This window comes from Punica granatum, chromosome 1, assembly GCF_007655135.1.
Source record: "Punica granatum isolate Tunisia-2019 chromosome 1, ASM765513v2, whole genome shotgun sequence".
Lineage (NCBI taxonomy): Eukaryota > Viridiplantae > Streptophyta > Magnoliopsida > Myrtales > Lythraceae > Punica > Punica granatum.
Genome location: NC_045127.1, coordinates 12,760,562 through 12,902,416, shown reverse-complemented (window position 1 = coordinate 12,902,416; position 141,855 = coordinate 12,760,562). Strand labels below are relative to the sequence as shown.

General features: G+C 39.7%; 7 protein-coding genes, 3 long non-coding RNA genes and 1 pseudogene across 19 annotated transcripts; 3 read left to right on the top strand and 8 right to left on the bottom strand.

Moving 5' to 3' along the window:
* Positions 1 to 2,427: 2,427 nt before the first annotated feature.
* On the bottom strand, positions 2,428 to 4,378 carry LOC116194630 (annotated as a pseudogene).
* Positions 4,379 to 17,008: 12,630 nt separating this feature from the next.
* Positions 17,009 to 18,984, bottom strand: LOC116192122 (MATH domain and coiled-coil domain-containing protein At3g58250-like). The gene is made up of 6 exons (XM_031520570.1): positions 18,919 to 18,984; positions 18,344 to 18,473; positions 18,056 to 18,225; positions 17,671 to 17,962; positions 17,413 to 17,579; positions 17,009 to 17,300 (listed from the first exon to the last, which is right to left on the bottom strand). Exons 1-6 carry the CDS (start codon positions 18,950 to 18,952, stop codon positions 17,149 to 17,151), a joined length of 945 nt encoding a protein of 314 aa, XP_031376430.1. The 5' UTR covers positions 18,953 to 18,984; the 3' UTR covers positions 17,009 to 17,148.
* A 5,623-nt stretch (positions 18,985 to 24,607) lies between these two features.
* Positions 24,608 to 26,642, bottom strand: LOC116192103. Its single transcript, XM_031520543.1, has 6 exons — positions 26,553 to 26,642; positions 25,978 to 26,107; positions 25,722 to 25,891; positions 25,340 to 25,631; positions 25,080 to 25,246; positions 24,608 to 24,966 (listed from the first exon to the last, which is right to left on the bottom strand). The coding sequence occupies exons 1-6, from the start codon at positions 26,584 to 26,586 to the stop codon at positions 24,815 to 24,817; spliced, it is 945 nt and encodes a 314-aa protein (XP_031376403.1). The 5' UTR covers positions 26,587 to 26,642; the 3' UTR covers positions 24,608 to 24,814.
* A 27,583-nt stretch (positions 26,643 to 54,225) lies between these two features.
* Positions 54,226 to 55,929, top strand: LOC116203452 (basic salivary proline-rich protein 2-like). The gene is made up of 3 exons (XM_031535187.1): positions 54,226 to 54,490; positions 54,939 to 55,169; positions 55,274 to 55,929. The coding sequence occupies exons 1-3, from the start codon at positions 54,226 to 54,228 to the stop codon at positions 55,927 to 55,929; spliced, it is 1,152 nt and encodes a 383-aa protein (XP_031391047.1).
* A 6,380-nt stretch (positions 55,930 to 62,309) lies between these two features.
* LOC116198673 (protein GFS12) lies at positions 62,310 to 116,990 on the bottom strand. Of its 4 annotated transcripts, none has more exons than XM_031528907.1 (16): positions 116,594 to 116,990; positions 116,428 to 116,510; positions 113,606 to 115,729; positions 113,090 to 113,417; positions 112,790 to 113,005; positions 112,624 to 112,696; positions 112,332 to 112,537; positions 112,181 to 112,243; positions 111,355 to 111,566; positions 111,152 to 111,263; positions 110,556 to 111,074; positions 109,812 to 110,122; positions 109,202 to 109,445; positions 109,014 to 109,087; positions 108,358 to 108,493; positions 62,310 to 62,590 (listed from the first exon to the last, which is right to left on the bottom strand). In XM_031528907.1, the coding sequence occupies exons 1-16, from the start codon at positions 116,717 to 116,719 to the stop codon at positions 62,453 to 62,455; spliced, it is 4,965 nt and encodes a 1,654-aa protein (XP_031384767.1). In that variant the 5' UTR covers positions 116,720 to 116,990; the 3' UTR covers positions 62,310 to 62,452. The 4 variants fall into 4 exon arrangements, 3 of the variants coding, with proteins under 3 accessions (XP_031384767.1, XP_031384748.1, XP_031384757.1); XM_031528888.1 differs by lacking the exon at positions 62,310 to 62,590 and adding an exon at positions 107,546 to 107,881; XM_031528897.1 differs by lacking the exon at positions 62,310 to 62,590 and adding an exon at positions 107,546 to 107,866.
* On the bottom strand, positions 103,665 to 106,195 carry LOC116198693. 3 transcript variants are annotated; one of them, XR_004155367.1, is made up of 3 exons: positions 105,807 to 106,195; positions 105,651 to 105,715; positions 103,665 to 105,451 (listed from the first exon to the last, which is right to left on the bottom strand). It is a non-coding gene; the product is annotated as an uncharacterized LOC116198693 (long non-coding RNA). The 3 variants fall into 3 exon arrangements; XR_004155366.1 differs by having other exon boundaries at positions 103,665 to 104,799; positions 105,235 to 105,451; positions 105,651 to 106,177; XR_004155364.1 differs by having other exon boundaries at positions 105,651 to 106,195.
* Positions 116,918 to 117,403, top strand: LOC116198706. The gene is made up of 2 exons (XR_004155370.1): positions 116,918 to 117,018; positions 117,154 to 117,403. It is a non-coding gene; the product is annotated as an uncharacterized LOC116198706 (long non-coding RNA).
* A 2,988-nt stretch (positions 117,404 to 120,391) lies between these two features.
* Positions 120,392 to 124,343, bottom strand: LOC116192667 (ATP-citrate synthase alpha chain protein 2). Its single transcript, XM_031521276.1, has 12 exons — positions 124,052 to 124,343; positions 123,179 to 123,355; positions 122,940 to 123,101; positions 122,763 to 122,843; positions 122,397 to 122,448; positions 122,097 to 122,211; positions 121,922 to 122,003; positions 121,696 to 121,791; positions 121,423 to 121,524; positions 121,206 to 121,322; positions 121,000 to 121,116; positions 120,392 to 120,675 (listed from the first exon to the last, which is right to left on the bottom strand). The coding sequence occupies exons 1-12, from the start codon at positions 124,148 to 124,150 to the stop codon at positions 120,607 to 120,609; spliced, it is 1,269 nt and encodes a 422-aa protein (XP_031377136.1). The 5' UTR covers positions 124,151 to 124,343; the 3' UTR covers positions 120,392 to 120,606.
* A 4,088-nt stretch (positions 124,344 to 128,431) lies between these two features.
* LOC116192499 lies at positions 128,432 to 131,800 on the top strand. Of its 2 annotated transcripts, none has more exons than XR_004154098.1 (8): positions 128,432 to 128,760; positions 128,965 to 129,245; positions 129,515 to 129,584; positions 129,722 to 129,777; positions 129,919 to 129,994; positions 130,258 to 130,294; positions 130,551 to 130,915; positions 131,295 to 131,800. XR_004154098.1 is itself a non-coding variant. In XM_031521055.1 (8 exons), the coding sequence occupies exons 2-7, from the start codon at positions 128,971 to 128,973 to the stop codon at positions 130,903 to 130,905; spliced, it is 861 nt and encodes a 286-aa protein (XP_031376915.1). In that variant the 5' UTR covers positions 128,433 to 128,760; positions 128,965 to 128,970; the 3' UTR covers positions 130,906 to 130,915; positions 131,295 to 131,800. The 2 variants fall into 2 exon arrangements, 1 of the variants encoding a protein (XP_031376915.1); XM_031521055.1 differs by having other exon boundaries at positions 128,433 to 128,760; positions 130,559 to 130,915.
* A 902-nt stretch (positions 131,801 to 132,702) lies between these two features.
* On the bottom strand, positions 132,703 to 135,517 carry LOC116192772. 3 transcript variants are annotated; one of them, XR_004154144.1, is made up of 4 exons: positions 135,098 to 135,515; positions 134,753 to 134,999; positions 133,512 to 133,626; positions 132,798 to 133,346 (listed from the first exon to the last, which is right to left on the bottom strand). It is a non-coding gene; the product is annotated as an uncharacterized LOC116192772 (long non-coding RNA). The 3 variants fall into 3 exon arrangements; XR_004154143.1 differs by having other exon boundaries at positions 132,703 to 133,399; positions 134,753 to 135,517; XR_004154142.1 differs by having other exon boundaries at positions 132,703 to 133,346; positions 134,753 to 135,517.
* A 3,572-nt stretch (positions 135,518 to 139,089) lies between these two features.
* LOC116195478 lies at positions 139,090 to 140,525 on the bottom strand. 2 transcript variants are annotated; one of them, XM_031524709.1, is made up of 3 exons: positions 140,023 to 140,525; positions 139,392 to 139,768; positions 139,090 to 139,236 (listed from the first exon to the last, which is right to left on the bottom strand). In XM_031524709.1, exons 1-3 carry the CDS (start codon positions 140,424 to 140,426, stop codon positions 139,133 to 139,135), a joined length of 885 nt encoding a protein of 294 aa, XP_031380569.1. In that variant the 5' UTR covers positions 140,427 to 140,525; the 3' UTR covers positions 139,090 to 139,132. The 2 variants fall into 2 exon arrangements, with proteins under 2 accessions (XP_031380569.1, XP_031380577.1); XM_031524717.1 differs by having other exon boundaries at positions 139,090 to 139,230.
* Between the last annotated feature and the right edge of the window lie 1,330 nt (positions 140,526 to 141,855).

The following is a 141,855-nucleotide window of genomic DNA, read 5'->3' as shown; positions in this document are numbered from 1 at the left end:
GCTTTCATCTTTAGTCCGGAACCAAAATATTACATGTTTGATATCCAGTGTAACTACCTATGCTCTTTTATTAGCTATTATTTAGATTTTTATTTTATTGTACTAGACCAACGGACTGCCATTGTTATTGAAAATATAACAAATCTCGATTTTTTAGGCTCATTTATTTATCTAAGAAATACTAATATTATATAACGTCTTCATACTGCTTTATTGATCCCCCACTCGGAAAATTATCGTTGGTTCTACCTGCATATATCATGTGCGCAATCTTCTCTTTCTCTCTTTTAAGCTTAGTATCCGAAAGTCCAATTGAGATACGACTAATGCAGTCGAGTTGGGTTTGATTTAATTTATTGTCTTGTTAGCGTGATTCCCAACAATGTATGTATATTTTGGAAAACTTACAGATTTAATTGTAGATTCAGTTGGGACCCGGTTTGGAAAACCAAACTTAGCTAAGATTATTATTCGCTCGTCTGCGCGCCCAAAAGAAGAACTCCAAAAGCCATAATCAAATCAAACCAAACTGTTCAGAACTATTCCGTAGATATTTAGGTATGTCTCGATTGATTTTATTTTTAGGTGGAAAAGGCCATTTTGCCGTCTTGGTTCCATAGATGTTGGCTGGACCGTATCAAACTGTGCCATCGCTATGATCTTTTTGGAGCTCTTTTAACAACTCTACCTATAAATCTCGATATTATTACTTTTGTCATGGCACGAGAATAATATATATTGTTTTTATGAGTATGCCTTTATACGTACATTTGCTCGGTCCAAATACATAGCAGACATTAGAGAAAATTGGTTAATGGCACACATGCTCCACTTTGGGGTAGATCCAGAAACAGCTTTGCAATGAGTAACATTTAAATTGATTTAGACGAAATCGGAGTGATACCAGTACAGAGCATTCATTTTCAATATTAGGATTTCAGCACGGACGTTAGTTAATGAATGGCCTTTCAAAATTTTACGATATCTGAAAAGAACATTTGTGGTTCTTTATAAATTGTTCATGAAAAGAATTGCTCTTATTTGTAGTTTCACCTGGTAAATGTTCATTATTACAATATCTGTACCCGAATTGAATCGGGATGCTTTGCTGGTGAAACGGTGTTTCCGTTAGAGGGCGATCTAGCTTCCCCTGCGGGGCAGGCAATACTTGGTTGACGGTGCATCTTCACTGGGTTGATCCAATTGAAATGGTGCATTATCTTCAAAGGAGAGGTAGGAGGCGCAGTCCGATAAATTGAATGTGAAACCTTCATACCTGACACAGGAGGCCGTGTTTTTGGGTAGTTACGAGAGATATTGGTCTCACATTCAACTTATCGAATCATGTTTCTCCCTACTTGATTAATTAGAACATCGAGAAGAGCTTGATCGATGCCTTTTCGGTCCAATCGTTAACTATCAATGGAACTCCATATTGTGGGTAACACATCCAGACGGCTCGAAAATACTCATGAAAATTGAAGCAAAGCTTGAACGAAGACGAGTTCAAGGCTATCTGTGAAATTTTGAAATGAATATAATCGTCTAATTTAAAATATTAACCTTTCAGATTAGACGGATGTGGCCACCTCAAAATCTCACATGGTATCATAGTTAATCGTGCGCGGATATTTTCCGAGTTTCGTTTTGTTTGTGACGAGAACCATCAAACTTTAGTTTATAGAATTACAAAAGTTAATCGTTTGCAGACATTTTCCGAGTTTCCTTTTGTCTGTGACGAGTTGAATGGATTAAGCTAATTATGTATGTGATGCAGCGTACAAGCGAGTAACCGTCACAGACCCGTTGATTCGCGCACGAATATCGGAACTACGACCTTCTATACCTGTTGATTCTACGAATACCAGAAAATATGCATCAAACTCGAATCGATCCGAGATTGGACAAAGCACGAAAGCTCTGAATTTTATTGATAATCAAAAGACGACTCTCTACTCCCCTTAGCCCTAGGGCTTACATAGTTTAAATAGAGAAAACGAGAATATATCGAAAGAAATAAAAATATTTTTAAAGATAAACTATTTCCTAAAAATATTCTTAAAGATAAACTATTTTCTAAAAATATTCTTAAAGATAAATTATTTCCTAAAATAGAAAAATAAATGCCTAAATAACATAAAAATGCCCGTTTGAGGCCCTAAACGACCGAATTCGGCCAAAATCTCGTCTTTTCTCAGCCTAAGGCTGTGAGTTTTGCTCTGGAGGCCGTTTTCTTCGAGATAGGGTCGTCAAAACCTATTTTTCTCTAAGTACCGACTTGCCAGGTCGTCTGCCGCATCAGTATGAGTCATTGAAGGACGTACCATGACGGGTATATCTCTACATGGATTATTAATGAGTAACGCAATCCGTCTATTAACTGAAACCTCTCTGAAAGTACGTAACAAATATTCGGCGGAACTTATCTTTCGTAATCTTTTATCTATTTTCAAGGTGGATTCACATTAATTTACATGTGGTATATGAAATCAGAATTCACGAACTATTACGAGAACATTGCAATTATGCTGGCTGTCGTGAACTCGATTGAATCAGGTAAAATGATTTACCATCCCCAGAACAGGAACCTCTGCTTCCACCAAGCAGGAGTCCTTGACTAACCCGTGGCGCTTGAAACTCCAGAGTGACACGAATCTTGCCCATCCCGTTTCCCGACTGGAGGCACTGAACCAGTAATTAGCTGGAAGAAGCAGAAAAAAATAGGAAATTAAGAAGACAGAAATGTTCCAGCAGACCCGTATCAAGAACTCGAATTTTTCTGCAGATATCAGTAGATTCAGGGACACTTGATTACCTTTACTAATGAAATCACTTCCCCCCCGCTTGATTAAGGATTCGTAAGGAGAACTCCGCAAATACTTTTGTACCTGGAGGGAGGGACACGGTCTCGGCTAAGTCCAAATAAAGAGAAATGTAGCTACGAAGCCCGCTGCCATTTCCATTGGGAAAGAACCTTATGTTCCTGAGATATGAAGAACATTGAATTGTTTTAGTTTGAGGTTGCCCTTGACAAAAGAAACTCCCAAAACTGTAAGAAAGAAGTTTGGAATGATACCATTTGTAGTTTCCAGCTGGGAATATACTCGAGTCGTAATATTCTTTGTCCAAATTCGAGAAGTTGTCGATCTTCCATCGATGCTTGTTACTGAGTGCGTCCTTTATCATCACTAAACTCTCTCCTTTTCCCGTGCTCCTTTCCTTGGAAACGAATACTTCTGCTCCCAGAACGCAAGTATCATCCACAAGATACCCGTTTAGGGAGTCGGTGAATGTCTTCAGAGGGATGAGCTGATCGAATCCGCTTTCCAGCTTCATACGGTGAAACCGTCTGTCCTTTCCCATTGCATCTGGTAGTCAATTAGCCGATATGGAACAACCAATCACAAAACAATGAATAAAGGGGGGAAAGAAAAACTGTCCATCTCAAGACGAGTTTGTGCCTTGAACTATGAGGTAATTGTCTTTGTTCTGATCGAGCAAGAATAATCGAATGACAGCATAGACCTCCCAACTGGAAGGGAGCGAACTTGTTTCAGCCATAGACAGGTAGACCGATTGGTCTTGTTTCCATTTGGATGCAGTATCAATTTCCTTTGGGGGGGAGGAAAAAGTTAATACAACACAACTTTAGGAGATTGAAAGTAATCCGACAATTTGTACGGCTGATGTGGAAATACCCCTTGTATCCTCCTGCGTGGAAGATGCCTGATTCGTACTTGTCAACGCCGTTCTTTGTTAGCAGTGAAAATGACTGTATTTTGACAAGGTAGTGGGCCGGTGGTGCATTTGATATGAGCCTTTCGGTTCCTGCAAATGATGGACATATTAACAACGCTGTTAATTTGTTTACCCTAAGACTTTGACGGTTGCCTGGATGAAAAGGGGAAATTCCATAATCGGACTACTAATGATAACGGATTCCTATGGTATCCTTGCAGCACTGACGGCGTTAATTGGTTATGGTTATTGAAGCAATACGTTCGAACACAACCAAGTATTTATAAAAATCATCATATGGACCAGAACTATCAATCCCTCCTCTCATGCAGGTGGTGGCTTCTCTCACCTTGGTGGTGACCACAGCGAATGATTCGTGCTGGATTTACCGTTTATGGGGAGAGGAGGGATCATAATCCCAGCCAGCTTGAAATTTTCCCGTGATGGTCGTGAAGCTCGTGATTTTTAAATGCTTTGACTGCTCCACTAACTCAGAAGAGGAGGAAAAGATACCTTCTTGTTCATCGAATGCCTGAAGGGTTGCCATTGCCGGAAGATCAGATACAAGTTATGGATTTTGTGAGGACCCATGGATTGTTTCTATTTATAAGGAGAAAATAAGCCAAAAAACCAACTCCTAAGTAATCCCCATGTTGAGTGTCTTCACCCAATATGTTATGCTTTGCTTAAGAGAGCTTCCCTTCTCACAAGAATAGCCTCCATAGTCTGTCTTCTAATATCCCGGCCCCAAGGCATAAGTATGAAAACCGTACCAGACGTCAAACCATAAAAGCATGGGCTATTGAGTCAATTTGGTTCCTTCAGACTGGTTAAGATGTGGCCTTCCTGAGCTCTTTCCACACGTGCTGGACTCTTGACCATCTCCCTGCCTGAGATGACGATACATTGGACAACTGGATAGCCGGCTACTGTATCGTGCTATTGACAATCACTCAATGTTCCCGACCTTGGTGATAGTGGGTGGGTCACAATGTCGTCGCTCGGAGTATTGGGGCAGCTATGAACCGCCCGTTGACTCGTGTCATTCAAGTCTCGATGATCTTTTCATGGTCTCCGATTTATTGGTAATTTATAAATTTATTACCATCATTAACATAATTCATTTATAAATTTTAAAGTAAACATATGCATGACTTCTCTGTCATTTTCTTCGATGATTACGATGGACAAATTTCATCGACCACCTAAAAATAATTAAAAGAAAAAGGAAATTTATATAGGATGTTGTATGCATGAGCTTATTTGGGGAAAACTAGAGACGATGAATTTTAACTGCGGAGATAAATATATATGTTTACGTTTTGTATACAGAAATGAATTGAGATGGATATTTCAAATTTTCACCTCGTAAGTATTATTTGATTGCACTCGTAAAAATTGCACTGCTCATTCCATTGTGATGATCATTTCTCTTCAATTTAATAAATTGAACACTTCCTGATTAGAAAAGTTAAGTCATATCATCAAATAAATTTTAACAACAAAATAAAATAGATTTATTTTTACATTATTATGTTAAATATGTGTGTAATGTTTTAATAATATCCGTCATGTTTTCTGTATCAAACAGCCAAAATATCGATAATTTTTCTCCGAGTACCGTCCCACTTCATCTAATTAAACTTGTCCCGTTCTATTCCATTCCACCTACCAAACATGGCCATGTGTGTATATATTTGAGTGTGTCTTAAATTGAGACCTATAAATTCGAAGACCCCGACGAACAATGATGGGTTCGACTGGAGAAGAAGGAAGATATCTTGGATTGAGGCCGTGGCTAGCCCTCCAATTGTGGCGATCGCTGAAAATGTCATATTTAACCGAGAATTGTTTAATTATCCGGTATGAGATTTTCTATAATTGAAATAATGGATATATATTCTTTCTGTAACTGAAAAGTGCGAGTGCGAGAGAGTTTACATGTGAGGAATGGGGTTTCTTTTGTACTCAACCACAAAATCAGGCTGAGCCTAACTAATTTTATCCGTGGACGTACGTATGGCACATGGCTGTTCCAAAGCACGTACATCAGTGATGGAGCCAAACTATGCTTAATGGGGATCGCGCCCCATGAAATTTGGAAAATTTATTAATTAATAGGTGCATAAAAAGTTGAAGTTAAACATTTTCTCCAATACATGGATATAAAACATACACATGCCTCCCTAAAACTTCTATTGCTGGATTTTGCCCCGTCGATTTTCTCACCAGTCCAAAAAGAGTTTATAAATGCGTCTACTCAATTATATTCAATTAAGAAGGAAAGAATTTGTGATTTCATTTTGAGTCTGGAATCAAAATATTACAGGTCTGATACTTAGTGGAACTATTCGTACCTCTTTATTAGCTTTGATTTTAATTTTATTATACTAGATTCTCGGACTTCCATTGTTATTGAAAATACAACAAATCTTGATTTTTTTCGTCTCATTTATTTATTTGAGAAATACTAATGTTATATAACATTTTCATCCCTCACCCAAAAAATTATTGTTGGTTCTACCTGTGTATATCACGTGCGCAATCTTCTCTTTCTCTCTTTTCTGGGGTGAAGCTTGGTATTCAAAGCCCAATTGGGCCGTGACTAATGCAGTCGAGCCGGGTTTGATTTGATTTGTTGTCTTGTTAGTGTGATTCGCAACAACGTATGTATATTTCGGAAAACTTGCAGATTCAGTTGGGACCCGGCTTGGAAAACCAAATTTAGTCAAGATTATTATTCGCCCGTCTGCGCGCCCAAAAGAAAAACTCCAAAAGCTATAATCAAATCAAACCGAACTGTTAAGAACTATATAGATATTTAGGCATGTCTTGATTGAATTTATTTTTAGGTGGAAAAAGTCATTTTGCTGTCTTGGTTTCCATAGATACGCGAGACCCGGTATATTTTTTCAAACACGCATACATACACATATACTTACATATGCTCATATATACATATATTATATAAAATGCACTTTTTTGTTGCTGAAATTAAAAAGAAAGAAAGAAAGAAATGGTGGCATAGGCTCCACGTGACCCCCAAAATTCTTCCCCTGAGCAATCCTTTCCACTGTCATCTCATTCATTTCATTTATCTCTTTCTTTTTCTTCTTTGTTCGTTCTGGCTGGGGAAAGACAAATGGGAGGGAGCGAGAGAGAGAGTATTATGGAAAGATTTTCTTATTTATGTACATATCCATGTATACCATATTTGGGATAGCCTATTTTAGTCATAGATTTTATTTTCCTCTTCTTGATCAGGACTGAGTTGTATACATACCGATGGATTGAATAAAAAACGTAAGCTTTTCAGCCCAATCACTTTTCTTTACATGGTATCAGAGCATCGATCGTGAGGGCAATAGTCAGGCTTCAATTTGCCGGCCAGTTTTTAGGTCAAGCTTCTATTCTGCCAGTGTAGAGCTGAGCGTCATCAGTCGGTTGTTAATTTCTTGAGTTATCGAAATGTCGAAAGGCACATAAAGCAGTAATCTTACAGCAAGCATACCTCCAGTGTATCTCCTCTCTTCCTCCGATGGACCCGGAACTCAGTTAATTTCCTGCAAACTCAATGGCAGGAATTACAATATGTGGTCACAGGCAATGCAAACTGCACTCCAAGCTAAGAATAAGCTTGGATTTATCGAAGGGAAAGTAAGGCAGCCGGTAGAGGGAGAACCTCACCATGAACAATGGGTAACGTGTAATTCAATGCTTGTTTCTTGGATTTTTAATCATTTGGATGAAGAATTGCAGAGCTCTGTAGTTGGGGCAAATAATGCCAAGGTACTCTGAGACGATCTCAAGGAGCGTTTCTCGCAAGGAAATGAAACAAGAATCCATCAACTCAAAACCGAAATATGCTTCCTCAGACAAGAGAAGAAATCGGTTTCTGAGTATTACTCGAAATTGAAGTCTCCGTGGGACGAATTGAAATTGTATCTCAACTTACCAGCATGCAATTGTGATGTTGGAGCTCAGTTTGCTTCCTACAAGGAGAAGGAGAGGGTTCACAAGTTTCTCATCGGGCTTAATCCCGATTTCTCTACAATTCGGTCCCAAATTCTGAGTACGGACCCTCTCCCGAATGTCAATTGGGCTTACTCCATGGCCGCACACGATGAAACACAACGACTGATCACTCAAAGCAGGGACTCCAGCTCAGAAGCGTTGGGTTTCGCGGCCAAAATCGCGAATGAATTTGGGGGCACAAACCCTAATTTCGTCGGCTCCAACAAAAGCGAAGCCTCAGGGAAGGCCCTTCTGTGATTTTTGTGGAAGAAATGGGCATCACCGAGCCACCTGCTACCAGCTTAACGGATATCTGCACTCCAATCAATCGAATCAACGGAGTTCGAAAGGAATTTCGTCGGGCCAATCTCGATACGGAGGAAAAACTGGAGTTTCTTCGTCCTCTGTTCCTGCGCAAAAAGGAAATGCAGGTTTCGGTTTCGGATCCTCCAATTCGGGGAAATCTGGTAAATTTCACATGGGCGGGCCATCTCAGGCGCGTCTGGCTCAAGTGTCTCGTGGGCAGTGGCGGCCCAATCAAGCAGCCCAACATTCCATTTCATCCAGTTCAGCAGGCCATCTGGCGGCCCAGGCCCAGGCCCATTGCGATCAGTTTGCAGACCTCAACAGATTAGCCCATCTCTCCGAGGCTCAATTATAGCAACTCGTGTCGATGGTCTCACGGGATGATGGTGAGGTTAATCGACTAAGTGGTGAGAATTTTGTGTCAGTTACTTCAAAAATTGATTGGATCATTGATTCGAGAGCTTCACGACATATGACTAGCAGTTTTGATAATCATTTTGATATTACTCCCATTCATGATGGTCCAATTATTCATGTTCTGAATGGTACAACGAAAGTCACTTATATTGGAAAAGTCTCATTTGGAGCTAATATGGTCCTTCATAATGTTCTCTACGTGCCGAATTTTAATTGCAATTTATTGTTTGTGGCTCAATTATTTCGAGAACTTAATTGTAGTGTACACTACATCTCTAGACTATGCTTGATTCAGGACCGCACCTTGGGGAGTACAATTGGAGTGGGTGAACTTCACAGAGGGGTTTGGCTTCTACGACAAGTGTCTCCATTATTTCAGAGAGCACGGGCAATGAAAGCAGATATTGAAGACATTTGGCACAAATAGTTGGGACATCCGTCTTATCAGGTTCAGTTTGAGAACAATTATATTTTTATGCATCGTTCAGATAATAATAAACCTTGTGACGTATGTTTTCGAGCAAAACAGACACGCTCTAGTTTTCAAATAAGCTTAAATAAAGTTTCCTTTCCATTCCAATTGGTACATTGTGATATATGGGGACCTTATAAGGTTTCTTCCATCGCTGGTGCTCGTTATTTCTTGTCAATTGTGGATGATTTTAGCCGCGGTGTGTGGGTTTACCTTCTACGGGATAAGTCAGAGGCACAGGGTTTCTTGATCAGTTTCTACAAGTTGGTTAAGAATCAATTTGACCGAACGGTGAAAACGGTGCGAAGTGACAATGGATCGGAATTCATGAGTTGAGTCGTTCAGGATTATTTTTCCGACAATGGGATAATCCATCAAACTTCATGCATAGACACGCCTCAACAAAACGGGCGAGTGGAACACAAGCACCGTCACATTCTTAATGTAGCTCGTGCTTTAATGTTTCAAGCCTCTCTTCCAATTGATTTCTGGGGGGAGTGTATTTCTGCTGGAGCACATCTCATTAATCTCACACCTTCGAGCGTCTTATCAGGCAAGACACCATTTGAGCTACTTTTTCATAAGAAACCGGATTATCAGCATATCCGTATTTTTGGTTGTCTTTGCTATGCACATTATAGCCCTCGTTTAAAGGATAAATTTGGACCACGTTCAAGAAAGTGCGTTTTTATTGGATATCCGTTTGGGAAGAAAGGTTGGCGCGTTTATGACTTGGAGAATTGTGAAGTTTTTATTTCTCGGGATGTGCGCTTCTATGAGACTAAATTTCCGTTCAATGAAGATAAACCCACGGACTCGATTAATACCGGTCTTCGTTTCTTGGATACTTCAAGCCCAACAACTCAGGGGGAGTAATTCGGCCCATACGGCTCGAATCCGGCCCAAACCATGGCTTCCAGTCTAGCTGAGCTTAGTCCCGTCGCAACTGGGCTCCGTCCGACCCAATTGCCTTCAGCTGAGCCCAGTCAGCCTTGTTGATCCGCTCTGCCCGATTCCTTTGTTGCTCCGTCTGACCCGGCATCACCTGGGCTTGTTCCGGCCCAGTCTGCTTCTTCTTCTGCTGAGCCTGTTCCTCTTCCTTCTTCCAATCTGGCTGATTTTCTACTCAACCCGACAACTGCTACTGCACCGAATAATTCTTCTGAGCTACCAGCGGAAAACATCGCCCGTTCTAAGGCTCCACGGAATATTCGTACACCGAGATGGGCCAATGATTTTGTCTCTCACATTGCTCGTTGTTTTGACTCTCCCCCCCACTCAATCACCCACTCCATCGCACTCTTCAGGTACGTCTCATTCTCTTGAACACTATCTTACTTATTCGGATATCGATGCGACACAATTGTCGTTTCTTGCCGCCATTGATTCCGACATTGAGCCAAGGAATTACTCCGAAGCTGCTAAAGATCCACGATGGCGTCTTGCTATGGCGGAAGAAATTCGTGCTCTTGAGGATAACGGTACTTGGGCTGTACAATCACTTCCACTTGGGAAGAAACACATTGGATGTAAATGGGTTTCCAAAATTAAAAGATGGGTGGATGGTACTGTAGAGCGTTATAAAGCTCGACTCGTGGTGAAAGGATTCACCCACATTGAAGGGGTTGATTTTCATGAGACTTTTGCTCCGGTAGCCAAACTAGTCACGATACGCTGTTTATTGACCGTTGCTGTTGCTAAGGGATGGGAAATGCATCAACTTGATGTCAACAATGCTTTTCTCCACGGGGACTTGGATGAAGAAGTTTACATGTCCCTTTATCCGGGTTTTCGTTCGGGAACTGCTGGTCAAGTTTGCCGGTTGCGGAAATCTTTATATGGCCTTCGCCAAGCCTCTTGCAATTGGTAGTCTAAATTTGTCACAACTCTCATCCACTACGGTTTTCGGCAGTCAGAGGCAGACCACTCTTTATTCACCCTCTCTCAAGGAGGTGTATTTCTTGTTGTTCTCGTATATGTGGATGATATGATTCTCGTGACTAATGACCCTCTCTCATGTGCTCAATTTAAGGATTATCTTCATCAATGCTTTCGTATTAAGGATCTTGGCCAATTATCATACTATCTTGGGATAGAGATTATTCGAAGCGATTCTGGCCTTTTTCTCAATCAACGGAAGTATACTCTGGATATTCTTACTGAAGCTGGTATGCTGGGTTCTCGGCCAACTTACTTTCCTATGGAACAACAACATCGGTTATCTCAAGACAGTGGCGATCCCATTCCCGATCCGGGGCTGTATCGTTGTCTTATCGGTCGTCTACTATATCTCACAATCACCAGGCCTAAACTCGCTTATTCTGTTCACATTTTATCACAATTCCTACAGGATCCTCGTCGAGACCACTGGGACGCTTCCATATGAGTACTCCGCTATCTCAAGCAATCTCCACGACAAGGGATATTTCTTCGACCGACCTCTCTGTCCTTGACGGCTTATCGCAATGCAGATTAGGCTAGTTGCCCTATGACTAGGCGGTCCTTAATCGGATATTTCATCACTTTAGGCGGCAGTCCCATCTCTTGGAAGACTAAGAAGCAAACGACGGTCTCCAAATCCTCAGCTGAAGCCGAATACCGAGACATGGCGGCAATTGTCAGTGAACTTTTATGGCTCCGTTCCCTCCTAAGATCTCTTGGTGTTTCTCATGCCAGTCCCATGCGCTTGTTCTACGATAATCAAGCGGCCCTCCACATTGCCTCCAATCCAGTTTTCCATGAGCACACCAAACACATTGAAATAGATTGCCATTTCATCAAGCAACATCTACGCTCTGGAGTTGTCGAAACATCCCATGTGTCCACGCGTTTTCAATTGGCCGACATATTTACTAAGGCACTTGGGCATGATCAATTCCATTTTCTCCTCAGCCAGTTGGGAAATCGGAATCCTCATTCTCCAACTTGAGGGGGAGTATTATGGAAAGATTTTCTTATTTATGTACATATCCATGTATACCATACATAGGATAGCCTATTTTAGTCATAGATTTTATTTTCCCCTTATTGATTAGGACTGAGTTGTATACATATCGATGGATTGAATAAAAAACGTAAGTTTTTCAGCCCAATCACTTTTCTTTACAGGGAGAGAGAGAGAGAGAGAGAGAGAGAGAGAGAGAGAGAGAGAGAGAGCTGGTGGATTGCCATCGGGAGAGGAGTTGCTATGGAACGAGGAAGATAGGTAGCAGAAATGAGGAAGATGGGCAGCAAGAAGAAGGCAGATAAGTGTGTGTGTGGGGTTGGAAGCAGGAAGAAGTTCCATGAGAAGGGTTCTTAAACCCAATTAGATTATGGGTATACTGAGGTACGTAGCTAATTTTGCTTCTATGTTGTTTTCTGGATTGTGTTTTTCTTGTAGGTAATAGTAAAAGATGGTAGAATTATAAAATTGGAGCGGAAAAAAGATGCGAAAATATAGAGTAAACAAAATAGTAAATAATGTAGTGTTGATTTGATAGTGTAGGAAACTTTGATTGAATTTATCTAAAATGTTGTAGAGATTGGTCCGCTGTGGGATATATGGCTGTTAGAGCCTTACGAAGGTATCTGATAATGACAAGTGTCCTGTGATCGTTTTGCTTGCTAAATTAAGTGAGATTAGTGATAAAGTAAGGAAACAAAACATCAGCTAATTGTGTAAGTTAGAGACATTACAAGGGTAAGTTATGGTGATTTGTGTGTGAATAAAATACTGGATGGGGCTGATGGGAAGTATAGACAGGATAGAGGTGAACTTGATTATAGAAGTATTTTGAAGTGGAAGAGAGATCAGCTAGCACCAAAAAATATAGTGGTTATATTGTCTAGTTATAATATATGATCCGTTCTTATTGAGGCCAAAGGGGACTATTCTTGTAATTTAATTCTAGAGAGAAATAGTTAATCAGTAAATGGGTGTACTGAATAGTTTGATAATGTAATGTATCATGTATGTATAATTTGGTTCTTATTATGCTTATATTTGACTAGGGACCGAGGAGACTGAATCCCCGCATTCGAAAGGCTAGATTCGATGGATTGTATCTTGGGAGTTCAATGAGTACCTCATTCCATCGTAAAATGATATATATATATATATATATGTTATATGAATACAAAATTATAAGGAGTAGACATTATGTACATTTGCTCGGTCCAAATACATAGCAGACATTAGAGAAAATTGGCTAATGGCACACATGCTCCACTTTGGAGTAGATCTAGAAACAGCTTTGGTATGAGTAACAACTTCGCTATGAGTAAAAATTTAAATTGATTTAGACGAAATCGGAGCGGTACCGGTACAGAGCATTCATCTCCAATATTAGGATCTCAGCACGGACGTTAGTTAATGAATGGCCTTTCAAAATTTTACAATATCTGAAAAGTACATTTGTGGTTCTTTATAAATTGTTCATGATAAGAATTGCTCTTGTTTGTAGTTTCACCTAGTAAATGTTCATTATTACAATATCTATACGAAAATTGAATCAGGATGTTTTGCTAGTGAAACGGTGTTTCGGTTAGAGGGCCATCCGAGGAAGATCTAGCTTCTCCTGTGGGACAGGCGATACTCAGTTGACGGTGCATCTTCACTGGGTTGATCCAATTGAAATGGTGCATTATCTTCAAAGCAGAGGTAGGAGGAGATTTCCGATAAATTGAATGTGAGACCATCAGGTATGACACAGGAGGCAGTGTTTTTGGGCAGTTACGAGAGATATTGGTCTCACGTTCAACTTATAGAATCATGTTTCTCCCTACTTGATTACTAAGAACATCGAGAAGAGCCTGATCGAGGCCTTTTTGGTCCAATGGCCAACTACCAATGGAACTCCATACTCTAGGTAACACATCTAGTCGGCTCGAAAATCCTCATGAAAATTGAAGCAAAGCTTGACCAAAGACAAGTTCAAGGCTATTTGTGAAGGTGAAGGCTATTTGTGAAATTTTGAGGTGAACATAATCGTCTAATTTAAAATATTAACCTTTTAGATTAGACTGCTATGGCCACCTCAAAATCTCACATGGTATCATAGCATAGATTTGATACATCGTGCTCATGCGTTTGCCCGGATCTATTATAATATATAAAGTTGGCAGGTGCTTATAAGAAATAGTTATTTGAAAACTCCGAGCTTGTGATAAACTGCCTTTTGATTTGTTTGAAAAATTATATTTCTATTTGGGAGATTCATGTATACGTCCTTTCGATTGTCCAGTCCATATAATTCTTAAACCAAGACTCGTGCATTTGCCCATATACATGCATATCACATCAGATCATTTTCTTAATTAATTCTTACCGCTGCAACTTTCTAGAGTGCATGCATGTAGTATTTATGTATTTATGTATGTGTGCATATGATCCACAATCTTTGCTTCAGGAAGGGAATTAGGGCTCTCATGGAGATGTAAGTCAAGATATTCAAATGAAAAAGAGATGACCATTGATAGCATAATTGGGATAAATTTGGAGGGCAAATCATCATAAGAAGATCATGCAATTGTGGCAACAAATCCAGAAGAGGGGAAGAATAACTTAAATTAAATCACAATAAGAATTCCCTTGAACACTATGTTTATACATTAAATTATCTCAGGAAGCTTCATCTATATATAATTAATAATTAAAAGATATATATAAATTACATATTATTTTTTGTTTTTCTTTTTAAATGGGAATGATGATTTAGGTTTCATCAGAAACTCATATGGTTGATTATTTTTTCGCATGCTATGAGAATTTAATATCATTAATGAAATCGTGATCATTTTTAATTAGGGAAAAAGTACAAAAACCCTTCTTGTGGTTTGGAGTCGAGACAAAATGCCCCATATTCTTTTATTTGGGACAATTAGTCCCCCTATGATGTACTCCGTTAGACATAGCGGGTTACAACGTTAACTTTTTTTCATTTTCAGTCCTCAATCTTAACATTTTAATCATTTAGGTTCTAAATCTTTTTCTTTTATCATTCATATCCTCAACTTTCAATTTTGTTTCATTTTAGTCCTATAAAGAAAATCGAAAATGGCGAAGGGGTCGGGGCCGCTAATTGGAGAACCCGACCCCTCCATGAGGTCGCCGGCAACCTCAATGGAAGGGTTGAGGTCGCCGAGTGGCGGTCCCAACCCCAAATCGACCAGGGACTCCGAGTATCGGCGACCTCTGTGAATGGGTTGGGGTCACCGATTGGCGGCTCCGACCTCGAATCAACCGGGGACTCCGAGCCGGAGGTCCCCGGTCGTTTGGGTTTGGGGCCGCCAATCGGCGACCCCAACCCCTCCACCGAGGTCGCTGGTGTCCTCCGTGGGTATCGACTACCTCGGTGGAGGGGTCGGGGTCGCGAATTGGCTGCCCCAACCCCGAATCTACCGGGGACCTCCGACTCGAAGTGCTTGGTCGATTCGTGATTGGGGCCACCAATTGGCGATCCCGACCCCTCCACTGAGGTTGTTGGCGTCCTCCGTGGGTACCGACGACCTCGGCGGAGGGGTCGGGGTTGCCGATTGGCGACCCCAACCCCTCCGTCCTTTCAATTTTCTTTATAGGACTAAAATGAAATAAAATTGAAAGTTGAGGATAAGAATAATAAAAGAAAAAGATTTAGAACCAAAATGATTAAAATGTTAAAGATTGAGAACTGAAAAAGAAAAAAATTAACGCCATAACTCCCTATATCTAATGGAGCACGCCACAGGGGGGTTAACTGTCCCAAACGACAGAACATTGTGCAATTTATCCCGACCCCAAACCATAAGGATGGTTTTTGTATTTTTCCCTTTTAATTATCATATGGAAAAAGCAATTTTCATAATTTGTGAATAAATATTAAATTTTTCGTAGGAATAAAAAAATTATTATTTCATATATACGAATGTTCAAAAAAAATTTGAGAAATACTTTTTAATTTCTTATATCATATAAATAATTTTAAAAAAAAATTTAGCCCTCGCAGGCATGGGGTTGCACCTAGTTTAATTAATTCCACGCGAATGAGCCTTCTAAACTAATTCAACCCACGCATATGGGGGAGTATGGAGTATTAAATACATAATCCACACCGTATTCAACGATTGAATCTTTTAAAATAGGCGGTTGTGGTATCTGAAACCCTTACACTATCATACAAGTCTTTCAAGACCACAAGAAAATGTCTTGCGCTTTGAGTTCTAATATAAATGCTCTGAGTCCTCTTTGAGTTTATATTTTGAGATTACTCATATTATTTAACTTCCCATTTCGATCTATTTTTAAGAAAAAACTAATTATTTCAACATGGTTTTATCCTCAAGTAATATAATATAGTTCACACATTTAATATTTAATGTTATGAGATATTGAGAAATATTAGTGAAATTATGTTAAAATAGAAATGAGAAGATTTCAAAGCTAACATAATTTACGCTAATATTAAGTTTTATACAATTAGAATATTATATTATTATCTGTGAAATTATCCCTAGTAACGCGGGGCTTCTTTTTCAAGTTGAATAATATCATCAAATCAAACTTCTCAAGCATGCCACCAGAAACGATTTGCTAGATATATGGAGGTTCATACACTTAAAATCTCCTATGGGTTTATCGCAGTCCCTCCAGTATACCATTCTAGATCATCTTGGTTCCTTGATCCCGGCATGTCTGTTGGACAGTTCATGCACATCCTAACTAGTACCCTACTAGGCTTCGATATTAATTTCATTTGTCATCCTAGAAGCTCTCCTTGTACTCGCGAAGAACATATTACCTCAAACAGTTAAAAGCTTCAAATTAGCTTGCATATTTACAAAAGTTAATCGTGTGCGGATATTTTTTGAGTTTCCTTTTGTCTGTGACGAGAACCATCAAATTTTAGTTTACAGATTTACAAAAGTTAATTGTTTGTAGATATTTTCCGAGTTTCCTTTTGCCTGTGACGAGTTGAATGGACTAAGCTAATTATGATGAGTCACTGAAGGACGTACCATTATGGGTATATCACTACATGGATTATTAATTAGTAACGCAATCTGTCCGTTAACTGGATCCTCTCTGAAAATACGTAACAAATATTCGGCGGAACTTATCTTGCTTAATCTTTTCTCTAATTTCAAGGTGGATTCACATTAATTTACATGTGGTATATGAAATCAGAATTCACGAACTATTACGAGAACATGCAGTTATGCTGGCTGTCGTGAACTCGATGGAATCAGGTAAAAGGATCGACAACCCCCAGAACAGAAACCTCTGCTTCCACCCAGCAGGAGTCCTTGACTAATGGCCCGAGTTGCTTGAAACTCGAGAGTAACATGAATCTCGCCCATCCCGTTTCCCGACTCGAGGCACTGAACCAGTGATTAGCTGGAAGAAGGCGAAAAAATAGGAAATTAAGAAGATATAATGTGCCAGCGGACCCGAATCAAGAACTCTAAATTTTCTGCTGATATCAGGAGATTCAGGGACGCTTGATTACCTTTACCAATGTAATTCCTTCCCTGCACCTGATCAAGGATTCGTAAGGAGAGCCCCGCAAATACTTTTGTACCCGGAGGGAGGGACTCAGTCTCGGCTAAGTCCAAATAAAGAGAAATGTAGCTACCAAGCCCGCTGCCTTTTCCATTGGGAAAGAACCTTATTTTCCTGAGATATGAAGAACATTATTGTTTTAGTTCGAGGTTGCCCTTGACAAAAGAAACTCCCAAAACTGTAAGAAGGAAGTTTGGAATGACACCATTTGTAGTTTCCAGCTAGGAATATACTCGAGTCGTAATATTCTTTGTCCAATTTCGAGAAGTTGTCGATCTTCCAGTAATGGTTGTTACTGAGTGCGTCCTTTATCATCACTAAACTCTCTCCTTTTCCTGTGCTCCTTTCCTTGGAAACGAATACTTCTGCTCCCAGAACGCAAGTATCATCCACAAGATACCCGTTTCGGGAGTCGGCGAATGTCTTCAGAGGGATGAGCTGATTGAATCCGCTTTCCAGCTTCATCCAGTGAAACCGTCTGTGCTTTCCCATTGCATCTGGTAGTCAATTAGGCGATATAGAGCAACCAATCAGAAAACAATGAATAAAGGGGGGAAAGCAAAACTGTCCATCTCAAGACGAGTTTGTACCTTGAACTATGAAGTAATTGTCTTTGTTCTGATCGAGCAAGAATAATCGAATGACAGCATAGACCTCCCAACTGGAAGGGAGCGAACTTGTTTCAGCCAAAGACAGGTGGACCGAAACATGGTCTTTGACATTCATGGTCTTGTTTCCATTTGGATGCAGTATCAATTTCCTGAGGAGGGGGGGGGGGGGGGGGGGGGGGGGGGGGGGGGGGGGGGGGGGGGGGGGACAACACACACTTTAGGAGATTGAAAGTAATCCGATTATTTGTATAGCCGATGTGGAAATACCACTTGTATCCTCCTGCGTGGAAGATGCCTGATTCGTACTTGTCAACGCCATTCTTTGCTAGCAGTGAAAATGACTGTATCTTGAAAAGGTAGTGGGCCGGTGGTGCATCTGATATGAGCCTTTCGGTTTCTGCAAATGATGGACATGTTAACAACGCGGTTTCAAGTATAACTGACACAGTTCTCTTTGTTCACCCTAAGACTTTGACGGTTGCCTGGATGAAAAGGGGAAATTCCGTAATCGGACTACTAATGATAACGGATTCCTATGGTATCCTTGCAGCACTGACAGTGTTAATTGGTTATGGTTATTGAAGCAATACGGTCGAACACAACCAAGCATTCATAAAAATCATCATATGGACCAGAACTATCAATCCCTCCTCTCATGCAGGTGGTGACTTCTCTCACCTCGGTGGTGACCACAGTGAATGATTCGTGCTGGATTTACAGTTTATGTGGAGATGAGGGATCATAATCCCAGCCAGCTTGAAATTTTTCCGTGACGGTCGTGAAACTCGTGATTTTTAAATGCTTTGACTGCTCTACTAACTCAGAAGAGGAGGAAAAGATACCTTCTTGTACATCGAATGCCTGAAGGGTTGCCATTGCCGGAAGATCAGATACAAGTTATGGATATTGTGAGGACCCATGGATTGTTTCTATTTATAAGGAGAAAATAAGCCAAAAAACCAACTCCTAAGCAATCCCCGTGTTGAGTGTCTTCACCCAATATGTTATGCTTTGCTTAAGAATAGCCTCCATAGTCTGTCTTCTAATACTCCGGCCCCAAGGCAAAAGTATCAAAACCGTACCAGACGTCAAACCATAAAAGCATGGGCTCTTGACTTGAGTCAATTTGGTTCCTTCAGACTGGTTCCTGTATAGAAATTGTTCGACGATGTGGCCTTCCCTGAGCTCTTTCCACACGTGCTGGATTCTTGACCATCAGTGACGGAGCCAAACTATGCTTAATGGGGATCGCGCCCCATGAAATTTGGAAAATTTATTAATTATAGGTGCATAAAAAGTTGAAGTTAAACGGTTTGTCCAATAAATGGATAGAAAACATACACATGCCTCCCTAAAACTTCTATTGCTTGATTTTGCCCCGTCGATTTTCTCACCAGTCCAAAAAGAGTTTATGGCCATGTTTGGTTTGTGAGTATAATTTTAAAATCACAATTCTAACTTAACTTTACCCACTACAAAACAAAATAACTCATACAAAATCAAAGAGTAGACCCTATTTATACCACTTTTTTCCACAACAAAACAACATAACTCATACAAAGTCAAAGGGTGGGTCTCATTTATACCACTCTTTTTCAAAATCACAATCTGATTTTGAAGGAAAGAATTTGTGCTTTCATCTTTAGTTCGGAACCAAAATATTACGGTGGTGTTTGGTTTCATAGTAGGATTTTAGAATTGTGATTTTGATTTTGATTTTGAGTGGTATAAATGGGGCCCACTCTTTGACTTTGTAAGAGTTATGTTGTTTTGTTGTGGGAAAAAGTAATATAAATGGGACCACCTCTTTGACTTTGTATGAGTTATTTTGTTTTGTAGTGGGTAGAATTAAGTTAGAATTGTGATTCTAAAATACAACTCTGAAACCAAACAGAACATGTTTGATATCTAGTGGAACTACCTATACTCCTTTATTAGCTATTATTAAGATTTTTATTTTATTGTACTAGACTCACGGACTGCCATTGTTATTGAAAATATAACAAATCTCGATTTTTTAGGCTCATTTATTTATCTAAGAAATACTAATATTATATAACGTCTTCATACTGCTTTATTGATCCCCCACCCGGAAAATTATCGTTGGTTCTACCTGCATATATCATGTGCACAATCTTCTATTTCTCTCTTTTAAGCCTGGTATCCGAAAGCTCAATTGAGATACGACTAATGCAGTCGAGCTGGATTTGATTTAATTTATTGTCTTGTTAGCGTGATTCGCAACAATGTATGTATATTTTGGAAAACTTACAAATTTAATTGTAGATTCAGTTGGGACCCGGTTTGGATAACCAAACTTAGCTAAGATTATTAATCGCACGTCTGCGCGCCCAAAAGAAGAACTCCAAAAGCTATAATCAAATCGAACCAAACTGTTCAGAACTATTCCTTAGATATTTAGGTATGACTCGATTGATTTTATTTTTAGGTGGAAAAAGCCATTTTGCCGTCTTGGTTCCATAGATATTGGCCTGACCGTATCAAACTGTGCCATCGCTATGATCTTTTTGGAGCTCTTTTAACAACTCTACCTATAAATCTAGATATTATTACTTTTGTCATGGCACGAGAATAATATATATTGTTTTTATGAGTATGCCTTTATACGTACATTTGCACGGTCCAAATACATAGCAGACATTAGAGAAAATTGGTTAATGGCACACATGCTCCACTTTGGGGTAGATCTAGAAACAGCTTTGCAATGAGTAACATTTAAATTGATTTAGACGAAATCGGAGCGGTACAGAGCATTCATCTTCAATATTAGGATTTCAGCACGGACGTTAGTTAATGAATGACCTTTCAAAATTTTACAATATCTGAAAAGTACATTTGTGGTTCTTTATAAATTGTTCATGATAAGAATTGCTCTTATTTGTAGTTTCACCAAGTAAATGTTCATTATTACAATATCTGTACCCGAATTGAATCAGGATGCTTTGTTGGTGAAACGGTGTTTCGGTTAGAGGGCCATCCAAGGAAGATCTAGCTTCTCCTGCGGGGCAGGCAATACTCGGTTGACGGTGCATCTTCACTGGGTTGATCCAATTGAAAAGGTGCATTATCTTCAAAGCAGAGGTAGGAGGCGCAGTCCGATAAATTGAATGTGAGACCTTCATACCTGACACAGGAGGCCGTGTTTTTGGGTAGTTACGAGAGATATTGGTCTCACATTCAACTTATCGAATCACGTTTCTCCCTACTTGATTAATTAGAACATCAGGAAGAGCTTGATCGATGCCTTTTCGGTCCAATCGTTAACTATTATCGAAACTCCATATTGTGGGTAAGACATCCAGGCGGCTCGAAAATACTCATGAAAATTGAAGCAGAGCTTGAACAAAGACGAGTTCAAGGCTATCTGTGAAATTTTGAGGTGAAGGCTATTTGTGAAATTTTAAGGTGAACATAATCGTCTAATTTAAAACATTAAACTTTAAGATTAGACGACTGTGGCAACCTCAAAATCTCACATGGTATCATAGCGTAGATTCGATACATCGTGCTCATGCGTTTGCCCCCCATCTATTATAATATATAAAGCTGGCAAGTGTTTATAAGAAATAGTTATTTCAAAACTCCCCGCTTGTGGTAAATTGCCCTTTGAATTGTTCAAAAAATTAAATTTCTATTTGGGTGTTTCATGTAAACGTCCTTTCGGTTTTCCAGTCCGTATAATTCTTAAACCAAGATTCGTGCATTTGCCCATATATTTGCATATCTCATCGTATCATTTTCTTAATTAATTCTTACTGCTACAACTTTGTAGCGTGCATGCATGTAGTACGTATGTATATATGTCTGTGTGCATATGATCCACAATCTTTGCTTCAGAAAGAGAATTAAGGCTCCCATGGAGATGTAAGTCAAGATATTAAAATTAAAAAGAGATGACCAGTGATAGCATAATTGGGATAAATTTGGAGGGCAAATCATCATAAGACGATCACGCAATTAGGGCAACAAATCCAGAAGAGGGGAAGAATAACTTAAATTAAATCACAATAAGAATTCCCTTGAACACTATGTTTATATATTAAATTATCTTGGGATGTTTCATCTATATATAGTTAATAATTAAAAGAAACATCTAAAATACGTATTAAATTTTGTTTTTTTTAAATGGGAATGATGACTTGTGCTTCATCAAAACCTCATATCGTTGATTGTTTATTCGCATGCCATGAGAATTTAATATCATTAATGAATTTGTGATCATTATTAATTATCATATGGAGAAAGCAAACTTCATAATTTGTGAATAAAAATTAAATTTTTCTTAAAAGATAAAAAATTATTATTTTATATGTACAAATGTACAAAATAATTTTTAAAAGTTTTTAAATAATATAAATTATTTGTTAAAAATTTTTTTAACCTCCGCAAGGCACGGGGATGCACCTAGTTTCATTAATTCCACGTGAATGAACCTTCTAAACTAATTCAGCCCACGCATAAGGGGGAGTATGGAGTAATAAATACATAATCCGCACCTTATTCAATGATTTAAACTTTTAAATTAGGCGGTTGTGGTATCTGAAAACCTTACACTATCAGCCAAGTCTTTCAAGACCACAAGACCATCTCTAGTGCTTGCGTGCTGTTCATTCTCGATGAGGTGAGGAGGAGGTCGAAAAGACTCTACATAATATTTTGTTCAATAGATTATCATTTTTATCCAAGCACAAAGGGTTCTAATATAAATGCTCTGAGTCCTCTTTGAGTTTGTATTTTGAGATTACTCATATTATTTAACTTCCCATTTCAATCTATTTTTAAGGAAAAACTAATTATTTCATGAGGTTGCTGGCATCCTCCGTGGGTACTGGCTACCTCGGTGGAGGGGTCGGGGTCGTGAATTGGCTGCCCTAACCCTGAATCGATCGAGGATCTCCGACTTGAAGTCCCCGGTCGATTCGGGGTTGGGGTTGTCAATCGGCGACCCCGACCCTGACCCCTCCATCGAGGTTGTTAGCGTCCTCCGTGGGTACCGGCAACCTCGGCGGAGGGGTCATGGTTGCCGATTGGCGGCCCCAACCCCTCTGCTCTTTCGATTTTCTTTATAGGACTAAAATGAAATAAAATTGAAAGTTGAGGATAAGAATAATAAAAGAAAAAGATTTAGAACCAAAATGATTAAACTGCTAAAGATTGAGGACTGAAAATGGAAAAAAAAATTAACGCCATAACTCCCTATGTCTAACGAAGCACACCATAGGAGGGCTAATTGTCCCAAACGAAAATACGTGGTGTAATTTATCCCGACCCCAAACCATAAGGGTGGTTTTTGTACTTTTCCCTTTTAATTATCTTATGGAGAAAGCAAACTTCATAATTTGTGAATAAATATTAAATTTTTTTTAAGAATAAAAAAATTATTATTTCATATATACAAATGTTCAAAAAAATTTTGAGAAATACTTTTTAATTTTTTTATATCATATAAATTGTATTTTTTAAAAAAAATTTAACCATCGCCGGGCATGGGGCTGCACCTAGTTTAATTAATTCCACGCGAATGAGCCTTCTAAACTAATTAAACCCATGCATAAGGGGGAGTATGGAGTACTAAATACATAATCCACACTGTACTCAACGATTGAATCTTTTAAAATAGGCGGTTGTGGTATTTGAAAACCTTACACTATCATACAAGTCTCTCAAGACCACGAGAAAATGTCTAGCGCTTTGAGTTCTAATATAAATGCTCTGAGTCCTCTTTGAGTTTATATTTTGAGACTACTCATATTATTTAACTTCCCATTTCGATCTATTTTTAAGGAAAAACTAATTATTTCAACATGGTTTTATCCTCAAGTAATATAATATATAGTTCACACATTTAATATTTAATGTTATGAGATATTGAGAAATATTAGTGAAATTATGTTAAAGTAGAAATGAGAAGATTTAAAAAGCTAACATAATTTGTGCTAATATTAAGTTTTATACAATTAGAATATTATATTATTATCCGTGAAATTATCCCCAATAACGCGCGGGGCTTCTTTTTCAAGTTGAATAATATCATCAAATCAAACTTCTCAAGCATGCTACCAGAAACTAGATTTGCTAGATATATGGAGGTTCATATACATAAAATCTCCTATGGGTTTATAGCAGTCCTCCAGTATACCATTCTAGATAATCTCGGTTCCTTGATCCCGCATGTCTGTTGGACAGTTCATGCACATCCTAACTAGTACCCTACTAGGCTTCGATATTTATTTCATTTGTCATCCTAGAAGCTCTCCTTGCACTCGCGAAGAACACATTACCTCAAACAGTTAAAAGCTTCAAATTAGCTTGCAGATTTACAAGAGTTAATCGTACATGGATATTTTCCGAGTTTCCTTTTGTCTGTGACGAGAACCATCAAACTTTAGTTTACAAATTTACAAAAATCAATCGTTCGTGGATATTTTCCGAGTTTCCTTTTGTCTGTGACGAGTAGAATGGATTAAGCTAATTATGTATGAGTCACTGAAGGACGTACCATGACGGGTATATCACTACATGGATTATTAATTAGTAACGCAATCTGTCCATTAACTGGAACCTCTGTGAAAGTACCTAACAAATATTCAGCGGAACTTATCTTGCTTAATCTTTTCTCTACTTTCAAGGCGGATTCACATTAATTTACATGAAATCAGAATTCACGAACTATCACTAGAACATGCAATTATGCTGGCTGTCTTGAACTCGATGGAATCAGGTAAAAGGATTTACAACCCCCAGAACAGAAACATCAGCAGTCACCCAGCAGAAGTCCTTGACTAACGGGCCGAGGAGCTTGAAACTCGTGAGTGAGATGAATTTCGCCCATCCCCTTTCCCAACTCGAGGCACTGAACCAGTGATTAGCTGGAAGAAGGCGAAAAAATATGAAATTAAGAAGATAGAAATGTGCCAGGGGACCCAAATCAAGAACTTGAATTTTTCTGCAGATATCAGTAGATTCAGGGATACTTGATTACCTTTAACAGTGTAATGCCTTCCCTTCACTTGATTAAGGATTCGTAAGGAGAACTCTGCAAATACTTTTGTACCTGGAGGGAGGGACTCCGTCTCCGCTAAGGCCAAATAAAGAGAAATATGGCTACCTAGCCCGCTGCCTATTCCATTGGGAAAGAACCTTATGTTCCTGAGATATGAAGAACATTGAATTGTTTTAGTTTGAGGTTGCCCTTGACAAAAGAAACTCCCAAAACTGCAAGAAAGAAGTTTGGAATGATACCATTTGTAGTTTCCAACTAGGAATATACTTGAGTCGTAAAATTCTCTGTCCAAATTCGAGAAATTGTCGATCTTCCAGGTATAATTGTTCCTGAGTGTGTCCTTTATCATCACTAAACTCTCTCCTTTTCCTGTGCTCCTTTCCTTGGGGATGAATACTTCTGCACCCAGAACGCAAGTATCATCCACAAGATACCCGTTTCGGGAGTCAGTGAATGTCTTCAGAGGGATGAGCCGATCGAATCCGCTTTCTAGCTTCTTCCAGTGAAACTGTCTGTGCTTTCCCATTGCATCTGGTAGTCAATTAGCCGATGTGGAGCAACCAATCAGAAAACAATGAATAAAGGGGGGAAAAAATTGTCCATCTCAACACGAGTTTGTACCTTGAACTACGAAGTAATTGTCTTCGTTCTGATCCAGCAAGAATAATCGAATGACAGCATAGACCTCCCAATTGGAAGGGAGCGAACTTGTTTCAGCCATAGACAGGTAGCCCGAAACATGGTCTTTGACATTCTTGGTCTTGTTTCCATTTGGATGCAGTATCAATTTCCTGGGGGGGGGGGGGGGAAGTTAATACAACACAACTTTAGGATATTGAAAGTAATCCGATTATTTGTGTAGCCGATGTGGAAATACCATTTGTATCCTTCTGCGTGGAATATGCCTGATTCGTACTTGTAAATGCGGTTCTTTGTTAGCAATGAAAAGGACTGTATCTTGACAATGTAGTGGGCCGGTGGTGCATCTGATATGAGCCTTTCGGTTTCTGCAAATGTTGGACATGTTAACAAGGCATTTTCAAGCATAACTGAAACAGTTATCTCCGTTCTCCCTATGACTTTGATGGTTGCCTGGATGAAAAGGGGAAATTCCGTAATCGGACTACTAATGATAACAGATTCCTATGGTATCCTTGCAGCACTGACAGTGTCAATTGGTTATGGTTATTGAAGCTATACAGTCGAACACAACCAAGTACTCATAAAAATGATCATATGGATCAGAACTATCAATCCCTCCTCTCATGCAGGTGGTGACTTCTCTCACGTTGGTGGTGACCACAGTGAATGATTCGTGCTGGATTTACCGCTTATGTAGAGAGGAGGAATCGTAATCCCAGCCGGCTTGAATTTTTGCCATGATGGTCGTGAAACTCGTGATTTTTAAATGCTTTGACTGCTCTACTAACTCAAAAAAGGAGGAAAAGATACCTTCTTGTACATCGAATGCCTGAGAGGTTGCCATTGCTGGAAGATCAAATACAAGTTATGGATATTGTGAGGACCCATGGATTGTTTCTATTTATATGGAGAAAATAAGCCAAAAACCCAATTTCTAAGCAAATGCCATGATGAGTGTCTTCACCCAATATATCATGCTTTGCTTAAGAGAGCTTCTCTCCTCTCAAGAATAGCTTCCATAGTCGGTCTTCTAATATCCCGGCCCCAAGGCATAAGTATCAAAACCGTACCGGACGCCAAACCATAAAAGCATGGGCTCTTTTGTCAATTTGGTTCCTTCAGACTGGATTATGATGAGAACTGTCCGATCTCCGGTGATCTGGATTAAAAAACTATCTCTAGTAGAACGCTAAAGCATTCCTCTGCATGGTTTAAAGAGAACACTGATAAAGATTGTGAAGTTAATGTTAATGCAGGGCCAGAGGACAGGGTTTCTGCTCGGGGGCCCACACCAAGTGACCGTAGCATCGATTGAACATATTATTATCGGCATCATCAGTACCCGATTGGCTAGCCACTGCCAATCATCGTAACCGAAGCGGAATAAATGATAAATTAAAATTTCATTCATTCATGCATGTAAGATCGACATCTGAAATCCAATTCCCAATACGTGGTATTACTTTGCAACCATTAAACAATGCTAACTTGATAATGTTGCTAGAGTTTATCGATAGTTTCGCAAAATTCCGTAAATCACAAAGTAATCGCCTACTCAAATTATCGCTTGAGCTGCCAAATTGTTCGGTCTCTAACTCGTCCGCACAAACGAGTATTCACCAAGGGGTTGCTCCTTCTTGACTCGAATTATTCTCCACAGTCGCCCACACGATCGAACTATACTCTCGAACAAAGGTGGAACGGGTGATGAATTTCACGTGCAACAGGCAGTCAAGGAAAAATAATTTCTCTGAACGGCCATGAGCAAGACATGGCACGGGCTGCTTTTTTTTTTTTTTTTTAATTCAACCATATGCCTCTCCGCTGTCTTTTACTTTTGGACGTGAATCTCATTCATAGAATCGGCCATGAACCATATATACATACATACATACATACATATGTGTATATATATATATATATTTTAAATACATATATTACATATATATACCGATAGCAACATATAACGTTGTATAGCTTTGGGGATTGTGGTGCAAGCGTGGCCCTTCTTTACCGCTCTCACAAATACTTTTTATCAATTATTTTAGTAATTTATTTTTATTTTATATTTTAGACAATTGTTAATTAACAAAAATGTTAAAGAAAAGGAAAATTTTCACTTGTAAGAAAAGAAATAAGAAAGAAAACTTTTGTCTCATTTGCCACTCTCACGTGTTCTTTTTTATTATTTTAACAATTCATCTTTCTTTTTAAAAATATTTGGCCTATGTTTAATTGAATAATAATTAATGTCTCAGTAAAAATGTATTGGGATATTTAAATATTCTGAAAATTTTTGTAACTTCCAAGTTGATATCAAATATACTTAGAAAAATGAAAAACCTCATTATTAATATAACATTAATAATTTAATTTTTCGTCAAATTATTGGCATATCTATCTCTTCATAAGGGGAAATTACAAAAATGGTAAAAAATCTTTTATAGATGTAACACTTAAATACAATAAAAAATTGTAATAATCAAATTTAGAACGTTTTATTTTCTAACAATATGGAACATATTGTCAATTTTAGGTTGATAGCGTTAATTTTTTGCTCACGTGATTGGTGACATGTCATGTTTTGAGGAGGTGCCATCTGCGTGGCAGTTTTTAAATAAAAAATGAAATCAATGTAATAGAATAAAAAATGGGGAAATTTAAAAATAGATATTGAAAGTTACAATTATACAAACAAAAAATAAAAATACAAAAAAATTATTGAAAAGATTCAAATAAAAAAGAGAATAAAAAATAAAAATTAAAGAGAGAGAGAGGATTAGAGCAAAGGTGATCTGCATCGCCGCCAATCGAGATCGTCGGCGAGATCTGAGCCCTTCGGCTACTTCAAATGGGGAGTGGTGGTTCACAGGGATGATCCCACCTTCTTCTCCAAGAGATCTCAGTTGAGATCTCCTGACAGATAAATTTATTATATTTAACCAGTAAGAAAATGTTGACTTGTCTTTCTAATTTTAATGCTTCAAGTGAATTTTTTTATTACATGAGATTCAACAAAAAAAGTCTATCAAAATGAATATCTTACAATATTTTACTTTAACTTCAAAATGAACATAACATCTATCTATATATATACTTTAACTTTATTTATAAAGTTGTATCTCCATAATAAATAGGGATAAAAAGATAATTTTACATTTAATATAGGGTCATAAAGGTAAATATTTAAATAAACAATTGTAAAAGTATATACAATTAGGATTAAATTAGTAAAGGCATATAAATCATTGAATACTTAATAATTTTATTATATAATCACATTCTTGATTTTAAAAAATGTAATCTCAAAATTTATTAACAATTCATATAATACTTTTCAACATAATATACATATATATATATATGAAAGCAAAATACGAGATTTGCCCGATCAAATGGCCTCAGAACGCTGTGTTCTAAATGGAATTCTCTTCTCTTTTTTTTTTTTAGTTTTAAAATTTTTAACAATCTTTGATTGTAAAATTAGCGACAAAATTTTCTGATATAATATTCCATTTAAAAAACAGAAAATATCATAAAATCTTTTGGATACTATGGTGATTTCCAATTGAAAAAATATAAATTTTCTAAATGGTCTTTCTTCATTTTAATTTTTTTTAGATTTTAGTGGAATTATTTTTATAAATTTTTTTAAAAGATATCTCCTCATAAAATTTGATTTCTTGATTTCTTTTATTTTTATAATTTATATATTATTTAATAATATTTAAATTTTAATATAAAAGTTAATATTTCATCCTAGATAGGCATAGAACCCTCCGTTTCTGAATGAAACTTTCTCTGCTTTTGAGTTTTTTAAAATTTTAAAATATACTTAATTGTAAAATTATCAACAAAATCTTTTCGAAGAGCCGGGTCCCACGGGGACATGCGAGTCAAACAAGCCCGATAGAACTGATAGGGCATCCTTGAAATTGTTTTAATGTCCACCTGAGAGATTTGTTTTGGCCGAGAGCCCGTTTGGAAATGTAGTAAGTAAAAATAATGAGAGAGTTTAGAATGATGTGCGCGTGTTGCCCCGGTGGCTATTTGGTGGCAACAGCAGTGGGCGGGTTGGGCCCATTCTTGATTGGACGTGCGACCCAATTAGTGATTCCTGTAGCGAGTGGGCTGGGACATGCGATGTTCGTTGGAGCTGTCGCTTGTGATCTTTCGTGGAGGGAGTGTCGGTCTTCATTGTTTGGAGTCTAAGGAAGTAGTAGAGAAGTGTTTTCTGTCTCGATTGTGGTCGTTTGGGATTCAGGTTGCCTTCTTGTCGGTTATTTCCTGCAATGGAAAAGGGGAACGATGAGGGAACAAACTATGTTCGCAATTTTTACGCAAAGGCGTAGGGGATCGAACTAGCCTGGTAGGCATCGTGCGAGCGTGCTGGGGGTGTGTGCATGGGTAAGGTGGAGGCATGCTCGCACGACGCGGAATGATGCACTCGGTTGTGCCGATGGATGTGCTCCGTTGCGCGAAGAGACGTGTGCGCCATCGCGCGATGACGCTTGGTTGCGTGGGGTTAGTGAGAAGCTAGCTTTGCCCATGAAGGTGGATCAGTCATCGGGTCACGGCTTGCCTTGTCGTGGAGGGATGGTGAAGGTCACGGTTGGTTTACCGGCGAAGGTGATCGATCCTGTTGTTAGGGAGGTCGACTATGGTGGCTGTGCCTGAAGTGGGGGATGTCCTGGAAGGTGTGCCGGTCTTGGTTTGCGGAGACTCGGTGGGATTCTCGTGTGTGGACGGACTTTGTCGAGGCGCGAACAAGAGGTCGAGCAAGGCGTCTCTTACCAAGACGAAAGGAAGACTGACTTAGGGCTCGTCCATATGAATGACACCCTAATTTTGTAATACAGATGATGCATGTGTGCAAAGAAAGTAAATGCCCACGGCTTAGTACAATTACAAGGTACATTACTCTTGAAATAGAAAAACTCAATTGGCACTCAGGCCGACGCGATGGACTGTTTGTTGGAGCCGAGTTGGAAGCTTGCATGGAAGCTTAGCACAATGCATGGTTTGGTGTTATAGGGACCATGCTACGCAAGGATGGGAGTTCCCGACTCAAGGGTGTTAATTCCTTGAAACCGAGCAGGAATCTTTTCAAGGCCTAAGCGGCAGTCGAACTGCGTGCCGTACCCCTACTTCGAACCCCTATCTAACCTATGCTCCTATTACCGGTCGTGGGACGCGACCCATAGGTACCTAGAAGCTAGTATGATATGCAATGCGTGTGCGGGAAATAAAAGTGCGTAAAGTAGATAAGCGGAAAATTGCGGAAAGCGGTAAATAAACAAGCAAACAAAGCAAGCGAGAACGAGCCCAAACTCTCTAAGTGTCCCAAGTGGAGTCGCAAAGCTGTGCGCACCCGAATTTCGTCTTGTCGAGGCACGCATGCGCGCGCCTATGCAACGCGGCTTGGGAGTGTCCACCTTCCCGGGGACGCGCGACGGACCCACGTGAGAAGGAGTTGCCACTTGCCATTTTACGACCCGAAGGTCGAGGGCCGGCAAGTTACCCGGGTCTAGGCATGCAGGGTACACCTAATTGCTAAGGCATATGGTCTGCGAAACCCGAGATTCCGAATTCGGGGGTTCTGTTACATGCGAGCCTATATCTCGCATGCCTTATTGGTACTCTAACTTGTCTAGGCTTGCCATTTTAATTTAATTACTGCTTAATTAAGTTTCGCTCATCTTACGCGTTTTGACACCGTAAATTCGAAAAAACACTCCGACCGTCTACTCTCCGACCGGGATTCTTACATGAATAAATGTACAATGTAAACCCTTACTTTGTTCTCTCAAATAAATAAAATACAAATTACAACAATTAAATCCCGGTCGGTTCGCGTTCGGTTATTATTCCACTCGTGGCTCACCGTGTGGTTTGAGTAACCGAAATCGAAATTAAAGCAACGCGGGCTCAGAGAGCTGGGGGTCGGGTCCACCGAACCAACGGATTGCGAAAGAATCATGTGACTCTCTTGATAGCCGTAGGATCGGTCGAGCACCCGGGTCATGTCCGGTCGCGACTTATTTACTCGATCCGAATCGTCTTCCACATAGACACTACTAGGAGCGAAGCAGTAAGTCGAAACAGGACCGATTCCGCACTCGAGTTGCGCGCGCTAGGTGTGTGGGGGCGTTGGACCCCGTAATTGGCAAAAGAGGGTGTTGGACCCTGTGTATAACGTATCCTAAGGATCCGGGCTCGACTTGCAATAAATAAACATGAAACAGAGAGTTGTGTCTTTTAATGTCGTATTTACGTGATTAGCCGATTCGTGCGGAATTTCGATCGAAAGCGTATCTAATTATTCACATGTGCATATGAACAAGCAAAATCAGTCACGGCGGAATTTAATTTTGTCAATTTTAAGTTCGAATAATTAATTAAACCAATTTTGATGTGTTTAATCAATTTATCTCCCTTAAAGCCGAGTGAACATGAGATTGGTTCGTGTGTACTCGTTCTCGCTTCAAACAACCGGTTTTAATGTCGAGTAATTAAAATATTCCAATTCGTGCTTTTGTTGGTTTAATTAAAACAACAATTATTTTATTTTTTGTCATTCTTTTCTTTATTTTCAATCTTTTTTTTACGAATTTTTCTAACACAACAATTACAAATTATCATCGCAATTATCGAATTTATTCACTAATTGAGTTCCTATGCATGCCATTAGGTCGGAATAATATACCTAGTCCCGGTTCAAATCGGAAATATGGCGGTCGGACCGGCAGGAGGCGGTCTGTACAGTTCAGACCGGCTGGAAGGGTACTGGACCGGTAGGCTGGGCCAAGCGCTAGCGAATTGGGCCAGGCGCGGGTGAACTGGGCCGCGAAGGGAGTTGGGCCGCGGAGGGGCAGCGGTTGAGCCGAAGCAGCGGGCAAGCTGGGCCTCGGAGGGAGTTGGGCCGTGCGTGCAGACGGATCGGGTCTAATTCCAGGCTGGGCGGAATGGGTCGAGCAAACTGGGTCGGATCACCTCAGCTGGATTGGACCGGATCGAACGGGCTGGGCCGACTCAACTGGGTTGGATCTGCACAAACAAAGAGATGGGCCGAGCCCGTGAGGAAGAGAACGCCGGAGAAGATGACGATGGGCAGAGAGGAGGTTTCCAGCAAACGCGGGTGGCGATTTCCACCCTTGGGCACCGCTGCCTCCCGCGCCGTCGTCGCGGCGAGCACCTCCAGGGTTACGCCGTGCTCGGGGGAGCGTCACGAGGTTCGGGTCGGTTGGGGATTGAGGAGATTTTCGGGATTCGACGAGGTTTTTTTGAATTTTCCGGGGAGTGTCGCGAGTCTGTTTCCGGGAGGAATTTCGGAAAGAGCCGAGAAATCCCGAGGGTTTTCGGGGGTTCGAGAGTCGAGGGTCCGGGGAGAGCGAGAGAGAGTGAGATCGGGACCGTGAAGGAGTAGATAACGACCAAGAGAGCGTGCCGAGGAAGCGAGCGGTGGTGTGTCGGGCGAGCGTGTCAGCGGTGGCAGGCGGTCGAGTTGGGTGGGCAACCGCGGCGTGTCGGAGGTGGCAGAGGGACGTCAGTGAAAGAAGATGAGAAGAAGAGGGGGGAGAAGAGGAGAGAAGGAAAGAGCGGCGGGGGTGGAAAGGAAGAGGAAGAAAAGAAGAGGGGGCGAAGTGGAAAGAAATAAAGAGCAGGGGCGAAAATGAAAGGGTCAGAAAGTTTTGACCTGCGTCAGAATTTCTGACGCGATTTGACCGGTCAGACGCAATATGACCGATCTGATGCGATGTGACCGCTCTGACGCGATCTGACCGGTTTGACCCTTGGAGAGAGAGAGATTTTTTTTAAAATTAAATAAATAAAAATTCCATCATTTTGCTAAGGTGGACCAAAATGGGGTGCTGACAATTAATAAAATTGAAAATACAATAAAATCTTTTGAATAATACGGTGATCTTCGTTAAATGCAATATTTTTTAAAAGATATCTCATCATAAAATACTATTTCTTATTTTATAATCAGCATATTATTTAATAATCTTGAATTTTTTTAAATAAAAAATAATATTTCATCAAATAAATATTTATATGAATTATATATTTTTGCAGATATCTATTTTTAAAAATAGATTAGATAGTGTATATATATATAAATTATATTTTCTTTTCAAAAAACAAATCATATTTATTCACAAAAAAAAATCAGATTATATTTTATCTGTACTTTTTATTAAGAGTGATCGGTTCCGGGTACCCTATATTTTTCATGAGACCCGGACTCTACCCTGTAAGGGATAAGTTCCATGATTTTGAAACCGAAACCTACCATATTGAATCTTGGAACCGGAATCTACCTGGAACCTGTATTATACCACAGGTGCCGGATACCTTATTGGAACTTGTAAATTTTTTAAAATTGAATAATAGCCCCACAATTTTTTTATTTTTAGAAACATGCCCAATCGTTGTATTGTTCATCGTCTTCCTCACCTCAACCCCAGCTTGTACTATTCATTGTCTTCCCTCATCCCCAGCTTCGTTTTCTCTTATCATCTTAGCCCTTATCATCTTCACTTATTCCCTCTCCTCATCAAGACCACTCTCCCTTCCGCCAAGGACATCGCCTCTATCATCGACTTCATCATCTCTCAGCTCGATTGCCCCAACCTTGAAATGGAGGATAACCTCTCGATCCTCTTCAAATCCCTCAATTGCCCCTTTAAGATCACCAAATCCGCCCTTCGGACTACTGCCACCCCTCACGCCTGGCCCGGCTTCCTTCCCGTCCTCTACTAGCTTGTATAGATCGAGATGTACGATGAGGATTTGGCTTTGAATCAGTCGTGGACAAGCAGAGGGGTAGGGCTCGACCTGGCTTATTTCTCTCCCACGAAAGGGCTCGATTTGTCGTGGTGATTGGAGAAAGATGGATGGATTGAGGAAGGAAGGAGAGGGGGAAGGGAAGATGGATGGATAGAGTAGGGCGGATAGACATGGGGAAGACGAATAGCAGGAGAGAGAGGGAGTTGGAGTGGAAAGAGAGGGGCGTGACAGTTTTTAAAAAATAAAAACTGATGGGTCGTTTTGAAATTTTTAAAAAGTTTGTAATCAAACGAAATTAGAGTGAATTCACTCTGTTACCAAATCAAACGCCACGTTAGACTTTCAGTAACTTTTTTTTTAATTAGTAACTATTGTCCGGCTCCGGGTATCGAATCCGGTTTCGATTTTGGGTACCTTATATGCTAGAACCCAAACCGGAACCGATTTTCATCGGTTCCTTATTTAAATACCCGGACCCTACCCTATTTTCAATACGAACTACCCGGATCCTACCCTAACGGGTAGATTCCGACCGGTTCCGGATATACCCGGTATCCGTGCACACCCTTACTCTGTATGATACTTATAATTATGAATTACCACACACATCAATAGGAGCCTATTCAACTCTAAAAAATTACGTCTACAACTAGATGTGAGTTCTCAAAACTATGCCTCTTTCTCGATACAAGTATGTTGATTAAATTTATGCCTTAATTTTTCTCTCATTTTTATCGAAATTTTTTGTTCCTTTATTTTTCATTATTTTTTTTTTACTTTTTTCATATTCTTTTTCAAGATTGGTGATGTGAGTTTCCATCCCTTAAAAGGTATTGCTACTAGGGGTGTGCATGGATATCGAATATAACAAGAATCGGTTGAAACCTACTCGTCAGGGTATGGTCCAGGTATTTCCAATTGAAAACAGGGTCGGATCCCAGTAGTAACTTAAGAAACTGATGAAAATAAGTTCCGGCTCCAACATATTGGGTACCCACGAAACCGGTACTCGAGGCCTATATTTTTTCTAAAAAAAATTATTTTATATTTATATAATTCTTTATGTACGATGTAGTACCTATAGAATTCTAAAGAGAGCTTATTTGCTTTGTCTACTAAGAAGAGCTACATCATCCTTTTTTTTGCTAAATAGCTACATAATATTTTAATTGGGTATTTGCTTTGTCTATTATATAATCATAAGAAGAGTTATATAATCCTTTAGTCTTGTGGATGTACGTGATTCGATTAATCTATATCGACATTTATTTGTTTTGCGTGATTGTGAGTGAGATATTTTCGATTTTAGTTATTTAGTTCATTTATTGTGCTTGAAGAGAGAAAAAAATTACAGATTCCAACATGCTACCCGGAACCCATAGTATTATTCAGGTTTTGGGTAGGCTCCAGTTCTAATTTTCAACAGGGTAGGATCCGGTTCCAAAATCTTGACACCTATCCCCTACAGGATAGGGTTTGGTATCGTGAAAAAATAGAGTACTCGGACCTGCACACTCTTAATTGCTACTCATATACACAAGCTCTCAAAAAGTAACTTATTCTACTACTAAACGCTAAGATTGTTTGTTTATTTTATTATTTTTATTTCACTTTTTATTTTCCAAGTAAGTTTTCTTTTTAATTTTTTTTCAAATTGATGGAACTATACCGTGCAACGCACGGGCTTCAGGACTAGTTAATAACGATAAAAAAAAATCTATTGGTACGTAATAAGCATGTTTTAATATTGGACACTTTTGAAAAAGTACAAGATAAATCTATTTAAAACTTTTTGAAAGTAATAATTTGCAAGAAGAATTTATGATAATAAATAATTTGCATTTCCTTTTTTACGACCGGACGTTGAACCGGTCGAGATATGGGTTCATGGGTTCGATGGGTTCAACCGGGGTGGGTTTGATGGGTCCAACCGCACGTTTAATTAAAAATTATATAATACATAATTATTATGAAAAACAGAAAAAAATGATGAATAAAATAAATGCACAACAAAAAAAACGGTGCCGTTTGGAATGGACTGAAAAGTCCAAATGTTCCATTGCCCCCAGAAACCCAAATCCCTCCCACGAACGAGAACTTTCCATGTTTCCCACTGCTTCTCACTCTAGATTCTAGAATCCTCCATCAGATGGGATGTTGGATTCACTCTAGGTGGAGGCAGTTCTCGAAAGATCTGGGACTTCCAAACTAAATTCCCATGAAGTAGCTCACTGCGCCGGCGCTGGGGAAGCTTCAAGATCTCATTGACCTCTGGTTGACGAAGAAGAGGCTCTTTGGGCAGCCAACTCCTACGGGTTCATGAGCAGCAACGAAGTTAGTTTCCCCTCCATACCATTCATACCGACAAGCTTAGCGACACGATTCACTCCATCTCCCGCACCCACTTCCTCAACACCATCAAAACCCTGAGAAAAGGAGAAGAGGAAGAGGAAGCTCGAACCGTGCCTTGCCTGTAGAGGTCAAGATGTGCCTCTTGCCATTTCAGGAGCTGCCGTGTCGTGCGGCTAGACTCGTGTCTTGCATGTAGAGGTCAAGCTCTATTGTCGTGCTGCGTCTGGATGCCGTTTCAGACAAAAGAGTGAAGATGAAGAAGACTAGGGTTTCCTTCCACCGTTTCAATCGATTTTGATTTGATTCAACTGTGCTCAATTTCAGTTTCGAGTCGGGGGATCCGGATTTCCTTTAAAAATTCTAGAGAAAACTATCACTGTCATCCCTCTACTACCTTGCCACCACTTAAGTCCCTCATCAATTTTTGCCATCAATTTCGCTTAAACGTTGGGGTTTCGTCAATCAATTTAGTCCCAGCCGTCAATGTCATTAACGGATGTCTAACGTGGCTGCCTCGTTGGACAAAACGGTGTCAAAAAAATAATTTTTTAATCTAATTTTTCAAAACTATCACTGTCATCCTTTTACTTTCCTTGAGCCACCAATTTAGTCCCTATTACTGTCATTCTTTTACTTTCCTTGAGCCACCAATTTAGTCCCTCCTCGTTTTGGAAACTCTGATTAAAAATAATTTTTTGACCTCATTTTTCTAACAAGGCAGCTACATTAGACATTCGTTAGTGACATTGACGAGGATAACGAAATTAATAGACGAAACTCCAACATTTAGGCCAAATTGGTGGCAAAAATTGAAGAGGGACTAAAGTGGTGGCTTGAGAAAAGTAAAAGGATCATTGTGACAGTTTTAGAAAGTCAGATTAGAAAATTATTTTTTGACACCGTTTTGTCCAACCAGGCAGCCACGTCAGACATCCGTTAGTGACATTGACGGCTGGGACTAAATTGATTGACGGAACCCCAACGTTTAAGCGAAATTGATGGCAAAAATTGATGAGGGACTTAAGTGGTGGCAAGGTACAAGTAGAGGGATGACAGTGATAGTTTTCTCAAAATTCTAAACCCATGAAATCGGCTGATTCGATTGGGTTCGATGGATTTATGTAAAAACCGGCCGGTTTTTTGGATTCACCGGTCTATTTGTGCATTTTCAGTTTTTAAGCTAAACGGACCGAATATAGGTCTGGTTTCTGGTCCGACCGGTCGAACCGTCCGGTCCGGTCCAGTTCTGATAACACTGTATATATGTATGTATGTATATATATATACATATGTATATATCTAATGACAACCCTTGATCCGCAATAGAAAAATCATCGAGCAATCATCATGTTACTATTCACAGTCGGGTAGGACATGTCAACCATATAGCCTTGGGAGCAAGGCACAAATTATCGCATCACGATGAGAATTGGAAATCAACTACCCAGCTTGATCACGAGGGGGAAGCGCTAAGTTGTCATTTCTATCATCCATTGAAGGGAAGTATTTTGATTAATTGCCCAGACATTCACGACTTTTAAACTTGCGGCATTTCCTTAATTTAATTCCAAATTTCACATTTTTCAGAAAAATACTCTACGGGACGTTTCCAGGCTTTACGAGTGTTAGGTTTGATTTTCAAAACCTGAAACAAAACTTGGGGCCATAAAATATATATATATATATATATTGCATAATATTAATCCCCAAATTTTTTTGAACGCAATGGTAATCCCGAATCATTTTTCGGGTATCCAATTGAAAGGAGGGAATTTCAGGCCCTGCGTGCATCAATTTCGATTTTTCAAAATTCGAGACGATAATCGGGCTTGAAAAATATTTTTCTACATAATATCGATTTTTGAATTTTTCTGAACACAACGGTGGTCCCATATCATTTTTCGCATATCCAATTGAAAAGATGAGAAATTCGAAAATAATCAAGCTATTACGACCGATGTGTTGCGAAGGCTTGATATCGACTTTTATCGAGATTCGATCTTCGTCAATACAAATTGTAGTTCTCATGAAGCTGATTAATTTTCGAATGTCTCAATTTCGTAATTTTCATTCTAGAAAAGTTGATAGTTCCTGAGAAATCGAATTTCTCCGAATACGCGCGTACGAGTAAATTTATATATATATATTTATTAAAAAAAGAAGAAGAGAAAAACAAGAAAAACAAACCTTGTCAGCAAGATCGGCCACAAGGCCGATCCCCCTTCGAAGCTTGCCACCTCTTCTTCCTTTCTGTCTTCTTCTTCTTCTTCTTCTTCTTTTCTTTTTCCTTTTTCCCTTCCTGCAACAGATTGCAACTTGCACTGCTACGCCCGCAGCAAATCTCGGCTCCGATTCATTTCAACTAATCCTCATGCCATGTTCATCATCCCATGCAACTTGTTTGACTGGCTGAACCTGCAACCAGCTCTGCATCTTTTGATCTTCAGCAGAAAATCCATCCTTTGCTTCTCTGTTACCGACTGGCAACTGATAAAAGGCAGCTTCCATCACCTGCCATCTCCACTCTCTCCTCTGCTTCTTTTCCTTCTTCACGCAACCAACATCACCAACTCCATCTCGATGCCATCTTCTTCTTCTTCTCACGGCAGCTCTGCAACAAGGCTATTGATCATCACATCACCAACTTCTCTATCACATCCACCCTCTGTTTCTTCTCCTTGTTCATAAAAAAAAAAAAAACAGCACAGCCGCTCATGGAGGCAATCGGGCTCTCGGCTCTGCAACAGACACTCCCCATCACCATCTCCCATCAGTTCAGCCTCTCTCTCTCTCCCCCTCTTTCTTTTCGGCTTCAACAAAGACAGGCAAATCTCGATTTTTGTTTTGAATTCCCCGGACACATCAAATTTCATCAGACCATCAACATCTTCAGCTCACCAGGCCGTCAACATGAGGGGCATCTTCTTCTGTTCTCGCTCCCTCTCTGGTTCGGTCAAAGGAAAACACAGCAGCAACAACCAGTACACTCCATGTCATCCTCACTCTTGGTTGGCTTTTTCTTCGGCTTGACAGTAGCACACCAGAGGAGACGGCAGCACAGACCAGAGCTAAGTGTCCTGCCTTGATTCTCTTCTTGTTCTCACTCTTTTGGTTCTCCTTTGGTTTGCTTACATGTATGTTGTGCCCTTCGTTATATTGCTCTTCCTGCTGTAAAGCCTGTTGCTCGCTTCCTCAGCATGCAGCTGTTTGCATCTCTCTCCCCCGCTAAGCTCCTGAGCTGCAGTCGTGCTTCCCCTCGAGCTCCATGAGCTATTTTCTGAGCTGTTGCTACTTTGTTACAATTCAGAAATTCAATCAATAAACGAGTGCTAGCTGTTCTAACATGGTTTCGACAACTTGAGGTCACGTTTATGTTGTGGACTGAGTCATGTCAAGGTTCGTGGCTCGATTTATGATGACTTAGCTTTCTTTTGATGATTGGAAACTATCCTTGATGAAGATGCAGAGCTGTGTAGTGATCTCTTGATCATTCATGGCATTTTAACTCGTTTTATTGAACTTGATATTGTCGCTAACTGTGTGGCTGAGTTATGCTATGCGTTCTTCAATGTTTCGAGCTCGTTTGGCATGGTTATGTCGACTTTAGGTCGAGTCCAAGGTAAGGGCTGCATGGGACGATGTTTTACTGATCGAGTTGAGCTCCTTTAGCATGATTTACATGATTTGATGGTGGGTTTATGGTACGGGCTGAGTTTTGCGATGGTCTTTGCTTAATTCAAAGTGGGTTGGCACGATTTTACTTAAATCTCACTATGTCTATACGGGAGACTGATTCGAATGACTTTGAAGGATGAATGATAAGGAAGAGTGACCAACACGTAGGACGGTATCTTGTCAATAATACGGATATGGATTGTTCGTATGATCAATTCCTTATTTTGGATGCTTTTGCCCCTTGTCAGCACCCCATTTTGGCTCAACATTTCAAGCAATGTTTACAATAGCGATTCAGCCTATGACATAAGCATCGATTCAAAAGAAGGCTCGACAGAGCAGCGAGTCACTATTCATCCTCAAGTCAATAAAGACAAGTTGAGGACTCGAGCGCACAACAAAAGAACTCTCTTGGTCATCAGCAATATACAGAGCAAACAGAGAGCCCAAACAGTTCCCAAACCGGCATTTACAGAATACAGCGCTGACAGTGCTATTTTTCGCTGGTTCAATGAGCTGCCGAAAGATATCCAATATTGGGCTTCAAAAATCCCTCACGGTGCCAAACAGATGAAAAGTATCTCCAAACATTTTTTACAAATTAGCTGTTCTATACAAAGCAATCTCTGACATACAGACAACTTTTCAGAAGAAGTACAAAAATGTCGGTTCATCAGACAAAAGCTAATGCCCTATGTCAAATACAATCATACTCCGCGGTTTCACAGATCATGAGCATCGCTTTAGATTGCCCCTCGGAAGTCGCGCAGACTCCTCAAATGTCTCCCGAGCGATAGAACAAGCACACATTTCAACTTTAATGCATAATCGGAGACTGATCTGACGAAACATCAGCAAATGAAGTTAGCCATGCATTGTCCCAAAAACTACAGCGGATAGACGTAAATGGTCAAATCAGACTGCATAATCCTTTTCAGTTTCCTGAGTGACCTTCGAAGAGCAGAAAATGTCGTTTTCAATGGAAATCCATAACCGGATGTCCTTTTGGCGAAAACTTGATGTCGGATGATTGGCCAACATAGTGCTACTTATCCCAAGACTCAATGTGGAATTCTCAAATTGCATAAGTCATCTAGGCCTCCCAATGGTTCTAGAATGATTCCAAATGTCACTTGACAGTCCTTCGAGATCTATTTTCGACAAATAAAGATCGCAGCAATATCCATATCACCCAAGCAACCCAGGAAGTAATCTGAGAAATCCGACTGCGGAATCCTAGGACGTCTTGGGCTCCACATTTGCAGTACTGACTTATTGGTCAATTATTCAGTCTGATTGATAATGCATATCAAAATGACCAATGAGGAATGCAGAGATGAGATACGTTATTAGAAACGACTAACTTTGCTCTGATCGCCTAAAACAAGCAAAATCGGCTTCTGAGCCCCAAAACCACCCGAACATTTTCTTATGCAAAATGGACTATCTTGGGCTATTTGGATCATTTTAGCACGCATATCGACAATTCGACGTTCATTTGAGCCACGAACCTCGAACGCGCGACCAACCGAAAGCCAAACTTCCCCGACTCATCCCCAAGGTCCCGTGGGACCCACGGATCAGCCCCCATGCAGCCTCACCTCACCCTAGACAACCTCTCCCTTGTCTTCTTCATCTTCATGAAGATAAGAAGCCAACTTCCAACTCTATCTTCTTCAAATTATCTAAGTCTTCCATTTTCCTACTCAACCATCACCATCCATCCATTAATGCTTCAATCCATCCTCATCCATCCCTAATGATCATCAACAAAACCGCCCCTCTTAATCTCTCCCCTTAGTTGCACTTTGCTTTTACTAATTGCACTTAAGCTTTGCATTTATATACCTTAGTCTTCATTAAGCAAACACACACACACATTGCATCTTCTTCAAACTCAAACACTCAAGCAAACACTCTCAAAACCCTCAGCAAAACCGCAGCTAACATCAAGCTTCAGCTCAGCCAACAACAAGTAAAAATCAAGAAAGACATAAGTTGGGAATCATGGTGATCACCATCTTGATTTAAATCCAAACTTCACCAAACTTCATATCCTACATATTTTGGACCCCCTAAGTCCATTTACGAGCTTAGATTTTTCATTTGAAGCCTCCAACCCATCAGATCAGCCAATTCTTTCCCGGACGTTCCAGTCGGGTCAGTTCTGCCCAGTCAGGTAAGTTTTTGCATGCGTTGTTTCCGAGCCTTGCGGGTCGGTTTGAGCTGCCACGACTCATTAGCCACCTTCACACACGACTTAAGAGTGTCCAGAAGTCCAGTGTCCACACGACTCATTAACCCAGCAAGACGATTCAGCCCGCTGCCCAGTCGAGTTAGTTTTCCTAGACAGTCTTTACTTTTTCTTGCTGATCAGGTCGACCTGAGGCTCTTTTCACTGAACGACCACCATAGTCACCTCCGGGGGTCTCTTAGGAGTTAGGAGCCACCGACCTTGCAGCCAAAGATCATTGGGAGCCACCCCTACAATCGTTTCTTTCTAGACTGCCCAGTCGAGTCTGTTTTCTATTTACTAACCCGACTTTGCTCCTGTTTTCCTGAAAATCTACGAGGGTCTGTAGAGACCACCGTAGAGACGTTAAGCATCCTCTTGGCTTGCTTCCATTAGGGTTTGTACAAGCTAAATCAACTAGAAACTGACCCGTCGGTAATCCAACCCGACTTTTAACGGTTCCCTCCCACATATCGAGACTAGGTATAACCATTCCCAACTTAGAGGAGTTAGGACTTTTACGTTTTCTTTGCATTTGTGGGGTAATAACGTGTTTCAAGTATGATTTGCATGCAAGATTGTATTTTTATGCATTTTTATGTTATATCATCCATGTCTACATCGTATATCGTGTCAAGCATGTCAGGAAAAGGTTTAAATCGGAGTCGAAGAGACCGTCTTGGTTCGGGTAACCCAAGGAAGCTCTCGGCTTCACCCCAAAGGAGGTAGCCGAGAGCTCTTCTTGGTTTTTTCGGATTGAGGTCGGTCTCCTTGCTCTGACTTAGGTCGTTTCCAGAGTTTTTATGTTTTTCCGCATCCATGAAGTCAGTATTGTTTTATCGATTCCATAAATAACATGTTTATGCATGTTTGCATGTTTAAATGTGTTTTTCAAGTCATGGTGATACCGACTTTGCAAAATACATGTTATTCTTCGTGTTTGATGTTTGAGCATGCGAGAAATAATTGAAATCGGGTTAAAGAGACCACCTAGAACCCGAAACGGGTCAATGAGGCTCACGACCATCCTCAAGAGGAAAGGGCCGAGGACTCCTTGACCTTATTCGGGTCAAGAACGGTCTCTTTACCTCAATGAAATCAATTTCTCGAATTTTGTGCAATTACAATTTCAATATCATCGCAAACTGCGCATTAAAATGTTATTTGTCAAGCAACGAGCATGGATTCGCATATTGGAGACTTTTGCAAGTCCATTAGCGTCCGAGGGTATTTTGGTCATTTTGACCAAATTTTCCTCAACTTTCCTGGACCCGTCTTAGTCGCCATGTCACGAATCGTTTTCATCAAATTAAGCTTTTTGGGTATTCAGACTCCATTCAGGAGGTCAATTCCTTATCTGTCCGATTGTTTGTAACCGCACATTTGCTATATTCGACAATAATTCACAAGCAATAATTCCACTAACGGGTTAATCGGGAAGCCTACATGATTAATCCACTTGGCATTAATAAGCATGCATGAATTGGCTATTAACCGGTAACTCACGTCGACAAGTTGCAAAATGACGTTAATGCCCATTTCAAAACTCGCATTTTCAAAATCCCAAGACGCGCAGTTCGATGTAGCATGGATGTCTAGAAAGAGCTTGCACGTCTTGACTTGAGTTTCTACTTGATTTTAGGTAACTCAGGTTATAATACAGAAGATATTTCTAGATCACTTTCAGGCAGATCGACCTGTTCTTTGGCTTTTTCGGGTTTCTTGCATAACCTTGGAAGATCCAGGGAATTGGTCGACAAAGGCTACAGGCTGAGGTGGCCCGCATTGCGTTGTTTCCCTTTTCCTGAAAATAATTTTCAAGTCAAGGGCAAAATCGTCATTTTGCAATTTAGCGACACCCCTAGGGTTAACTTAACAGAAGCACAACAGCATCAGGATAAGGATGGACTACCTGTCTAGGTGCAAGTTCATTTGCATAGCCCTTCTTATTTGATTGAGGAGTTTCTATCATCCTAGAATAGCTTTCGGGGATTAGTCTAATATTCTGGATCAAAACATAGTTACTTGACTAAGCATGCATTCGACTTAAGCATTCACGGGTAAAAGTGGGTTAAGGCCTTAGGTTCTAGGCTTTTCAGGTAGAAAGACTTGTTCTGTAATAATTTGTAAGCACTGCATTATTGCAATACAAAATAACTTTTAAAAGCAATCCACGCAAAGAGGACTTGACTACAGACATCATGTCTGTCAGGTCCTTGAAATAAAGCCGAATGTAAGATGCTTTAAACACGTTTGTCTGTTTAGAGTAGGATATTTGCATGCCAAAATACCACAGGTTAATAACTTGCTAACTCACGTAAACTTGGCGATAACAAACACATTGTCTGCTATTTGCATGCTGTTTGTTTTTTTTATGCTTTTTTTTGTTCATGCAAGTCGAGCTTGACCCATAGGTCGCATTGCACTTGGAGTCTAACGCCCCAACCATCGATCGCGGGATCCAACCCCCCATTCACCGAGCGTGCATTTGAATTTCTATTTCGGTCTTTTCTCTCAACTCACAGTGAGTTAGAGCGAATAATAGCAGAATGCAAACTGACTGGGATTCAAGCATCTGTAACTTGTAATTTGTATTATTTTGAGAGCACTGTGAGGATATTTACTTTGTACATTCATTTCTGTAAGAATCCCAGTCGGCGAGTTAACAATCCGAGAGTCGAACTAATGGAGTCGGTCCAATGCTTGCCCAGATGAGAGTAAACCCAAGCTTTCGCGGTTTTGGTTCACACAAGAATTCGACCATCATGGTCTGGTGAACCGTAATGTGAGGGTTGTGAACCAATTCCTTGACATATGGGCTTACTTTTCTCTCGGTTTCTCAACCCGCATCGTTTAGTTCATCGAATTTACGGTTTCAAAATGTGTAAGTCGAGTGCAGCCTAATCCACGCGATAAATAAATAAAACGGCATGCCTGGCAAGCTAGAGTACCGAAAGGGCGTATGAGATATAGGCCCGCACGTAACGTGAACCCTCAAACTCAGATTTTCCGGTTCCGCAACGACCAATACCTTAGCAAAACTAGGTGTATCATTACCCCTAGACCCAAGCAATTCACCGGCCCTTGACTTTCTAGTCGTAAACAGGTGTCAACACCCCATTTTGGCTCACCGATTTAGGCGATGCCTATCAACAGTAATTTAGACAATGACTTGAGCATCCACGCATAAGAGGGCTCGATAAAGTAGCAAATTGCTATTTATTCTCAAGTCAGCAGAGATAGGCAGATGATTCAAGCGCATGACAGAAGAACATGCATAATCATCTAGCAACATATAGAGCAAAAGGGAGCCCAGACGGCAGCCAAATCGGTGTTTTCAGAATATATCGCCGATAGTGCTATTTTCTGCTGGTTCGCTCGACCATCAGAAGATAATCAATATTGGACTCCAAAAATCCCTAGCGGTGCCAAACAGATGAAAAGTGTCTTCAAACGTATTTTGCAGATGATCCGCTCTATACAGAACAACTTTCTATATAGAGACAACATTTCAATGGGAGTCCAAAAATGCCGGTTTCCAAAGAAAAGTTAATGCCCGATGTCAGATACAGCCACATCCAGCAATTACACAGAGCATGAGCATTGCTTCAGGTCATCTCTCGAAAGTCACACAGACTCCTCGAATGACTCTCGAGCGGTAGAACAAGCATACCTTTCAACGGATAACCATTTTCGGAGACTGGTATGACAGAACATCGACAAACCAAGTTAGCCATGTATTGCCCCAAAAACTACAGTGGACAAACGCAATTGGGCAAATAAGTTTGCAATATTCCTTTCAGTTTCTCGAATGACCTCTAAATGGCAGAAAAGACCGTTTTTGACGGAAATCCATAACCGGATGTCCTTTTGGCAGAAACTTGACGTTGGATGGTTAGCCAATACAGTGCTACTCATCCCAAGGCTCAACGTAAAATCCTTAGACAGAATTGCACAATCCATCTAGACCCTAAGTACAATGCTTTTAGGGTCTCAGATTCACTTTTTCAATCCTTTGGGGTCTATTCTCAACGAACAGAGATCGCAGCGATCTTCGGATTATCCGAGCAACTCAGAAAGCACTCTGAGAAATCCGGCTTCGGACTCCTAGGACGTCTCCGGCTTCACATTTGCAAACCGGCTTAAGGGTCAACTATTCGGTCTGATTAACAATGCACGTCAAAACGACCAATTCGGAATGCAGACATGAGATGTGCATTCAAAAATGGCTAACTTTGCTCTGATCGCCTGAAATGAGCAAAACTGGCTTTCGTGCCTAAAAACCACACGAGCATTTCTCATGCAAAATGAGCAATCTTAGGCTCATCTGGGTCGTTTTCTCACGCATATTGTCGATACGACGTTCTTACGAGGCATAGAACTCGAACATGTAACCAATCGACATCCGAGCATTCCCGATTCACCTCCAACCCGTGTGGGACCCACGGCATCTTCTTCCCCTTGCCAAAGCCAAGAAGAACTACCCCTCTCTTGTGATCTTCTTCATCGAGCCAAGAAGACAACTTGCCTTTGTCTTCCTTTTGCAAAATATCAAGATTTCTCCTTCTTACACTCAACCATCAACTTTCATTCATTAATGCTTCCTTATCTCCATTCAATCAAAATCCTTCCTTAATCCTCTCTTCAAAACCGGCCAAGCCTAATTCAAGAGGCTAATGGCACTTTGCTTTCATTAATTGTCATTAAGTTTTGCCTATATATTGCAGTATTGTCATTAAGCTAATCACAACTTACTTCATGCCATCTCTCTAGCACTTCTCACTCTTCAAAAGCTCTCAACTCACCCTTAGCTCCAGCAAAAACCGCATCAAGCATAGCTCAGCAACACCAAGCAAGAACACCAAAGATTTAAGTCAGAATCATGGTATTTACCATCCTGGCTTAAATCCAAACTTCACCAAACTTCATATCCCACATGTTTTCGACTCCCTCTATCCATTTCTGGGCTTAGATTTTAAGTTTGAAGCCTCCACCCCAGCGGGACAGCCTACCACAAAAACCAAACAGAAAAACAGTCTTTTCGGGTCAAAAATGGAAACCCGGGTTTCAAGGCCTTCCAGATCAGTTTGAGTTGTCAAAACCCATCAAACATCCCCCCACACAACCCTAGGGTGTCAAGGAGTCGAGAAATCTAAGAAAAACTCGTCGGTTTTAACCCAACCCAATTGCCTAGTCGGGTCGATTTTTTTAATTATCCTTGCGGTTTTCTTGCAGATCGAGTCAATCCGAGACCCTTTTCGACAAACGACCATCACTATCACCTCCAGGGGTCAGTTAGGAGTTGGGAGCCACTGGCCTTGCCTCAAAATTCCATCGGGAGACACCGTGGTGACATCCGACCCGAACACTGCCCAGTCGGGTCTGTTTTCCAGACGTACTCTATTTTCGTGATTTTTGCAGAGCTATATGGGTCAACCCGACAAGTCTGGAACCACACGACCACTACAGCCACCTCCGGGGGTCATTTAGGAGTCAAGAGCCACTGGCCTTGCCTTAAAATTCCATCGGGAGACGCCGTGGTGACCTCCGACCTGAAAACTGCCCAGTCGGGTCGAGACATCTTCCAGCTGAGTTTGTTGTTGCCATTCGAGTCTGTTCAAGCAAAAACCACCCAAACCCGACTTTTTACAATCTCATCCCGCATCCCGGGACTAGGTATAACCATTCTCGACTTAGAGGTGCTAGGACATGACAAGGAGAATTGTCTATTGTCCAGTGATCTGGATTGAGCAGAACATTGCATTGTTGTTGTTAATGCGCCAACCTCCAGGGACACGTGCCAATGATGGTAGCATTGACTGTAAATCATCATCAGCAGCAACATCAACAGCATCCAAATGGCTTGGCGCTGCCATCACGAGCCAGCAAACCCGGACACACCAGCAATTTTGCTATTGGTATGGAAGGCCGATTGTGCATCCTTTGCAGACTTAGCCAAGAAACTGGGTCTGCAGCCCAAGGAACTTGATGCAGAGGTCCCAGACCCGAACCACTATGCTGCTTTGCAGACTTCCCTAGAGACTCTTAGACTACTCCAGGAACTTTATGCAGAGCTCCCTGAACCGACCCCCTATGTTCCAGAAAATCTTCTTAAGTAGAGAAATTTCCTCGGGAGAACCTTTTTAGGTTTCCTCTTCCACACATTTCCACACATCAGGAGTTACGACATACAATTCTGATTTATTTATTTCCCTATTTTACGTTTGATTTCTGATAGATTCTACGGTACTGGTATTAAGCTTGGTTCCTGCACATGGATTACTTTTGGTTATGCTATGGAATTGTTATGGTGAAGTTGCGTGTCAACACGAACAGCTGCAAATAATATGCTAAGCTACTAAAGTTGATTATGATATGGCAGTTCAAGCATCCATTGGAGACTTTGTCAAGAAACTGGGTCAGCAGCCCGACTAGTCCCCCAGGCCGTCTTCCCTGGAAACTCGTAGAAATCTCCTCACGAGAACGTTTTTAGGTTTCCTCTTCCACATATCAGGAGTGAGGGCATGCAATTATGCTTCTTTATATATTTCCTTATTTTATGCATGATATTTCCGATAGATTCAACGGTACTGTTAATAAGGTTGGTTGGTGCCATGGATTTCTTCGGTTTTGCTATGGTACTTATATGCCAGCATGAACAACTGAAAATACTACGTTAAGCCACTCGGGGTGCTGGAAAATGATAGCCAAAATATAACTAAATCTTCTCTTAAAAATACAGCACGAGCCTCACCTGATTTCTTGAATTTCTTTTCTCCCTTTTCTTGGTAAACTAAATCTTGAAAACCACTCATGCAATCAGTTAAACTCGGGACTACTGAAAGTGAAACTCCAAGACGCTCTGTCTCTCTCTCTATATAGGGCATGAAGTTATTCAGTTGACTGCTCAATCATCTCAACTATTTATACTTTGTGGTCTCCCAAGAGTCAACAATCCACAATGGGTCAACAGCAGTCAAATTACGATTCTTTGGACTGCCGACGATCGCGAATGGCGCAAAGATCGAGTGATCATCAATATGAAGAGCAGAAGCAGGCCTGCCAGTTTGCCACTGCATCATCTTCGAGGGCGGTATTTCAACTGCATTCCCTGGTCACCGACTCCAGGCCCTTATCGCAGAGCGGACCATATCATTGTCGTCAGCAGTGCTCAGATGGCTTTCTTGGCGACAGCAACAACCGAGCATCCTCATCGATGCCTTTGCTGGTGAAAGATCTGCATCAGGACCCACAGAACGAGGATGTCAAACAAGGTAAATGATAAACAATCTTTCCGGAATCGAATTTAATCAGTTTATTAAGTTTTCTTCCATGTAAATAACACTTTGATTGCTTACTGTATTGAAACATGTGTACATCAATAGGCTGGATATTATATATGCATATTGAAACACAATACATTACGGATACGTGAATTCAAGATTTAACAGTTTCATCAACAAGAAGTTTATGTGGGAAGTCTCTCCGATTTAAATTCGAGAATGATCTCATCTGTCTGAAAAGCTGATACTGCAAGAAACTTCAATTGATTAATTGACCCTTTCATGGCCAATGGCAGGATTGTCTTCATGGGCCATGGGACCAATAAGAGACCCTCGGTCTACCCCACTGGGATCTAATTATCAACAGCACCCGAGCGGCAAGGCCTCCACATAGCAGGCAGAGCCTCGACCGAATCCTCTCCGACTGGGACCATCAAGAACCCATTTGGACGCATCACTGGCCAATGCGGAGCAAAGGACGGGTATGTGGTCTAACTTACAACTATAACGAGGAGATTTGTCTGATGTCCGGTGATCTGGATTAAGCAGAACTCTGATAAACATTGCTTTGTTGTTGTTGATGCAGGGCCAGGGAACAGGGTTACAGGCCGGGGCCCCAAACCAGTGATGGTAACATCAGCTGAGAATTATCATCAGTATCAACAGTCACTGATTGGCTCTGCGCTGCCCTCATGTGCCTTCCAACCAGGAGACCTTCAAGACCAGCAGCTTGGGTCCACATCATCGCACTTCGCAAAGGGCCCATTTGAGTACTCTGGATTGGTCAACAAGGACACCATGACCGAGCAAAAAAAAGCGCATCCTGATACCACCTCGGGCACAGAAGATGAGAGTGCGCCCCAATGGCGCCTACCACAGCAACCAAGGCCAGCAACGGCACCACTGGCATCAAGGCCAGCAACACTGCCACTGCAGCCAATGCCTGCAATGCACCCCGGCTGCCACCAAGGCCAGCGAGCGATGCCGCTGCTGCAAACAAGCCCTGCAATGCCATCAGATTTAACAAGGTCAGCAAAGCCACCACCGCAACCAAGGCCAACAATGCCACCACTCCACTTTCAGCCAATCAAAGAAGAACAAGAAGAAGGAGAAAAAGAAGAAGAAAAATGAGATCTTCTCCACTGAATGTCGAAAAATAAACCCAGTTTCTCTTTCCGGATGAGTTGAAAAATGAGTAGGTGGAGATCTGCATAGGATTTCTACTACTTTTTCTTCCAATTGAACTTAGTCTCTCTCTTCACTATTAAGCCTCCATTTGTATAAACATACGAAGAACTCGACATATTTGCCTGAGTACGTGGAAACTTGACTGTCATGATCATGAGCTGCTAAGACAGAGTTTGCCAATCTAAAGTAGCCAGTTCACGGACACTGACTCCAACCCTTCCCGATCGAATATAATGATGGAATTTCCCATGGAAGTATGAATTCCCCTTTCCACATAATGAATGAGAATGTTCAGGCCGTGCAGTATCATACCATCTGGGCAATGGTTCATCGCATATACCTACTGTATTCTCCAGCTCTCCAACGGACTTGCTTTGCCTCAAGCTCGATGTCGGCATGTAAGCAGGCCCACTATTTGTCCAAGCCATTTAACTGACTATGGCAGAAACAAGTCCTACCATTAGTTTCCACAAATGGCTTAAGATCTCAAGCCACGCACAAGCTGTTTATTCTCCTCAGGTTCAAGGTGGATGGATTAATCTAGGAACTTGAATACAACATGCTGGGATTGATAATTCGAGAGATTCAACCGATCATGGTACCCAAAGGCCAGATCATGATTTCATCTTATGATTGGCTCTGGATCTCGTGAATTTCAAAACATGAAATGTACTCATATTATTGTCTAATGTCCTTGTTTAATTTGGGCAAGAACTTATAATTGGACTAGCTATAGATAACCTGCCACCATATAGTGTGTTGAGATCGAACTAGTAGATTAATATTAGGAGATTCCGATGTCCTAGTAGGTCCAATATAACTAACAAATTAAGAGAGCCCTAAGATCGATGAAGAGAAAGAGAACGGTTGTTAGGTGGTGAAGGGCAGTTGTTGTTGGCCTGGAGGCAATGGGATTATCGGTAAAATATGGAACACAAATGGCTGCTGTTATGTGACCTCCTTGAGAAGTGATTAAAAGACTTATACTAAGCCACTGGTAGAGCCCGTGCGTTGCGCAAAATATGATGTATTTTATTTTTATTATTTATCAATTTCATCATGTACTTGTATAAAAATCAGATGTATCGCATGTGAAAATAATATCTTTCACTGCACCTTTATGTATTATATATAATAGATTATAACCATTATTGAAACAAAAAATCATTTAAAATTCATGTTTTGTATATTGGTGTTAAATTATTGTATAGCACCGGTTTTTCAAGCTTATTATATCTTATATCTTTAATGAACTGTGAAATACTTCATAAATCTCAATGTGGATCAGGTTGGGATCTCATAATGTCATATTGTACGTTTTGTTGTAATTTATAAATGTCAAGCTCCGATCCATAGCAATGTGTATCTTTTGGATCCTAAATCTCAACCTCCGATTCATTAGATATCCTCTGCAGTTTCCGTACTTTATATATATATCCACTCGGTGAACTCCCGAGATGGAGAGACCCCCCAAGGATCGTCAACTTCAAGATTTACAATAGGCTGCTGGCTATATGGGCATATTCAAACACATTTCATTGCAGTGATGTGAATTCAAAATCTAAATAAATCGGGCAAAAAATTTCAGATAATATATGGACCTTACCCCCACTTTTTACAGATTCGGGTATCACCGGAAATCAGCTAAGCCTTTAAATAGGGGAAATTCTCCAATTGATCGAACCTTTCATGGGCAATGGCAGGATATCTTCCAGCAAACAAAACAGCAAAACCAGAAAGACCGACGGCAGGGCCATCAAGAGACCACCACTCTACTCCACCTGGATTTCATCAACAGCACCCGATTGGCTTGGCTTCCTCATCGAAGGCAGGCCCTCCATTACATCATCTCAGATTGGGACCAACAAGAGTTCATCTGGATGAGAATCACTTCGACAACAGCCAACTGGGGCCAGACATGGCAGCCCAGGTTCAGGCGCTATCACTGGCCAATGCAGAGCAAAGGACAGGTATGTGTACTAACAAACTACTATGATAAACACATTGCGATCTGAATCAAACAGTATTTTGATAAACATTGCATTGCTGTTGTTGTTAATGCAGGCCAGGGAAGAGGGCTTCTGTGCAGACGCCTACGCCGGTGATGGTAGCATCAACTGAACATTGTAATAAGGATCAGCAGCACCCAATTGGCTTTGCGCTGCTGCCATCACAGGCCGACCAACCAGGAGACCATCAAAAGCAGCAGGTGCTCAGCGAATTTGAGCATCATATGAAAGCCCGAGCATTTCAGCAGACTTTGCCAGGAAATGGGGTAAGCAGCCCGACTCACCGCCCAGGCAGTCTTCCCCGGAGACTCTTTGACTACTCAAGGAACTTGGCGCAGAGCTCCCTGCCCCGACCCCCTATGTTCCAGATAATCTAGAAAACTAGAAATTTCATAGGAGAACATTTTTAGGCTTCCTCTTCATTATATCAGGATTGCATTTTTTTAAGTTCCACTTGTCAGGAGTTAGGATGTGGAGCTGTGCTGCTTGTTTTTTTCCCTTAATTTTACCATAAGATATACGGCAGATTGTTAATAAACTTGGCTGGGGAAAATTGATTATTTTAGGTCATTCTATGGTACTATCACAGTGAAATTACATGTCCATACGAACGGCTCAAAAAGAGAAAATAATACGATAAGCCACACGGGGTGTCAGAATGGAGCCTAAACAATGACCAAATCGTTAAATCTTGAACTAGGCCAGTAGGAGCTGTGCAAGCCATACAAAAATCTTGAACTTCTTTGTTTCCTTTTCTTGATAAACTAAATCTTTAAAACCAGGAAGTGCTTAAATCTTGAGAAACCACTCGTGCAATAGTTAAACTCGAGACTACTGAAATTCCAAGAAGCTCTCCCTATATATTGCATAAAGTTATCCAGTTGACTGCTCAATCATCTTAACTGTTTTATCTATCCACCCTACGTTCACCCAAGAATAGACAATTCGCAATGGATCAACAGCAGCCGAACGGCAATTCTGTTCCCCATCCAAAATCACGAACGGCGCAAACATCGAGTGATCATCAAGATGAAGATCAGCAGCAGGCCTGCCAGTTCACCACTGCATCATCATCGAGGACAGGGTTTCAACAGCATTCCCCAGACACCGACTCTGGCTTCTCCAACTCGCCAAGCGGACAATATCACCATGGCTTTTATGGTGACAGCAACAACAGAGCACCCTCGTCATCGCCTTTGGTGGGCATCGAAGAAGGTAAAATGATAAACCGTCTTTCCGGACACAAATTTAATCAGTTTATTAAGTTTTTCTTTTGATTTTTTAATGTTTTTCGAAAAACGTATATAGTCTTTCTTCCATGAGTATATCACTTTTGATTGCTTACTGTACTGAAAAATGTATACATCAATAGGCTGGATATATGTGCATATTGAAACACAATTCATTATGGATATGTGAATTCGAGATTTAAGAGTCCCATCAAGAACTTTCAGATAATATATGGACCACACCCCGCGATTCACAAAATCGGGTTTCACCTGAAATCAGCAAAGAGTTTATATAGGAAGTCTGTCCGACTTAAGTTCGAGGAAGCAATGATCTCCTCCCTGTTCGGAAAATGCATCCTCTGTTTTTACAAATTTGATAAGCTGACTGCAAGAAACTTCAACTGATTGATTGTTACTTCCATGGACAATGGCAGGATCATCTTCCAGCAACCAAGGCAGCAAAAATAAAGAGATTGTGTCATCATCATCGATGCAGGGCCCCGGACAGCCGATGGCCACGGGACCATCAAGGGACCTTAGGTCTACCCCTCTAGGATCTCATCATCAGTACCCGAGTGGCAAGGCCTCCACATCGAATCCTCGCCCACTGGGACCGTCAACAACCCATTTGGGTGCATCAGTGGCCATCGCGGAGCGAAGGATGGGTATGTGTACTAACTGACTACTATGATGAGGAGGATTGTCTGATGTTGGGTGATCTTGATCAAACAGAACTCTGATAAATATTGCATTGTTGTTGTTAATTCAGGGCCAGAGAACAGGGTTTCTGCTCAGGGCCCCTCGCCAGATTTAGTAGCATCGGCCGGACATCATCATCAGTATCAACCAGGAGACCATCAAAAGCAGCAGGTGCTCAGCGAACTTCACCGTGATATGAAAGCCCGAGCATCCCTTGCAGACTTTGCCAAGAAATGGAGTAAGCAGCCCGACTCGCCACCCAGGCCGTCTTCCCCAGAGACCCTTAGACTGGTTAAGGAACTTGCTGCAGAGCTTCCTCCCCCGACACCCTATGTTCCAGATAATCTAACAAAAAATGGAGGTCATCCTCTGTCAGTGGGCGGGAGCAACACTATGGGCCACCCAAGGTCAGGAACACTGAGTGATCATCAGTGTCACAAGCAACAGGCCAACGCCACCTCGGGCATAGAAGACGAGAGGGTACTCCACCAGCCACCACCACCACCCCAATCGCCACCTAGGCTAGCATCGCCGCAGCCGCAATCAAGGCCTGCAACTCCAGCACAGCCACTAAGGCCTGCAACACCACAGCCGCCATTAAGGCCTGCAACGCCAGCACAGCCACCAAGGCCAGCAACGCCATCACCCTATACTCTCGATGATAAGCAGTTTCCTCCACTTTCAGATGAACACAGGAAGAAGAAGAAGAAGAAGAATAAGAAGTAGATGGTGATCTGGGCTGCTTTGCTTGTTAGTATTTTCCTTTTGCTTTTCTTCTTGTTATCTAAGAGATATTCATGGACTCGATTAGAGCTATCTGATATCTTTTTTCTTTTTTCGGAGTATGGAAAATAAACTCAGTCTCTCTTTATGGATGAGTTGAACGGACGGAAGGAATTCTGCATAGGATTTCTGCTACTTAATCTCCGCCGAATTGAACGAACTTCAATTCAACATTAAGCCTCTACCTGTATAAACATGCAAAGAACTCGACTTATTCCTGAGTAAAAGGAGACTTGACCGTCACAAGCGGCCGAGGCAGAGTTTGCAAGTTTAGAGTGGCCAGTTCATGGATGCCGACTCCGATCCACTGGATCAAAATTATGATGGAATTTTGCATGGCAGATCTATATGTTCAAGAGATAGCAGTATCATGTCCATCTGAGCATTTGCATCATTTCATACACATACTACATTCTTGATCTCTCCCACGGACTTTCCTTGCCTCGAGCTCGATGCCAGCATTAGGGACATAACTAGGGCCATTATCATCCAAGCCATTGATGAGCCGATTATGGCAACAAGTCCTACCATTAATTGCCACGTACACCTTAAGATCTGCAGTCACGTACAAGCTGTTTTATCATCTCAGCTTTGAGGTGCACCCGTTATTGAGCTAGTGGGCTTGAATATGACAAGCTAGGATTGATACTCCAAGGTTCAATCGATGATCATGGAGGCCAGATCCTGAATTCATCTTATGATTTGCCCCTTATCTCATGAGTTTCGAAACATGAATGTACATATTATTGTCTAATTTTCTTGGTTAATCATGCAAGCACCTATAATCAAATTCAAACTAGCCCGCAACCATACATGAAATGCGGTGAGAGCGTACTTACTAATTGGTTAATATTAGGAGATTCTGATGTCCTAGTAGGTCCCGTATAACAAATTGAACAGAGCCCGAAGATCGATGATGAGGAATAGATCGGGTGGCATGGATGGTACAGCGCAGTTGTTGGCTTGGAGGGAATCGTATTATGGGCAAAATCTGAAACCCAAAATGGCTTCTTTTATGTGACCTGCACGATTTTACTTGACAATACCCAATTTCTAGAATAATTTTCTTATTTGCCACCATATATCTTCATGTACTAAAACAGTTGTTGAGGCTTTTTCATAATATAATAACGATGAAGTGAGTGCTATTGGAGATTAGAATATTTCTTTATCATGATGTCTCTGATTCTAACGGACCCCTCAATTCTTTCGTTTATCTTTCCTTTTTCGTTTAAGCAAAAAATTATCATTATTAAATCATTATATATATATATATATATTTATTTATTTATTTAAAATAACCTCATAATTTATAACTAATAAATTTATAAATTCTCAACTAATCAATCTTAGAAAATTAATATATTTGATATAATAAAATGAGTTAATCCCTTCTTTTGATAGGTATATATTTTAACTAATAGTGCTCAATTAAATTTTCTTTATAGATTACATTTGGTACTTCGTATGACAATATTGGTGTTTATTGTAAGTGTAGTATTACATACCTATATTAAGTATAACATTTATATATTTATGTCGTCATCGTTTTATATATAATTGAATTTGTCATTAGTTTCAGTCATACTCTACGTTGATCATCGCACAAGCTACTATGATAAACTAAAAAATTGATGAAAATTTTTTCTTATCCGCAGCAACACGCGAGAGTTGCATCCTAGTCTAGAATAATAATTGTTTCATATTCAAATGAGCCTTTTTAAAATTATAAAATAAAATAATATATAAAAAGATGTTTCTTAAATAATATATAACTTTCTAATAAGGGTGGTGTACAGGTAACGAGTTGACTTAAAACCTGTTAGAATCTACCCGTTAGGGTAGAGTCTGGGTAAATCTAACTAAAAATAGGGTAGGGTCAGGGTAACAATTTAAGGAACCGGTGAAAACAGGTTGTAGTTCCGATTCTACTGTGTAGGGTACCCAGAACTTGTAAGTGGACCATGTTTCTTCTTTTTTTTTTTATATATGTTATAATAATTTGAATTTCATATTTGATAAATATAATAAAGTCAAGTCCTATGTCTAAACCAAGAGTCACTAATCATCGTCCATGCTTCTTCTTCCTCTTCCCCTTCGGCCTTCCCCTAGCGAGACTCGTTTAATTGTGGATGTTTAGTTTTATTTTGTTATTCTAGATGATGTGAATGATATTTTTTCTTTTTTTATGTATTTTAATTATTGTGTTTGAAGAGAAAAATATATATTTGTATCTATACATATAATAAAATTGATATATATATATAAGTAAGGTACGAGGTGAACCTAGTCAGATGGTCCCAGAATGCTTCGTTTATGAAAGAAATTTTCTCGGTTTTTTTAGTTTTTAAAATTTATCTTTTACTATGAAATTTTCAACAAAATCTTCCGAAATTATTGTCAGTTACAATATTCCATTTAAAAAAATCGAAAATACCATAAAATCTTTTGGATACTACAAATTGAAGGCCATATGAATTTTCTGAATGGAATTTTCTAGATTTTTATTATATATACATATAATATATAACATATAGATTTTTATTTTATATATATATATATATATATATAAGCAAGGTACGAGGTGGACTAGCCAAATAGCCAATGTTATCAAAACCGGCCGGACCGAGCGGTGCGACCGGTCAAATCGGAAATTGGACCTCTATCCGGTCCGGTTAGCTTAAAAACCGAAAATGCATAAATAAACCGGTGAACCCAAAAAACCGGCCGGTTTTTAGGCAAACCATCGAACCCATGTGAGCCGGCCAGTTGGATGGGTTGATAACGAGAGAGAAGCGGAACGGCTCCAGCAAGGGGGAAGGAAGTAATAACGATGCTTCCAAGGAGACTGGAATAAGGATGAAGACAGTAGGATGAAGATGAAGAAGAAATGAGAGCCATTAAGGCTTTGCACCAAAAATGGGAGGAAAGAAAGACAGCCGTGGAGGAGCACGGGGCAGTCGGACCTGAAGACAATAGTATCCAAACTCCAGATGTTATCCCTTGAGGCATCTTGAGTTTGAGAGGTGGGTGGGGGGGTGGAAGTTCGATCTGATTGTTGCTTCGCGAAACATGCTAGCTTGCTTGCGATTGAAGTGCTCTGTAGTTTTTATGCCTTTTCCTAGTACGAGGAGAAGAAGGAACGAGGTAGCTCGACTTGAAAGGAAAGGAGAGAAAGGGAGGATGGCTCTTATTCTGCTTCCAGCTTGTGCTCTTATTGCGATTGCTCAACGGAAAAGCCACTGGTACACAGGCTTGCCCTAATTCTTGTTTTTCACTTGAAAATAGATCAATAGGAGAAAGTATGAGGAGAGAAGCTTGGAGGACAGTCATCGCTAGGGTTTATCGGCGAAGCTCAATCAACTCCCAAGCTTGTGATGGAATGACGGTATCTCTCTCTCTCTCTCCCTGGATCATTCTTCTGCTCAGCTCAAAACCCTTGCCAGAAGGAGGAGGAGGAGAGTGAGTGAAGAGGTGCAGGAGAAGAAGACGACCTTATCCCCATTGGAATTGGCGCCAGCTCTATTTTGTGGCTCTAGTATTCTGTTCATGGTTTCTTCTTTTTTTCATTTTTTTTTTCAGATTTAGACTTGAGAGGGGAGTCTTCTCCTTCTCCAACTATTTTCTTATATTTTATATTATTTTCTTAAAATTATAAATATTTATTTATTTTATAATTAAATATGCGGTCCGACCCATCGAACCCCGGTTGAACCCATAAATTCATGAACTCATATCTCGATCGGTTCGATATTCGGTTCGGTTCTGATAACACTGCAAATAGCCTTAGAACGCTCTGTTTCTGAATGAAATCTTCTTAATTTTTTGAGTTTTTAAAATTTTAAATTGTTTTTTATTATGAAATTAGCAACAAAATCTTCTGAAATTATTGTCGGTTACAATATTCCATTTAAAAAAGATGAAAATATCATAAAATCTTCTGGATACTATAATGATCTCCAATTAAAGGTAATATGAATTTTCTGAATGGAATTTTCTAGGATTGTATTTTCTAAGATATCTCATCATAAAATCTGATTTCTTGATTTCTTTAATTTTTTTAATTTATATAACATACGGTATTTGAAATAAATGAGAAGATTTTATTATACATATAGATATTATTTGAAATAAATGAGAAGATTTCATCACATAAATTACCATCAAAATAAGTATATATTAGCATATGTTTTCTAAAAGGAATATTCTAGGCTTTTATTTTATTTTATTTTATATTTGGATTTCTTTTAACAAATAATTATTAAAGATATCTCATCATAAAATTCGATTTCTTGATTTCTTTAATTTTTATAATTTATATACAATAATGTATTCGAAATAAATGAGAGGATTTTATAATATGTATAGATATTATTTAATAATCGTTATTTTTTTAAAATAAAAATTAATATCTCATCACATAAATATTAACATCAAAATAAGCACACATTTATACATAATATATATATATATATATATATATTAATAGATGGCCTCGAAGCGCTAGGTTTCTGAGTGGAATTTAATAAATACATATTAATATATATTTTCTGAAATGAATTTTCTAGGTTTTTATTTGTTTGTTTTTATTTTTGAAATTACTTTTAATAAAAACATACTTTTTAAAGATATCTCATCATAAAATCCGATTTCTTGATTTCTTTAATTTTTATAATTTATATGACATAATGTATTTGAAATAAATGAGAAGATTTTATTATATGTCTAGATATTATTTAATATTCTTGTATCTTTTAAAATTAAATTTAATATTTCATCACATCAAATATTAACATCAAAATAAGTATACATTAGCATATGTTTTTAAAACGAATTTTCTAGGTTTTTATTTAATTATTTATGTTTTTAAAATTATTTTTAAAGATATCTCATCATAAAATCTGATTTCTTTAATTTTTATAATTTATATATAATATAACATATTTGAAATAAATAAGAAGATTTTATTATCTATATAGATAGTTTTTAATCATCTTGAATTTCTAAAATAAAAAATAATATAATTCATCACATCAATATTAATGTGAAAATAAGTATATATTAGTATATATATTTATACATAATATAAATATATTAATATATGGTAACCTAGAAAACCTTCAATATATATATGAAGAAAAAGTATATATAAATTATATATTTTTATAGATATCTATTTTTTAAAAATAGATTAGATAATATTTTCTAGATATATATGAATTATATTTTATTTTTAAAAAACAAATCAGATTTATTAACCAAAAGAGGAAAATAAATTATATTATATTTTATCTCGATTATATATGACAGTTATAAATAGGTATCAACCTATAAATACACATGGGTCTACTCAGTTTTCAAACAATACTTCTATAACTAGAAGCGAGTTGATTAAATTTATACTTTGATTTTTTTCCTCTCATTTTTATCATTATTTTTCATTTTTTTTTATTTTTCTATAACTTTTTTTTTCTCCTCATATTCTTTCTTAAGGTTGGTGATGTGATTTTGATCTCTTGAAAAGCTACCTCTATACATAAGCTCTTAGAATGTAAGTTCGTCTACCAATAAACATGAAGAAACTTGTTTGTTTATTTATTATGTTTGTTTTACTTTTGACTCTCGAATGAATTTTTCTTTTTAATTTTTAATTATAATTTCTTTTCAGATTGTTGTACTATCCCGTGTAATGCATGGGTTAAACGACTAGTATATATATGTGTGTGTATATATATATATATATATATAGGTTTCTACATGATATTCCGAATCTGTGGTATAATACAGGTTACAGGTGGAGTCCGATTCTAGATCTCATCATGATATGACCCGATTCCAAAATCTTGAAACTGGCCTTTAGGATCCAGATGCCTTAAAAAATACATGATACTCAGACTCGCACACCCCTACTTTCTAACAATTAAAGGCATTGTCGAAGACCTTTTTTTACCTATAATACCAGATTTTAGATTACTCAACTCACACATCTTCAACTACTCATCAGCAATGGCTGGGTCATTATCTGATCAATTCCCCTCAGATCATCCTAACACGAACAATAATGGCAATCCATTGAAACCATCCTAAGCCGGAGCAATGCCATCCCCTGAAATGATGAAGCCGAGTGAGGAGGAGGTGGAGGTTGAGTTGAGGGAGGCAGCAATTGGAAGTGGTAGATGAGAGCCCGGAAAGATTCTTCTTCAGCTGCAACCATCAGAGAACGTTCAGAACTGCGAGTAGAGCAAGAGGCAGAACTCAGAAGTACCTTTTAGGTCAGAGAACAATGCCGATAACAAGACGCAGGGAGATGCATTGCCATTGAAACTAAGAGCGTCACAACTTTACAAATTTTTGCGAGTAGAAACATTATATGTATACACACTGAAAATAAATAAATAAATGAATAGCTTTACAAGAGATGCCTCCAATTTTTATCCTACTATCATCTAGCGTTCTTAACATGCACCTAGCAGCAGATCCTCAAGTAGCCATCTTCTGTCCCGACCAGAAACAGCAGTGAGAAAGGAAGGATGCAGATGCTCGATAACGTGGAAAAGTTTTTCGTGCCCTGCTGGTTCATGTGGAGATTCTGAGGTACAATAACCCGATGAAGCCCATCCTGATTCAGGACAATCAGAAAGTTGCTATCATAAACAAATCGTAACAGTTGAACAGGTACGTTCTGTGACAGAGTCAGGAATCATTCTTTTTATGGATAACTCCATGCTGGGGTAAGTAGTGAACTAGTAATGTCCTCAGACATAGTTTTGGAACTGACAAATGAACAGAATAACATTCTGGAACTGACAACCCATTTTGGAAGCAAAGTTCAGGAAATCTTGGAAAAATAACATTCTCGAAAGTATTGTACGCTGAGGAATCAGGGGAAAATTTCATTCGTGTCAAACTGTAGTAGGAAATTGTACCCATTTTAGATAATACTTCAGTTTTTTCCCAACATAGATAGAAAGTTCTGACCTTTGCACGTTATTGAGAAGCATTGCCAGTTTTCTAGATCAATTACTATAGTGTTGGTGCAACCACGAGCTCCAAACATATAAGATGCAGATGCTTGTTAAAGTACATCATCAACAGACTTTGATAGAGAGGAAATCCCTATGTTGTTTCTCGAAATCAGCACAATATCTTGGCCCACATGGAGAAACCTGATACACCATCTGTGTGGCCCCCATAGTCTGCCTTCTAATATCCCGGCCCCAAGGCATAAGTATCAAAACCGTGCCGGATATCAAACCATAAAAGCATGGGCTCTTGAGTCAATTTGGTTCCTCCAGACAGGTTCCTGTGTAGAAATTGGCGAATGCAGAGCAACGGATGAGTATGATGAGAACTGTCCGATCTCCGTTGATCTGGATTAAAAAACTCTCTCTAGTAAAACGCAAAAGCATTGCTCTGAATGGTTTAAGGAGAACGCTGATAAAGATTGTGTAGTTAATGTTAATACGGGACCAGAGGACAGGGTTTCTGCTCAGGGGCCCATACCAAGTGACCGTGACATTGATTGAACATTTTATTATCGGCATCATCAGTACCCAATTGGCTAGCCACTGCAATCACGAGCAGACCATGTTAGAAAACGATACCAAAGAGGAAGTGGAATAAACGATGAATGAAAATTTCATCCATTTATACAATCAAGATCGACATCTGAAATCTAATTCAGAGATGCAGTCCTCGTTTGCCTGATTCGTACTTCCCTGCAGAGACTCAACAGCATTACCCAGACACCAACTTTGGGCTGCTCTCCTTGCAGAGCGAACGATATCATCAGCAGTCCCAGGAAGAGGCGTCTGAAGACTGAGAATCATTCTGTTCGCTTAGTGAGGTGTGGTTAGTGTCCTGGTAAAGCTGTTGAAACTCGGCAAGGAAGCGATGCTGACTCTGCAACGATGATCACAACATGCAGGGAAGGATCCTGGTGTTGCTCCATTGTTGTTGTAGAAAAAAAAATATACGCATCAATAGGGAAATTGTTTTAGATTTATGATCCAAAGATTGAAATATATATATATATATATATGCTAACTTTTTCTACCTCGCTGATTATTGTATAGAGCGGTTATTTTTAAATGAATCTTTGAAAGATATGTATTTTTTTGGCCTATATATATGTGTGTGTGTGTGTGTGTGTGTGTGTATTCAAGATATCACAGCGCTTGTGAACCGGATCTATCTGAATTTCATTAGAGAGGAGGACAAATCTTTTCTGTTTTTGGTGGATAGGAGAAATCTATTTGATGAATAGAGGACAAATCAGATAAGACTCCAAGCTAATATTTCCATTTAGTAACACAGCAGTCCGATGCAGATTTGTCGAGATATATATATATATATATATATATATATAAGTAAAGACATTGTGGTATTTGCTAGATGGTATCAAAATGTCCGGACTAATGAATGAAATTTTAATGATTTTTTGAATGTTTTCAATTTTTATAGTACTTTTTAAAAATTTTATTTTTTAAAATTTCATAAGATATTTTATTATAAGATCTGAATAAAATAGAACTTTTCCTTAAATTCTAATGAGATGTTGTTAGTTACATATGATATTTAATAAATAAAAAACTTTTGAACTTTTAAAATTGAATGAAACTTTCAACATAACTGAATATCTTTGAATTTTTTGACAAAATTTTATCATCTAGATCATATTTAATTATTTTGAAATTTTTGTTCATGATAAGAAAACAATATCTAATCATATCAATATTAATATTAAAATTAATATATATTAACCTAAATATTTGAAACTTTATCCTTTTGCTTTGCTGTTTTCCTACGAGATCTGAGTTTTCTTTTTCTTTTTCTTTTTTCTTCGGTAAATAACCTGAGTTTTCGTTTTGATTGAAGGATATTTATGTGTTTTTACTTTTTCCGTAAAAAGGAGTTCAAGGTGGTAAATTTTAGGAAGTTAGACAGTTGGGGTTTAATTTCAAGGAATAAATAATGGAAGTTTCAAACTTTTAGTTTTTTTTTTTCAAGGTGATTCTACCACGGTATGGTACGCACTATTCTATACTATGCTATTACATTAATCTAATCCATTGAATTTTCAAACTTTTAATCATGTCCGTCCATAATTTACATATTTTGTCCCTTATACTTACAACACAAATGCACCTACGCTACGCAAGGGCATAAAAAAAAGAATATCGACAATGATTTCTGCGACACATAGATTAAATTAAATATTTTACGTAATATCGATAAAATAGATCAATTTAATAAATAATTGCGACAAAATTGTTTTTGTACCTGAACAGAAATATTTGTTTGTGTCTGTGAGGGGGGAGGGTGAGAGAGGTAAGAGACGTGGGATAGAGGAAGAATGAGAGACGGGAGAGGGAGGGAGAGGAGATAGGAGGAAGGGAGAGGAAAAAAGGTGGAAGCGGTAGTTATTTGTAATATGAATATATTATTATATCTCAAATCAAACTATTTTTTATAAATAAAAATTATATGTTAAAGGTAAATATGGAAAGCAAAAGTGAGACGAAAAGCCAATCTCTGTCTTTATATATTAGCATAGATTATCCTTTACATTTTGCATTCATGAATTTTGCCCCCTATATTATAGAATTGTTCCTTGTTCGTCTTGCTGCAAGTACCAATCACACAGCGTCAAGTCATCCCGTACTAACCCAACTTGATAAACCAGGTTTTTAGTCAACCAAATAAACTGGTTTGTCTTTCTATTTACAATTTTTTGGCCAAATTCATATTACTTTTCAAAAATTATAAAACAAAAGAAAGAAAAACAAAAGTCGACTCAAGCAAATCGGAGGTGAGGGAGGAGCTGGGGGTGTCGGTTGGTAGCTTTGACCCCACCTCCGAGAGGTCATTGGCGTCTAGGCGGAGTCGGGGTCGCCGTTTGGCGCCCCTAGCCCTCGTATTGGCCGAGTTCTCAAGGTTGCGATCTTGGCCGATTCGGGGGGCTAGGGGAATCGGGCTTCGGCCCCGACCCCACCTTTGAGGTTGCCTATGTCCTTTGTGGGCCCCTATGACCTTAGAGGTGGAGTCGCAGTCGCGCGTCGATGCCCCCAGCTCCTCCGTCCCTCTGTGGCAACAATTGCCTTTCCATCTCTCTTTTAAAAAATGTATAGAATTTTATTCTTATTTAGGTGAAATTATAATTTATTTTTTGACATATCCAGTCTGCCTTATTTTCAAATAATTTAAATATTTATTAAATTTTTAGAATTATTTTATTTCAACTTTACATTTATTTATTTACGATAATAATATTCATTTTATAATATATTTATAGTTAAATATTTTATTTCACAATAAATAATACTTAAAAATAAGTATTATTTTACAATATTTAAAAATAGTATTTATTCTTACAATATTTGTGAATTAAATGACGGACTTGGTTATACTAGTATTATCTATAGGAATATTTGGCTGCTTAAAAATATATTTATTACTTAATATTAATTCATTTTACTTTGGAATATAGTACTTACTGATATGCAGCTCACGCCCTGCATATATTTTTCCAGATGAGCTAGGAGCTAGAATATTAACACAGGAGAACTTTTTGGATATTTGGGATCAACTCGGAGAACTAGGTAGGAGTCTTAGTTATTAGATAAGTATTCTTTTTGTATAGAATGTACTTAATATGTTACGACTTGAAACTTTTGTTTAGTTGGTTTAGTGAGGTAGCTTTGTTGGAATATATCTATCTATAAATATATACATGTAAAAACTTGCTAGATCGGTTATATATATAGATTGAAAAAATTATGGAAACAGGTCTTTATATGACTAGTGTATGTGATAATGGATATCGAGGTAAGATAGGTGAAACTCTGCCGAAATATCGAGTTGTGACAAAGGTGGAGAGCGGTATTTATTTGTAATATGAATATATTATTATATCTCAAATCAAACTATTTTTTATAAATAGAAATGATATGTTAAGAGTAATATGGAAAGAAAAAGTGAGACGAAAAGCCAATCTCTGTCTTTATATATTAGTATAGATTATCCTTTATATTTTGCATTCATGAATTTTGCCCCCTATATTATAGAGCTATTCCCCGTTCGTCTTGCTACAAGTACCAATCACACAGCGTCAAGTCATCCCTTACTAACCCAACTTGATAAATTGGGTTTTTAGTCAACCAAATAAACTGGCTATTTACAATTTTTTGGCCAAATTCATATTACTTTTCAAAAATTATAAAACAAAAAAAAGAAAAAAAAGTCGTCTCAAGCAAATCGGAGGTGAGGGAGGAGTTGGGGGTGTCAGTTGGTAGCTTTGACCCCACCTCCGAGAGGTCATTGGCGTCGAGGCGGAGTCCAGGTCGCCGTTTGGCGCCCCTAGCCCTCGTATTGGCCGAGATCTCAAGGTTGCGATCTTGGCCGATTCGGGGGGCTAGGGGAATCGGGCTTCGGCCCCGACCCCACCTTTGAGATTGCCTATGTCCTTTGTGGGCGCCTATGACCTTAGCGGTGGAGTCGGAGTCGCGTGCCGATGCCCCTAGCTCCTCCGTCCCTCTATGGCAACAATTGCCTTTCCATCTCTCTTTTAAAAAATGTACAAAATTTTATTCTTATTTAGGTGAAATTATAATTTATTTTTTGACATCCAATCTGCCTTATTTTCAAATAATTTATATATTTATTAACCTTTTAGAATTATTTTATTTCAACTTTACATCTATTTATTTATGATAACAATATTCATTTTATAATATATTTATAGTTAAATATTTTATTTCACAATCAATAATACATAAAAATAAGTATTATTTTACAATATTTAAAAATAGTATTTATTCTTACAATATTTAATTCGCAATATTTAGCCTTAACAAATAAATAACTATTTATTTTTTATTTAACGTAGTTGTTTCAAAATATTTATTTTATAATATTACCATTTTATATTAATAATTAATTTAAGATGTATTTTGCAATATTTACAATTATTTTATTCTTTATTTTATTTATTTTGGAATATTTGGAATTTACTTTATTTGTCATTGTTTTATAATTACAGAAAAAACCAACCTTATAAATTCATTTTATTTTTGTTTTTTTATAAAAACATAATTTTATTTTATATATTTTTAATTGTTATAATTTATTTAAATCAACTTTATTTTCACATTTATTTTTATTTACAATTTATAATTAGTTTTATATTTCAACTTTATTTAAAAGAAATATCCTGGTTGCGAGGGTGAAGATAATTGTGTTAACTTATAAAGAACATATTAGTTACAACAAGAATTACAATTGGCCCACACTAATATATAATCGGCATATTAATTTTGTGAAGAACATATTTATTTGAGCATATACCGGTTTTTGGTGGACCTAATGTTAAAAGGGAAAGGTTTATCTTCTAATGATCATAACAGCGTGACTTGACTTAAAATATAGCACACACCAAGAATTGTTGCGGAAAAGGTATTGCAAAGTCATGGCGTTTACAAAGTGGTTATGATTGGTTCCTTTTGTTTGAATTATAAAGTGTATCCATCGATCTAATTATTTATGAAAGCAATGTTATCAATTGATATGCTCTTATAAAGTAGAATAATAAAGAACAAAATAGGTCGGATTAATCAATTTCTAAACAAGAAGTTGGTTCGACCAAATATTATAATACATTCCAACCCACTATTATGGGGAACAGATTTTGATTGGCTCTAAAGCAATAATTGCTCACAAACGGTGATCTCGGTGTCTTTAAATGATCAAAGTTCATGATTTTATGACGGAAAAAAAAAAGGTTGGCGATATATTTAAGACAAAAAAAAAATGCTCAAACTGATCACTGTCAGTTCTTCCTGTTATGATGGTTGAATGGCTGCCTTCTAGTGCGAAACTGTTGATGGCTTCAAAGTGGAGGAAACTGATCAAAGGGTGGTGGTGACGGTGCCAGTGGTCGCGTTGCCTGCCCGTGATGAAAATGCTCTCGTTGATGTCATCTCTCTGGATTGCTGATGATACGGCATCCTCGGTGAGGAGGGGCCCAAGTGGGTGACCGGGGAATGCAGTTCAAACGCTCCAAAAAGGGGCAGGGCTAATGCTTGTCTCTTGACAAGCCTACCCGGAATGATGAAGCAGCGGCGAACTGGAAGTGGAAGGTCTGCGTGCTGCGCTCTGTACCGACGCTAACTCATTGTTTCCGCTCTTCGTAATTGTGGGTGGTTCACAGTCTAATCATTTGAAAGCTGTAGCCAACATCGGCCGCAAGTCGACATGGTGTCATCTTGGTCCGATGATCTATTTGATGATCCCTGATCCATTGGTACACGAATGACACCGATGGATCTACCACGTATCTATCCACTTTGTGGTCTCTTGAGTGTCGAAAACTACCATTGAATTGGAGGAGACCATCAAAAGATCAACGGAACCTGTTGACACCGTGTCAAAAGGCAGCGAGTATCCGGGACAACACTCCAGACGACGACACTGTGGCCCACCCACTATCGCCAGGGTTGAGAGTATTGTGTGATCATCAATACTCAATAGCACGATCAAGCCCGAGTAGAAACAGCTTAGCAAAGGCTGCATCCCCGAAAGACTCCTCTCCTCCTTCGATAGCCCCATGACGGACTGGATGGGGTAAACTGATGGTCTCTTAATGATCCCGTAGTCATTGGCTGTGAGGGAATTGAATCCGCGACAATGATACACCTTTTATTTTTGCTGCTCTGTGTTGCTAAAAGATGATCCTGCCATTGCCCATGACAGAAATGATCAATCAGTAGAAGTTTCTTTCCTTGTCATTGATTTTTCTGGAGATCGCTCGCAGAATCAACTTGTCAACTTTGTAAAAACATAGGATGTATTTCAGAGCAGACAGATGAGATGAGATCATTGCTTCCTCAAACGTGAATTGGACAGTTTTCCTGTATAAGCTCTTTGCTGATTTCAGGCGACACCCGACTTTGTGAATCGTGGGGTACCGTCCATGAAAGTTCATGGAACTTAATTGAATTGAACACACATAACCGTGGCATATTGTGTATGTTGGGAGCTAGTGACCCATAACTACTTTATAATACAGTAAGCAATCAAAGTGATATCTATATATGGAAGAAAAACTATGTTATATATATTTCGAGAGACATTGACAAAAAAAAAACCAAAAACTGACCATATTTGATTCCAGGTCCTGACGCAGATCATTCACCGACAAAGGTAAGGATGAAACTGCTCTGTTGTTGCTGCCACCATAAGAGCCACCAGAAGATTATCCGTGATTCTCGCGCAACGTGTTCTTGATACAAAACCCTTCCCCTTAAATGGATGCAATATCCTTCCAATATCTCAAAGATATCCAAATACAATCCTAGAATATGTCCCCTTGAAATATTCTATAGATAATTTGAAATATTCTATAGATATTCTAGAATTATCTCTAATATCCTCTAGAGATAATTTCCCTATTTAAAGATCTAAGAAACATAACGAAATCCCTACAAAATAGAAAATATAATCTTAGATGTCTAACATCTCGTACGTCCCTTTTTTTTGTCCGATGACAGTACTTGTTATGCGAAGGATACATTCCTTATTAATAAAAGCCTCTTATGAGCATTTATCCAAGATGTTTTTGTATATGTTTTAACCCTGTGTTAGAGCATGCCACTACGAAGCAAGGAGTAAGGCCTTTGGATACGGAACGCGTAAGGAAACATGAGACTTGCACTTCGCTCCAAAACGGTGGTCGAGTGATATCAATCATCACTCAAGAGCAGTATCAGTAACCGCACACCTTCACTTCGCTCCAAAAGGTGCTCAAGTGATATCAACCATCACTCGAGAGCGGTATCAGTAACCGCACACATTCACTTCGCTCAAAAGGGTGATCGAGTAATGTCACTTATCACTCGAGAGTGGTATCAGTGACGATATGAGTCGATCCGACATTCAGATAACATAAATAATGGTGCAAGGTACCTATATCACGCTATGCCTATATGAGAGACTTAGTGGTATCAGTCACCACATAAGTCATTTTGGAGGGGGGAGTGGTATAGTACTACTCCTTGCTTAGGCCATTTATCACAACCTAAAGTTCTTCATGCGTCGCTTTGCTTGAATGCTTCACGGGTTGCGTAGACACACTGTGACATGCAAATGGATTAAGCATACATAATCGTGAGATAGAGGAAAATGCTCTTCATTAAGGCCATGATATGTCCAAAGTAGTTGCATCAGAGCTACTACACCATTCTAGTCACGTCAGTTATTTTTGTTAGTACATGTGCCAGCAGTTATTTGGTTTCTTAATTTGTTGTTTTTAAGGCATTCTAAGCATGTATGTAGTTGTTCTATTCGTACATAAAATTCCGTACACCTCTTAGCCAATAGATACTTTCACTGAATCTTTGCTTTCTTGATCGAGTCACGTGAATTTCGACCAACTTTAGCAACTGAATAACCTCTGAAATCGGCACTGTAAGCATCCATGCATCTTTATTTGCATTGGAAATTTCTTCATCTAGAATATCATCAATCTGAGCACAATAATGAAAAGGTTTATCACCTCCAATATCCTTTCATAAGGATTTGTTGACAACAGACGTTGGTTTTCCTTGATCATCAAATACAAATTCTGCAACTTCTTCCTGATCTTCATCTGGATATATATCGAAAACTGGATTGGCTTCATCATATGATATGTCTTCGACATAATATGCTGGCATGAAACTGAAACTTCTCATTGGTAGATCTTGATTCTGTCAGTTGACTTGACGCGTAAATGAATTGTCACTCGATTTATAAACACGATTGCGATGAAAAGGATTGCCATCCTCGTCATCATTATTAGCACAACAAGCTTCATAACGCTCGAGATGCTGTTGCAGCCCCTCAATCTGACGACGCAACTCCACCACCTCCAAATCACAGGCATCTCCTTCCAAATGATTCTCCACAATGCGTCGTCGAATAGGATTCCTAACCTGGCTCTGATACCAACTGACGTAGCGTACACGCAAACAACCTGTCACGGACCCGTTGATTCCGCAGAATACCGGAACTACGACCTTCAATCCCTATTGATTCTTCGAATTCCTAGGAAATTGACATCCAACTCGAATCGAATCCGAGAATTGGCAAAGAGCACGGTAGCTCCGAATTTTATTGACTGATCAAAAAGACAACTGTTAAACCCTAGGGTTTTACAATGCTTAAATAGAAATTAAAAGGCCTAAATTACACGAAAGACATAAACTTTTTCTAAAATTGCAAAAACGCCCAAATAACCTAAAAATGCCCGTTTGAGGCCATAAAGGATGGAATTCGGCCTAAATCTCGTCTCTTCACGGCCAAAGGCCGTGAGTTGTGCTCTAGAGATCGTTTTCCCTCGAGACAAGGTCGTCAGAACTTATTTTTCGAGGTACCGATTTGTCAATCTTCTGCCGCATCAAATTCACTGCTCCATACTCTCCACAGCAAAATAGAGTCAGTGAGAGAAAGAACAGAACCTTAATGGAAATGGTTGTCTTATGCAGGAAAAGGAAATGCCAAAGAGGTTCTGTGTAGAAGCAGCAAACACTATTGTTTTTCTGCTAAACAGACTGCCTACCAAAGCATTGGAGAAGAATACAACTTATGAGGCTTGGCACGACGTTAAGCCATCTGTGAAAAACTTAAAGGTATTTGTTTGTGTATGTTACACACATGTACCTTAGGAAAAAAGAAGAAAATTGGATCAGAAATCTGAGCTTGGTATTTTTGTTGGATATAGTAAGCAGTCTAAGGCCTATAGGGTGTTTCAACCTCAAACTGAGAAGGTGATAGTTAGCAGAGATGTCATCTTCTTAGAAGAGGAGAAGTGAAGTTGGACAGAAGGCAGTGAAAGAGAAAAGACTATAACTCAGCAGAACTAATCACCACAGTAGTTAAGAGAGAAGGTAGTAGAGATAGAGGATACTGTTTATGACTATCCTATGAGGGGCACCAGACCATTGGATGAGATCTATTAGAGATGCAATGTTGCAGTACTTCGAGCCATCATGCTTTGAAGATGCTAAGTCAGATCAGGAGTAGATGAAAGCAACGAGGGAAGAACTGGACATGATTGAGAAAAATAGAACATGGAAGCTAGTTGATAGGCCTAAAGACAGGAAGATCATAGGAGTGAAATGGGTGTACATGACCAAATTAAATCTTGATGGTTCTGTCAACAAGTACAAGGTCAGGCTTGTGGTAAAGGGATATGCACAAGTTTGGAGTGTGGACTACTCAAAGATCATTGCTCATGTGGCTAAACTTGACACCATCAGATTGCTACTTGCAATTGCAGTAGAAAAGGGCTGGAAGGTATACCAGCTTGATGTTAAGTTTGCTTTTCTTAATAGTGTGCTCGAGAAAGAAATCTATATTGAGCAATTTGAATGTTTTTGGGTCAAAGGTCAAGAAAACAAGGTGTATAAGTTGAAGAAAGCTCTGTGCGGTCTGAATCAGGCTCTTAGAGTCTGGCACAACAAGATTGACAAGTATCTGAGGAACTTAGGCTTTCAAAGATGCTTAAGTGAATTGAACCTATATGTGAAGAGAGCTGGCAGCAGTAAGATTGTCATCTCTCTGTATGTGGATGATTTGCTTGTGACAGGAAATGATGAAGAAATCAAAAGATTAAAGCAGGATCTGATGAAGAAATCAAAAAATTAAAGCAGGATCTGATGAAGGTTTTTGAAATGATAGATTTGAAGAAATGGCCTATTTTTTGGGAATGGAGATTAAACAGGCTCAGATATAGATTTTCATCTATCGAAGAAAGTATTTAAAGAAGATTTCGAAAAGACTCAGTTTGGAGGAATGCAGAAGTGTAGGGACTCAGATGAACCTAAGAGAAAGGTTGTAGAAGGATGATGGGGCAGAACCTGCAGATGTAGCAGTTTAAAGAAGCTTAATAGGCTGTCTGATGTATTTGACAGCAACCAGACCAGACATTCGATTGGTTGTCAATGCGTTCTCGAGGTTCCTGAATTGTGCTAGTGAATTGCACTTGGTGGCTGCGAAAAAGAGTTCTAAGATATCTTAAAAGGACATCTTCATATGGGATAAAGTTCAAGAAGAGCAAGGAATTTAAGCTATTTGGCTTCTCAGACAGTGATTGGGTAGGCTATGCAGATGATATGAAGAGTACTTATGGATATTGTTTCACTTTGGGATCAGCTTGTTTCTCTTAGTGTTCTAAAAAGTAGGAAATAGTTGCTCAGTCCACTACTAAAGCAGACTTTATAGCAACAACAACAACAACAACTACAAATCAAGCACTTTGGTTGAGGAAGCTGATGCAAGATCTGAATCTAAGTTTAGAGAAAGAAACTGAAGTCTATTGGGACAATCAAGCCACTTTGGCAAACTCTGTTTTTCATGGAAGGACTAAACATTTTAAGGTGAAGTACTATTTTCTTATAGAAGTGCAGCAAAATGGTGAAGTCATGCTTGTATATTGCAGAACTGAGGATCAACTTGCAGATATCTTTACTAAGTCATTTCATATTGAGAGATTTGAATATCTAAGGGAGAAGATTGGCGTGTGCAATAGCAACTAATTCAAGGAGGAGTGTTGGAGTTGCAGCGAGCTACTGCACCATTCTAGTCATGTCAGTTTTTTTTGTTAGTACATGTGTCAGCAATTATTTGGTTTCTCAGTTTGTTGTTTTTAAGGGATTCTAAGCATGTATGTAGTTGTTCTGTTTTGCACGTTTATAGCAATTACAGTTTTCTTTCTTTAAGCTTTTATCTACTCTCTTTTGTGGTGTACCCAGTAGCTCTCATATGAATGAAAAATAAAAGTTTCCTTTCCCTTATCTACATTCTCTTCTCGGTGTGACCTTACCTAATTTCTGTGAGGATTACAAATAGAGTTTGATTGTTTTTAAGCAATACAGAACTGAAAAAAGTAAAGGGCATGAGGGTCCAAGTACAAGGAACGCAGAGATAGAGGTTTCATTCTCGTACACCAGAAGAGGTGGCTTCACCTTCAGCTTGAAGGACTTCTTCAGTGGACTTAAGCTGGAAAATTGCTAGGTCCGCTAGGGGTTTTGTTAAGTTTTTTGGCGAAGGTCAACAACGCCTTTCGAATCTTCGGCAATGGTAATAGCCCCAACCGGAGTCTCATCCATAGCAAGGGGCAAACTTTGGCTGCTTGCATTCCCCACAGGAGACCCAAGTTCCCCCAAAAGCAGCCTTGTTGGACTAAAGGTCTCGTACCTTCGCGTGTCTATTTGGGGGTCTTTCTCGCGGAGTTCCTCTCTGATGCCTTTGGCCAGTTTAAACAAGGCCCAGCTCAAATACGCGGCCGAATATTCCCCTCAACAAAAAGCGACGGCCTCTTCCACTGCTTTTCTTCTCTCCTCGGGAGCCTCCTCTTGAGCATCAGCTGTCGCTGCGAATACCCTTTCAAGTTCATGAAGGGCATTATCCTTCTCTAGGCGAAGTTGTGCAGCCTCTTTCTTTCTTGCCTCCACCTCAGCCTTAAGCTCTGCAATCCGATGCTCGGAGAAGCTTAACTTTGCCTCAATAGCCTTGAGTGAAGTCTCTACTTCTATCGCATAGGCCAGGAGACGCTCTTCGGACTTCTTAAACTCCTCAAGCTGGGCTAGGTTTCGACAGTAATCTCATAAAGCTCGAAGCAATTGTGGAAGGTCTTCACGTTGAAAACAATATGGGATTTATGTAGCGAACGAGTAAAAGATATGCAATGCCAGCTACTTACGTGTATCTCGTCTTGCATGTAAGTGTCTATTCTCTGCTTGGGTGGAAGGTAGGACAAACTTCTCCTATATCGCCTATCTTTGGGCAGATAAATGAACTCTAGAAGTTGACCAGGGATGTTGAGGTCGTTAATGGAGGAGTCTTCCATAATAGACTAGCTGGCTGGAGGCATGTATCCGCTCCGGTTGCTACCAGCTGGTTTGCTCACTAGTGGCATTCCCCAATTGCCGAAGCCCAAGTGCTTGGTTGTTGGCCTCCTCGACGTTTTCATGGGTTTCGATGATGACGATGCTGGATTCCACCCCATCTTTACTTTCTTTTTCCTTTGAGCGACGGCTGAGGAAGCCTCCCCTCCTCACTTGACCAAGGCCGCCTCGTGACAACCGTAGGTGATGTGGCTTGTACGACCACAGGGGTTGGGGTTTGATAGCAACGCTCCTGAAGAAACAATAATAAGAATGTGGGAATTTAACGATGGAACAGCACAAGGAAAAGTCAGAAGGGTTGGAACGTACCCAAGTAATGAAAGAGGGCATGTTTGATGTAAGACCAGCGGCAACCAGGGCCTCGATGGTATGCGTGTCCTTGATGGAATGGGCCTTAATTGGATTCCCCTCATTCGATTTAACTAATATCTTTAAAACGTCCATAGCAGTGAGCGTAGGGTCAAAGTCAGGGGCGGTTTCGCACCATACCTTGGGCTCATTTCCTCCCCATGGTTTCACTATCCCAATGAAGAAACACTTCTTCCGCCAGTTATAGTTAGTCTAATGATAATCTTGTGAGATTTTTGTCCTACCCTGGCAAGGGGTGAAATAATATTCGTGCCTTAACCCTTTGGGATTCTCCACTAGTCGATAAAATTGAAGAAAAGAGTTAAGAAAGTGCTTGATCCCATGAAGCTTGTAGTACGCAAGTCTCCATGAGTTTGAAGTTAATTGTGTCGGGGTAATAATGAACAGCCTGCACAAAGCGATGATATCTTCATGGAGAGGCCCACGAAGCCCTGCTTCAATGTCATCGGGCCAAATGGGAATCTGGCCTTCTACAGGGTTGTCCAGTCTGCAATACGGATTTGGGAGATGAGGGTTCTCTTGGTCAGATAGGCAGCCTAGCATCACCACTTCCTTTAATTCGTCCTTGGTGATTTGGTTAAAAGCGAAGACCTCTCGTGTCTCTTCTGACCGAGAGGAAGGCCTAGTCCAAGCATTAGAAGTGCTCCTGTCTCTGTTGCGAGAAGCCATCGAGAAGATGTAAGCGGAGAGGATTTAAGTTGACTAAATTTGACAGAATCTTAGAATGCAATGGGGAGTAAGAGTGCAGAAATCTTCTAAATGAAACCTTTTGTAGATGCCGGAATCCCGCCAAAATCCCACTGGAATGCCAAAAGTCGTGGGATGTGACGGTTTCCCATCATCATTATCTCTGACACGCCCTGAAGATGAAACGACTGGAGATCTAAAGGCTAGAGAGGCGCATGGTACCTGTAATCTAACGGCTAGGGGAGCATGGAGGGATTTGAAGCAAATTGACCCTCCATCTACCATTGGATCAATGTTGATCCAACAGCTCCATGACTGCCCCGCTGTGTTTATCGTGGGGTATGCTTTGTGAATCACTGGATGACACGTGTCTGATGTCTTCTCGACCACTCGCAAAGCACATGCCCGAGTAAGGGAGCAATGTTGGGGACATGATTTTGGACCCCAACCCGGTAAGGCCCAAAAGGCCCAACGATCCCTGTGACCTCATTAGAGGTCCAATCTGCTGCTGTGCAACGCAAGCCTAGAATCCTCAAGCGAGGTCCATCAGCGATGCCCGTTTAAGAGGGTCATCCTACTAAGGGTAATTCTAACAATTCAAAGATATACTTCCTAATATATCAAGATATGGAATTCAATAATATATGGAGTATCTCTCTATGATGGTAATATAATCTATCTCTAAACTCTCTATAAATACATGTTACATAAATATTTTTAAGGGGATCATTCATTCGTATACTTTTCCCTCACACATAACACTCATTCTTACTTGGGCGTCGGAGAAGGAAATCGGGACAGCACCACCGAGTTCCCCTTGTGCAGGTGTTCGTGCTGGTCTGTGGATCAAGTTTCGTGGATTCTTCATGACAACTCACACATGGATTGCTCATGACACCAACCCGATTTTCTTGGTCCCAACAGATATCATGAGTGCTCTCATATACTCGTACTTCGTACTATCCTGCGGAGCAAGAAACTAGTTCTCTTTGAGTCTCGAGAATCGACCATAATTGGTTTTATTCGAGATGCCGCCCACAGAGTCTTATTAATTTGTTTAACGTAAACGGTTTCTGAAGTAAAATCAATTTACAAAAAAAAAATCGGAAAGTAGTTTATTTTTGAGTGATTGGGATAGTGTAACGAAAATGAGCTGTCCAGCAGCACAAAAATGAGGCCATTAAACGGTGGAAGCTTTGTGAAACTCTGCCTCAGCAGTTCGAGTGACAGTTTAATTAAGAGTGCAGAAACATGCATACGTTAAAGTAGCAGAAATCCTACGTGAAAAAGTTCCATTCATTCGAATGGAAATTGAATTTCACCAATAGGGTGAGTGAAAAAACAATATTAAAGGTAACCCACCATGTCGTATATTATCAAAAGAAATATATACTTATTTTAACATATTTATATCATAGGTATGCACATTTAGTATATATTTACTGATATATATAATTGACACTCCCAATATTCATTCATTTACATGATTTCAGTTTTTTTATTTATAAAATTACGAGTTTGCCCCCACGAGTGTGTATGAATATATAGGCTAGTTACATAATTTGCCCTAAGACGACATGCTACCAGTGGCCCAATATTATTTTATTAGATTGCAAATTTTGTTAATGCAATGAATTTATTTCCCTATACACTGTTCTTGTCATGCTTGCTTGGTCAGTTCATATTCGCTCCATTTTCTTTTTCCATATAAAATAATATGAATAGTCAAATATTCAAAATTTCATTGCCTATTTGACATCGGATATACTAATAAAGGGATAATGATACTGTTTTTTGTGTCACTCAGGTGAATGATGAAGTAAGATCTCTTATGTCAAGGTCCAATATTTCCTTAAATTAAAAATGGTAAGAAGTAATAGCAATTGTATAACTTTCTTTTTGGGTAAATATAACAATTGTGTAACTTTTCTTCAGTGTACGGTAAATATAACAATTATATAACTTGAAAATTTGGAGCTAAATATAACTGTCAGTTTTCTAATAAATAAAATATAAAATTCTTAATCTCAATAGAATAATAATGATTGATATAGAAAACCTCTCCAATTGATTGATTCTTTCATGGGCAGACAGGATCATCTTCCATTTCCAGCAACCAAAGCAGCAAAAATGGGACTGTGTCATCATCACGGGTGCACGGCACCCGACCACAGCCAACCATCGGACCATCAAGAGACCAACACTTTACTCCACTGGGATTTCATCAACAGTTCCGGAGCGGCTTGGCTTGCACAGCAAAGGCAGACCTACATCCTCTCAGACAGGGACTGTCAAGAGCTCATCTGAAGAGCAATACTTCGACGACTGTCTGTAGGGGCCAGACATGGCAGCCCGTATCCGGGCACTATCGCTGTTCAATGTGGAGCAATGTTCGGGTATGTGTACCAACTCACTCCTATGACAAGGAGAATTGTCTATTGTCCAGTGACCTGGATTGAGCAGAACTCTGACAAACATTGCATTGTTGTTGTTAATGAGCCAACCTCCAGGGACACGTGCCAATGATTGTAGCATTGACTGTCAATCATCATCAGCATCAACATCAACAGCATCCAAATAGCTTGGCGCTGCCATCACGAGCTGGCAAACCCGGACACGCCAGCAATTTTGCTATTGGTATGGAAGGCCGATCGTGCATCCTTTGCAGATCGTGATGGCAGACCCGAACCGCTATGCTGCTTTGCAGACTTCCCCAGAGACTCTTAGACTACACCAGGAACTTGATGCAGAGCTCCCTGAACCGACCCCCTATGTTTCAGAAAATCTTCTTAAGTAGAGAAATTTCCTCGGGAGAAAATAAACAATTTTGCTTTATTTATTTCCCTATTTTACGTTTGATTTCTGATAGATTCTACGGTACTGGTATTAAGCTTGGTTCCTGCACATGGATTACTTTTGGTTATGCTATGGAATTGTTATGGTGAAGTTGCGTGTCAACACGAACAGCTGCAAATAATATGCTAAGCCACCAAAGCTGATTATGATATGGCAGTTCAAGCATCCATTGGAGACTTTGTCAAGAAACCGGGTCGGCAGCCCGACTCGCCCCCCAGGCCATCTTCCCTGGAAACTGGTAGAAATCTCCTAACGAGAACGTTTTTAGGTTTCCTCTTCCACATATCAGGAGTGAGGGCGTGCAATTATGCTTCTTTATATATTTCCTTATTTTATGCATGATATTTCCGATAGATTCAATGGTACTGTTAATAAGGTTGGTTGGTGCCATGGATTTCTTCGGTGTTGCTATGGTACTTATGTGCCAGCATGAACAACTGAAAATACTACGCTAAGCCACCCGGGGTGCTGGAAAATGATAGCCAAAATATAACTAAATCTTCTCTTGAAAATACAGCACGAGCCTCACCTGATTTCTTGAATTTCTTTTCTCCCTTTTCTTGATAAACTAAATCTTGAAAACCACTCATGCAATCAGTTAAACTCGAGACTACTGAAAGTGAAACTCCAAGACGCTCTGTCCCTCTCTATATATAGGGCATGAAGTTATTCAGTTGACTGCTCAATCATCTCAACTATTTATACTTTGTGGTCTCCCAAGAGTCAACAATCCGCAATGGGTCAACAGCAGTCAAATTACGATACTTTGGCCTGCCGACGATCGCGAATGGCACAAAGATCGAGTGATCATCAATATGAAGATCAAAAGCAGGCCTGCCAGTTTGCCGCTGCATCATCTTCGAGGGCGGTATTTCAACTGCATTCCCGGTCACCGACTCCAGCCCCTTATCGCAGAGCAGACCATATCATTGTCGTCAGCACTGCTCAGATGGCTTTCTTGGCGACAGCAACAACCGAGCATCTTCATCGATGCCTTTGCTGGTGAAAGATCTGCATCAGGACCCACAGAACGATGATGTCAAACAAGGTAAATGATAAACAATCTTTCCGGGATCGAATTTAATCAGTTTATTATGTTTTCTTCCATATAAATAACACTTTGATTGCTTACTGTATTGAAACATGTGTACATCAATAGGCTGGATATTATATATGCATATTGAAACACAATACATTACGGATACGCGAATTCAAGATTTAACAGTTTCATCAACAAGAAGTTTATGTGGGAAGTCTCTCCGATTTAAATTCGACAATGATCTCATCTGTCTGATAAGCTGATACTGCAAGAAACTTCAATTGATTAATTGACCCTTTCATGGCCAATGGCAGGATTATCTTCATGGGCCATGGGACTAATAAGAGACCCTCGGTCTACCCCACTGGGATCTAATTATCAACAGCACCCGAGCGGCAAGGCCTCCACATAGCAGGCAGAGCCTCGACCGAATCCTCTCCGACTGGGACCATCAAGGACCCATTCGGACGCATCACTGGCCAATGCGGAGCAAAGGACGGGTATGTGGTCTAACTTACAACTATAACGAGGAGATTTGTCTGATGTCCGGTGATCTGGATTAAGCAGAACTCTGATAAACATTGCTTTGTTGTTGTTGATGCAGGGCCAGGGAACAGGGTTACAGGCCGGGGCCCCAAACCAGTGATGGTAACATCGGCTGAGAATTATCATCAGTATCAACAGTCACTGATTGGCTCTGCGCTGCCCTCATGTGCCTTCCAACCAGGAGACCTTCAAGACCAGCAGCTTGGGTCCACGTCATCGCACTTCGCAAAGGGCCCATTTGAGTACTCTGGATTGGTCAACAAGGACGCCATGACCGAGCAAAAAAAAGCGCATCCTGATACCACCTCGGGCACAGAAGATGAGAGTGCGCCCCAATGGCGCCTACCACAGCAACCAAGGCCAGCAACGGCACCACTGGCATCAAGGCCAGCAACACTGCCACTGCAGCCAGTGCCTGCAAAGCACCCCGGCTGCCACCAAGGCCAGCGAGCAATGCCGCTGCTGCAAACAAGCCCTGCAATGCCATCAGATTTAACAAGGTCAGCAAAGCCACCACCGCAACCAAGGCCAACAATGCCACCGCTCCACTTTCAGCCAATCAAAGAAGAACAAGAAGAAGGAGAAAAAGAAGAAGAAAAATGAGATCTTCTCCACTGAATGTCGAAAAATAAACCCAGTCTCTCATTCCGGATGAGTTGAAAAATGAGTAGGTGGAGATCTGCATAGGATTTCTACTACTTTTTCTTCCAATTGAACTTAGTCTCTCTCTTCACTATTAAGCCTCCATTTGTATAAACATACGAAGAACTCGACATATTCGCCTGAGTACGTGGAAACTTGACTGTCATGATCATGAGCTGCTGAGGCAGAGTTTGCCAATCTAAAGTAGCCAGTTCACGGACACTGACTCCAACCCTTCCCGATCGAATATAATGATGGAATTTCCCATGGAAGTATGAATTCCCCTTTCCACATAATGAGTGAGAATGTTCAGGCCGTGCAGTATCATACCATCTGAGCAATGGTTCATCGCATATACCTACTGTATTCTCCAGCTCTCCAACGGACTTGCTTTGCCTCGAGCTCGATGTCGGCATGTAAGCAGGCCCACTATTCGTCCAAGCCATTTAACTGACTATGGCAGAAACAAGTCCTACCATTAGTTTCCACAAATGGCTTAAGATCTCAAGCCACGCACAAGCTGTTTATTCTCCTCAGGTTCAAGGTGGATGTATTAATCTAGGAACTTGAATACAACATGCTGGGATTGATAATTCGAGAGATTCAACCGATCATGGTACCCAAAGGCCAGATCATGATTTCATCTTATGATTGGCTCTGGATCTCGTGAATTTCAAAACATGAAATGTACTCATATTATTGTGTAATGTCCTTGTTTAATTTGGGCAAGCACTTATAATTGGACTAGCTATAGATAACCTGCCACCATAGTGTGTTGAGATCGAACTAGTAGATTAATATTAGGAGATTCCGATGTCCTAGTAGGTCCAATATAACTAACAAATTAAGAGAGCCCTAAGATCGAGGAAGAGAAAGAGAACGGTTGTTAGGTGGTGAAGGGCAGTTGTTGCTGGCCTGGACGCAATGGGATTATCGGTAAAATATGGAACACAAATGGCTGCTGTTATGTGACCTCCTTGAGAAGTGATTAAAAGACTTACACTAAGCCACTGGTAGAGCCCGTGCGTTGCGCAAAATATGATGTATTTTATTTTTATTATTTATCAATTTCATCATGTACTTGTATAAAAATCAGATGTATCCCATGTGAAAATAATAGATTATAACCATTATTGAAACAAAAAATCATTTAAAATTCATGTTTTGTATATTGGTGTTAAATTATTGTATAACACGGGTTTTTCAAATTATTGATCCCGAGATGGAGAGACCCCCCAAGGATCGTCAACTTCAAGATTTACGAAGGGCAGAAACACCCAGTGATCATCGGCAGGCCTTCCGGTTCCCAGTGCCTCATCATTTCAGTTGGGCTCAACGAGAGAAAGGCATCTTTCCTGCTGATCAGTTTCAGTGGCAGTCCCGGGACACCAACCGCACGCCCTCCTCACCGGATGTGCAGAATCATCAGCAGCCATTCAATGGCTTTTACCATGGCTGCAACGGTGAAGTATCCTCATCGCCGGACGCCGAGGCCCCACAGCAGCTTAAGAGCTACTTTGCATAGACAAGGACATCAAACAAGGTAAAATTAGTGGGGAGAAAAACATACTTTCGGTTCATCCTCCAGCAAACAAAACGGCAAAACCAGAAAGACCTACGGCAGGGCCATCAAGAGACCACCACTCTACTCCACCTGGATTTCATCAACAGCACCCGATTGGCTTGGCTTCCTCATCGAAGGCAGGCCCTCCATTACATCATCTCAGATTGGGACCAACAAGAGTTCATCTGGATGAGAATCACTTCGACAACAGCCAACTGGGGCCAGACATGGCAGCCCAGGTTCAGGCGCTATCACTGGCCAATGCAGAGCAAAGGACAGGTATGTGTACTAACAAACTACTATGATAAACACATTGCGATCTGAATCAAACAGTATTCTGATGAACATTGCATTGCTGTTGTTGTTAATGCAGGCCAGGGAAGAGGGCTTCTGTGCAGAGGCCTACGCCGGTGATGGTAGCATCAACCAAACATTGTAATAAGGATCAGCAGCACCCAATTGGCTTTGCACTGCTGCCATCACAGGCCGACCAACCAGAAGACCATCAAAAGCAGCAGGTGCTCAGCGAATTTGAGCATGATATGAAAGCCCGAGCATTTCAGCAGACTTTGCCAGGAAATGGGGTAAGCAGCCCGACTCACCGCCCAGGCAGTCTTCCCCGGAGACTCTCTGACTACTCAAGGAACTTGGCGCAGAGCTCCCTGCCCCGACCCCCTATGTTCCGGATAATCTAGAAAACTAGAAATTTCATAGGAGAACATTTTTAGGCTTCCTCTTCATTATATCAGGATTGCATTTTTTTAAGTTCCACTTGTCAGGAGTTAGGATGTGGAGCTGTGCTGCTTGTTTTTTTCCCTTAATTTTACCATAAGATATACGGCAGATTGTTAATAAACTTGGCTGGGGAAAATTGATTATTTTAGGTCATTCTATGGTACTATCACAGTGAAATTACATGTCCATACGAACAGCTCAAAAAGAGAAAATAATACGATAAGCCACACAGGGTGTCAGAATGGAGCCTAAACAATGACCAAATCGTTAAATCTTGAACTAGGCCAGTAGGAGCTGTGCAAGCCATACAAAAATCTTGAACTTCTTTGTTTCCTTTTCTTGATAAACTAAATCTTTAAAGCCAGGAAGTGCATAAATCTTGAGAAACCACTCGTGCAATAGTTAAACTCGAGACTACTGAAATTCCAAGATGCTCTCCCTATATATTGCATGGAGTTATCCAGTTGACTGCTCAATCATCTTAACTGTTTTATCTATCCACCCAAGAATTGACAATTCGCAATGGGTCAACAGCAGCCGAATGGCAATTCTGTTCCCCATCCAAAATCATGAACGGCGCAAACATCGAGTGATCATCAAGATGAAGATCAGCAGCAGGCCTGCCAGTTCACCACTGCATCATCATCGAGGACAGGGTTTCAACAGCATTCCCCAGTCGCCGACTCTGGCTCCTCCAACTCGCCGAGTGGACAATATCACCATGGCTTTTATGGTGACAGCAACAACAGAGCACCCTCGTCATCGCCTCTGGTGGGCATCGAACAAGGTAAAATGATAAACCATCTTTCCGGACACAAATTTAATCAGTTTATATAGTCTTTCTTCCATGAGTATATCACTTTTGATTGCTTACTGTACTGAAAAATGTATACATCAATAGGCTGGATATATGTGCATATTGAAACACAATTCATTATGGATATGTGAATTCGAGATTTAAGAGTCCCATCACGAACTTTCAGATAATATATGGACCACACCCTGCGATTCACAAAATCGGGTTTCACCTGAAATCAGCAAAGAGTTTATATAGGAAGTCTGTCCAACTTAAGTTCGAGGAAGCAATGATCTCCTCCCTGTTCGGAAAATGCATCCTCTGTTTTTACAAATTTGATAAGCTGAGTGCAAGAAACTTCAACTGATTGATTTTAACTTCCATGGGCAATGGCAGGATCATCTTCCAGCAACCAAGGCAGCAAAAATAAAGAGATTGTGTCATCGTCACAGATGCAGGGCCCTGGACAGCCGATGGCCACGGGACCATCAAGGGACCTTAGGTCTACCCCTCTAGGATCTCATCATCAGTACCCGAGTGGCAAGGCCTCCACATCGAATCCTCTCCCACTGGGACCATCAACAACCCATTTGGGTGCATCAGTGGCCATCGCAGAGCGAAGGATGGGTATGTGTACTAACTGACTACTATGATGAGGAGGATTGTCTGATGTTGGGTGATCTTGATCAAACAGAACTCTGATAAATATTGCATTGTTGTTGTTAATGCAGGGCCAGAGAACAGGGTTTCTGCTCAGGGCCCCTCGCCAGATTTAGTAGCATCGGCCGGACATCATCATCAGTATCAACCAGGAGACCATCAAAAGCAGCAGGTGCTCAGCGAACTTCACCGTGATATGAAAGCCCAAGCATCCCTTGCAGACTTTGCCAAGAAATGGAGTAAGCAGCCCGACTCGCCACCCAGGCCTTCTTCCCCAGAGACGCTTAGACTGGTTAAGGAGCTTGCTGCAGAGCTTCCTCCCCCGACCCCCTATGTTCCAGATAATCTTACAAAAAATGGAGGTCATCCTCTGTCAGTGGGCGGGACCAACACTATGGGCCACCCAAGGTCGGGAACACTGAGTGATCATCAGTGTCACAAGCAGCAGGCCAACGCCACCTCGGGCATAGAAGACGAGAGGGTACTCCACCAGCCACCACCACCACCCCAATCGCCACCTAGGCCAGCATCGCCGCAGCCGCGATCAAGGCCTGCAACTCCAGCACAGCCACTAAGGCCTGCAACACCACAGCCGCCATCAAGGCCTGCAACGCCAGCACAGCCACCATGGCCAGCAACGCCATCACCCTATACTCTCGATGATAAGCAGTTTCCTCCACTTTCAGATGAACACAGGAAGAAGAAGAAGAATAATAAGAAGTAGATGGTGATCTGGGCTGCTTTGCTTGTTAGTATTTTCCTTTTGCTTTTCTTCTTGTTGTCTAAGAGATATTCATGGACTCGATTAGAGCTATATGATATCTTCTTCTTTTTTTATTTCAGAGTATTGAAAATATACTCAGTCTCTCTTTACGGATGAGTTGAACGGACGGAAGGAATTCTGCATAGGATTTCTGCTACTTAATCTCCGCCGAATTGAACGAAGTAGGAAATTCCACCCATTTTAGATAATACTTCAGTTTTTCCCAACTTAGATAGAAAGTTCTGACCTTTGCACGTTATTGATAAGCATTGCCAGTTTTCTAGATCAATTACTATAGTGTTGGTGCAACCACGAGCTCCAACCATATAAGATGTAGATGCTTGTTAAAGTACCTCATCAACAGACTTTGATAGAGAGGAAACCCCGATCTTGTTTCTCGAAATCGACACAATATCTTGGCCCCAGATGGAGAAACCTGATACACGATCTAATTCAGAGATGCAGTCCTCGTTTGCCTGATTCGTACTTCCCTGCAGAGACTCAACAGCATTACCCAGACACCAACTTTGGCCTGCTCTCCTTGCAGAGTGAACAATATCATCAGCAGTCCCAGGAAGAGGCTTCTGAAGACTCAGAATCATTCTGTTCGCTTAGTGAGGTGTGGTTAGTGTCTAGGTAAAGCTGTTGAAACTCAGCAAGGAAGCGATGTTGACTCTGCAACGATGATCACAACATGCAGGGAAGCATCCTGGTTGCTCCATTGTTGTTGTGGAAAAAAAATATATAAGCATCAATAGGGAAATCGTTTGAGATTTATGATCCAAAGATTGAAATATATATATATATATGCTAACTTTTTCCACCCACTGATTATTGTATAGAGTCGTTATTTTTAAATGAATCTTTGAAAGATATGTATTTTTTTGGCCAATATATATATGTGTGTGTGTATAAGTATATTCAAGATATCACAGATCTTGCGAACCGGATCTATCTGAATTTCATTAGAGAGGAGGACAAATCTTTCTGTTTTTGGTGGAAAGGAGAAATCTATTTGATGAATAGAGGAGAAATCTGATAAGACTCCAAGCTAATATTTCCATTTAGTAACACAGCAGTCCGATGCGGATTTTTCGATATATATATATATATATATATATATAAGTAAAGACATTGTGGTATTTGCTAGATGGTCTCAAAATGTCCGGACTAATGAATGAAATTTTAATGATTTTTTTAATATTTTCAATTTTTATAATACTTTTTAAAATTTTATTTTTTAAAATTTCATAAGATATTTTATTATAAGATTTGAATAAAATAGAACTTATCCTTAAATTCTAATGAGATGTTGTTACTTGTTAGTTACATATGATATTTAATAAATAAAAAACATTTGATCTTTTAAAATTGAATGAAACTTTCAACATAACTAAATATCTTTTTTATTTTTTGACAAGATTTTATCATCTAGATAATATTTAATTATTTTGAAATTTTTGTTCATGATAAGAAAACAATATCTAATCATATCAATATTAATATTAAAATTATTATATATTAACCTAAATATTTGAAACTTTATCCTTTTGTTCTGCTGTTATCCTAGGAGAGCTGAGTTTTCTTTTTCTTTTTTCTTCGGTAAATAACCTGAGTTTTCGTTTTGATGGAAGGATATTTATCTTTTTTTACTTTTTCCGTAAAAAGGAGCTGACCGTGGTAAATTTTAGGAAGTTAGACAGTTGGGGTGCAATTTCAAGGAATAAATAATGGAAGCTTCATCGAGAGAAGGAATAGCACAATGGTGCACCTCTCGCCTAGTCACCAAGAAATCTCAAGTTCCATACCCAATGGGACTACCCGTGCCCCTTTATTAAATATTTAGGATTTCTATTTCAATGTACTAAGCTCATGGGCCTCCCTTGTAACCGATAAATAAATAAATAAATAATGGAAGCTTCAAACTTTTAGGTTTTTTTTTTTTTGAAGGTGATTCTACCACGGTACGGTATGCACTATTTTATACTATGCTATTACATTAATCTAATCCATTGAATTTTCCAACTTTTAATCATGTCCGTCCATAATTTACATATTTTTTCCCTTGTACTTACAACACAAATGCACCTACACGATGCAGCGAAAAGAATATCGACAATGATTTCTGTGACACATAGATTAAATTAAACATTTTATGTAATATAGATAAAATAGATCAATTTAATAAATAATTGTGACAAAATTGTTTTTGTACCTGAACAGAAATATTTGTTGTGTGTCTGTGAGGCGGGAGAGTGAGAGAGGGAAGAGACGTGGGATAGAGGAAGAATGAGAGACTGGAGAGGGAGGGAGAGGAGATAGGAAGAAAGGAGAGGAAAAAAAGGGGGAAATTGGTAGTTATTTGTAATATGAATATATTATTATATCTCAAATCAAACTATTTTTTATAAATAAAAATTATATATTAAGGGTAAATATGGAAAGAAAAAGTCAGACGAAAAGACAATCTCTGACTTTATATATTAGTCTAGATTATCCTTTACATTTTTTTTTTCAATAATTATCTTTTACATTCTGCATTCATGAATTTTGCCCCACTATATTATAGAGTTGTTCCCCGTTCGTCTTGCTGCAAGTACCAATCACATAGCGTCAAGTCATCCCTCGCTAACCCAACTTGATAAACCGAGTTTTTAGTCAATCAAATAAACTGGTTTGTCTTTCTATTTACAATTTTTTGGCAAAATTTATATTACTTTTCAAAAATTTTAAAACAAAAGAAAGAAAGAAAAAAAGTCGACTCAAGCAAATCGGAGGTGAGGGAGGAGCTGGGGGGGTTGGTTGGTAGCTTTGACCCCACCTCCGAGAGGTCATTGGCATCTAGGCGAAGTCAGGGTCGTCGTTTGATGCCCCTAGCCCTCGTATTGGCCGAGATCTCAAGGTTGCGATCTTGGCCGATTCGGGGGGCTAGGGGCATCGGGATTCGGCCCCGACCCCACCTCTGAGGTTGCCTATGTCCTTTGTGGGCGCCTATGACCTTAGAGGTGGAGTCGGAGTCGCATGCCGATGCCCCCAGCTCCTCCGTCCCTTTGTGGCAACAATTGCCTTTCCATCCCTCTTTTAAAAAATGTACATAATTTTATTCTTATTTAGGTGAAATTATAATTTATTTGTTGACATATCCGGTCTGCCTTATTTTAAAATAATTTATATATTTATTAACTTTTTAGAATTATTTTATTTCAACTTTACATCTATTTATTTACGACAATAATATTCATTTTATAATATATTTTTAGTTAAATATTTTATTTCACAATAAATAATACTTAAAAACAAGTATTATTTTGCAATATTTAAAATAGTATTTATTCTTACAATATTTAATTCGCAATATTTAGCCTTAACAAATAAATAACTATTTATTTTTTATTTAACGTAGTTGTTTCACAATATTTTATTTTATGATATTACCATTTTATATTAATAATTAATTTAAGATGTATTTTGCAATATTTACAATTATTTTATTTATTTTCGAATCTTTTAGCAATTTACATTATTTGTTGTTGTTTTATAATTACAGAAAAAACCAACCTTATAAATTCATTTTACTTTTGTTTTTTTATAAAAACATAATTTTATTTTATATATTTTTAATTGTTATAATTTATTTAAATCAATAAAGATTTATTTTTTTATTTACAATTTATAATTAGTTTTATATTTCAACTTTATTTAAAAGAAATATCCTGGTTGCGAGGGTGAAGATAATTGTGTTAACTTATAAAGAACGTATTAGTTACAACAAAAATTACAATTGGCCCACACTAATATATAATCGGCATATTATTTTTGTGTAGAACATATTAATTTGAGCATATAACAGTTTTTGGTGGACCTAATGTTAAGAGGGAAAGGTTTATCTTATAATGATCATAACAGCGTGAATTTACTTAAAATATAGCACGCACCAAGAATTATTGCGGAAAAGGTATTGCAAAGCCATGGCGTTTACAAAGTGGTTGTGATTGGTTCCTTTTGTTTGAATTATAAAGGAGAAAACTAGCAAAACGATCATTGAAAGATTTTAAAACTAACAAATTACTACCTGAAAGAATTTTTCGAACAAAACGATCATTCAAAGAGCAGAATTCATAACGTTTTGCTACCACCGTCAAAATTCCGTTAGTGCCATTACGGAAAAATGACATGGACGCTTATGTGGCGTCTAGTGGACAAACGACTCCGATTAACGTGGCACTTGCTCAAGAGCGACGTCGTTTGTTCTCATTCAAAAACCGACCATTTATAGGGAAAAAAAAAAAAAGGTTACCAGCCCAAAACGACACCGTCCTCGCCTTACTCCCCTCCCCCAACCGAACAACGACGTCGTTCCTCTCCCCCACCCCTACCGAACGACGTCGTCACCATCATCTCCTTCCTCCTTCATATGCAATCAAAATTAGGGCAAGAAATCAAAATTATGGATTTCCCGCCCCTATTCTTCACGATTGCGGGTTGGAGAGGCTCTGATAGGGCACTGTCATTTACTCACTCGTACTGAAATCGACCAGATCAAACGACGATCTGGTTTGTCTGCTTCGAGGTTAGTCGACCTTCACTCGATTTGGCTTGACTAGAGCTCACTTTCCGGTTGCTCAGTGTCTCTGTCCATCGGTGGGAACTTTGCTTTCCGGTTGGGAAGTGTTCCTGTCCTTTTCACTTCTGGAAAAAATAAAGAAACCCAAAAGAAAGAAGAGAAATTGGGTCATCTTTGCAGAGAGAGGCTTTGGAGAAATCCCTAATTTTGATTTCTTGCCCTAATTTTGATTGCAGATGGAGGAGGGAGGGGATGATGGTGACAACGTCGTTCGGTGGGGGCGGGGGAGAAGAACGACGCCGTCGTTCGGTTGAGGGAGGAGAGTGGGGCGAGGACGGCGGCGTTTTGGGCAGGTAACCTATTTTTTTTTTTTAAACAGTCGGTTTTTGAATGAGAACAAACGATGTCGCTTCTAAGCAGGTGCCACGTTAATTGGAGCCGTTTGTCCACTAGATGCCATATAAGCGTCCATGGCATTTTTCTGCCGCATCAAATTTACTGCTCCATACTCTCCACAGCAAAATGGAGTCAGTGAGAGAAAGAACAAAACCTTAGTGGAAATGGTTGTCTTATGCAGGAAAAGGAAATGCCAAAGAGGTAGATTTTCATCTATCAAAGAAAGTATTTAAAGGAGATTTTGAAAAGACTCAGTATGGAGGAATGCAGAAGTGTAGGGACTCCAATGAACCTAAGAGAAAGGTTGCAGAAGGATGATGGGGCAGAACTTGCAGATGTAGCAGTTTATAGAAGCTTAATAGGCTATCTGATGTATTTGACAGCAACCAGACCAGACATTCGGTTGGTCGTCAATGCGTTGTCCAGGTTCCTGAATTGTGCTAGTGAATTGCACAAGGTGGCTGCAAAAAAGAGTTCTGGCCCGTTTGGATTCACAATGCATTGATTTTAACTTTAACTTTAACTTTAACTTTAACTTAATACACTACACAACAAAAATATACATTTTCCAATTCAAAAATTTTAACTTTAACTTTAACTCAACACACTACACAACAAAAACACACGTTTCTCAAGTCAAATTTATAATCACATCTCATTTGTCCTTTTCCACAATCAAAATCAAAATCAAAATCAAAGTAACTTTAACTCTAAATCCAAACGGCCTAAGATATCTTAAAAGGACATCTTCATATGGGATAAAGTTCAAGAAGAGCAAGGAATTTAAGCTATTTGGCTTCTCAGACAGTGATTGGGTAGGCTATGCAGATGTTATGAAGAGTACTTATGGATATTCTTTCACTTTGGGATCAACTTTTTCTCGCAGTGTTCTAAAAAGTAGGAAATAGTTGCTCAGTCCACTACTAAAGTAGGCTTTATAGCAACAACAACAACAACTACAAATCAAGCACTTTGGTTGAGGAAGCTGATGCAGGATCTGAATCTAAGTTTAGAGGAAGAAATTGAAGTCTATTGGGACAATCAAGCCACTTTGGCAAACTCTCATAATCCTATTTTTCATGGAAGGACTAAACATTTTAAGGTGAAGTACTATTTTCTTATAGAAGTGCAGCAAAATGGTGAAGTCATGCTTGTATATTGCAGAACTGAGGATCAACTTGCAGATATCTTTACTAAGTCATTTCATATTGAGAGATTTGAATATCTAAGGGAGAAGATTGGCGTGTGCAATAGCAACTAATTCAAGGAGGAGTGTTGGAGTTGCAGCGAGCTACTGCACCATTCTAGTCATGTCAGTTTTTTTTGTTAGTACATGTGTCAGCAATTATTTGGTTTCTCAGTTTGTTGTTTTTAAGGGATTCTAAGCATGTATGTAGTTGTTCTGTTTTGCACGTTTATAGCAATTACAGTTTTCTTTCTTTAAGCTTTTATCTACTCTCTTTTGTGGTGTACCCAGTAGCTCTCATATGAATGAAAAATAAAAGTTTCCTTTCCCTTATCTACATTCTCTTCTCGGTGTGACCTTACCTAATTTCTGTGAGGATTACAAATAGAGTTTGATTGTTTTTAAGCAATACAGAACTGAAAAAAGTAAAGGGCATGAGGGTCCAAGTACAAGGAACGCAGAGATAGAGGTTTCATTCTCGTACACCAGAAGAGGTGGCTTCACCTTCAGCTTGAAGGACTTCTTCAGTGGACTTAAGCTGGAAAATTGCTAGGTCCGCTAGGGGTTTTGTTAAGTTTTTTGGCGAAGGTCAACAACGCCTTTCGAATCTTCGGCAATGGTAATAGCCCCAACCGGAGTCTCATCCATAGCAAGGGGCAAACTTTGGCTGCTTGCATTCCCCACAGGAGACCCAAGTTCCCCCAAAAGCAGCCTTGTTGGACTAAAGGTCTCGTACCTTCGCGTGTCTATTTGGGGGTCTTTCTCGCGGAGTTCCTCTCTGATGCCTTTGGCCAGTTTAAACAAGGCCCAGCTCAAATACGCGGCCGAATATTCCCCTCAACAAAAAGCGACGGCCTCTTCCACTGCTTTTCTTCTCTCCTCGGGAGCCTCCTCTTGAGCATCAGCTGTCGCTGCGAATACCCTTTCAAGTTCATGAAGGGCATTATCCTTCTCTAGGCGAAGTTGTGCAGCCTCTTTCTTTCTTGCCTCCACCTCAGCCTTAAGCTCTGCAATCCGATGCTCGGAGAAGCTTAACTTTGCCTCAATAGCCTTGAGTGAAGTCTCTACTTCTATCGCATAGGCCAGGAGACGCTCTTCGGACTTCTTAAACTCCTCAAGCTGGGCTAGGTTTCGACAGTAATCTCATAAAGCTCGAAGCAATTGTGGAAGGTCTTCACGTTGAAAACAATATGGGATTTATGTAGCGAACGAGTAAAAGATATGCAATGCCAGCTACTTACGTGTATCTCGTCTTGCATGTAAGTGTCTATTCTCTGCTTGGGTGGAAGGTAGGACAAACTTCTCCTATATCGCCTATCTTTGGGCAGATAAATGAACTCTAGAAGTTGACAAGGGATGTTGAGGTCGTTAATGGAGGAGTCTTCCATAATAGACTAGCTGGCTGGAGGCATGTATCCGCTCCGGTTGCTACCAGCTGGTTTGCTCACTAGTGGCATTCCCCAATTGCCGAAGCCCAAGTGCTTGGTTGTTGGCCTCCTCGACGTTTTCATGGGTTTCGATGATGACGATGCTGGATTCCACCCCATCTTTACTTTCTTTTTCCTTTGAGCGACGGCTGAGGAAGCCTCCCCTCCTCACTTGACCAAGGCCGCCTCGTGACAACCGTAGGTGATGTGGCTTGTACGACCACAGGGGTTGGGGTTTGATAGCAACGCTCCTGAAGAAACAATAATAAGAATGTGGGAATTTAACGATGGAACAGCACAAGGAAAAGTCAGAAGGGTTGGAACGTACCCAAGTAATGAAAGAGGGCATGTTTGATGTAAGACCAGCGGCAACCAGGGCCTCGATGGTATGCGTGTCCTTGATGGAATGGGCCTTAATTGGATTCCCCTCATTCGATTTAACTAATATCTTTAAAACGTCCATAGCAGTGAGCGTAGGGTCAAAGTCAGGGGCGGTTTCGCACCATACCTTGGGCTCATTTCCTCCCCATGGTTTCACTATCCCAATGAAGAAACACTTCTTCCGCCAGTTATAGTTAGTCTAATGATAATCTTGTGAGATTTTTGTCCTACCCTGGCAAGGGGTGAAATAATATTCGTGCCTTAACCCTTTGGGATTCTCCACTAGTCGATAAAATTGAAGAAAAGAGTTGAGAAAGTGCTTGATCCCATGAAGCTTGTAGTACGCAAGTCTCCATGAGTTTGAAGTTAATTGTGTCGGGGTAATAATGAACAGCCTGCACAAAGCGATGATATCTTCATGGAGAGGCCCACGAAGCCCTGCTTCAATGTCATCGGGCCAAATGGGAATCTGGCCTTCTACAGGGTTGTCCAGTCTGCAATACGGATTTGGGAGATGAGGGTTCTCTTGGTCAGATAGGCAGCCTAGCATCACCACTTCCTTTAATTCGTCCTTGGTGATTTGGTTAAAAGCGAAGACCTCTCGTGTCTCTTCTGACCGAGAGGAAGGCCTAGTCCAAGCATTAGAAGTGCTCCTGTCTCTGTTGCGAGAAGCCATCGAGAAGATGTAAGCGGAGAGGATTTAAGTTGACTAAATTTGACAGAATCTTAGAATGCAATGGGGAGTAAGAGTGCAGAAATCTTCTAAATGAAACCTTTTGTAGATGCCGGAATCCCGCCAAAATCCCACTGGAATGCCAAAAGTCGTGGGATGTGACGGTTTCCCATCATCATTATCTCTGACACGCCCTGAAGATGAAACGACTGGAGATCTAAAGGCTAGAGAGGCGCATGGTACCTGTAATCTAACGGCTAGGGGAGCATGGAGGGATTTGAAGCAAATTGACCCTCCATCTACCATTGGATCAATGTTGATCCAACAGCTCCATGACTGCCCCGCTGTGTTTATCGTGGGGTATGCTTTGTGAATCACTGGATGACACGTGTCTGATGTCTTCTCGACCACTCGCAAAGCACATGCCCGAGTAAGGGAGCAATGTTGGGGACATGATTTTGGGCCCCAACCCGGTAAGGCCCAAAAGGCCCAACGATCCCTGTGACCTCATTAGAGGTCCAATCTGCTGCTGTGCAACGCAAGCCTAGAATCCTCAAGCGAGGTCCATCAGCGATGCCCGTTTAAGAGGGTCATCCTACTAAGGGTAATTCTAACAATTCAAAGATATACTTCCTAATATATCAAGATATGGAATTCAATAATATATGGAGTATCTCTCTATGATGGTAATATAATCTATCTCTAAACTCTCTATAAATACATGTTACATAAATATTTTTAAGGGGATCATTCATTCGTATACTTTTCCCTCACACATAACACTCATTCTTACTTGGGCGTCGGAGAAGGAAATCGGGACAGCACCACCGAGTTCCCCTTGTGCAGGTGTTCGTGCTGGTCTGTGGATCAAGTTTCGTGGATTCTTCATGACAACTCACACATGGATTGCTCATGACACCAACCCGATTTTCTTGGTCCCAACAGATATCATGAGTGCTCTCATATACTCGTACTTCGTACTATCCTGCGGAGCAAGAAACTAGTTCTCTTTGAGTCTCGAGAATCGACCATAATTGGTTTTATTCGAGATGCCGCCCACAGAGTCTTATTAATTTGTTTAACGTAAACGGTTTCTGAAGTAAAATCAATTTACAAAAAAAAAATCGGAAAGTAGTTTATTTTTGAGTGATTGGGATAGTGTAACGAAAATGAGCTGTCCAGCAGCACAAAAATGAGGCCATTAAACGGTGGAAGCTTTGTGAAACTCTGCCTCAGCAGTTCGAGTGACAGTTTAATTAAGAGTGCAGAAACATGCATACGTTAAAGTAGCAGAAATCCTACGTGAAAAAGTTCCATTCATTCGAATGGAAATTGAATTTCACCAATAGGGTGAGTGAAAAAAAATATTAAAGGTAACCCACCATGTCGTATATTATCAAAAGAAATATATACTTATTTTAACATATTTATATCATAGGTATGCACATTTAGTATATATTTACTGATATATATAATTGACACTCCCAATATTCATTCATTTACATGATTTCAGTTTTTTTATTTATAAAATTACGAGTTTGCCCCCACGAGTGTGTATGAATATATAGGCTAGTTACATAATTTGCCCTAAGACGACATGCTACCAGTGGCCCAATATTATTTTATTAGATTGCAAATTTTGTTAATGCAATGAATTTATTTCCCTATACACTGTTCTTGTCATGCTTGCTTGGTCAGTTCATATTCGCTCCATTTTCTTTTTCCATATAAAATAATATGAATAGTCAAATATTCAAAATTTCATTGCCTATTTGACATCGGATATACTAATAAAGGGATAATGATACTGTTTTTTGTGTCACTCAGGTGAATGATGAAGTAAGATCTCTTATGTCAAGGTCCAATATTTCCTTAAATTAAAAATGGTAAGAAGTAATAGCAATTGTATAACTTTCTTTTTGGGTAAATATAACAATTGTGTAACTTTTCTTCAGTGTACGGTAAATATAACAATTATATAACTTGAAAATTTGGAGCTAAATATAACTGTCAGTTTTCTAATAAATAAAATATAAAATTCTTAATCTCAATAGAATAATAATGATTGATATAGAAAACCTCTCCAATTGATTGATTCTTTCATGGGCAGACAGGATCATCTTCCATTTCCAGCAACCAAAGCAGCAAAAATGGGACTGTGTCATCATCACGGGTGCACGGCACCCGACCACAGCCAACCATCGGACCATCAAGAGACCAACACTTTACTCCACTGGGATTTCATCAACAGTTCCGGAGCGGCTTGGCTTGCACAGCAAAGGCAGACCTACATCCTCTCAGACTGGGACTGTCAAGAGCTCATCTGAAGAGCAATACTTCGACGACTGTCTGTAGGGGCCAGACATGGCAGCCCGTATCCGGGCACTATCGCTGTTCAATGTGGAGCAATGTTCGGGTATGTGTACCAACTCACTCCTATGACAAGGAGAATTGTCTATTGTCCAGTGACCTGGATTGAGCAGAACTCTGACAAACATTGCATTGTTGTTGTTAATGAGCCAACCTCCAGGGACACGTGCCAATGATTGTAGCATTGACTGTCAATCATCATCAGCATCAACATCAACAGCATCCAAATAGCTTGGCGCTGCCATCACGAGCTGGCAAACCCGGACACGCCAGCAATTTTGCTATTGGTATGGAAGGCCGATCGTGCATCCTTTGCAGATCGTGATGGCAGACCCGAACCGCTATGCTGCTTTGCAGACTTCCCCAGAGACTCTTAGACTACACCAGGAACTTGATGCAGAGCTCCCTGAACCGACCCCCTATGTTTCAGAAAATCTTCTTAAGTAGAGAAATTTCCTCGGGAGAAAATAAACAATTTTGCTTTATTTATTTCCCTATTTTACGTTTGATTTCTGATAGATTCTACGGTACTGGTATTAAGCTTGGTTCCTGCACATGGATTACTTTTGGTTATGCTATGGAATTGTTATGGTGAAGTTGCGTGTCAACACGAACAGCTGCAAATAATATGCTAAGCCACCAAAGCTGATTATGATATGGCAGTTCAAGCATCCATTGGAGACTTTGTCAAGAAACCGGGTCGGCAGCCCGACTCGCCCCCCAGGCCATCTTCCCTGGAAACTGGTAGAAATCTCCTAACGAGAACGTTTTTAGGTTTCCTCTTCCACATATCAGGAGTGAGGGCGTGCAATTATGCTTCTTTATATATTTCCTTATTTTATGCATGATATTTCCGATAGATTCAACGGTACTGTTAATAAGGTTGGTTGGTGCCATGGATTTCTTCGGTGTTGCTATGGTACTTATGTGCCAGCATGAACAACTGAAAATACTACGCTAAGCCACCCGGGGTGCTGGAAAATGATAGCCAAAATATAACTAAATCTTCTCTTGAAAATACAACTGAAAATACAGCACGAGCCTCACCTGATTTCTTGAATTTCTTTTCTCCCTTTTCTTGATAAACTAAATCTTGAAAACCACTCATGCAATCAGTTAAACTCGAGACTACTGAAAGTGAAACTCCAAGACGCTCTGTCCCTCTCTATATATAGGGCATGAAGTTATTCAGTTGACTGCTCAATCATCTCAACTATTTATACTTTGTGGTCTCCCAAGAGTCAACAATCCGCAATGGGTCAACAGCAGTCAAATTACGATTCTTTGGCCTGCCGACGATCGCGAATGGCACAAAGATCGAGTGATCATCAATATGAAGATCAGAAGCAGGCCTGCCAGTTTGCCGCTGCATCATCTTCGAGGGCGGTATTTCAACTGCATTCCCGGTCACCGACTCCAGCCCCTTATCGCAGAGCAGACCATATCATTGTCGTCAGCACTGCTCAGATGGCTTTCTTGGCGACAGCAACAACCGAGCATCTTCATCGATGCCTTTGCTGGTGAAAGATCTGCATCAGGACCCACAGAACGATGATGTCAAACAAGGTAAATGATAAACAATCTTTCCGGGATCGAATTTAATCAGTTTATTATGTTTTCTTCCATATAAATAACACTTTGATTGCTTATTGTATTGAAACATGTGTACATCAATAGGCTGGATATTATATATGCATATTGAAACACAATACATTACGGATACGCGAATTCAAGATTTAACAGTTTCATCAACAAGAAGTTTATGTGGGAAGTCTCTCCGATTTAAATTCGACAATGATCTCATCTGTCTGATAAGCTGATACAGCAAGAAACTTCAATTGATTAATTGACCCTTTCATGGCCAATGGCAGGATTATCTTCATGGGCCATGGGACCAATAAGAGACCCTCGGTCTACCCCACTGGGATCTAATTATCAACAGCACCCGAGCGGCAAGGCCTCCACATAGCAGGCAGAGCCTCGACCGAATCCTCTCCGACTGGGACCATCAAGGACCCATTCGGACGCATCACTGGCCAATGCGGAGCAAAGGACGGGTATGTGGTCTAACTTACAACTATAACGAGGAGATTTGTCTGATGTCCGGTGATCTGGATTAAGCAGAACTCTGATAAACATTGCTTTGTTGTTGTTGATGCAGGGCCAGGGAACAGGGTTACGGGCCGGGGCCCCAAACCAGTGATGGTAACATCGGCTGAGAATTATCATCAGTATCAACAGTCACTGATTGGCTCTGCGCTGCCCTCATGTGCCTTCCAACCAGGAGACCTTCAAGACCAGCAGCTTGGGTCCACGTCATCGCACTTCGCAAAGGGCCCATTTGAGTACTCTGGATTGGTCAACAAGGACGCCATGACCGAGCAAAAAAAAGCGCATCCTGATACCACCTCGGGCACAGAAGATGAGAGTGCGCCCCAATGGCGCCTACCACAGCAACCAAGGCCAGCAACGGCACCACTGGCATCAAGGCCAGCAACACTGCCACTGCAGCCAGTGCCTGCAAAGCACCCCGGCTGCCACCAAGGCCAGCGAGCAATGCCGCTGCTGCAAACAAGCCCTGCAATGCCATCAGATTTAACAAGGTCAGCAAAGCCACCACCGCAACCAAGGCCAACAATGCCACCTCTCCACTTTCAGCCAATCAAAGAAGAACAAGAAGAAGGAGAAAAAGAAGAAGAAAAATGAGATCTTCTCCACTGAATGTCGAAAAATAAACCCAGTCTCTCTTTCCGGATGAGTTGAAAAATGAGTAGGTGGAGATCTGCATAGGATTTCTACTACTTTTTCTTCCAATTGAACTTAGTCTCTCTCTTCACTATTAAGCCTCCATTTGTATAAACATACGAAGAACTCGACATATTCGCCTGAGTACGTGGAAACTTGACTGTCATGATCATGAGCTGCTGAGGCAGAGTTTGCCAATCTAAAGTAGCCAGTTCACGGACACTGACTCCAACCCTTCCCGATCGAATATAATGATGGAATTTCCCATGGAAGTATGAATTCCCCTTTCCACATAATGAATGAGAATGTTCAGGCCGTGCAGTATCATACCATCTGAGCAATGGTTCATCGCATATACCTACTGTATTCTCCAGCTCTCCAACGGACTTGCTTTGCCTCGAGCTCGATGTCGGCATGTAAGCAGGCCCACTATTCGTCCAAGCCATTTAACTGACTATGGCAGAAACAAGTCCTACCATTAGTTTCCACAAATGGCTTAAGATCTCAAGCCACGCACAAGCTGTTTATTCTCCTCAGGTTCAAGGTGGATGTATTAATCTAGGAACTTGAATACAACATGCTGGGATTGATAATTCGAGAGATTCAACCGATCATGGTACCCAAAGGCCAGATCATGATTTCATCTTATGATTGGCTCTGGATCTCGTGAATTTCAAAACATGAAATGTACTCATATTATTGTGTAATGTCCTTGTTTAATTTGGGCAAGCACTTATAATTGGACTAGCTATAGATAACCTGCCACCATAGTGTGTTGAGATCGAACTAGTAGATTAATATTAGGAGATTCCGATGTCCTAGTAGGTCCAATATAACTAACAAATTAAGAGAGCCCTAAGATCGAGGAAGAGAAAGAGAACGGTTGTTAGGTGGTGAAGGGCAGTTGTTGCTGGCCTGGACGCAATGGGATTATCGGTAAAATATGGAACACAAATGGCTGCTGTTATGTGACCTCCTTGAGAAGTGATTAAAAGACTTACACTAAGCCACTGGTAGAGCCCGTGCGTTGCGCAAAATATGATGTATTTTATTTTTATTATTTATCAATTTCATCATGTACTTGTATAAAAATCAGATGTATCCCATGTGAAAATAATAGATTATAACCATTATTGAAACAAAAAATCATTTAAAATTCATGTTTTGTATATTGGTGTTAAATTATTGTATAGCACGGGTTTTTCAAATTATTGATCCCGAGATGGAGAGACCCCCCAAGGATCGTCAACTTCAAGATTTACGAAGGGCAGAAACACCCAGTGATCATCGGCAGGCCTTCCAGTTCCCAGTGCCTCATCATTTCAGTTGGGCTCAACGAGAGAAAGGCATCTTTCCTGCTGATCAGTTTCAGTGGCAGTCCCGGGACACCAACCGCACGCCCTCCTCACCGGATGTGCAGAATCATCAGCAGCCATTCAATGGCTTTTACCATGGCTGCAACGGTGAAGTATCCTCATCGCCGGACGCTGAGGCCCCACAGCAGCTTAAGAGCTACTTTGCATAGACAAGGACATCAAACAAGGTAAAATTAGGGGGGAGAAAAACATACTTTCGGTTCATCCTCCAGCAAACAAAACGGCAAAACCAGAAAGACCGACGGCAGGGCCATCAAGAGACCACCACTCTACTCCACCTGGATTTCATCAACAGCACCCGATTGGCTTGGCTTCCTCATCGAAGGCAGGCCCTCCATTACATCATCTCAGATTGGGACCAACAAGAGTTCATCTGGATGAGAATCACTTCGACAACAGCCAGCTGGGGCCAGACATGGCAGCCCAGGTTCAGGTGCTATCACTGGCCAATGCAGAGCAAAGGACAGGTATGTGTACTAACAAACTACTATGATAAACACATTGCGATCTGAATCAAACAGTATTCTGATAAACATTGCATTGCTGTTGTTGTTAATGCGGGCCAGGGAAGAGGGCTTCTGTGCAGACGCCTATGCCGGTGATGGTAGCATTAACCAAACATTGTAATAAGGATCTGCAGCACCCAATTGGCTTTGCGCTGCTGCCATCACAGGCCGACCAACGAGGAGACCATCAAAAGCAGCAGGTGCTCAGCGAATTTGAGCATGATATGAAAGCCCGAGCATTTCAGCAGACTTTGCCAGGAAATGGGGTAAGCAGCCCGACTCACCGCCCAGGCAGTCTTCCCCGGAGACTCTCTGACTGCTCAAGGAACTTGGTGCAGAGCTCCCTGCCCCGAGCCCCTATGTTCCGGATAATCCAGAAAACTAGAAATTTCATAGGAGAACATTTTTAGGCTTCCTCTTCATTATATCAGGATTGCTTAATTTTTTTAAGTTCCACTTATCTGGAGTTAGGATGTGGAGCTGTGCTGCTTGTTTTTTTCCCTTAATTTTACCATAAGATATACGGCAGATTGTTAATAAACTTGGCTGGGGAAAATTGATTATTTTAGGTCATTCTGTGGTACTATCACAGTGAAATTACATGTCCATACGAACGGCTCAAAAAGAGAAAATAATACGATAAGCCACACGGGGTGTCAGAATGGAGCCTAAACAATGACCAAATCGTTAAATCTTGAACTAGGCCAGTAGGAGCTGTGCAAGCCATACAAAAATCTTGAACTTCTTTGTTTCCTTTTCTTGATAAACTAAATCTTTAAAACCAGGAAGTGCATAAATCTTGAGAAACCACTGGTGCAATAGTTAAACTCGAGACTACTGAAATTCCAAGAAGCTCTCCCTATATATTGCATAAAGTTATCCAGTTGACTGCTCAATCATCTTAACTGTTTTATCTATCCACCCTACGTTCACCCAAGAATAGACAATTCGCAATGGATCAACAGCAGCCAAACGGCAATTCTGTTCCCCATCCAAAATCACGAACGGCGCAAACATCGAGTGATCATCAAGATGAAGATCAGCAGCAGGCCTGCCAGTTCACCACTGCATCATCATCGAGGACAGGGTTTCAACAGCATTCCCCAGTCACCGACTCTGGCTCCTCCAACTCGCCGAGTGGACAATATCACCATGGCTTTTATGGTGACAGCAACAGCAGAGCACCCTCGTCATCGCCTTTGGTGGGCATCGAACAAGGTAAAATGATAAACCATCTTTCCGGACACAAATTTAATCAGTTTATTAAGTTTTTCTTTTGATTTTTAATGTCTTTCGAAAAAAGTATATAGTCTTTCTTCCATGAGTATACATCAATAGGCTGGATATATGTGCATATTGAAACACAATTCATTATGGATATGTGAATTCGAGATTTAAGCGTCCCATCAAGAACTTTCAGATAATATATGGACCACACCCTGCGATTCACAAAATCGGAAATCAGCAAAGAGTTTATATAGGAAGTTTGTCCGACTTAAGTTCAAGGAAGCAATGATCTCCTCCCTGTTCGGAAAATGCATCCTCTGTTTTTACAAATTTGATAAGCTGACTGCAAGAAACTTCAACTGATTGATTGTTACTTCCATGGGCAATGGCAGGATCATCTTCCAGCAACCAAGGCAGCAAAAATAAAGAGATTGTGTCATCATCACCGATGCAGGGCCCCGGACAGCCGATGGCCACGGGACCATCAAGGGACCTTAGGTCTACCCCTCTAGGATCTCATCATCAGTACCCGAGTGGCAAGGCCTCCACTTCGAATCCTTGCCCACTGGGACCGTCAACAACCCATTTGGGTGCATCAGTGGCCATCGCGGAGCGAAGGATGGGTATGTGTACTAACTGACTACTATGATGAGGAGGATTGTCTGATGTTGGGTGATCTAGATCAAACAGAACTCTGATAAATATTGCATTGTTGTTGTTAATGCAGAGCCAGAGAACAGGGTTTCTGCTCAGGGCCCCTCGCCAGATTTAGTAGCATCGGCCGGACATCATCATCAGTATCAACCAGGAGACCATCAAAAGCAGCAGGTGCTCAGCGAACTTCACCGTGATATGAAAGCCCAAGCATCCCTTGCAGACTTTGCCAAGAAATGGAGCAAGCAGCCCGACTCGCCACCCAGGCCTTCTTCCCCAGAGACGGTTAGACTGGTTAAGGAACTTGCTGCAGAGCTTCCTCCCCCGACCCCCTATGTTCCAGATAATCTTACAAAAAATGGAGGGCATCCTCTGTCAGTGGGCGGGAGCAACACTATGGGCCACCCAAGGTCGGGAACACTGAGTGATCATCAGTGTCACAAGCAGCAGGCCAACGCCACCTCGGGCATAGAAGACGAGAGGGTACTCCACCAGCCGCCACCACCCCCCCAATCGCCACCTAGGCCAGCATCGCCACAGCCGCGATCAAGGCCTGCAACTCCAGCACAGCCACTAAGGCCTGCAACACCACAGCAGCCACCAAGGCCAGCAACGCCAGCACAGCCACCAAGGCCAGCAACGCCAGCACAGCCACCAAGGCCAGCAACGCCATCACCCTATACTCTCGATGATAAGCAGTTTCCTCCACTTTCAGATGAACACAGGAAGAGGAAAAAGAATAATAAGAAGTAGATGGTGATCTGGGCTGCTTTGCTTGTTAGTATTTTCCTTTTGCTTTTCTTCTTGTTGTCTAAGAGATATTCATGGACTCTGATTAGAGCTATATGATATCTTTTTTTCTTTTTTCGGAGTATTGAAAATAAACTCAGTGACTCTTTACGGATGAGTTGAACGGATGGAAGGAATTCTGCATAGGATTTCTGCTACTTAATCTCCGCCGAATTGAACGAAGTAAGAAATTCCACCCATTTTAGATAATACTTCAGTTTTTCCCAACTTAGAGAGAAAGTTCTGACCTTTGCACGTTATTGATAAGCATTGGCAGTTTTCTAGATCAATTACTATAGTGTTGGTGCAACCACGAGCTCCAACCATATAAGATGTAGATGCTAGTTAAAGTACCTCATCAAGACTTTGATAGAGAGGAACCCCGATCTTGTTTCTCGAAATCGACACAATATCTTGGCCCCAGATGGAGAAACCTGATACAGGATCTGTGTGGCCCCCATAGTCTGCCTTCTAATATCCCGGCCCCAAGGCATAAGTATCAAAACCGTGCCGGATATCAAACCATAAAAGCATGGGCTCTTGAGTCAATTTGGTTCCTCCAGACTGGTTCCTGTATAGATATTGGCGAATGCAGAGCAACAGATGAGTATGATGAGAACTGTCCGATCCCGGTGATGTGGATTAGAAAACTCTCTCTAGTAAAACGCAAAAGCATTGCTCTGAATGGTTTAAGGAGAACGCTGATAAAGATTGTGTAGTTAATGTTAATACGGGGCCAGAGGACAGGGTTTCTACTCAGGGGCCCATACCAAGTGACCGTGACATCGATTGAACATTTTATTATCGGCATCATCAGTACCCAATTGGTTAGCCACTGCAATCACGAGCAGGCCATGTTAGAAAACGATACCAAAGACGTAGTGGAAGCGGAATAAACAATAAATGAAAATTTCATCCATTTATACAATCAAGATCGACATCTGAAATCTAATTCAGAGATGCAGTCCTCGTTTGCCTGATTCGTACTTCCCTGCAGAGACTCAACAGCATTACCCAGACACCAACTTTGGGCTGCTCTCCTTGCAGAGCGAACGATATCATCAGCAGTCCCAGGAAGAGGCGTCTGAAGACTGAGAATCATTCTGTTCGCTTAGTGAGGTGTGGTTAGTGTCTAGGTAAAGCTGTTGAAACTCGGTAAGGAAGCGATGTTGACTCTGCAACGATGATCACAACAGGCAAGGAAGCATTCTGGTTGCTCCATTGTTGTTGTGGGGAAAAAAAATATAAGCATCTATAAGGAAATCGTTTGAGATTTATGATCCAAAGATTGATATATATATATATATATGCTAACTTTTTCCACCCACTGATTATTGTATAGAGTGGTTATTTTTAAATGAATCTTTGAAAGATATGTATTTTTTTGGCCAATATATATGTGTGTGTGTGTATAAGTATATTCAAGATATCACAGATCTTGTGAACCGGATCTATCTGAATTTCATTAGAGAGGAGGACAAATCTTTTCTGTTTTTGGTGGAAAGGAGAAATCTATTTGATGAATAGAGGAGAAATCTGATATCAATGAATTATATTGTTTTTTTCAAAAAACAAATCAGATTTATTAAAATAAAGAGGAAAACAAATTAGATTATATTTTATCTAGATTCTATATGACAGTTACAAATAGGTATCAACATACAAATACACATGGGCCTACTCAGCTCTCAAACAATACGTCTACAACTAGAGGCGAGTTAATTAAATTTATGCTTTGATTTTTTTTTCCTCTCATTTTTATCTCAATTTTTCTTTTTCTTTTTTATTTTTCTATAACTTTTGCTTCTTTTTTTTTTCTCCTCATATTTTTTCTCAAGATTGGTGATATTTTTTCTCAAGATTGGTGATATGACTTTGATCTCTTGAAGAGCCACCTCTATACATAAGTTCTCAGAAAGTAAATTCGTCGACCAATAAACATTGAGAAACTTGTTTGTTTATTTTATTATGTTTGTTTTACTTCTGACTCTTGAATGAATTTTTCTTTTTAATTCTTAATTATAATTATTTTCAGATTGATGTACTATGTCATATAATGCATGGGCTCCACGACTAATATATATATATATATATATATATATATATATATATATATATATATTTCTACAGGGTATTCCGAACCTGTGATATAATACAGGTTTCAAGTAGAGTCCGATTCTAGATCTCATCATGATAAGACTCGATTCCAAAATCTTGAAACTGGTTATCTAAAGGGTAGGATCCATATGCCTTAAAAAATACGAGATGCTCAGACTCTCACACCCCTACTTTCTAACGTATTAGAGGCATTGTCGAAGACCTTTTGTTTACCTATAATACCAGATTTTGGATTACTCAACTCACATCTTCAACTACTCATCAGCAATGGCTGGGTCATTACCTGATCAATTCCCCTCAAATCATCCTAACACGAACAATAATGGCAATCCATTGAAACCATCCTAAGCCGGAGCAATGCCATCCCCTGAAATGATGGAGCCGATTGAGGAGGAGGTGGAGATTGAGTTTTGAGGGAGGCAGCAATTGGAAGTGGTAGATGAGAGCCCGGAAACATTCTTCTTCAGCTGCAACCATCAGAGAACGTTCAGAACTGCGAGGAGAGCAAGAGGCAGAACTCAGAAGTACCTTTTAGGTCAGAGAACAATGCCGATAACAAGACGCAGGGAGATGCATTGCCATTACAAAGAGCGTCACAACTTTACAAATTTTTGCGAGTAGAAACATTATATGTATACACACTGAAAATAAATAAATAAATAAATGAATAGCTTTACAAGAGATGCCTCCAATTTTTATCCTACTATCATCTAGCGTTCTTAACATGCATCTAGCAGCAGATCCTCAAGTAGCCATCTTCCGTCCCAACCAGAAACAGCCGTGAGAAAGGAAGGATGCAGATGCTCGATAACGTGGACAAGTTTTTCGTGCCCTGCTGGTTCATGTGGAGATTCTGAGGTACAATAACCTGATGAAGCCCGTCCTGAGTCAGGACAATCAGAAAGTTGCTATCATAACAAATCGTAACAGTTGAACAAGTACGTTCTGTGACAGAGTCAGGAACCATTCTTTTTATGGACAACTCCATGTTGGGGTAAGTACTGAACTAGCAATCTCCTCAGACATAGTTTGATCATACATTTGAAAATCACTTTCAGGTCGAGAAATGACTTTCTGGAACTGACAATCCATTTTGGAAGCAAAGTTCAGGAAATCCTGGGAAACAAAATTTTGGAAAGTATTGTACGCTGAGGAATTGGGGGAAAATATCATTCGTGTCAAACTGAAGTAGGAAATTGTACCCATTTTAGATAATACTTCAGTTTTTCCCAACTTAGATAGAAAGTTCTGACCTTCGCACGTTATTGAGAAGCATTGCCAGTTTTCTAGATCAATTACTATAGTGTTGGTGCAACCACGAGCTCCAAACATATAAGATGCAGATGCCTGTTAAAGTACCTCATCAACAGACTTTGATGGAGAGGAAACCCCGATCTTGTTTCTCGAAATTGACACAACATCTTGGCCCCACATGGAGAAACCTGATACACCATCTGTGTGGCCTCTTAAAATGGATAGCTGAGATGGCAAATTCCTGCAAGTAAAGGTTTCAGGCAATGAGAAAGGACCACCAGATGACGATCTTTCTATAGTGACCAAATTCCGCTCAGATGAAAATAATCTCTAACTTCCCCTGCACAGTTCTCTAGGGATCAGCTACTGGAATACATAGTTGAGAACGACTCATACTACCAGAATTAAGAACCCTTAGACAAGAAAACCAAAAAGCTGCCAACTCATGGAAAAGTGGGTTAAGATGGACAACAGTGTTACATGGCACAACAAACTTGTTGAGAGAATGTATCTTGTAATGGGGGCATAATTACCATTTACCAAATCTAAGAGCTTGCTGCCCTAAAGAGGTAATTGAGAACATAATCAATGCCCTAAAATGTAAGCCAACGTAATAGCAGAGATTGCTCAAATATGGACATGAGAATATTTGGTGATTACTTGTGCCAAATGAACCTAAGACTGAATCAGCAACTTCTGATGGTTTCAAAGCAAACAATTACCTAAACCTTATACATCAAACAGATTTATCATGTTGTTACCTTCTCAAGTCCCAAACCCGTAAGGTCTTGTCGAGAGAGCTCGAAACAAGCAAATGAGGCTCCGGTGCAGCCAACTGCACATTAAATGTGGATATAAAAATTGGGATCAGAAAAAATAATAATAATAATAATAATAATAATAATAATAATCAAATGAGATTTTATTTCCAAAGACGAAATAGTAGTACCTTTGTCACATAACCGTCGTGGGCCTTCCACGAGGCAAGTACGTTACCACTTCTCGAATCAAATAACCGACAGTGACCAGAACTTAGCCCAGTGGCAATCCATGAAGGTGAGGTCGAAGCTCTATCTGGTAGCACATTGTCGGACCCGCATGAGCTTATTGCAGAAACGAGAGAAGGGAAACCCGAGTCACCAAGTTCACCCCGCCAACTGTGAAGCTTCTGACCTTGGGAGATATCAATAAACCTGTGAGGCCAGATTAGAGAATTATAAACTTCAATAAATCTAGGATTTTTTTTTAACTTATATCTGCTTCCAAATGCAAGCTAAAGCATAGGGAAATGGCTGTGGTTGGTCTTCACAAATAGTTATAATTTTCTGTATTATTGGAAAGATGCGCTCAAAATCATTTTCTTCTTCAAACCTGTCTTTTCAGCTCTCACTGACAGCAAAGATAAATTCCATTGCTTTAATAGTAGACCACAAAGAAAATGTTGAATCCCAATCAGACATTTATTAATTGTGCTTTTTCATGTTTGCCCAGAATAAGAAAATGCAAAAATGAGCTGCTCTTTTTTTTTTTCTTTTATTAGGTAAACAAACCGAATTCACCTAATAGAGCCATTTCCAGTGCCAACTATAAGCTTGTCACTGAACTCCACATGATGCATGCAAGTGTACAAGCTCCCATCGAACGCACTTGACAATAGACCTGTTGAGAGTGAATTTGAACCCAATACATTTGCAGAGTCGGCGTTGATACTCGATGGAGATAATATGGGGCTCCCAAAGTGTGTAGAATCAGTTGTGGGTTCAGCAAAAACCGATATTACTTTCCCTGTTCGGCTGTTCCACACATGTACAGTTCCATCACAAGATGCAATCCTTCCGCTAGAAGACAAGACACATATGTCGTTAACAACCTGATCATAAGAGTAGGAATTAGCAATCCACAAAACAAAAGTACCAATGAAAACATGCTATTTTTCTCCATCTCTCGTTAAATAATGAAGAAAACAAGAGAATGTTCGCTTGTCGAAATACATCTAACTGGAAATTCAACATGTCATTTTTTTGTTTACGTCATATCCTTAGAGATGAAAAACTGGACGAGAAGCACTTGCCCCAGTGTCCCGGTATAGATGCAATGACCTCTAATCCAATACATAAAATACCTAACCCTCGTTCATCATCATAGAGAAAATATGCAAACTATGGGTTTTTTATACATATACAATAAACATTTATACACATAGACCATCATTATCTTGCCATACCTTTTGCATATTGACAGCATCAGATGATATGCAACAGCAGGAAGAGCAAAATGACAACGTATATATCAGAGTAACTAACCTCCTCATGGCCGTAGTAGCCCAACATACTATTCATTCTCATCAGATCCCACTTCTGAACGGTCCCCTTAAAACCAGGGCAAATCCCAGCAGTAAAAACTGTAGATTCATCTTCGTACGCAGCCACAGATCTTAGGGTGCCATTATGTGCCCGCACCGAGTACAAAACGCAAGCTCTGATTTTCCAAGGAAGCTCATCTTTTACACTCCCCACCCGAGCAAGATATTCAGGTCCATCCCAGCTGTTAACTGGACTAGGAAACCAGAACCAAGGTTCACGATTCATATAATTTGTCATCACTGCATTCCCTTCAATGGGACTCCCATCAACTTTGTTATATCTCTTCCTAGACAGATTCTTCGAAACTCTAGTCCCTTGAGATTGGGGAATCGACCAACCAACTCCATTTAGCAGCATCTTTGCAGGACTATTCTCATTTCTAACTCCTTGACTAACAAGAGACCTCTTGGAAACAGAATTTTCTGGACTTCCTCTGGGTGATTCTCCTGTACATTCCCACTGAATCATGACAGTTTAAGACGTGTGAAGTGAAACGTTTCTACAAATTGGAAAATAGCACTTAACTGTTAACAAACCTTCCAGTTATGACGCCGCAGAAGGAACTGCTCGAGAAGCAACCATGTGGCACAACATTGACGGAGTTTCTCTATTCCGAGAAGAGTTGCAAATGAAGGATACAGAAGCAACCTGCACAGGAGGACAAAATAATATAACTCCTAATTTATACATCTTATGATTCTATGGACAGAAAACAGGTGAAAGAGGAGGATACACATACACAAGGTCCATTCGGCTCTCAATGCCAGGGCCCTCATTTATTTTCAGCTTAGAAGCCTTCAAGCTCCTTCCAAGAGAACTGCCTGATCCACTGGCAGTTTCTTGAGAGAAAGCAAGCTCATCAAAAAGCCCCTTAAGTTGCGGAAGAACATGCAAAGCTGTCAAATCAGGTCCAATCCTTTGGCATAGTGCCAGTAACATGGAAGCAGCAACCTAACAAAAGATGATATTTGGCCTTGGTGAAAATACTTATAAGAGGAGTCCAAGAAAAGACATTGATGCATTGATTGTAGGCTGCAGACTATGAAGGAAAAAAAACAAAATTATAAAGCCGCACTGTATATGCAGAGTACCGATCTTGAATTCAAATTTATCTCAACACCAATAAATTCTACACCGGCACTTGACTCAACAAATAAACCAGTAGAGTCTGAAAGTATGTATATTTTGCTTATTAGTGGATCGTAAAAGAAACACGTGGCAAAGGCTGTTCTTATCTGCAAAAGGTTCTGATTTAGATAAGAAATAAAAAGAAAGAATTCGTACAGCAACAACCAGTATTCAACATTCTAGTCTCCTGAGTTTTGCAAGATCATTGTTGAAGAAACTTACAGGACCCAATTATTGTCTAGCATAAAATAGTTGTTCCAGAAAAATGTGTTCATAATGCAGCCATACCATCATAATTGTTTTCCTTTTTCACTCTCTAAATGCCAAGCTAAGTTTATTAAACAATGAAGACAACTCAAAATAGCACTTATTCAAAGTAAGTACAGCTAAAAGAGTGACAGAAAGCAAGAAAAGGAAAAGGTCAACCCTGCATTTACCTGGAGTACTGAAACTTCCAGACAGGTTTGCATGAGAATAATCACATGGAGGCAATTCCGGTCCTGCACTATTAGAGTACTTCCCCAATTAATTTATAGAGCTTCACATTAATAGTCTGCAACTAAATAAACGTGATAAGAATTCACGCACTTGGATCAGCTCTTTGACAACTACCTCCCCTGGCAAGAAAGCAAGTAAACCATCCAATGTTACTAGACAATCAATAAGAGCTAAACCACTCCAGCTCTGTATAGGCTCAGACTTATTCATGCATGAGACACTGATACAGACATGGACCATGTGTTTAAGCAATGGTAGCATCTGTTTGACAATAAAAGAGTCCCCTAAAAGTCCACCTGAAAAAGTCAAACTCAAAACAAAATTAGCAGATAGGATTTAGCTATTGAAGGAATGATGATACGTGTCAATGAACCAAGAATACCAATTCTAATCAGCACATCAATTCCATCTGGGGAGAGTCCCTTCCCAAAGCACTGGATCAAGGGTAAGATTGTCTGCATCAAGCTCAAACTTTAGTAGGAAATATCTTTACTGCAAATTGCAATCGAAAAAGAATGAAGAGCCTTCACTAAATGAAAGGGCTTAACCTGATGAATTGTAACAGGTATACCAAGCTCTTCACTAGAGCCAATCAGCAGCACAGAAGCAGCACCAGCTGAAGTCTTATGGGGTGAAATATGAAGGTTTGATATGACCAGCGGATGCAGTTTTTCAAGATATGCATATTTACCAACCCGATTCCAAATTTCTCTAACAAAAGAATCTTGGAGAAGGGATACTTTTAGACGAGAATAACCAGTTGTCTGAAATCAAAATCAGGATGATTTATTAGTCAAAGAAACATCAGTAGAAGAATGAGCTAGTGAAGACAAAAGTTCGTATCTAGCCTGTAGAATTTTCTGAATACAAGGAACGATCAATGTTTTCACTGCTGATGGCTTCAAGCTCTTGATAAATTCCTCTAATAGTGTGCAAGCCCACTCAGCCTCTATATCTGATAAAGGAGTCGCGAGTAGAGGCAAGCAATAGGAAGTGGACTTTTCAGCTGCAAATGGCCCCATTGCTTTCAAGGCTCCTTGTTTTGCAAACGTTGCAAGATAATGCAGACGAGAACTATCTTGCCCAAGAAGTTGGAGTGGGGAGACAAACAAGTATGATGATTTGATTGATGCAGGAAAATAAGGAGATTCCAGAAGACTCTTGGCAGTGGGCCTCCTGGTAATGATCTCATGAGAACATATTATAGTCAAGAAGCAAAAAAGGATCTTTCTATTACACATAGTAATATCATAAGGAATGAGTACTCCAAGATATCCAAAAATACAAATTAATCTTAGAAAGATGCATGACTTGTCTACAAGAATGTATTACTCATTTAAAGTGGACAGGAGTCAAAATAATACCTTATCCAGTCTCTCTGGACACAAGCTTCAACAAGGACCCTTGTCAGGGGAGGAAGTTCTTCCACTGATCCTGGCAATATTCCATCTTCCAAATATAAGGCCAACGAGGTCGGGTCAAATAGTGGCCTCTTCAAATGAAGTTCTGCTAAGACACAACCAATAGAGAATATGTCCTCCGCAACATCTTCAGAAAGCTGTTTTGATGTATTTGATTTCTGCCTCCAAAGCAATAATTCTTGATATCCCATAAAATCTTCATCAGTCTCTTCAATATATTCAAGAAGATTATTAGAGTCAACACCAAAAGTCCGCCCGAAGTTTTGGATAACACATGGTTCAGATTTGGCGCAGTTGGTGCTCTTTCCCTGGGATTCTTCAAAAGCGTTAGTACTCTTAGCAGAACTACCAAAGCTGTAAAGAGGACTCAAATGCCGGGCATGTTCAGAAAATGCATATGCTTGTTCTAGTTCCTCCAAATTAGCTGTTCCAGAAAGAAGAGATTTTTCAAACGCCACCTCATTCAGGTCATCAAGATTCACGGTTGTTTTACCATGAAATTTACTGGAATGACTTCTGCGGATGGGATGAGGCCGATTAAAAAGCTGTCTGCGCCCGATAGATCTTGGCAAAGAGGGATCAGAAGAAGGCAGCATGACATTCTTAGCAGCAACAGCTGCCTCACCAGACATTTTGTATCCAAACGTCACATCGATCCACATATGCAGCTGGCGAGACACCCGTTCACTTTCTAAAGCATCTCTATGCATTTTAATGAACTCCTCAGGACTGCTTGCCCAAGAAGGAATGGCCAAATTTGTCATACCAGAGTGGATAGAATTGAAAATTTGCGGGTCGAAGTAAAATTCGGGTATGCACTCATCTGGAGTCCACTGGTATAGCCTCTGCATGGTAGAGGGATATTCATTGGGCTCATAAACTGATCGGACAGCCAATCGTAGAACACTCAAAGGTAATCTCCTAGCTTTGTAGCTGCACACAGCCAGTTCAGAAAGACACTCATCAGACACGTGATGAGGTATTTCGGATGTTAAATATGTGAAATCTAGCTGTTCGTCCCCTTTTGCCAGCCTCCACTTACTCTTGCTCAAGTCCCGCCACCCTGCATCAGAATTTTCATCTGGTAGGGTGCTAAAATCTATCACCCATGGCATTACAGGATGAAAGGTGTGGTCTCCCCACCTTCTCCCAGCTAATTTGTTCAGGACAAGCAGATACTCAAAATTACTCAGTTCTCCACTCCACCATCTTTTAAACTCAGAATGCCAGTCCACAGATCCAGAAACCTTCAAATCTGCGTAAAGTCCCTGATACACACAATCGTCCATGCAGCAGCCAATCCTAGATCTAGTGCTCTGGGTAGGGGTGCATTCAACATTTACTGAGACAGACCCAAGCTTCTCAGAAACCGAAATCCATGACCAGCAGGACTTAGTGATCATTATAGCAGATGGACTTATGCTACCATGGGCAAGCCCTAAGTCATGGAGGTAAGCAAGGGCTGAAAGAAGCTGGTATACCAAAAACCTTACATCCCACTCTGACAGCAAAACATCGGGACTGAAATGTAGAATATTTTCCAAGGTATATGGAGTCTTAGGAAGCACCAAATTGATATAATCAAATGATTTAAGCATACCAATAACAGGAGCTACATTTGGATGCCTTATAGAACAAGGAACACCTATTTCACCAAATGATTGCACCCCAACTAATCGAAGAAAATTCACAGCATCACGACCAGTGGCTTTCCCTTCAATCAGGAGACTCAGGGAGCGTATGATGAGATCTTCCTGTGACCCAGACAGAAAATGTGAAGCAAGCTCCTCGAACATAGAGATGCATCTAGGAGCTGCATATGCTATAGGTGCCAGTGCATTAATAGTCCTCAAGCAAGAAGATGTAGACAAGTAGTCGCAACTACAACATCTTGATATTGATCCTTTAGAGCTTTTACCCTTGCCACAGTCAAAATGGCTCTCAGATTGTTTTGGAGGAGGATCCGCACCATCTTGACCCTGAGGAGTTGTGCTACTGCAGACTTCTGGCTTAACTTCAGAAGGAACCATATCATTGATCCTACTGCTGCTCTCAATACAATCATCACTGCAGTAGTAAAGAGACTATGAATAAGCATGAGCGACTGTTATTATATTAATTTAGTGAGATTAGGGAAGGACCGGGAACGTATGATTGACAAAAGCAAAATGATTTGTCTCAATTAAAATTCCAGGCCCCCAGTCCCAGTAAACTTGATCCCATTTATAGTACAGCATCATGCAAGTTGAAGATGAGGGTTCAGCATGCAGGGTTGTACCACAGAACCTTCAGCCTATCACATGTATATATTAGTCGACTAAATATTTGGTTCCCGAATTACCTTTGCTAACTCACTTACATATCTAACAGCTTGAACCAGAAGTTCAGACCAAAAAATTTATAATTTTGAATTAAATAGAAAGCAAAAGGAGGTTTTTGAAATTTGAACTAGGACATGCCTCTATGATATTGTGTTAATTTCCCATGATTGTCAGCCCAATCCACATAAGATGTCGGGAAGATCAAACTTATTAGACACACTGCACAAATTTAACTCCCTTGGTCTGCTTCATCATGTATGATTTCCAAACAAAGCACGCAATTAATCTAGTAAAGCCATCTCATTCAATGGAGTAGATCGGTCTCACCCATCAATACCAAATTATCAACTAATCTGCCTAAAAAACCTTGCCTAACTGATCAGAGAATCCAGATTAATACGCCAAAGCAGCGCAGAAGACGAGTAAGCTATCAACGATTCTCACATGTATCTCGCCAAGCAACTATGCTGATCGCTGCGCAAGTACTTCAGAATGAACTGAGAAGCTTCTCCCTCGAAAGCAGCCACCTGCAGCAACCCAACTCACCAGCGGTCAGCGGCACACCTAAAGAATCCGTAACGAAATCAACCTCAATCAGCAGAGGAAGGACCTGAACAACGGCGGCGGAACCGAACGGGAGAGGCGTATCGGATAGGCCGTAAGAGAAGGCAAGCCCGCCGGAGTAGTCGGACTGGATTCGCCGCTCGAGGCACTCGAAGCAAAAGCGGTCCTCCATTTTCTATGACCTCAACTCAAGGAAAGGTTCTTCGAGCTCCTTCAGCTTTCCTCCATTGTCGCTTCAGCGTCGTATGAAGTGCTTGGGAAGTTACAGAGCCTCCATTGATCCACTCCAACGTACAAGTCTGCAGAATCTTCTGCTGGGAATTTCACTTCCCGTTGGAGAAGGCGACGGACGGAGGAGACAGCAACGCTGCCGTTTCGGCTATTGGTACAACCGTTGACCGTCTGCTGCACTCTCTGTGTACAGCTACAGGCCAAAACGCAGACTTCGGGCATTTCTGCAACCTTCAAAAGGTTTTGGGACAATAACATGAATTATGAAACCATAAATGGTCCTTAAACTTTATTATGTTCCAGACCTTATTCCTCCACTTTATTTCATCTCTCCACTTTTAATTTTTAACCAATCAAGCCCCTCAATTTGCATAGGTATACAATTTCATCCCTCCATTCAAATAGCATGGAGGGCCGGTGCATTAGCTGTGGAATCTAGGGGTGTAGGCGAACCAAACTGAACCAAGCCCGAAGAGGCTCAAACTCAGCTTGATGATTTTCTTGTAAGCTCGAGCTCGAACTTGGTCGAGTCAGAATATCCGAGCTCTAGCGTGACTTGTTATACAAATCAAAGCCTCGAACTTGTACAGGCTCGAATAAATTCGAATTTGTCTAGGCTTGATTATTTTCTCATGAACTCGAGCTCAAACTCGAGTTTGGTTGAGCATGAATGTCTGAGCTCTTGCTCGGCTTGTTATGCAAATGGAGCTGGAAACCCACACAACAATTATAAACTTGTAAGCCCATGCAACAAACTATATCACAAAGTTATAATCCAAGTGATACTGATTGTCGAGTTATACATTATAAAATTCGATTCGATAAAAAAAATTCTGATGAAATATTATAAAATTTTGAAATCTTTTCCTGTCTTTTATAATAAAAAATAATAAAAACAAGTGGTTATATGATAGGCGTATACAATCTAAAAAAAAGAAAAGAATAGCTTAGAAGAAGAGGATTTGGTGCAGTGTACGTGTCCCCACCGAGAACCATGAGGTCTTCGGTTCAATCCTCGCTAGTGGAACTTTCGCAACCCTTTATTTAATTTATTATATTTATTCTTGTACTAGGTCATAAGCATGTGTTATAAACAAAAAAAAAAAAAAAAAGAGCTTGGGTAATAAGGCCGTTAGAGGGACGTGTCCTTATTTGTTATGTATCTATATTGTATTTGTATCAATAAATTTATTATGTTTTCAATAATAGAAACACTTGAATATACTTCCAAAATTATTGAACTTTTTCCACTAAAATTGATTATTTAAAGAATAATGTATTATTTTATTTACAATTTTCAAGTGGTCATATATTACTTTACTTATAAAAATTATATATCAATTTTTCTAATTTTATTCGTGCTCTTCTTAATTTTTAATTTTCTAAACTTCAGTCTTCCATGAGAAATCCTTTTATATAGAACTATCCCACAATTTATCATATCAATTTATATATATATATATATATATGGTAAAATCAACTTGAAATGCAATAAATGCACTTTAATTGATGCATTTGAAAAACATAAAAAAAAATATAATCTGATAACATTAAAATACTAACAAAAAGTACAATGCCTTTTTTTATCAAAAGTAACCAAAGATAAATCATTAAAGATAATGAAAGTTTTAAAATTTTACCAAAAGCATATAATACTAAAAAACTAAATCTATGAATGTGACTGTATTGGACATTTTCAATTTTATTATAATAATATTTCCGTTTACATCTAAAACTGATGATCATGTTCGAATATTAAAATAATAATATAATTAACTCATTACATTTAACATTATTGAAGCTTGAATACAATGAGAAATACGTATATAATTAAAATAAACTTGTGCAATGCACAAGACGATTTGTTGTTAAGTGATTATTGAATTATAAAACTTACTCTAATTGTAATTATAATTAGAGGGTTTTACGCCATATATTTCATGGTTTTACCATTTTCTCAAATCTATCAAATACTTTAAAAATTATCCAAAAAAGGTTATAATTTACATCTCGTTCCAAATCTATTACGATGTCAATTTGTCCATCAATGAAATGTGGGTGACCCCAAACATATCCCATGATTTTAATTTTTTTTCACAAATCTATCTCGGGCAAAATGCCACAGTGGTAAAGATCGGCTCACTTACATTTCACGTCAGTAGCATTGTTACATGTTAATAGAGAAATTAACGTTATGATAGATTTAAAATCAGATATAAACCATGAGCATTTCTGAATAATTTTTAAACCATAGGATATCTAACATAAATATCCCTTATAATTACTTTGATTTTCACACGAACAATTACTCTACTTTATTGAAATTTATTGTTAAAATTGCATTTGATGATGAAAAATATTATAATTCTAAATAATAAAATTCATCTTTCTGAATGAGATTAGTTAAAAAAACATGATAACTACTAATTAATATACAAAAAATCAACTCGTGCAAGTATGGGATAGAGCACTAGCATATTTTCTAAATTGAATGCTTAATATGCATATATATTCTCATTAATTCCTTGAGAAAATTTTTCGGAAATAACTATATCCTTATATGTGCTCACATATTCTATGATTACAAGTTAATATGTAAAAACAAATACTTTCTATAAATTATTCTCTCAAGATCACTTTAGATTTTAGACATGTGAATCACGCGAGTAAATTAACCTAGTAACATACTATTATGAGATATATATCTGGCCAAATAATTATGGCCTCACATATGTAACATTTATATATATGTCATAAAGCTCGATTACCTTTGCCAGCTTCTCAAATCAACTTCTATTAAGCTTGAGCTCAGCTCGTTCAATTAGCACACTTAGCTCGAGCTATATAAAATCGAGCCGAATCCAAGTTTTCATCAATTTGGGCTCTTATCATTCGTAAATCGCCTCATCTCAATCACACTACGGAATCAAAACCCACTGGGCAGACTTCATGAATCATGACAATAATGCTTCCATACCATTTGTTAAGCCTTCGCCGAATAGGTCACATAACCATCCTGCGAGTTCGACCCCCTTCCACCTTTTTTATTGTTCAATTAGGCCTCTCATCTTCCTCTTTTGGTTCGATCCGTTTCTTGTAGATTTCTTCAACCCTTTTCATGATGTTCTGACTTTGTGATCAATTCACTGATCTTCTGCTTATCATTTACCTTTATCCATATCTTCTGCTTATCGGGCCCCATTTTGTAACGATGATGGTCCCATTGACATCCATCTTCTTCTGCCCTCCTCCCATGCGCTTCTTCGTGGACAGTAGACGTTATAAGCCCATTCAGCATGCCTCTGCTTCAATGTACGCCTCCTCTATTTATATGAATGAATGCATTACCACGTCCTCCTTTTTCGACTGAGTTTTTATGATGTCCATGAGCTTATTTGGATTGGAGGGAAATGGAGGACAAGGGTAGGAAAGTTATATAGAATTTTCAAAAAACCCATACAACTTTTCCTTCCCTCCCTTTCCTTTTCCTCTGTTTCTCTCAATCCAAACGGAGGGTAAATGTTTCTAATATGTGACGCGATTCATTGTGTACCTAGCAGATGAGAGAATGTCATGAAAAAATAATGTATGCAGTTCTAATATAATCCTGCAGTAGGGAATTTCCAAAGCCGCACTTTATCTCAAAAGGTAAACACTCTTATTCTGGGGGTATAAAACAGGGGGAAAGGATCGTAAAATGTACAGTTACTTTCAATCGGAGAAGTCTGCAAAGGACAATCGACCTCACACGCACATTACACAAACTTGTTGCACAATTAATCTTTTCAGATATGATGATGGGAGAATGGATCAATAATGTATCTATTGTCATTCTGCCATGATGCATTCAATTGCTTGCTTGCAGATCCCCGTCATGGTTGCCTCGGGCCCATAGACCTGCATTCCATACAGAGGATTACTACTGTAACAGTCCCATACATTCGTTCAATAATTTCAAATTCAGAAATTCCATCATTGGCCTGTTTGGAAGAAAGCCTTTGGTGCTTCTGGAATCAGAATTCTAATTTGCCTGAACTGACCACCTAATCTACCTTCACCTCTCCACCATTACCATTAAGAGCGTTAAATGAACACCGAACATATAAGGGGCAAAAATAATACAACCTCATTATGGATATCAGTTGAAACCCCAGTCGACACCAAAGTGAATGAAACGAAACCATCAAATGGACAAAAGAAGATGCAATGCATCAGCATTACCTCTAAAGGAACTCCAAGCTCCTCTCCAAGTGCACGCATCTTCGCTAAACCAGTCTGATAGTTGGGGCCTCCTCTTCTCACATAAATATGCATTCTCACAGCTTTCAGTTTAGATTCCTTTCATGCCACACAAAGTAGAGAAGCAGTAATTGAAAATGAGATAATCAGGTAAGTTGTAACGCTAAGGAATTTGTTGTAACTTGTACCTTCTCTCTTAGGGCTCTGATAATTCCACTGAAGGTGGCTGCAACATCGGTGAAGTTAGCAATGCCTCCTCCAATCAGAAGGGCTCTCTTACGACCATCAGGGTTTGCAGTAGCACACTGAGTCATTGAGATAACCACCGGCATTATTTAGGGATGAAAGCAACATACAAATTATAAGGAGATAATGAGACGAAAACAAGTCATGTTAAGCTCTTACATCAATGACTACTCTTGCATATTGCAAGACCTCTTCCTCATTTGGAGCTCCACTGTACTCTGCATAGTTGCCCAATTCTGAAGCATAACCCAAGTCTCCAACCTGCAAAAAGATTGTTGCTTCAGAAGATAAAATGAGCCTGGTCTAAATAATGCATATACATTACACATATAATAATATTAGCCAAGTTTGAAATATTATAAGATGACATATTTCCTGACCAAAAAAAAGGGTAAAACATTCCATGTGAGGATCCTCAATATTTAATTTTACCGTATCAGCATAGATGACACTTGCCCCGCCTCCAGCTACCATGGTCCAAATACGTCCTTTAGGATTCAAAACGGTAAATTTCAGGGATGCACTCGTCTGCAGAGAAAATAATAAGTTTTATTATTATTTCACCCTTCTTAACATTTGAGGGGGAATGGATCTGAAACAAAGTAGTTAGTCATGATGATTTTAAAATAAACAAGAATGTCATCCTTGCTGTAACAACCTTTTCATCCAAACCATGAATGAAGCTCTCTGTCGGGCTTAGAACTCTGCCGAATGGCAAAGGAAACTCGATGTTCCCCCACCTGAGAATAATAGAATCAATTCACCTCTAAAATACCCAATCATCAATTAAAAAGGGGAAAAAAACCGAAAAAGTTACTACAACAGATTAATACTTATTAAAATTCTTGAAAGCAGCTGTATCATCAAGCTCGCCCCTCATATCTAATGGATATGGCTCTCCATCAATAAGAGTAAATGGATTCATCTCCAGGAAACTAAAGTCCAGATCTGTATATAGAAGGAGACCCTTCTGTCAGGATCTAATGGACGTATTAATCATGCATGAACACAGAATGTTTATGTTTTCTCTCAGAAGTTAGAGTACATGTTCTGTAAAAGGAGTTAAGAGCTAGAAAATGAATTACAGTCGGGTAAATAGCCATCACATTTCCATCAGTAATGCATTAGCATACCCTGGCAAACGGCAAACACTCCTTTAATGAAATCCCCAATTTTCCCTCGAACCTGCAGGACAGAGGAAAAATAAGAATAACTTCTCTCCGCCACACAAAAAATAAAGCAAATGGAATGGCCGAGTTATAAAAAACAGATTAGTCTCTCTCTCTCTCTCTCTCTCTCTCTCTCTCTATATATATATATATATATATATATAAAAGAATGCATAGGTAGTCAGTTCTACAATGAATTTTGCCTCTCAAAATACAAGTAACAAGCATGTCGCTGCCCATACTCTACCTATGTTCTTTCAAATGGCTTGAGCGGAAGGTTCTATAAAATGACTGCTTAGCATAATGCACACTGAAATTCAACAGACCAACCTCCAGAGGCAATGTAGCAATGAGTGGAGCACAAGCGTCGTTGGTCATTGGCTTATCAGTTGGTAGGAATACAGTCTTAACCTGAGGAGAGCAAGGGGACAAACGTAACTACATTATAATATAATCCCAAAATTGAAATACACTAGCAGCTAGTGGTGTTTCCTTGATTTGACATACCTTGTCCCAATTCTCTTCAATTTCGATACCTCCACACTCGGAAAAGCTTATGGTGCTGCCTAGCCTCTCGGAGATGATTGAAAGATAGTACTCCTGGTCATGAGGAACAAATGGTTCCACTATAAATGTGGTTATGGGTGCCTTGCAGCCTCCCATCTCAATCTATGAACAACCAACAAAAGTCAGCCGCTGTAATCACTAGATCAATCAAGTACCTAGAATGCCAAATCTGATATTACCTCCACGCCGAGCCGTTCTTTGACAAACTGAGCGACTTGTGCCATATCTAAGTTAAGGGCTACAAGACCACTCTTTCCTCGCTTCCCGAAAAGCATGTCGGGCTTGACCACTAGTCTGGTAGAGGACAACCATGTTTCTGTGTTTACGAGCTCAGTGAAATCCGTAGATTGAGTGACCTGAGGGACACATAAGCTGAAGATCGTCTAAAAACTAGTTCTGGAGCCTTTGCGATCGCAATGAATTTACAGATAAGCAACTAAAGGATTCACAATCAGAAAATTAGTCAAGGAGATTATTGACACAACGAAACAGATTTCAAACAGGGCCCTTTCATCAGGAAACATCATCACGAATTACGATTCATAAGATGGATATTCAACGATTGACAAACGATCCCAAAAGTCACCTAAATCAGCCATCAAAAGTGACACTTTAACCAGAGGATAAAGTTCATTAGATAATGATTTAGTCGAAACATCTATACGATGGAAGCATCGATTCAGAAACATACAGAGAATATACTCATGTAGTAATATCAAAACCAGACCACAAGCATTTTGTAATAGGAAGACGAATCGAAACTTGTACAGCAGAACAGAGCATGCGGCATCCTTGTACCTGAATCAGTCAAATCTAAGTCAAGTGCTTCTACAAAAAGGAGATCATAGTAGAATCAAAATACGAGATCATCAAAAAGGAGGACAAAAAGTCATATTTTTGTCGAGCCGAAGTTTGCATGAGAATCGGAAAGCGCCCATGAAATTCTAACACAATCCGGTAAGAGGTAAGAACGTAGACTGCTGCCGAAAGCAACCAACCAAGCAGTAGCAGCAGAATTGTAAGCTTCGGGTTGGGGGTGGGAGGAGAGAGACCTGGGCAGAGCGGATCTGGAGGTCGATGCCGGCGAGGCGCTTGAGGTGCTGCTTGAGGAGGCGCTTGGAGTCGTACTCCCTAATCTTCTTCCTCGCCATCTCCGCCGGGCGCGAGAACTTCCACCAGCTGAAAGAGAATCAGGCCGATCGACAGAGAAGAGCTTTTGGCTTGATTGAGTTGGACGCGAAGAGAAGTGGCTGAGGGGGTAGTTAGGAGGAGATGGTGGGGCCTGGGGAGTGGGGCGTTGGGGGAGCGGATATATATGATCACTGCCCAGGCGACCAGTGGGATGGCAAGTGAGAGCAGCGGAGGCATGGATCGAATGATTTGCTCTCTTTTTTTTTTTTTTCCTTTTTTTCCTTTTTTTCTTTTTTTTTTTAATTTATAAGTTAATTATTCTTTTTCATCTCATTTATATTTTGAAAAATGTATATATTTCAACATTGGGTTAATAACAAAAAAAATCCTAAAATTTTCACATTTTAATAATTTTAGCAAGAATTTTTTTTAATCTAAAAATATACAATTTTTCGACTTGATAACGATTTTAACACGAAGTTAAATTTTCCATTAATTTAGACGGAGTCAAAACTACAGAGGGTGTTGACATCCCTAGTTGAGGGGAGGGTGCCAGGACCCCAATCGAGGAGTGGTGGCCGGAATTAAGGCCCCCACCCCCCGGAATTGGGAGAACCTTCAAATTAGGAATTCTCTTGATTTCGGCCAGTGGAACTACAACCTTGCCCATCACCCCCTGATTAGGGTCGGTGCCGCCCTCTCCCGATTGGGGTCTTCGACGCCCTTTGCGACCTCAATTCTGTCCAAATTAACGAAAAATTTGATATCGTGCTAGAATTGTCATCAAATCGAAAATTTGTGCATATCTAGGTTAATGAAAAAAGTTCATGCTAAAATTGTTAAAATGGAAAAAGTTTGTGCTTTTTCTGATTATTATCCCTTCAATATTTGGTCCTTTTCGATTGGCAGGATGTCAATTTTGCCTTTGTTTTTCTATTTTTTGTTCAATTTCACTCCACACTTTACAATAAATTTTATTTGATCCATTTGTTAGTTAAATTATACAATATTACCAATGTGGCAATTTTATTCACTGCCACATGTACGAATATGCTTACACGTCATTTCAAAAAAAAAAACATTGTAAGAGGAAAAGGGGTTGTGATGGGTCACCGTCGGCTACCGCCATCATGAGCGTGGTCGTATGAGGCCTCTAGCATCCTTGCCAATGGTGATGGAAGCACAAGGGCGACCACCATCGCCAAATCTGTCCTCCACACCTCTCTCGTGAGAGAAGGGGAGGGGTTGCCAATTGTAGTGATCGTCAAAGAAAGAGAAGCAGAATAGAAGGGGCCAATGGTGGCTCACCCCAAGCCACTGCTCATGTTCAAGGTCGCGAGTGACATATGGACCCACTTGGTGCCACCGCCACCGCTGGCGAGATTGTCAAATGGCTTGGAGAGCCACGGCAACCACTGCCCCTTCACCTCTGTCGAAGACCTTCAACTACTCCTTTTCTTTTAAAAAAATTCTAGAATTTTTATTCATTAAAATTGAAAATAATTAAAATTTAAATGACACTTAAGCATTTTTGTACATGTGGCACCCAATTAGCTGCCATATTATCAATATTGAGCAGTTCAAATGTCAAAATGATCAACTGAAAAATTTATCATGACAAACTATGAAATTGGAAAAAAAAAAAAGAAAAGGAAAGGACAAAATTGAACATCCTGTCAAACGTAAATGACCGAGTATATAGTTTTTCTTTTACTTTTTGAATAATACATCAAAAAAAGGTAAATGAAACTCTTTTTTTTAAATGACACATAGGCGGTGTTTATTTAAAGTTAAAATTAAGTGCTTAACACATGGCAAAAAAAAAATTAAGTACTTAATCCTTACATCCATATATGAGGTTGTCGGTGAGCAAAGAAGTCGCCACCACATATGAAGCTACCGACGAGCATAGAGGTGGTCGAGTCCCTCACAGATTACGGCATGGGCCAGTGACATGACCCCCCTGCTTCGATTTTCCGCCCAAGAGAGGGGATTTCGGGCGATGGTGACCTCGCTCTAGGCGGTTATGGTCGGGATTAGAGCCACCACCATCCCTTCCCATCAATAGCCTACTCCCACTCTCTCTCTTTAGTCTTCTAAAATATAATAAAAAGGGGATGAATTTGCAATCACAAAAAACTTAGGGATATTGTAGTAAATTTTGAAAGATATACAGGTGGTCGTACTGTGTACAATTCAATAGAAGAAAAATAAAGAACGATTACTTTGCTCTACCTTTTTTTGGAATAATAATTCAACTCTATCCAACTTAACTCTATTATTTTTCAAATTCAACAATATAATCATTATTATTTTGTCTTTTTCTACCATTTAATAATAATTTATCACTCAAATTTTTTCCTAACCATTTTTATAAATAGTTTTTTAATAATAAATTCATTATTTACTTTCACATATATATATACATTCATATATTAATTCTCAGACATCAATATATTTGCCAGCACTTGTAATTAGTATACAAAATAAAGTTAAGTTGGATCACCATCCAACTCGAAAACCAAAAGCAAGCTAATGATTAGTGTTTCTTTGAGTAAATCTATTAAATTAAGTCATTTTCTTTTGTTTTATTTAACAAATTTAATCAAATTAAATGTTAATCCTTAATTTGAATTATTAAACACATATTTAGTTCCCATTCTTGAAATATATAACAATCTTCCCATTTGGCTGCGTTAACTAATTGGTTAGAATATTCTGTAGCATATTTTAATTAACTTTTTTCAATTTTTTCATCCTTTCTAGGGTTGTTGGCCATTTTCTAGGCTGTTTAAAAATAAAAAAATTAATAATAATAATAATAATAATAATAATAAAAGGAAAATAGCATTATATCTCTCATGATTTTAGGATTTTCTCAATTTTATCTCATATTTTAAATTTAAGGGTGTTGTAGTCGCTGGTGGGCTTTTAACCCCTGATCGAGAATCGAGAAACCATTTTCGGGTTCTCGGTCGATGACTCTGAAGCCAGTCTACTATCCCCCTTGAAGACACCAACAGCTTCTCTGTCTCCATTTTTTTAATTATTATTTTTTACTTTTGATTTTTTAAGAAAATGATATAATTAAAAAGTCAATTATATATTGGTGGGCCCCGACTTCCAATTGGGCAACCCTGTACAACATGGCGGCGGGCTTCTCAAGGTACGTATCATGATCTGATCCCCATCCGTGGATCCCACGTCACAACTCAAAAGATAGGAAGTAGAATCGGAAATGCCACATCTCAACGCTTTCTTTAGCAGCTCGACCCACGGGCCACGAGGTAAGGGGACAAGACAATTGAGTCGAGTAGGAGTCGGTATGCTGTGAGCTCTAGCCTAGCCGGATAAGGAGGGACAGCAATTGTCACGGGGCAAAATCATAGTAAAATAAGGTGAAGATGAGCGTTGTACAAGAAAAAAATTTAGATGGTATTTGGTAATGGACTGATGTTTTCATTCCAAATATTAATGTGTATATTTAAATGAAGTTGTAATGATAGTTGGGAAAAAATATGTGTGTGAATTTATTATTAAATAAGATAAAATATAAAATAGTAATGATTATAGAAAAATAGAGTGGAGTGGGAAAATTTATTATTAAAAATTGAAAAAGAAATAAAAATAATAATTATTGTTAAATTGATGAAAAAGTAATGATAGTTTGATAATTTTGTATTAAAAATTAATTATAACAATAGTTAAGAAAAAATATATGTGATAATTTATTAATAATTTGAAGAAAAGATATAAAAGTAAAGATTGTATTGTTAAATTGAGAGAAAAATAAAGTAAAGTTAAGTGGAGTATAATTTAACTCCATAAACAAACAAAGCTTAATTGTTACCTGAACCTTACTTCTTTTTCTTTTATTTACCTAGACCCTACCCTCACGAGTATGCGTCAACAAGTTCCGAGTCTACTCGGTATCTGTGTACATCCCTATAAAGGATATACAAATGCACTCATGCGCGGTTAACTATTGCCTTATCTAGTGGCTAGTAATTAATTACGTTATTTTGATATGAGCAATATCGACAATAAAATGTTACACCAACTTCCGCATTTCTCTGTCTTGTAATAATACAGATATAGATAGACGGACAGAGAGACAGTCATAATAGACTGTGGTAAAAAGAAAAAAGAGAAAGGATGAAACCGTAAAGAAGCAGAAGTTTGAGGACCAGCAAAACTTATTTATGAAAATAGTTAACAATCAAAACCCACATGTTAATATAGAAGAGGCCCAGCCCATTGATGCAATGGGCTTTTCTTCTCTTTCATGATCATCCGTCTGATGAAGCTCCACATTGTCCTGGCATACGCGCCAAGCGAGGCGAATCGGATCGGAGAGTGCCAGCCCGCCGGAGAAGTCGGACCGGATTCGCCGCTCCTCCTGGCAGTGGCACTCGAAGGCTCCTTCAGCTGTCCTCCATTGTTACTGCTGAGTTATTTGAAGTGCTTGGGAAAGTTAAGGAGCTCCACCGATCCACTTTCCCACGTTCAAGTCTGAAGAATCTTCAGCTCAGACGTTCACCACTTCTTTCTCTTCCTTCGATCTCTGATCAGCAATTCAACTTTTGCGCGCCAGTATCGGCTCGGCTATTACCCAATTGAAGTGAAAGAGGTAAATTTCTCATCTTAGGGTTTCATAATTTGTACATTTCTGGTCAAATCAGTGATCGGATTGATTTGCAATTGCCAATTGTTCCGCGATGGAGATTCTATTGTATTACATATAACATGTCAAAAATGGTAGATGATTCCGGTCCCATTTGCGTTGATCTCTGTTGTTTTGTGAGCTGAAGTATGGTGAGGTGTTGTTGAGTAGGTTTCGATGGACAAAGTGGTGGAGGCCGTTGAGGAGGTGAAGAAGGAGTGGGGCGAGGCGTACTGTAAAACCCAGGAGCACATAAAGGCTATTGGGGAGTATGGGAAGTCGAGGGAGGAGAAGAGCTCGCTCCCGAGGTTGAATGGCCTTGTGCAGGACGGTTTGGCCCTTCTAAACTCACTGCAGTTCAAGCTTGACCTCCTCGCGCCACAGTTGCCCTCCGAGGAGGATGTCGAGTCCGCCAAGTCTTTGCTTGAATCATGGAAGAACCACTACCAAACGTATCTAAATCTTCGCCTCATAGTATTTGTTCAGATTCTTGGTAATGGCTTGTGTGTTGGTTAGTGGTATAAGATTTGTACGTGAAGGCCTGAGCTTGCAATTTCTGGCATGATCTCAGCAAAGAGGGGAATTACATCTGTACCAGTTCTGTAGGGGTTTTCTATTTCTTTGAATTCATGAACTGAGGATTGTGTGATTTCATGTTTTGCATATGGTGATTTACAGCATATCTGCATATTGAAAGCCTGCTGATTATCTTTTTTATCAGTCTGCGAGTTAACTTGCGGAATGCCAATTTACAAGCAAAGGCCAACATGAGGAAAGCCGCTCAAGAAGAGGTGCTTAGTTTATTCTGTCTCCTATATGAATTGTGGCTTTCTGTATGTACGTAATTGACTGCAAGTGGAGTTAGATGAATTAATGATGAATGCCTGCAACGTTCAGACATCTTGTTGATTCTAATTTTTTTTTTTAGAGAGAACTTCTTCTTGGTGGAGGAGGAGAATCCACAGCTCGGAGGCGCAATTTGCAGTATGTTGTTAAACTTTCACTAAGTGCAGGACATTAAGCAAAGTGTACTATATATATTATAGGAAAATGAAAATCTGTTTGTGGGCTTCTAATAAAAAAAATCAGATGAATCATGAAGTTGAATATTTGATTTTTGGTTAGGACAAAAGCTGGAATGACATCAGCTGCGGAAAGTATCACGGAGAGTCTTCGTCGCACGCGTCAACTGATGGTCCAGGTTTGTAGGCTGGTTCTTTACTTATGACCCGTCTCATATCTTAGAATAGAATAGAATGCACTTATCCAAAAGAAATATATATATATATATATATACATGCTAGAATAACACTAAAAAAAAGTGTAAATACTAGAATAGAAACTGACACAGTTCCACGCTGTCATGATTTACATATTCATGTGACTGATGGACCATTGATAATTTATGCCTACCTGGAAAATTCGCATGTTGGCTTCATGTCACCATTGTGTAAAAAATTGCAGGAGGTGGAAAGAAGTGCTGCCACACTCATGACTTTCGGTGAGTAAAATTTACTCCTGAGCAGAAAACCTGAAACTCCTTTTTTTTTTTAAAGATTCATACTTGTTAGCTTTGTACGTTCTAGTTTGGTAGGTCGATTTGTGAATTTTGGGTTTGCCTCAAATGTTATAATGTAATGCGGCTGACTTTGCAAAGTTCCATATCAATTATCGATACACTGAATAAGTGCGGCTAGCAGTCTAATTTCCTTTAGCTTCCAGCAGTCTTATTCAATTCTTTTATTTTGTTGTTGGAGGTTCGCAGATGAATCAACAGGAGTTTTGAAAAAGGCTGAGAGTGAGTACAAGGGCCAACGGTCTCTGTTAATGCGAACTCGGAACCTCCTCTCTACCATGCAACGTCAAGATGTCATTGACAGGATCATACTAGTTGTTGGATTTATATTATTCTTCTCTGCGGTACTTTATGTTGTTTCAAAGCGCATCGGGATCCTCACCCTGCAGAGGAAGGTCACTGCAGCCCTGAAGGCTTCTATGGCGGGACAAGCCAAAATTCTAAATGAAGTGAACCGAGATGGGGCTGACTTTCATCGAGGAGTTGATAGGAATGTAGAGCTTCCCAATGGAGGACACATGCATGATGAACTTTGAGATTCATTAGGTAATCACTCTCTTTACTGCTTATTCCCAGAAGTCGGTGTTCACATAGTTGCCGCATGAGATGCTTTCAATCGGGTTTATTTGCATGTGAAATGTTGCCTTGAATCTCGATTCATAAGCATGAAGGCACGACTTCAATTTGGACTACGGTCTTTGAACTTCTACTTTTTGGCTTGAGATTATTATTATTATTATTATTATTATTATTCTCTTGCTTGCTAGAATGGATTTGACTCATTTTAGCGAGGTTTTCTACTTAAGGACTTAAGTAGTCTTTTCTGTTCTTCAGCTGTTTTATAATTTTTTGGATTTTGTCTCATCTAGGAGCTGCGGCTTTTTATTCATATAGATTGTGTTCTGATATTCTGTGATCAATGCAGGTTAATCTGTAAAAGATACATTTTCATAAACAAGAGAAACAACATCTTCTAGAGCACCAGAAAGTCCACATTGTCTTAGCTCCACATTCTTCTTTATCAGCAATCACGAGCCAGTTGATTGGACGAGCCTCCTAGCCTGAAGGATCAACCGGTCTCCTCTTCCTTTTATCTTGGGTGAAGAAGCCGAGTCGAGTGAGCAGGCATCAAATGGAAGGGTCAAAGTTCCTTTAACCTAATTGTGGAGGGCAAACCAGAAGTTCCTGCAGTGCTTTATCAAATACTCCGGCATGTTTGTGGGCATGTTCGTGGTGTGAACCCTAGCTCTCAATGCTGTTAGTGCAAGAGTTTACTCTCGACAAGAATCAACTTGTAATTACTTATAGATTCCTGCAGGAGTTTTTGTGCACCTGCGGATTTCCTTGTTGAAACTTGGCAATGTCGTGAATCCTGCATAGTGAAAGTCGGCCATTGAAGTTTGCACATTAATCAATTGTCTTGGTTAGCAAGTTTCAGCTCTTACCTTTAGCATCTTTTATTGTTCCATCTATCAGAAATGCCCTTTAAATCGAAAGCACTATGCTCACGCGGTTGAACTCTCGCCTTACTAACATACTAGTGAATTAAGTCCAAGGCCCACTGGATCAAGCATTATGGGCCAACCATCGCCATTCTATAATACACTCACATAGTGGTGAGCTCTACGTCTTCAGTAAGGTTCGAACTCGTGATGTTCAAGTGGAGTGTTTGATACTTAACCACTAGACCACCGTACTAGTGGTGATTTGATAGTGAGAGTTGGCCGATTGAAATCAAAGATTAATTGGACTGCTGCCTGTAGGGTTTTATTATTAGAACCGGATCAGCCCATCAAAAGCATAGTTATCATATTTCCGACATCGCAGGATAGAAGCCATCGAATGATTAATCAGGCATAGTGTCATGCAAGAATAGGATAGGAGCTACTGCCAGTGCATGATGGTGGAAATCAATGAGTGGCGCAATCCTCTACACCAGTCACATGGTCTGATGCGTCACGTTTCTGAATTCAAAGCATCATTCAACGATGTGGCATGGTTGAGCCAACTGACCTATGACATAGCCTTAGTTTTGGTTACCATTCCTTATCAAAAGGACCATGTACGTGTAAATATGACATAAGTCCTCAGGTTCTTATCAATAATGTCCTTTCTATTTGGTCTGCCGAACCATATGAAATAGCTCAATTTGGCACCAAATCAGAATTGTTATAAGTGGGAGGTTGTGCGAGATCACTGTGAAATGACTTATTCTGTGTAATGCCTGCTCGATATTTGCTCATACCAGTGAAATTCCAGCCACAACATAACCAAAATTCTAAGCATGATGAGATAATAGGTTAGGACCACCACCATACTCTCGTTTACTTGGATGATAAGGAAAATAGACGGGTACTAAAATAACACCTGAGAGGACTGAATTGGGATTCCTAGTTCTCGAATGAAGGGAGATGCTGCCGGGCCTCCCTTGAGATGTGTACGACTGTGAGGCCTGACCCCATGAGGGTCGCCATACTGACCCCATCAGTATATATAGTGGACCAAGATTACAAAATTACAATATAGTCCTCGTATGAGAGTATTACATATATATCCCTAATACCTCCCTCATCTGTTGGGGGCACAATTACTAACAGATTGCTACAATGAGATCAAAAAATGAAAACATATACATTCGAATTGGTAAATCTCGACGTGTGAGTTGTTCCCTGATGAAATGATAATCAACAGCAATGTGGGTTCGCCGCAAGGTAGGTGGCACTGATGTTATTGTGATAGGCAATGATAGGACTTGAAAAGTGACATCAAATTTCCTAAATGAGTTAACGAAGCCATAGGGTCTCAGCAATTGCACAAGCAAGACCCCGATATTCAAACTCGGTCGAACTACGTGAGACGGTTAGCTGCTTCTGGGAACACCAAGAAATGAGGTTCTGACCGACAAAGACCGTATTGCTTGTTTTTGAGCGACACTATACAGGCAGCCACCCTCGTCAGCATCAGTGTATGCCATGATCTGAAGTATGGAGACCCGCGAAGATGAACATTGAATGAGGATGTACCAAGACACTAGGATTGCAGTATGATCAACTCAGTTGTAGAATTGATAAAAAACTACAGTAGGACCATGTCCAAGGACCCCATCAATAGCAAAAGATGACAAATTATGAGAGGACCTCACCGAATGTGGAGTGAATGGATGCAGCGCAGTATACCGGGGTTGTTGCCATGACCACGAGTTGCTGTAGGGGCTTGTGTAGCCGAACTGCGACCATATGAGTGTGATGGATATGAACCTGTTGACATTGAGCCATAAGATGAGTAGGAGGAAGATGAGCCACCAAAGTTACGACCACAACGTTCGCTTGAAGCGTTACCTCCCCGATTGTTACGTCTACTACCATGACCACCACGATTGGAGGATTGACAAACTTGGGTTTGAAAGGCTGTGTTTGGGTTGGGGATTGCTGGAGTCTTTGCTCCTGGTGGAGAAGTTTGGAATGGAGATCCCTCGAAGGTGAAGGGATCACAGCCAATTGACAGGGAGGTAATGATGGCCTTATACTCCCTTGGAAGACCGGCCAAGGCACTGGTGACTAAGTCCTCATCAGAGATAGGTTTCCCGATGTCTTTTAACTGATTGGATAGGACCTTCAATACATGCAGACATTTTTCTGCTCCTTGATTGGTGAGTTTGGTATGAGAGATATTGACTTTGATATCTAGGGCACAAGCTCGAGACCGTTCAATGAACCTAGTTTGAAGGGCAGAACAAATTGATTTTGAGAAAGGAAGATCATGAACTTCTTAAAGCAAATTTTTTGATAGGGTAGCAAAGATCCAAGACCTAATATACTCGTTAGCTTGGCACCAGTTTGAATCGAGAGTTCAGGTACCGAGGAGAAGAATGGAACTAAGGGTTCCACTTGACGAAGATCAAAGGTAGAAAGGGTGTGATATGTAGATATTGAAGTGCATTTGTGGAATTGAAAGTGCAAGAAAGATAAATGTAAAGTAAAATACGTGGCATTGAGCCAATTTATGCATGTTGTCAAGAGAATTACAATGAATGGCCTCGTCTACTCTTAATAGGCCGGATCTAGGAGACCTAATACGAGCAACATTTAGCTTTATTCTGAAGGAATAAAGATAACTAACAACAATCCATAAATTTCCTAATCTATTAACAAAAACTAAGAAATATATCTTGCTAGATAAAAATAAGGAAATTGCCTAACATGGACAAATACTCTTGCCGAACTTTAAGCAATCCCCAAAAGTGTGATATATGACCAAGGAAACGTCCCTTGGCTGCCCAAATCAAGACAACAGCTGTGCCTTCTTGTTTCGCATGCACGTATAAACTTGCATAGGAAAGAAATCAATACAATTTCCTTATGTGTCATGTTTGGTATGACTTACTAAGAAAATGATCCTCAGTAGCTATGTAGAAATGCCAGCATTCCCATATGTATGTCCGGGTTCGTGCTTCGACCTCATCTTGGAAAGAATCAGGATCCTTTCATTGTCAGAGCTAACAACCAAAGTTCTCGGCTAATCCGAATAGATCAGCCCAGCTAGAAGTTATCATAACCTCATCCTTGAATAACCAACCCACCAGCGGCTGTCATGTATCTCAGCCTCAACATCCAGCTGACTTCTAACACATCTAAATCCAGTAAAACAACCTCAAATCCTTCAAACAACATTATGTAACTCAGCCAAGCATAAACACCAGAATTTCGGGTTAAAAGAAACTCGCTTGACCTCTAATTGTCCGGATTGAGCATTATAAGCCTCAGACGGGGTTGTGAGGGGAAGCTACTGCTACAGAGGAGGTCACGATTAAGGGGACGAGTTGAGCTTATCGGAGGAGGGGCTGGGTTGTAACCAGAACTCCGGTCACCTGCGAAAAGTAGAGAGAAAGACGACAGCAGATAGAGCAGAGACCGAGAGAGAGATAGAGAAAGAGAGAGTGGAACTTAGCTCGGGGAAATCGACAGAGGGACTCATCGGAACTTCGAAAAGGGAAGGATGGAGTTGGCCGTGATGCTGGTCCTGCTCTCAAGTCGAGCTCAACGACCCCGAAGATGAGGTTGAGGATCGTGAGGCTCGGTGACGGAGTTGGAGGACGTCGCTAGGTGAAGCTTGGCGAGAGGGGGCTTCGCTATCAATGTTACGGTCCGCAACATATATATATATATATATAAGGGTAAATTGCACAGGTGGTCCAAAATGTTTTATAAATATTTTATTATGGTTTAAAAAGTTTTTTTCGCTACATGATGGTACAAAATGTTTCAAAGTTGTTTCATGATGGTACAAACCGTCAATTGACCTTAACGCCGTTAACATTTTGCTGACGTGACGCGTCCTATGTGTCACTTTTGTTACGTGGAACCAATCATAGTGCGCCATGTCATTTAAGAGAAAATAAAATTTTAAAAAGTCCAAGAAATCCAAAAAATAATAATAAAATACAAAAAAAGAGTAAAAATTTTGAAAAAAATTTAAAAATATTTTTTAAAAATTTAATTTTTTTTAATTTTTTTAAAAAATACGAAAAATAATAAAAAAATACAAAAAATAGTAAAAATTTAGAAAAAAATAAAATATTTATTTTAAAATATTGAAAATTTTAAAATTTTTAAAATTTTTTCTAAATTTTTTTAAATATATTTTTTTTTTTTTTTAAAAATAATTTTAAATATTTTTTTATTTTTAAAAATAATTTTAAATAATTTTCTAAAAAATATTTAATATTAAAATTATTTTTTTTTAAAATCCTCCCCCTCCTTTTAAAATTTAAATTCCCCGTTTCCCTTCTGTTTAAAAGTTTTTTTTTTATTTTTAAAAGTTTTAAAAGTTTTAAAATTTTTAGAATTATTTAAAATTTTCGGTCACGTTAGCAAGGAGGTGACACATAGTAGCCACGTCAGCATCGACTTGACGACGTCAAGCTCGAGTTGACGGTTTGTACCATCATGAAACAATTTTGAAACATTTTGTACCATCATGTAGCGAAAAAAACTTTTTGGACCATAATGAAACATTTGTAAAATATTTTGGACCACCAGTGCAATTTACCCTATATATAATTGAGTTCAAAATCGACTCCGGGTCAAAATCGTGTGTCTACGTATATATAATCAATCTTGAACTTTCTAGTTTATAATTTTTAATATAATATTATTCAACAATGTAGAAATTGTAAAAAATTAACTTTTTAAATTTGAAAAATATTTTACTAAAGTTAAAGTAATAGATAATATATTTTTAATTTAGATAATCGATAAATGTCTAAATTTATCTTTTTCCAACTTTTTCATAAATTTGGTTTTTCTCTTAGCCTATTTATGAAATTTAATTACCAGTAGTCCCATATATTTAATACTATGATTATATTCTTTCAACAAGTGATTGATCGTCGTTTAGAGTCTCTCATCATTATTAACGTATATATATAAATATTAAGTTTTATATATTCCAAATAATGGCTATTATAGCTATATTTACCAAAATAAGAATAAGATAACAAAAACTACTTAGTCATTTTCAATACAAAATAAAGTCGATGTAGAGGTCTTTCACAGTTGAACCAAAAACATGATCTCGAAAGGGGGAACAAAAAAGAAAAAGCAAAATCAAAATTCACGAAATTATGATACATTGATGGAGATACAAATCAGTAAATGTCAAACAAAATGCTGATGGCCACTTGTACCATAGCGATATACGGTTTTTAGTTTTAGACATCAGTAAAGTACCCACCTATGGTGACGGCACTACGGTCTGTGAGCCAAAATAAAAAAGTTATATTAATGGATTTCAAATTTTCGTCAGTAAAAACTAGCTGTCAGCAAAAGATTATTAATACTGAGACATATCAAATGTCGTCAGTAAAACGAACCTACAGTGACGGAAATTTTCACCGGTAGAAAAACTGTCACTGGATGGCAACTAGTTTGTAGTGGTAACGAGAGTGTAAAATCAGGTATATTATATAATAAGCACGGAAAGAGTATTCAAGGATTGTTGCATTGATTGTTTTAGCATGCCATGATTTTAAGAATGAACCATGTCCATTTAAAAGGAAAATTTTATGGGATCATTTTGATGGGGCATCTATTTCAAAATAAACCTTCTAGATATCGAAACGATACTTCTAAGTATATCCAAAAGTTTCAGGATTGATTTCTTAACAGCCAAATAAATAGATAGTTCTATGGGGAAGGTGATTTAAGTGGCTTTTTCTTGAATGTATCAATAAGCTAGATCCATGCTATGGTACAATTATGCGCAAGCATTTGCATATCATTTTTGCAACTGATTTTTTTTATTTTAAATTTGTCAAGATTTTCACTATTTTTTTCATATTTTGTTATGAATTCTTTTCTATCTTTTCTAAGAGAAAATATCCATATATCAGTGCATAATTCAATAAGACTTTTCATAAAAATAAAATAAAATAATTCGTTATATTTAAGAAAAATTGATGAAACAAAACAGTGGAATATGGAGAAGGGGGCAGTGGTGTCTGCCTGATCAAAGGACAGCTCTAACCTCGAACTGAGCGCATCTTCCCTAGCGTGAGCCACCACCGTGCCATTTTCCTTTTGGTTGCACGGTAACTTTATCAATTCTTCTTCTCTCCTTGTTTTTACAGGGGGGAAAAAAATTCAAAGTACCCTTTTTGAAATCGAAACAAAGAAATTTAACTTAAAAATGTTGTATACGCAAAAACTTATAAAAGAAATTTAACTTAAAAATATTGTATACGCAAAAACTTATAATGCGCGGCACCAAATTAGTAGTCTTCATCTGTGTGATTGATAAAAGAACCAAATAAAACATTCATCGAAACGTAGGAGGTGAGATTGGATAAAAGAAAAAAAAAAAAAAAGAAGATGAAGTTGAACACCAATTCAAACATAAAGGACTTAGTGCGTACTTATTCCTTTTTTTTAAAAAAATTTCTTCTTAAATATGGCATTAATTGTTTTATTTAGGAATTCAAAAAATTTTATGTGTATGTTAATGACGAGAGGATCAAATCAAATGGGCGTTTGGCCACGAGTTGATGATATGCAAAATGCTATGTGGAAGATTATCGACAGGCGATGGAAAGCTCTTACGGGCTCTCATCACAAGAGCCAGAATTAATATTCTACATATAGATGATTATACCATAGAGTATGAATTCATTGGTTAAACAAAGTAAATTACACAATATTGAAGTAACTTACACATCTTTTAAAGAACTTTATTTAATTTTTTTAGTAACGGACTTTATTTTTTAGTAACTTACACATCTTTATTTAATTTTTGAGGATAGGTTTGCCAGACCAAATGAAGGGATTCTACCATGTGAGGAGGAGAGATCAGGTGAAGAAGGCGGCCATGTGTAGTTCATAATAAGAAGAGATTCTCCCTCTCCCTATGTCGCCGGCAAATCGATGCTCTAATAATTGTTCACTTTGCTAACGGACCACCTTCTCAATAACCTTTTACGGTTAACCTGTAACTGCGACCACCGCACAACATCGCACACAAGACTGACCTTAAGGGACCTCTTTACTAATGGTCAATTAGGCCCCTCTGCTTGCTTGATCCAACAGCAAATCAGTTCTTTTTACAGTCCCTCCAGATCAAGCCATCGATCGATCTGGACAGATTGCACAACTGGCGATTCACTTCCGCTAATAGTGAGTATCCAAAGTTAACATGATGAACGATAAGAAAATCACGAACAAAACCAATAGACCAAAAGTAATGGATATCGTTGAAGGAACCGAGTCCAGACTAACTCATAAAATTGAAGAGTAAGCAGCAAAGAGCCATAACAAATCCATGAAGTAGTATTACTGGAGCTGTCCTTTCTCCTCCATCCATAACACTTCCTGCAGCTGAAGAACACGAAAATCATATGATAGATTTCATATCCTGTAAAAAGAATTATGACATAATTTGTTCATTTATATTGTTGGCAAACATTTCGTGAACATCGAACAAGGTCACTGATCCCAATCATCCCTAGGGCTTCAAAAGGTAATCGACTCACCGCATTCTCTGGTGGCATTCATGGTACTCGAGCACAAGCACATCTCTGCTCCGGAGTCAGTGTCAAACCCACAGGCACCGCCCGATTTCTTGCAGCGCTCACAGCCCAACCCAGGAGGGACTGCGTAAGAGAGCCCGATCCCGTAGACCCAATCTGTGGGCCCGATGCTCCTCAGCCCCTCCCCTGCTGCGCCAACCACGGTGGTGTAGTGCGTGCAATCGAGCATGTTCATGCTCATGAACCGCACCGTCGAGTAGCGCGTGAAGCAGCATGCCGGCGCAGTGGTGTTGCTCGACATATGGAACAACCTAAACGCGTTGCACGCTCCGTACAGCTCATTGCAGGAGTGACCCGCTACATCGTTGAAGCAGAGGTACCTGTAAAATTAATGTAGCAGTTTGAAATTTGAACATACCGTTCGTTAATTCATATAATACACAAACAACCGCACTGCTCTAAAAAGTTAATCTTGTCAGATATGGCGCTTTTTAAGTATTATTTATTCATCGACAATTACCGTCCTCAACATTTTAGCACATTGAGAAAAACATCAACTATGTTTCGGCTGTTCGTCAACCAACATTTGCCAATTAGTTCCGGCATTGCCAAACTAAGCCCGAAACTCACTGACCTGTAATGGTTGAGGACCGGGGAGTCGATGGAGCAGTTGAGGAGGGCGAAGACGGTGTCATCGGCAGGCGGCATGACGGCATACTGGACATCCGACATGACGAAGTCGTGATGGGGCTGGAGGATGGAGCACGTCGACATGGACGGGTCGTAAACCATCACGCGCTGCTTCTGGTAGTCGATCGACTCCACCTTGTAGGCCCCCGAGGGGGTCTGCAGGAAAAGCCCGGATGTCCCGTTGCAGCTCAGCCACCCCCGGAGCTGCGGCGTGCCGCACCCGTCGTCGATGCCGAAGGGGTAGTCTATCTGCACCTCGCCGCACGAGCTCCGACACGGCAAGGCGGCCGCCACCCGGAGAAGGGCAGCGGCGAGTACGAAGGCCATTAGCAGTGGAGAAGGCGCCATTGATGATGAGAGGAGAGAGGCAGAGGGGACAGAGAGGAGACAGAGAACGGAGGAAGAAAGGAATTTTTCGTCAAAAGCTTATGAAAAGCCGAGCCGAGTTTGAAAATTGGAGGCAACCTTTTATGATTAAGGGTGCGGTGACAGTAAATTTTCCAAAATTATTCTTGGAGGCTCATCTTACTTCTTATTGCGGGCAGACCCCCAAATGTTAACAGAAATCTCAATTTGCTCCTTTTTAAAAGGCTCCAATGATTCATCTGTTGCATGTAGTTCCATAATATTTCGTAGAGCCTTGATTGACAAGATCATCATTTTTTTTTTACATGAGAGACCCATGTGACTAATACAAAGAAATTAGAAGGAAAATTATATAAAAAAAAATTAGTCGTCCTGCTATTAGAAACTAACCGAATCGAAAACTTTTAGATTATTAGATGAAAACGGATATTGCTATACTATCCTTTTTTCACAAGCTCATCCTCTTTCATCTCAAATAAGTTGCAGTGGGTTAAATTATGCCATGGATCTGACTTATAATTTAACAATGTACTAGTAATATGTTGAATTAATTTAAATAGATTATTAGAATGGTAATCACAAATGTGTTGTTCAATGGGAAATTCAACTCTCACTTGATGGATTATATTATACCTGTAATACAGGGATTTGAAACTTACAAAAAGCACATCATATTCAATTCTAAAATAGCACCTGAACACGAGTAATATGAACTAATAGACTAAAGATACCCAATCTCACCAAACATTCCTAAATACAGCAAAGATATGCTTTCTACCTCTTCGTAAGCATGTTCGAATATGTCTATTTAAAAAGATTACATTCCCCGTTCGAGGAATTCATTCATTATTTATCTCTAATCTTCTGTCTTTTTTTTTTCCTATGTCCAAAATGTTTGAAGAACTCGACTCTGATTGATCTAAATTCGATATAAATCGGTAAAAATATTCTAATTGTGTATTTTTTCTATTCATAAAATTTAAATTTGGAACATTCTTTTAAGAAAAAACATGTCAAACTACTTAGTCAATTCACATTAATTCTTTTTCCCTTCCTTTACTAGACAAATGCGGAAGAAAGGGGTTGATGGGCAATGATTAAAAAAACGGTGGCCGATGATAGAGACAACTAGGCTTTTACAGCCCAAAGAAAGAAACATGAATATACAAAAACTGAAAACGAACTTCTTTTTTCTTTTGGGTTGAGCAAAATTTTTCTTTCCGGTTGGAGAGAAACAGAAAGAGAGGTACGGGCACTCTCCTTTCGCCTTCAGTGTTAATCGTCTCCTAAATCCCATCTACAATATATTTAAGAAATATTCATAAAATTGAAGAAAATAAAGAGGAAAACCTCCACTTTTCCTTGACTACCGATTACTTTTTGACGGTGAGAGGTGGAGAAAGTCTCATAA

Coding starts and splice junctions, on each gene's coding strand:
- LOC116192667 (XM_031521276.1), bottom strand. CDS start 124,150: ATGGCGAGGAAGAAGATTAGGGAGTACGACTCCAAGCGCCTCCTCAAG. Junction 123,102..123,178: donor AAGAACGGCTCGGCGTGGAG/GTAATATCAGAT, acceptor GGTTGTTCATAG/ATTGAGATGGGAGGCTGCAA. Junction 122,004..122,096: donor GCTTTCAAGAATTTTAATAA/GTATTAATCTGT, acceptor TATTATTCTCAG/GTGGGGGAACATCGAGTTTC.
- LOC116192499 (XM_031521055.1), top strand. CDS start 128,971: ATGGACAAAGTGGTGGAGGCCGTTGAGGAGGTGAAGAAGGAGTGGGGC. Junction 129,585..129,721: donor GGAAAGCCGCTCAAGAAGAG/GTGCTTAGTTTA, acceptor TTTTTTTTTTAG/AGAGAACTTCTTCTTGGTGG. Junction 129,778..129,918: donor GCTCGGAGGCGCAATTTGCA/GTATGTTGTTAA, acceptor ATTTTTGGTTAG/GACAAAAGCTGGAATGACAT.
- LOC116203452 (XM_031535187.1), top strand. CDS start 54,226: ATGGATCAACAGCAGCCGAACGGCAATTCTGTTCCCCATCCAAAATCA. Junction 54,491..54,938: donor TTTGGTGGGCATCGAAGAAG/GTAAAATGATAA, acceptor GGACAATGGCAG/GATCATCTTCCAGCAACCAA. Junction 55,170..55,273: donor CATCGCGGAGCGAAGGATGG/GTATGTGTACTA, acceptor TTGTTAATTCAG/GGCCAGAGAACAGGGTTTCT.
- LOC116195478 (XM_031524709.1), bottom strand. CDS start 140,426: ATGGCGCCTTCTCCACTGCTAATGGCCTTCGTACTCGCCGCTGCCCTT. Junction 139,769..140,022: donor CCGGTCCTCAACCATTACAG/GTCAGTGAGTTT, acceptor TTAATTTTACAG/GTACCTCTGCTTCAACGATG. Junction 139,237..139,391: donor GAATGCCACCAGAGAATGCG/GTGAGTCGATTA, acceptor CGTGTTCTTCAG/CTGCAGGAAGTGTTATGGAT.
- LOC116192103 (XM_031520543.1), bottom strand. CDS start 26,586: ATGGCAACCTCTCAGGCATTCGATGTACAAGAAG. Junction 26,108..26,552: donor GGCATTCGATGTACAAGAAG/GTATCTTTTCCT, acceptor CAACATTTGCAG/AAACCGAAAGGCTCATATCA. Junction 25,247..25,339: donor CTAGTTGGAAACTACAAATG/GTATCATTCCAA, acceptor TTCATATCTCAG/GAACATAAGGTTCTTTCCCA.
- LOC116192122 (XM_031520570.1), bottom strand. CDS start 18,952: ATGGCAACCCTTCAGGCATTCGATGTACAAGAAG. Junction 18,474..18,918: donor GGCATTCGATGTACAAGAAG/GTATCTTTTCCT, acceptor CATCATTTGCAG/AAACCGAAAGGCTCATATCA. Junction 17,301..17,412: donor AAGGAATTACATTGGTAAAG/GTAATCAAGCGT, acceptor GCCTTCTTCCAG/CTAATCACTGGTTCAGTGCC.
- LOC116198673 (XM_031528888.1), bottom strand. CDS start 116,719: ATGGAGGACCGCTTTTGCTTCGAGTGCCTCGAGCGGCGAATCCAGTCC. Junction 112,697..112,789: donor TACCTGTTACAATTCATCAG/GTTAAGCCCTTT, acceptor AGCTTGATGCAG/ACAATCTTACCCTTGATCCA. Junction 110,123..110,555: donor GCTACTACGGCCATGAGGAG/GTTAGTTACTCT, acceptor TCTTATGATCAG/GTTGTTAACGACATATGTGT.